General features: G+C 44.8%; 2 protein-coding genes and 1 long non-coding RNA gene across 5 annotated transcripts in view; 1 reads left to right on the top strand and 2 right to left on the bottom strand.

Annotated features, from left to right (window-relative positions):
- Nucleotides 1–29,225: 29,225 nt before the first annotated feature.
- ZNF652 (zinc finger protein 652) lies at nucleotides 29,226–94,847 on the bottom strand. Of its 2 annotated transcripts, XM_077852839.1 has the most exons (7): nucleotides 94,711–94,820; nucleotides 54,920–55,074; nucleotides 52,043–53,211; nucleotides 48,927–49,074; nucleotides 48,449–48,564; nucleotides 47,840–47,984; nucleotides 29,226–38,313 (listed from the first exon to the last, which is right to left on the bottom strand). In XM_077852839.1, the coding sequence occupies exons 3-7, from the start codon at nucleotides 52,949–52,951 to the stop codon at nucleotides 37,802–37,804; spliced, it is 1,830 nt and encodes a 609-aa protein (XP_077708965.1). In that variant the 5' UTR covers nucleotides 52,952–53,211; nucleotides 54,920–55,074; nucleotides 94,711–94,820; the 3' UTR covers nucleotides 29,226–37,801. The 2 variants fall into 2 exon arrangements, with proteins under 2 accessions (XP_077708965.1, XP_077708964.1); XM_077852838.1 differs by lacking the exon at nucleotides 54,920–55,074 and having other exon boundaries at nucleotides 94,711–94,847.
- A 366-nt stretch (nucleotides 94,848–95,213) lies between these two features.
- Nucleotides 95,214–107,876, top strand: LOC144286418 (uncharacterized). Its single transcript, XR_013354489.1, has 3 exons — nucleotides 95,214–95,357; nucleotides 97,303–97,376; nucleotides 107,229–107,876. It is a non-coding gene; the product is annotated as an uncharacterized LOC144286418 (long non-coding RNA).
- Nucleotides 107,877–127,720: 19,844 nt separating this feature from the next.
- The window catches only part of PHB1 (prohibitin 1), an 11,050-nt gene continuing 2,701 nt past the window's right edge, over nucleotides 127,721–136,069 (bottom strand). For both annotated transcript variants that reach the window (XM_077852835.1, XM_077852836.1), the window contains exons 3-7: nucleotides 135,125–135,286; nucleotides 132,777–132,919; nucleotides 132,495–132,611; nucleotides 130,187–130,282; nucleotides 127,721–128,865 (exon numbers count right to left, since the gene is read on the bottom strand). In XM_077852835.1, coding sequence (XP_077708961.1) covers nucleotides 128,653–128,865; nucleotides 130,187–130,282; nucleotides 132,495–132,611; nucleotides 132,777–132,919; nucleotides 135,125–135,286 — 731 coding nt within the window. In that variant the 3' untranslated portion in view covers nucleotides 127,721–128,652. The remainder of the gene's footprint in view (nucleotides 128,866–130,186; nucleotides 130,283–132,494; nucleotides 132,612–132,776; nucleotides 132,920–135,124; nucleotides 135,287–136,069) is intronic.

The following is a 136,069-nucleotide window of genomic DNA, read 5'->3' as shown; positions in this document are numbered from 1 at the left end:
TGGGGTGTGGCCTGAGGCCTGGAATGACGGCACAGCAGGCTTCCAGGCTTAACCTGGGCTGTCTGACTGCAGGTATGCTAACAAAGAAGGGCAGGCGGCTCAAGGTGTTTTTACAGCTTCCCCTGAGCAAACAGCCCCACAGAGGAACCTTCTATCCCCAAGGCAGGTCTGTGTTGATGGGAGCTGGACAGGATGCACCTTCAGAATAGGACACCCTCAAAATCAGAGTCCCTTGTGTTTTCAGTAGGCTTCGTAGTTTACAAAACACTGTCTGTAATGCACATTTCCTGATGAGGAAAATGAAGCTGAAAGAGGCCAAGGCCAAACCTGAATGCAGGTCTTTTGAAACCAGCCAGGCTTTTTTTTTTTTTAAGATTTTATTTATTCATGAGAGACACAGAGAGAGACAGAGACACAGGCAGAGGGAGAAGCAGGCTCCCTGCAGGGAGCCTGATGTGGGACTTGATCCTGGGTCCCCAAGATCAGGCCCTGGGCCCAAGGCAGACGCACTTAACCACTGAGCCACCCAGGCGTCCGCAGCCAGGTTTTCTGAGGCAGTTGTATGCTCAGAGAAGATGCGCTGCCAGCCAGCAAAGATGCCAAGATTCTGGCCTTTAGGGCCCTTATTTGATGCTTTTGGTCTTTTCTTATTCATTCATCCATGCATGAGTGCAGGCATTCACTTGTTCAGGCAGCATGGGCTCTGGTCTTGCCTTCACGAAGGCCACAGTCCAGAGCTAGCGTCGTGAAGCAGGAGTCCATCTGTGAATGGCCTGAGCTTATTATGGATACTTTTTTGTGTTTACATATACGTGTGCATTTTTCGTGTAAACTTTCAAAAGGTTCCGTGACACCACCTATCCTTCCCTCCCCTCTCTGCAAACAGTTTAAGAACACTGGTGTGATACATGCTCAGTATAAATGGACAGCAGCCCATGTGCCATCAGTCTGTCCTGACTGTTTGCGTGACTAGGGCCCCGACACGTGATCATGTCTGGCCCAAGTGTTAAACCTGGTGTCTGGACCACATGAGTCATTCGAGGCACCGCCGACCTGGGACAGCTGCTCTCAGCCACTGCTCTGGGGAGAGAACCCTATAGAAACACATACATGCGCGCACACACAACACCCCCAGCTCTAAAACTGTTCCTGACTCCAGGGAGATACTTTGGTTTTTCCCTCCAATATTAGTAACACACAGTACTGCCCACAATGGCGACATTTACTGAGGGCCTGTGTGTGTCAGACTCTGTGATGCCTACCTCCTCATCTTTTTTTTTTTTTTTTTTTTTTTTAAGATTTTATTTATTTATTTGAGAGAGAGAAGAAGAGTGAGCAAGAGCAAGAAAGCATGAGGGGTGGGAGGCAGAGGGAGAGGGTGAAGCAGGCTCCCCACAGATCAGGGAGTCCAATGTGGGGCTCGATCCCAGGACCCTGAGATCATGACCTGAGCTGAAGGCAGGTGCTTAAGCAACTGGGCCACCCACGTGCCCTTCATCTTTTTTTTTTTTAATTTGTATTTAAATTCTAGTTAGTTAACATCCTTCTCATCTTTTTAAATCTCCACAGAAGGCCTCTGTGTTGAGGAACTTGTCCAAGGTCACCCAGCTGGGGAGAGGTGGAGGTGGGCATGGGGTGGGGTTTGAGGAAAGCTGAATGTGCTTAAGATCCTTCGGGGATGGGGCAGCGGTCAGGGCTCTTAGGTCCCCATGATTATGAAGCCCGTTCTGCTGGAATCATTCCTACCTTCATTCTTTCTTTCTGTAATTTCACGAGCATCTTCTATGTGCCAGGGATGTGTGGAGGATTGGTAGCTGGCCTCCAAGATGGCTCCGATGATGCCCACATCCTGGTGTCCACACCCTCCTGCAGACCCCTCACACATGGTACCAGCATTGTTCTGAGTGACCCGTGGCTTTGGGCAGAAGCAAAGGCACAGCTCTCCCAGTGTGGGTTATGACAGACTGAGCTTTGTCTTGGGTGCCCTCTCACTCTCTTGCCTGCCCCCTTTTGGGGGTCACTCACCCACTGCCATCCTGTGGGCAGCTCACAAGGCAGGGAACTGAAGCCTCGGGCCAGCAGCCAGTGTAGGCCTGAGCCTGTCAACGACCACATGAGTGAGTTTGGGCACAGCCCCTCCAGCCCTAGTCAGGAGATGACTACAATCTTGAGGCTCTTGGCTCTTGGCTCACGGACACCATGGAGATAATAAACACAGTTTGAAGCTGCTGAGTTTTTAGGGTGATCGGTTACACAGCAAGAGAGAACAAGAGATACTCTGTAAACACAATTGCCATGGTTCTCACATTCTATTGAAGGAGGCAGACAGTGGAAGGAAGGAAGGAAGGGAGTGGGGGGAGAGGGAAAGAGCCCAGCATGTCAGATAGCAGGAAGCACTATGAAGACAAATAAAGCAGGGAAATGGCGGGGAGGGCGGGGGGGGGGGGAGCTTTGATTTAAATAGGGTGGCCAAGGAAAGTCTGACGGACAAAGGGCCAGTTAAGCAAAGATCTGAGGGAGTGAGCCTTATAGAAATCTGAGGGGGAAAGAATGGCAGGCAGCACGAACAGCACGTGCAAAGGCCCTGAGGTGGGAGCATGTTTGGATCATGTGACCCACCCAGAGCACAGACTTTGTATATTTGGCCACTAGATTGACTGTCCTCACTAGGCCTGTCTTTGGCCATCTCATCCTATGGCCCCCAAGAGTGGAGAGGTGGCGTACTGAGTCCCCACTGCTCTCGTTTTCTCCCTAGAAGGCTTGGGCCCCTGGCCTTGGCTCCATGGCTATATTCCTGGGAGTGGGACTCATGTTCTCAGGAGATGGAAGTAGCATGATGTGGGGCAAATCCAAGTGAGACTGTAGGACAAGAGAAATGATGGAGGAAATACAATTTGGATGCAGAAATACTCCAATTTCAAAGGTCCTCCAATAATGCACAGGGCTAATTAGTAGAATCATCGAACTCCAGCCTGTTGCTGTAATTGTAGGTTATTCTTTGCCATTTACTTTTTTGGAGCAAGCAAAATACAAAGTGTGTCTCTGTGCCATAGTAGAAGTGCCCAAGGCTGCCCATTTGATATGCACACCTGCCTTGCTTCTTTTTTTTTTTTTTTAAGATTTTATTTATTCATTCATGAGAGACACAGAGACACAGGCAGAGGGAGAAGCAGGCTCCCTGCAGGGAAGCCCAATGTGGGACTCATCCCGGGACTCCAGGATCACACCGTGAGCCAAAGGCAGATGCTCAGCTGCTGATCCACCCAGTTGTCCCTGCCTTGCTCCTTGATATCAGATTTATTGCTCGTAAGGGACCCATGGCCCGAGGACTGCTTCTTTCTGGGGCCTCTTCCTTCTCACCCCAGGGATGCCTGCCTTGTCCTATAGCACATCCTCAGAGCCCCTCAAGACTCCCCGCAAGCGGGCCCATGGCCATAGCAACCGTATTTTCCAGATCAGGGTGGGCAGCCCAGTGCAGCAAGCCTGAAGTTATATGTAGAGGACAGAGGGACAGGACCTGAAGATGAAGCTTTCTGGGCACAAAGTAGCAAATACCTCTCCAAGAGACCCACTCATCCCGGGGGGCAGAGGAATTATTCATTTGTTCATTCATGCCTTCTTTCAACAAATTTTTCATGAACCTACTGTATGCCAGGACTGGGCTTGGTGCTGGAGAAACGATATAAGCAAGAGTTCCTGCTCTGGGAGAGCTTATAGTCTTCTGGTGAGACAGCCAGGTGCATCAGCAGGGGCCTGGTGATTCTGGCAAATATGGGAGGGACACCCATCCTAGTTCAAGGGGAGGACCAGAGAGGAATATATATGTGTGTTGATGTCAGGGGGGAAGGTTCCATGAGAAGGAACTTTTTTATTTTAAGGTTTTATTCATTCATTTGAGAGAGAGAGAGAGAGAGAGGGAGAGAGAAAGATAGTATGAGCAGTGGGGAGAAGCAGAGGGAGAGGGAGAAGCAGACTCCCCGCTGAGCCGGGAGCCTGACACAGGGCTTGATCCCAGACCCTGGGATCATGACCTGAGCCAAAGGCAGACACTTAACCAACTGAGTCATTCAGGAGCCCCAAGAAGTGACTTCTAAGCCAAAACCTGCAGGATGAGTAGGATTTAGAGGAAGAGGAGAACTGTGTCCAGGCAGGGAGAGAGCTTGTGCAAAGGTCCTGAGGCAAGAGAGGTGGTAGAAAGAACAGAAGATGGAGGGTCTAGTGAGCTTCATCCCTAAGGGCCACCGGGAGCCACAGAAGGTTTGGAGCTAGGGATCGACACAATCACGGCTGTGTTTCTGAAAAGATCACTTTTGTCGCTGTTATGGACTGCGCCTCCTTCTTTTCATGGCCCTGTGGCTGAGCAGGAGCCTGTGAGGAGACCACAGCCCAGGCCAACCCCGTTCTGAGTGCTGGCGGAGCTTAATGGCAGGCTCTTCTGTTTTCTGCATCCCCACCTCACCTCAGCAGACTTCGGGGTGAGGTTCGGAGGGCTGCTATATTGGGCTCTCGTGGGTGAGGGCTCCATCCCGCCTCTGTCCACACTGGGCCGGCTTCACCCCGGATTGAGGGGTTATTTGTATCTTCAGGGTGGCAGGGCCTCCTCCCCAGAGCCGTGGAACCCAAGATAACAGGGCTGCCTGGGAGCTGTTTATGAAAAGGCAGCCCGGGAGGGGCTGGGCAGGGCCTGTGGGGCGGCGACTGCTGCCACAGATAGTGGGGCGGGCGGGGAAGGCTCTAAATTACAGCTCCCAGAATAGAGGGGCCCACAGGGAGCGGCAGGGCATCCTACCAGGGAAGAGCTGGCGGCCCTCCAGGCCAGTCCGGCTGCAGCCTGTGGGCAGAGGCGGGGTGGCCACGGGGCCAGTGGCGGTGAGGTGGAGCCAGGCGGTGGCCCCTGGGGGTTGGGAGAGAACCAGCCCCGTGTGACCTTCTGGAAGGGCGAGGGTGCTGAGGGGAGGACAAGGCTGGCTGAGGGAGGGGCTGCCATCTTGCGGGCCCCTGGAAGAGACGCCCAGCACACGCCTCTGCGGATATTTCCCAGAAGTGGGAGAGAGCCTGTGAGTGACAGGCACGGCAGGGATCGTCGCGGCAGCCAGTCAGGCCCTGCTCGGAGCCATGACAGACACCGGTGCAGGTCACTCTCCCGGTCCCCCTGACGTAGGGGTTAGAAGCCCCATTTTATAGATGAGGACACCGAGGCCCATGGAGGTCAAGTACGTGCCCCATAGCGCTAGTGAGCGAGGAATTAAGATGGGAGCTGAAGTTTGTCTGACTGGAAAGCCCCGGCTCAGAGTCAGGGCGTCTGTTGGAAACCTTGGTCTCCCCCGGGGCTCGGTTTTCTCATCTCTCGCCTGGATCACAGCCTCTTGCTCTGGACCAGCCTCCCGGAGCTCTAGGGATCACAAGGGGGCACTGTGGTGTGCCGGGAAGGGCTTCAGGTCGGGAAGCCTGGCTGAACTGTGTGATATCCCCGCAGGCCTCTGCCTCCTCATCTGTAAAATGGGGATCATCATAGGTAACTCATAGGGTCGTCTGAGTATCTAATGAGAATAGACATGCTTGGAAGCCTTCGTATCTTTGAAGGCAGATTGTAAACTGGGAAGTGCCACATTTCAAGTGATTAGTAGTATGTGAAAGCCCAATACTTAACAAAGGCAGTGAGTTCTGGTTCACTCACAGGGTCTCCAAGGAACATCCTCCTTTACTTAATTTTTTTAAGTTTATTTTTATTTTTTTATTTTTAAAAATTTTAAGAAGATTTTATTTATTTATTTATTCATGAGACACACAGAGAAAGAGAGAGAGAGAGAGAGAGAGAGAAAGGCAGAGGGAGAAGCAGGCTCCATGCAGGAAGCCCGATGTGGGACTCGATCCCAGGACTCCCGGATCACGCGCTGAGCCAAAGGCAGACGTTCAACTGCTGAGCCACCCAGGCATCCCTACTTAATTTTTTTAAAGATTTTAATTATTTATTTAAGAGAGGGAGAGACAGAGAGTATGACTGGAGGGGAGAGGGGGACAGGCAGGCTCCCTGCTGAGCAGGGAACCCCATGTGGAGCTTGAGCCCAGGACCCTGGGATCATGACTGGAGCTGAAGGCAAACACATAACTGACTGAGCCACCCAGGTGTCCCTAATAATTTTTTTTTTTAAGATTTTGTTCATTTGTTGAGGGGGAGAGGCAGAGGAAAAGAGAGAGAATCTCAAGCAGATGCTGCACTGAGCTTGTAGCCCAATGCAGGGCTCAATCTCATGACCCTGAAATCATGCCCAGAGCTGAAATCAAAAGTTGGACACTGAACCTGCTGAGCTACCCAGGCACCCTTGGAACATCCTCCTTAAAATGGGGAATCATGGGGCACCTGGGTGGCTCAGTTGGTTAAGTATCTGCCTTTGGCTCAGGTCATGATCCTAGAGTCCTGGGATCAAGCCCCGCATCCGGCTCCCTGCTCAGCAGGGAGTCTGCTTCCTCTTCTCCCTCTGCCCCTCCCCCTGCTCATTCTCTCTCTTTCTATCATATAAATAAAATATTAAAAAAGAATAAGATGAGGAATCAGGGATGCCTGTTTGGTGCAATCTGAGAAGCTTGTGACTCTTTTTTTTTTTAAGTCAATTTTCTGAGAATGATTTTTTTTTAAAGATTTTATTTATTTATTCATGAGAGACACAGAGAGAGAGAGAGGTAGAGACATAGGCAGATGGAAAAGTAGGCTCCCCACAAGGAGCCTGATGTGGGACTCAATCTAGCATCCTGGGATCACACCCTGGGCCAAAGGCAGATGCTCAACCGCTGAGCCACCCAGGTGTCCCAGCATGTGACTCTTGATCTGTTGGTGGTTAGTTCAGGCTCCATGTTGGGTGTAGAAATTACATAAATAAATAAAAACTCAAAAAAATAAAATAAAATGAGGAATCACCACCTTTGTTTATCCCTGGTAGATATTCAGTTTTCCTATGAGTTGTGGCTTAAGGCAAGGCACACCTGCATTTACATTTTTTTAAAATTATTTCCTTATGTATGTATATGTTTATTTATTGATGAGGATTTGCTGCCTTGAGATGGTATTTCTTCAACTGCTGTACCCAAGGCACTGATTTTCAGCTGAGGCTGAGGACTGCGCCCCTCCCCCCATCCTCAAGTTCCCAGCACCAAGTGTTTCCTGGGCCGGGGTGTCTCAATAGGGAGACATAGGTTTGGGGTGGATGACCCTTGTTCCCAGGCTACTGCTGGCTTTCTGAGCCTCCTGCCTTCCCAGGTGGCTTACTTAACTGTTGTGCAAGATCCTCCGGTCTGCCCCAGGGGAAGTGCTGCAATGAACCTGAGACTGGAACTTGCTGATTCATCTGGGGAGCCAAGGGCAGAGTAAGGGGACTGAGTCCTGGAAAAAGAGGTGGTACCTTGTCTGGCAGCCAACCCAACACTCCCCTCTTGCCTGGCTGCTTTCTCTCTCTCTCTCTCCCTGGCTCCATGTCTCTGGTGACCACACACCATGCAGGGAGCAGCTCTGCTCCCTTCCACCTGCTCACCCCCAGCTTTGTGGGGTCCCCTTCCAAGGTCAGGTCCTCCCCTCTCCCCATAGGAGTCTGACATCTGCCCTGCGGGGCTGCTTCAACCTGGCAGCTATGCCCCCAGTGAGGTTTATAATCAGAGTAGTTAGACTGCTCCCAGCCTGGTGAAATTGCACCAGATGGAGCTGGCTCCTACCGCTGTCCACAGAATCACAGCTCCTGGCTGACACAAGCACCCGGACTATCCTGGGGAGCTTACTGTGGAGAATTACCAAGACAGTCCCTCGTGCAGTCATTCATTCATGCATGAGTGTTTATGGCATATCTACCGTGTATCTGGACCTATTCCAGGCCCCAGGGGCACAGACAGTTTTGCCCTTTCCCAGCTCACATCTAATGGGAGGAGCAACCAAGCAGTCAATATATGGAATGCCAGAAGGTGATGTGTGTTCTGGGGAACTCTGAGCAAGGAAGGGTACTGAGAGGGAGGGAGGGATGGGTGATCCTTAAGGGCAGTCTGAAGCCTCACTGATGAGGTGTGAGGCACAACAAGGGAGCCAGCGGTGCAGACAGCTGGGGAAGAGCCTTCCTGCATAGGGAACCAGCAGTAGGGGCCACCTGGGTGGCTCAGTGGTTGAGCATCTGCCTTTGGCTCAGATTGTGATCCTGAGGTCCCGGGATCGAGTCCTGCATCGGGGTCCCCAGAGGGAGCCTGCTTCTCCCTCTGCCTGTGTCTCTGCCTCTCTCTGTGTGAATAAATAAATAAAACCTTTAAATTAAAAAAAAAAAAAAAAACAAGCAGCAGGAGGCCAGTGTGTGCAGGAAGTAGAGCAAGCTGGGGTAGGGGTGGGGATGCTGGAAGGATAGAGGTATTGTCTAGGGAGAAGCAGGTTTGAAGGATGGAAGTTCAGTGCTGTGAAGATTTTCCTAAATACTTTTTTTTAAAAAAAGATTTATTTATTTATTCATGAGAGACACACAGAGAGAGGCAGAGACGCAGGCAGAGGGAGAAGGAGGCATCCTGCAGGGAGCCTGACATGAGACGAGATCCTGATTTAGGATCCCAGGATCACACACTGAGCCAAAGGCAGACACCCAACTGTTGAGCCACCTAGGCATCCCGATTTTCCTAAATTCTATCTCAAGTCTCTCAAGCTAGTTAGTTTAATTAAGGTGGGCTTAGGGTTCAGGTCTTGATATGCTGTTTCTTCGACTCTGACCTCATCTCCCATCTCCAGGGAGAGTGGCTGAGCTTCTCCTGGAAGGCAGTGTTTCCTGAGTTCCTGCCCAGCTCCTGCCTTCTTTCTGCCTCTCCCCTCTCCGCCACCCCAGTCCCCCTGCCCCCCTTCCCACCTCCCCCATCCAAGCATTCAAGGATGATCTACCTGCCTGCCCACCTGCCTCTACTCTCCCCTAGCACACACCTGCCTAATGTCCTTACCACCTCTATGTCTTCTCTCTCTGGCTACACTAGAGCACAGGCAAGCGGGACAGAGTTTTAAACTGCGTGGAGTTTATTGCACTGGGCAGCACAGAGGTCTCCGTAAATATGCCTGAATTGATTAGGATGTGGATGCTCAAAGCAGGCCAGCTCTCTTCTTGGGGACATAGGGGCTCCAGGCAGCTTCTATGTCTAGCAGCACTCCTGTGGGCTTGAGGGACATGAGGGGGGCTGGAGGAAGGAGGAGTGGGTTCGGGGGGTAGGTATTGGGGGGCTCACACCTGTGCTGAAAGCTGTGCTGGCTTTGCTGATTCCCTTCTCCCTCCTTGGATGGATTTGACCATCTGCATACCAAGTTCCTGTCACTTCTAGGATGTCTTGCAAGATGGGACTGTTGTCTTTCAACCCCCAGGTTCCCAGGGTGTACCACAGGGGCAGCTGTAAGGCAGGAGAGGCTCCGTGAGTTCCCTCTGCCCCACTCTCACTCCGACAGGGGAAGGAACTCTGTTTTTATTTCTTTTGCATGTGTGTTTCCCTGGATGGTTTCATTTTAGAAGAGGATTTCCTTCTAAGGACACTCACACATGCACACACACACACACACACACACTCTCGCACACGGATTCTGCAAAACATCCACGTAGCTGAAAGTGATAAAAACCCCTGGCTCTAGGGCTGACATTATTTGACCAGGTGTGGCCTCAGCCTCCTCATCTAGAACTAGGAGGAACATATAGAAATATTTCTCCAAGCGCAGGATGGTAGCTGACTCGTTCCTCAGAACAGTATTTTCTGATTTCAATGTTTGTGACCTGGGAGCAGATAACTCTGGTGATTCTGACTCAGGTAATCCGTACTCCATGTCTTGCCAAACATGGCTTTTACAGAAATTCCTAAAAAAGCATGATTTCTAGAAGGATATGTAAGGCCCTAGTAAGGGCAGTTACCTCTGGGGGAGGAGGGGCGGTTCGGAAGGCTCGAAGGTGGGGGAGGCAGGAAGACTTAGCCCCACCATCTTCTCTCTTGTCCCCTGTGAATTTTGTGCCACATGCGTGTGTTGTTGAACCGCATACATGTATAAATCAATGGTAGTTTATTAGAAAAATACATTGAAAGTGTTTAAAGCGTTATTCAAGCACAAGGTAAAAAACAACAACCACCCAACACCCCAAATATAACCCTCCTTTATTCTCACTGCGGATTGAAGCGGAACCAGAGGGAAAGCCAGCAACTAGTTCCTGAGGCCTTTGGGAGGACAGGGTGACCCAGCGATCTTGAGAGAAGGCGCGGGGGGAGTCACCCAACCAGCTCACCCAACCAGCGTCTCCTTCAGGTGTAGCAAAAGACGGGCGAGAGGGCTGGTGAGTTCTGAGCTATGCATGTTTCCCTTGAGCGAGCTGCCAGTGATGGTTGAGGTGTTAAAGCAACAAAACAAACCAACAAATAGGCCAGGACACCCGGAGGGGAGTTGCTGCCTCCCACCGGAGCTGGGCTGTAGGCTTTATAGAAACTGCCTTGAGGTGTCGTGCTACCCTGTGTGCTGGGCCGGTGCCCACCTCCAGTGTCATTTCCTCCAAAGCAGAGCCCACGTCTTGTTGGTCCGATGTGTCTTGCGCCCCGTGCCCCATGCACGTGGCTGAGAAGGCTCCCCGCGGCCTCCCGAGGCCTCGTGGTGCTGCAGCAGCCATGGCACCTGCCACCCAGCAGCTGACAGCTTACATGCAGCCTTTTCCATTCCAGCTGGGCTTCCTGTCACCCTGCCAGGCAGGCCTTATCACCTTCATCCAGAAATGAGGGAATGGTCTTGCGTCTACCATCTCGAATGAGTGCTCTTGGCTAAGTCACTTCACTTCTCTGGTTCTGTCATCTGTAAAAGGGGAGCTGTTGTTTCTGATTTAGCCACACGCCAGGGAACACCTGAGAATCCAGGGGTTCAAAGAGGCGATGTGGTGGTTGGAAGAGGTAAGGGAGGGGCAGAGATCCAGTTCAAACCAGCTTCTGAACTGGAATATTTCTACAGCCCCATCAGCCTGGGGAGGTGGCCACCACTCCTTATATCACACAAGGTGATGTGTAGACACTTGGAAAGCGTTGATAAACTCGCTTATTTTTTCTCTCTAAATTTTACTTAAATCAATCAGAGAGAGAGAGAGAATATAAGCAGGGGGAGCAGCAGAAGGAGAGGGAGAATCAGACTCCCCATTGAGCAAGGAGCCCGACATGGGGCTCCATCCCAAGACCCCGGGATCATGACCTGAATGGAAGGCCGATGCTTAACCCACTGAGCCACTCAGGCGTCCCCCCACCACACTTACTTACTCTTGTTGCTTTGGGCATTATGAGGAATTTGTTAGGAGAGAGGGACCGGCAAAGGCGTACCTTTATGCTTATTTAGTGACCTTTTATTGTGTACTCCCGTGTGCATGGGTGCTGGGCAGGCAAGTCCAAGTATGATACAGAAAAAAGGAAGAACGTTTAACTCCTTACGGCAGGCCCTCGCCTGCAGAGAAAGTATCCAGGCATATTTCACAAGTTAGAACACTCATGTGGCCTTTAATCGGATTTATTAATGAGAACATGGGAGCATTGGTTCTCAGAGAGGGAAGCAGGGAGTGGTGGAGCCCCGGGACAGGTAGGAGGGGGAGGGTGGTGTCATCCTACAGGAGGAAGGCGAGGAGCCCAGAACACGGTCTGGGGCCTGGGGCCTCCCTCCTCAGGCGTGGAGACCCTTGAACCCTGCCGTTTCCCCACCAGAGGGTGCAGGCGGAGGAAGAGGGCGCTGGGCCGGCCGCTTCGGAGCCCAGAGCCTCACCCTGGGCGAGGGGACGGTGAGGGTTAGGCCTCCTCTCCCGTCTGTAGTTCTGTTCGGTTAAGTTCTCGTCCTGCGTTTCTGGCCACGTCCCGTCTCCCCTCAGTTTTGCCACCTCCAAAATGGGGTCACGGTCGGTGCAGCACCGCCGCGGGGCCGGGGTGGCCCAAGAGGATCAAAGGAAAGGAGCGCGGAGGCCGGCTCCTCCCCGCTCCCCCGGGGCCCGTCCCAAAGAGGCGTCTGGAAGCGGCAGCGAGCCGGCCAGTCTGGGAGGGAAGCAATCAGCGTCCCTCGGACGGGCGGGGGCGGGGGGGGCGGAGCAAGGCGCGTGTCGCTGGACACCCCCCGCCCCGCCCGCGCCCCCGCCCGCGGCCGCTCCTCCCCGCGCCCCGATCCGGCTCCCCGCCGGGCGTTCCCCGCTGCCTGGCGTGCGGCCCGGAGCCCGGGGCAGGTCACGTCCGGGAAGGACTGGCCGGGCGGCGGTGGGGGACCCGGCGTCCGCGGGCAGCGCCTCCCCCACTCCCCCGGCCCCGGGCACGCCTCTGCGGGCGCCACGTCGCGGCGCGGGAGCTGTCCCCGCGGTGGGGTGGGGTGGGGTGCGGTGGGGGCCTCCCTCCGCTGCCCGGCCGCTGGAGAGCCTGTGTGGGACCGCGGGACGACACCCCGGGGCGGAGGGGGAGGGTGCAGGCGGGCGCACAGAGGGACCCTGCCTCGTTCAAGGTCCCCGCTGTGAGTGAGCGCGCGCCTGGCCCACACCTTTGTCGCCCCGCCTAGGGCCCTTTCTCCCACACCCGGCACCCAGCTTCAAATTAAATCAAATCCACCCTTGCGCTAAGGACAGCCAGACTTTATGCCAAGAGTGGTTTGGCTAAATTAGTGAAATGCCAGGAAAAAAATTGGAAGGTTTCTAATAAAAGCCGTCTGCACAGGCAGGAAAGTTCTGAGTGCTCACCCACTGGCTCCAGAGATCACCTGCAAGCCCTGTTGCAGGCTGGCAGCCTGGCACCCTCCTCCCCACCCATGATGGCATTTCCTTGCCTGGTACCTGGAAGGGGCAGATAATGCCCAGCTACCTGATTTGACCCATGCTGCCTGTGTTTTTTTCTCTCCCTTTAGAAGCTGGCAGGGGCTGGGAAAATGGGGATAGGAGACGGACTAGACTCTTCTACTGTCTCATGCCTCTAGTTAGGGTTCTTGCATTTTACCCAAGGCAGATCTCACACTGCGTCCCCTGATTATATTTAGACGTCCCATAGTTCCCAGTCTTTCTGGAGAGCTAATTTAGCTATCGTCCAAACATACTTGGCACAATCTCAAACCACACCAAGGATGACCCTCTGCTTAAAAAGCAGTTATCAAAAGTAGCTCCTCCTAGATCCTAGATCTGCCCTGCCCCTGGACAGTTCAGTGAGGAAACGGCCAGCTGCCCCATAGTGGTAGGTTACACAACTTAGCTTGGTCAAGACTTTCTTGGTCAGAGTAACGCAGAGAGGGAACTGAGAATCCCAGCTCAAAATCTAGATCTCCCTCAACATGTGTGTGGTTGAGCAAATCATTCAACCCCTCTAAGATATTCTCTGCCTCCATCCCCACTCCCTGTTTCTCTAACAACATCTCATCTCACAGCATGATGACTGATCTTAAAATACGTTCCAGTGACTGGTCCACACTCACAGAAGGAAGAGAGGCCCATCTAACCTCCCCACCCCATCCATGTCATACCTATGTGTATAATGAATATATGTAATTCTGTGTCTCAGAGATCAGCTTGAGGGTGTAGGAATCCTGGGTCTTTCGCCTCTCTCTGCCTCTCAGCTATTAGGGCCCAATTCTTGAAGTGAGCCTGGGGTCACCACAGACTTTTAAATAGGGAAGCCACGTTCACGATCATGCATCCTGACTCTCTTTTTGAGATTTTATTTATTTATTTGAGAGAGAGAGAGGGGGGGAGAGAAAGAGAGAGAGCACACACACAAGCGGCGAGTGGGGAGGCAGAGGAAGAAGCAGACTCCTTGCTGGGTGGGAGCCCCGTGTGGGGCTTGATCCCTGGACCTGGGATGATAACCTGAGCTGAAGGCAGACGCTTAACCAACTGAGCCAACCAGGTGCCCCCACTGACCTTCTCATTTTGAAGTGATTCCGTAATTATTAATTTGTATATTGAGTACCTGCCATGTGCTACTGCTGAAGACTGTTCTCTTCACTCAGGCTCACAGTGGGAGTAGGAGACAAATAAGTCAGACACTAGTTATAAACAATGTGAGAAATGTGACAGTCAAGTGCAGAGTGTGGGAGGGACCAAGGAGGGACCAGCTGTGCTTGGGGAAGAATTCAATACACAGAGGAGGTGATAGCTGAGCTGGATTTTGAAGGATAAATGGTTGGCCCAGAAAGGTGCATTGGGATAGAGGCTGAGTGATGACAACAACCCTGTTTGTTTCCTGGGCTGGCTGGTGCTCTTTCTACACTTGGTCACTATTTCTATCACCTTGAGATGACTTGCTAGGAAATCTGAAGACCTGAATTCCCAGCTGCCTGAAGAGGAGAACCCATGCAGTAGTCTGGAAAAGGCCATGATGATGTTCAGCCTTGACCCCGCATCCAACAGCCAGACCAGACCAGCCTGGACAACAGAGGAGGACAGTCTCTCAGACAGACAGGCCATGCCAGGCAGCAGTGAAGATTTGAATCTTTCAAAATCTTGGCATAGCCTGGAGGGAACCCAGGGTCTGGTTCTGTTTTTCCTGGATATGGAGAGGAAAGGTAGATTCCATTTCTTTCTCTGCTTGCAGGCACCAGAAGTATAGCCTGGTGAATCTGAACAGTGGATTATTGGTTGTCTGTGTGTGGCTTTTCCACTACTGGAGAAATTGTTTCCCAGACTTCCTGGTCCCTGCCATCTGGCATGGGGTACTCAGAGGAGGAAAATATCTTAGTACAAGACAAACCCAACTCAGAATGGCAACTTTCTGGGTTAAACATGCAATTATAGAATGAATATCCAAAAAAATTAAGTTGGAACCTATTGGTTTTTTGGATCAATCTGTATATTGCTTCCTCTCCTTTAAAATATGAATGAATTAGAATTTTTACATTGTTTTATTTTATTTCTGTTAAAGATTTATTTATTTATTCATGAGAGACATAGAGAGGCAGAGACATAGGCAGAGGGAGAAGCAGGCTCCCTGCGGGGAGCCCGAGGTGAGACTGGATCCCAGGATCCCAGGATCACAACCTGAGCCAAAGGCAGATAGATGCTCAATTACTGAGCCAGCCAGGTGGCCTGAATTTTTACATTACTTTAAAAGACTAGAATATGAGCACTGGGTGTTATATGCAACTGATAAATCACTAAACTCTACCTCTGAAACTAATAATACACTATATGTTAATCAATTTTAAATTAAAAAAAGGTTGGAAATAAGAGAAATATGCAAGCAAAGGGATGAGCAAAGAGTGCTTCAGGGAGATCCTGGAACTGACTTTCTGAGGGGCATAGCCGCAGCAAGGCCATGAACTTGCAGTGTGGCTTAGTGGCCACTTTGCTCCAGGACTCAGTTTCCTTACCTATAACATGAGAGCCAAGATTCCAGGACCCTGGGATCATGACCTGAGCCGAAGGCAGACGCTCAACCGACTGGGTGTCCCTACAGAGTTCTGACTCTTGAACCTGTGGCTCACTGCCTGATTCATTCCCCTGCTGTGTGGAAAACAGTGTGCCCTGGTGACTGTCTTGCACATCAGTCTAGAACACCAGGGTGAAGGAACGTGGTGAGGGTGGAGAAGGAGAAGCATGTGCTCAGGGCCCAGACCTCAATGAGTGTGTGCAGAGGGAGCATTGGGAGGGTGGTCTCAGGGACAGGCAGAGGGGCTGTAGGACATGGTGGTGGGTGGCCCGAGGGAAGCCGGGGAAGCAGAAGGGCTGGAGACAGATCTGCCTGTTGCTGGTCATGTGGTCTTGATGGAGCCTGATCTCTTGTCATTCCCACAAATCGTGGTTCCATTTGCGAGGTGGCTCTTGGGATTCACCAGAGTGGGTCCCCCACTTCGGTGGAGGTTTGAGATTCTTCATCATTGGTGTCTTGAGCTGAAGTCCCCAGCTCTCTCTCTGACGATGTGTCTCCGGGGTCTAAAAGCTTGGATCATAAAGAAGTGGAAAAACCCAAAACCCTTGAAAAAGGTGCTGTTCTTTCACTCAAGACAGTGGGTGTGAGTCCTAATAGACCCAACCCAAACATGTCACATCATCCCCAAATACATAATTCCACTAATTCTCCTTGTGGTAGGGATCTGTGCAAAAAAATGCCCCCCCCGCTCCCCAACCACGACGAGGAAGGTAAATAAAAGAGTCTTAATTTGTAACTAGCTCATGTTTGAAGTTCTAATTTTGTAGCTTTCCAGGGCGAGCATTATTCTGTGGTCTAAGATTGTCTGGGATCTTATTTGCTACCCTGTTATTCACCTCAGCTGGCCTACATTCCTGTTCTTTAAAAGTTCTGTGGCTCCAGGCCTGCATCAGGCTAGCATTTTCCCAATGAGTTCGATGGATTTTAATCCACCACCGTTCTGGTCTCCAGCAATGACTGTCCTCTCACCTGGGCCCTGCAGGAGACCTAGCAAAGACCCAATTGTGAAATCAGTGCACCAGTCAGAACAGCTCAGAGCCTTCCTAAACGGATTTTCACAAAGTCACAACTAGAGAGCAAGAAAAGTAATTTCCACACACGGAATACCCACTGTTCTCATTTTTCAGTTCAATATTGCTGACTCCGGGGGAGCATCCCTCATTACTCTGACTGGTCAATCTATCATTCCTCTGCTTCTGACCCCCTTGAGGCGGTCACTTCACACATGAGGGACTGCTGGGGGCTGTGCTTCTGCATTCATCTTGTGGCAGGCCCCTGTCCCCCTACCCCAAACATCAATGCCTGTCCATTTACCCAAGGAGGTGCGTGTCGGGGGTACTTCCCAGCAAAAGTCTTCTTTGGCTTGATCTGTGCCCACCCACTCAGATTGGCCACACTCTGTGGGTAACATTCCTGTCATCCACTGACAACAAAACCAAATGTGACTTACCTACCATTTGTGGTTATTAACACTGCGCATCAGTCGGTAGCACAGAATCCTAATCTGCAGGGTTGTGGTCCTGCATGGGTTTCTTGCCTGGTCTTATCTTTTTACATCAGGTGCATATTAATGGATACCACACTACGGGTTGTTGGGATAGATTAGCTGTGGCCTTAAGCTGGGTTCCCTGGAAACGTGATTTGGGAATAGGAGGCTTACTGCTCACGCCACTACTACTTCTTTTTTTTTTAAATTTTTTTAAATAAGCCCTCAGATAGTGATGCTGGCACAGGCCCTGTATCACTCAGGGCTCTACCAAAGAAACAGACCAGGAGGAGGTATCTCTCCCTCTAGCTGTATTTTTATCTTCATATCAATCTGTATCATCTATCTCTCTGGAGATTTACTGCAATGAACCGGCTTGCACAGTTTTGGGGACCAGCCAGACAAACCCAAAATTCAGCAGGCAGGCCTGCAAACCGAAACTCTAAGGCAGGAGGGAACATGGAATTTGTTCTTTAGGAAAACTTCAGTGTTGATCATAAGGCCTTTCAACTGATAGGATGGGGCCCACCAAATTATCAAGGATGATCTCCTTTACTTAAAGTTAACTGACTATAGATGTTTTGTTTTGTTTTGTTTTGTTTTTTTGACTATAGATGTTAAATAGCATTACAGCAACACCTAGATTCACATTTGGCTGAATAAGGGTGCTTTAGCCTAGCCAAGTTGGCACATGGAACTAACCATCACAGGCCCTGTGGCAGGAAAGGCAAACCCATTCTTGGAACACGTGTTGATTACAGTCATGGTTAATTGTTGCCTCATCAATTGGAAGGTATCCAATCCAATCAATTGTCATCAAGTGGCTAGTTGATCTTTTTGAGGGATGGTGACGCCATATTAGGGGCATAGCATTGGTCTCTTCTTGAGAGATTGGTTGATAGTAGTACTCTAGATGAATTGTGTTGAGTGGGAGCTCATGCTAGTTGGCCCAGTTATAGCTTTCATTAGTTACTCCCACGGATCTCCATTCATGCACTTGTTGAGTGAGCACTGGGCTGACTGGTGACAGGGGCTGGTTAATGTCAATTGGCCAGTTAGTCTACTTAGTTGTGTAAGTGCATCCTCATGGTAGATGCCCTCTGATGGGTATGAATGTGTAATATGAAGATCTTCGCATCTCATGCCCATTCCCACAGGCCCATCCTCATGTCTCTTTACCATGCCTCTTTGCTCCTGATCTTCTAAATTTTGTTTCTCAAGCCTCTGGCCAACTACTCAAGCCATTTGCTGCTATCCATGTCTCTAGTATATTCTTACCTGGGACTATTTTTTTAAATTTTTATCTATTTATGATAGTCACAGAAAGAGAGAGAGAGAGAGAGAGAGGCAGAGACATAGGCAGAGGGAGAAGCAGGCTCCATGCACCGAGAGCCCGATGTGGGATTTGATCCCGGGTCTCCAGGATCGCGCCCTGGGCCAAAGGCAGGTGCTAACCCACTACACCACCCAGGGATCCCTATTTTTCTTTCCACACTTAGTGAGTGTCCAGGTGTACTGCCAAAGCTCTACCCACTGGGAGGTTCCCCTCACTGCTGTTTTTCAGGATCACCCAGAGTAGGACAGTAGTGTAGGCAACGTCTATTCCCAGCTTACATCCAGCAAGCCAACCCATCTATGAACCAAGCTCTGTGTTTTTACCCTCTACCTTCAGATGATTGTAAAGGACCCTCCACCTCCACTCCTGCTCCCGAGTAGCCATCACACGTGTAAGCTAAAGAGAGGTACCAGTGTCATTGTGGAGGATCGCATGGGTGGGGGGCCACATGGTTATGTAGCAGACTCACACATCTTACTTGTGTCCTCTGTTTTTGCCCGAGTTCACTCCTGGAATATATTCTTTGCGTCTCCAAGTGCTGCTAGACCCATGTAACTTTATGAATTGGTGGGTCTGACCGAATTGAGCTCGTGAGGGAAAGTTCTGGCTGCACAAACACTGATGGCTCTGATCAGGTGTTCTGTTTCTATCAGGATCCAGCAGCATTCCAGCAGCTATTTTGCAAAAGGTTTCCAGTGATCTTCTGCAGATGGCATGGGCCCGTGTCTACATAATTCTAATGGGGCTTGCCATAATCTCCACATAATTTCTTCATCGATGCCTCTGATGTTACAGCTGTGTGGCCCTTCCCTGGCAAGTGGTAGGCCTGCTTACACCATGGTCCGGACCTGCTGAAGGACCTTTCCTATTCTGGACCTCACTCAAAGTTGGCATCCCTCTGTGCCGTCAGCTATACGAGTTGAAGCAGGATTACTCAAGTGTGCAAAGATGCCTCCAGGATCCAGAAAGGCCTACCAGACATTGCACTTCTTTCTTTCAGGGGGTAAATGCAGGATGAGGTAATGTGTCCTTTATTTCAGATGCCCTGAGTCCTTGGACCTATAAACATTTCACTGGCACCACAGGGCCTTAAATCTTAAGGCTTACTTTCCACCCTCTAGAATACAAGTGTCTTAGCAAAGCCTCAAAATACTTCCCACTTCTAGCCCATCCAGTCTGATTAACATAATGTCACCAATGCAGTGGATCACTGTGATGCCCTTTAGGATGTCAGGTAGTCCCTTGGGACCGTATTATAGCAGAGGGTGGGAGAGAGGTAACACAGGTGGGGGGGATTAGACCATTATGTATACTTTTATCTGTCTAAATGAATGTAAATTTTTCCTGCCTCTCCTTGGCAGGGATGGAGAAGAAAGCATTCCCCAGAACAGTGACCACAAACCAGGTACCCAAGGCCACGACAATCAGCTCTAGCTAAGATGGCCCATCTGGCACGGCAGTTTCAGCAGGCCTACTACCTGTTGAGTTTGCAGTGGCCCATTTGAGGCTCCTCGGCTCTGTCTGGTTTTTGAAGGGGCCAGACTGGTGAACTTAACGGGGCGGTAATGGAGATTACCACTCCTGACGTGTTCTTTTTTTTTTTTTTTTTTTTTTTCTGACGTGTTCTGTTCATCAGCTCCGCAGCTCTCTGCAGATCAGCACCCTTCCGCCCTGCCCCACATCTGACACGGCCACTCATGAGAATTGAACTCACCTGCTTCTGATGCTGGCTGCCATCTGGCCTCTATTATGTAAGGATCCTATGATCCCCATTGCCGTTGGGGAGTCTAATCCAACCTTATGCCACTTTACACCCACACCCCTTGATCCAAGCCCGTACCCCTGTCCTCGCTCCTATGGGTCCAGAGTGGCAGGGTCCTGCAACTTCAGGATACAGAGCCTTGTGTCAGAGTCCAGTGAAGAGACAGAAACCACACAGTCCTCGGAAGGGGAGAGTTTAATATGTAAATAATGAAGTCTAACGGAACTGGAGTAATGGAGCACTGGCTAGTAAAAAACAAAGAGAACTCAGAAGTATATAAGAACAGCAGATAAAAGGACCAGCCACTGGCCCTAATGCTGAGATAGAGCCCTTAAGTGGCCTCCCCAGGGCTGAGACCTAGATCTCATTAAGAGGACACAGTCATGGCTCATCAGATGATGGCAGGAAAGTCGTCACGCTGAGCAGATGGGTCTTGCGGGAAATTTGCCCTGCAGAACTCCCCAAAATCTGCCCTCTAGGGTGCCTGGAAATCTCTGCATGAGGAGATAGGTCACTGGAGGCAGTACACACTGAAGTGCCTGAGGGGAGTGCTGGGGAGGCTGTTGGCCTCTGGGTGCTGCTGACTGCCAGGTCTTAGAACCAGACAGTGGATAAGCTGCCCAGGCTGTGGAAGTCAGATGCTGGAAAAAGCTTCAGGAGCTTGCCAAGAGTTTCACCGTAAAATGAGGAAGGGACCCCCTTTCTCCTGCAATGAAACAAAAATTGACAACTGGCCCAGTCCTTTTCTTCCTTTAGAAAGGCCAACATTTCCCTAGCTAGGTTGTGACTTGACCCTAGTTACTGGTCTGGTGGCCAGGAGAAGAGGTGGGGTAGATATCCAGAGAGGTGGACCGGCAACTGCTTTCAGCAAGAGGGGAACATTATCCTTTGGCCAGGAGGGGTAAACCACTTCTGGCTTCCCTGAGGGTTATAGGCGATCTGGAACTCACTGGACCCAGATGTCCCCGTTACAAATGTCAGAGTCCCACCCTTGCCCAACCAGACCCCTGACCTTGCCATAGTAGGTTCTCCGTGGATAAGAATTCAACTTTATCTGGAGCTCTGCTACTTTTATAATCAGGTTTTGGGCCTGATATTCAGCTTTTCTGCTTGCTGGCTGCAAAAGATGAGAGCTGCTCCTTATGTTGCCAAGGCAGTTAGTTTTCTGTTGCTGCATAAAAATGACCACAAGCAGGGTAACCTGGGTGGCTCAGTCAGTTAACCATCTGACTCTTGGTTTTGGCTCCTAGCTCATGATCTCAGGATCGTGGGATTGAGCCCTGCATTGGGCTCTGTGCTCAGTGCAGAGTCTGCTGGAGATTCTCTCCTTATCCCTCTGCTCCTTCCCTTGCTCATATGTGTTCTCTCTCTCTAAAATAAAAAAATAATATCTTTTTTTTTAAGATTTTGTTTATTTATTCATAAAGACACACAGAGAGAGAGGTAGAGACACAGGCAGAGGGAGAAGCAGACTCCCTACAGGAAGCCCGACGTGGGACTTGATCCCGGGTCTCCAGGATCATACCCCAGGCTGCACGCGGTGCCAAACCGCTGTGCCACCGGGGCTGCCCAATAATATCTTTTCTTTTTTTTTTTTTTAAATGACTATAAGCAGCTGCTTAAACACCCTCCATTGATTATCATGCAATTCTGTGGGTTAGGAATCTGGGCAGGCCGGACTGGGTACTGCTTGGGATATCAGGTCAGCTGTACCATGAAACACAGCATTATCATGGAAGTAGAATTTCATCCTAGTAACAGGTTTCAGGGATTACAGTGTGGAATCTTGGGGGGCCACTTGTAGACTTCTGCCTACTACAGGCTTGCAGATTCACATCCCTCCCAAATGCAAAATACATTCACCTCCCTCTCCAGGTTTCCAAGAGTCTCATCCTGTTATAGCATCAATTCAGAATCCAAAATCTCATCTAAGTATCCTCAGCTCAAAAGTCCAAACTTGCATCATCTAAATCAGATATAGATGAGTCCCCCTGAGTATAGCTTCTTCAGTGCAGCTCCTGGACACAGTTCCTCTCCACCTAGGGACTCATGAAACTAAAGAATTAGTTAGTTACATGCCTCCAACACTCCCAGTATATGGGGTGAGAGAGGCATAAAAACAAGTCATATTCTGGTTCAAAAAGGGGAAATGTCACCACTCTGAAGAACTTTGAAAATCAAGTTGAGCAAACTCTGTTAGCTTGTAGGGCTTGGGAATGACCCTTCATGGCTCAAGACTCTGCTCTCTGGGCTCTTGTATCCACCCTCGGAGTCACTCTTCCTTTCTCGTGAAAGATAGCACATGTTTACTGCATGTTTGGTCAACTTGCTTTCTGTTAGTAAAATTTGGGGAATCCAAAAGCTTCTTTCAATTTCTTTTTTTTTTTTAAATAGGTTTTTTTTTCTTTTTTTTTAATTTTTATTTATTTATTTATGATAGTCACAGAGAGAGAGAGGCAGAGACATAGGCAGAGGGAGAAGCAGGCTCCATGCACCGGGAGCCCGACGTGGGATTCGATCCCGGGTCTCCAGGATCGCGCCCTGGGCCAAAGGCAGGCGCCAAACCGCTGCGCCACCCAGGGATCCCGCTTCTTTCAATTTCTATAGTCATTTTTGAATTCATCTGTACAAAGTTTCTCCAGGTATAAAGTTTTCAAGAACCCATGGGCTTTGCATGGAATGTATGGGTATCCATTCATTAGACAAAAGGCTCTCCCACAGACCTTTCTGGGATGATCTCTTCTCTCTATTTGACTTCTGCTGAGAAGGCTAAGAGGCAACACCCCCTAACTTCCTTGAGCCCCCCTGCCCTGGTTTGATTGAGATGATGAAGAATACCCTTGATATAAATTGAATTGTGTCCCCCCCCCAAAATTCATATGTCAAAATCTTAACTCTCAGAACTTCAGATGATGACTTTATGTGAAAGAGGACTGCTGCAGAGGTGATTAGCTAAGATAAGGTCAACCTGGAGTAGAGTAGACTCTTAATCAATATGCCTGGTGTCCTTATAAAAATGGGAAAGTTGGACACACACAGGGGAGCGCCATGTATAGATGGACGCAAACACGGATGACACTCCAACAAGCCAAGGAATCCAAAGATTGCCAGCGGTCCACATGATCTAGAAGAGAGGCATGCAGGGATCCCTGGGTGGCTCAGCGGTTCGGCGCCTGCCTTTGGCCCAGGGCGTGATCCTGGAGTCCCGGGATCCAGTCCCGCATCAGGCTCCCGGCATGGAGCCTGCTTCTCCCTCTGCCTGTGTCTCTGCCTCTCTCTCTCTCTATCTGTGTCTATCATAAATAAATAAATCTTAAAAAAAAAAAAAAAGAAGAAGAAGAAGAAGAAGAGAGGCATGGGACAGATGCTTAGCTTTGGAAGCAACCAACTCCACTGACACTTAGCTCTTGGTTTTGTAGATGAGACAATACATGTTTATGAAAAAAGCCACCCAATAGGTAGTATTTCATCGTGGCAGCCCTAGCAAATCGGTACAACCCTTGACCTCCTGTGACTGGCCTTTGTATATTTCTCAAGTTTCAGCAAAAGGTCATAGAGGCACATACCTGAACTTATCTCTACACCAGTGTTCAGTGGACATTTCTGAACGTTAGTATCTTTTGCAGTCTGGATAGGCTGAGAATTTCCCAAATCATCACGTCCTGGTTCCTTTTTTCTCTTAATTTCTTTCTCTCTTCTTGCATTTTAATGTAAGCAGCAAAAAGAAATCAGACTTGGTCTAGGAAATCTCATTGAAAACATCAGGTTTATTGCTTCAAAGTTCTGTTTTGTACGTAACCGCCAGACACAATCCTGCTAAGCCTTCTGCCACTACGTAACAAGAATTGCCCTTCCTCCAGTTCCAATAATGTACTCCTCACCTCCTTCTGAGTCCTGACCATCAGTGTCTTCACATGCGGGCTTCAGGGTACAGCACCGGGAGCACAGTCAGTGGTATTGCAGTCGTGCTATGTGCACGTGCTATGGTGACAGGTGCACTTGTTGGTGAGCGCAGCATAGTGCGTAGACTTGTGGAATCACTAGGTTGCACACCTGAAACTAATGTAAACTGCGTGTCAAACCTCATTCAGTTAAAAACAAGACACAACAAAACACCAACTACGGCAGAAGCAGCTGCCTGGCACAGGATGTGAAATTATCCTAAAGCATATGGGATGGAAGAGGCAAGTTCATTCCTTGTCATCACAAAAGTCATTGCAAGGACAGTGGAACACCTGAACCGATCTGCTATTGTTTGGACAAAATGAGAAATCTTTGTTTTTCTCTTTACAAATATATATCTCGCAATAGCATTTGCCATGAAATTTTTTATTACAATTTTTTATCAAAGATTTTTTTAAAAAGTCCAGGTTTCCACCAACAGTCTGCTCATGGAGAATGAGCTTGTCTCTAAGGCAGTTCAGGGTCGAACTTTTCCTCATGTTCTTCTGACCAGCAGTGTCTTTAACATACATATTTCTACTAATGGTCTGTTCAGAGCAATCTAGGCTTTTTCTAGAAGCCCAGAATGCTCCTCATAATTCCTGCAGCCTCCACCCACTGCCCGATTCCAAAGCCATTCCCATATTTTTAGGTATTTGTCATGGCACTCTGCTTCTAGGTACACACATCTGTTTTTATTTGCTGTGTAGCAAATATCACAATACAGTGTATTTAAACAACCCGAGGTCCCATGACTTTCACATTTGCCTTCCATTGGTAATTAAATGTCAGCCACTCATCATCTTTCCCTGCTGTGTCAGTGGCACTCACCAATAGCCTTCAGATTCTGCTGTCCTTAGAATTAGTCCTCCCCTCGACCTCTCAAAAACCTGTGATATTGCCTTCTCCCCACACTAAGTGCATCCCCTTCTACCAGTTCCCCACTAGTGAAAGTTTGAGCAATCGCACCACTTCAGCACAAAAGCCTGTCAGTTCCACCTACCACTAGTGATGGGGTCAGCAGCAGCAGCTGCCCAGCGAGGGTCCGAAGTCCCATCTCGAACTGTACTTCCCCAAATCAATCCAGGCACCAACTCTATCAGATCAGGCTCCTTAGGAACTGACTTGAGTGCTGAGGATCAGAATCTGGAGAGGGCCTCAGATGAGCTCTGTTGGCACAAACACTCTTGAGCCTCAACTCTGAAAGGGGGAGAATCTGGGTGGTATCCCACAGCATCCACTATAATTATTGTCTGTATCTCCTAATAGCTGGTATTTGTACTTTGTATTGTCTATTGTTGCTTAATAAGTTACTTCCAAACTCAGTAGCAAAGAATAGCAGTTCATCATTCCATAGTTCCTGCTGGCCAGGAATCTGAGCTCAGCTTAGATGAACATCTCTGGCTCAGGTCTCCCATTAGGTCATCAAGCTACTGGCTCAAGGCTGCTGTGGCTGGCGAGCCCACTTCCAAGCTCACCCATGTGGCTATTGGCAGGCCTCAGAAGACCACTTCCAAGTTCACTCACGTGGTTGCTAGCAAGCTTCTGTTCCTGGCCACGTCCTCCATAGGTGGCCTGTATTTTCATGACAGAGCAGCTGGTGATTGGAAAGAGAGGCCACGCCCAGTCTTTTTGTAACTAATCTTGGAAGTGACATCTCTCACTTTGGTCATATTCTATTCTGTAGAAGCAAGTCACTGAATCCAGCCCAACAAAAGGGGAGAGGACCGCACAAGGGCACGAATACCAGGAGGCGGGGATCACTGGGGCCATCTTGGAGCTGCCTGTCACAGACACGGCCTGCCAGACACTGAGCTCAGCATTTTACCTGCATTGCTTTATTTAACCCTCACCATGACCTTAAGGAAACTGCTATTAATATCCTCTTTTAGCAGATGTGGAAACAGGCTCAGAATGGTTAGACAGCTTGCTCACCACCACACAGACTACTGTGTGGGAGAGAGAAGATGGAGCTCAGATTTGCCTTTGAACAGCCTGCGTTTCTCTTTTACTACAAGGTCTCCCTCAGTAACATCTCCAGAAGGATCAAAGTTGTGGCAGAAAGTTGGAGCTAAATAGGGTGTCACTATGCTTTCAGTGCCGGCATGGAGGCTGAGAGGTGCCAATCAGGGCTCTGAAGCCTGGCGTTCCCTAATGCAAGAGGTTCAGGAACCAGACTGGGAACACAGAAGAACAGGCCAGAGGACTGGCTGGAAGGGAACTTTGAAAATCAACTGTGGACATGGGGAAACCCTCCTTCCTTTCCAGTTTGCAGCTGCTAAGTATGGACTGCAAATGGGGGGAGAAGGAGCCTAAAAACAAATGAGCTATAACCAGTATTCAGGTGTGGCCAGGAAAGGTTAAGCTTCTTGCATAAGGAACTGTGCAAACTTACAAGCTTTTAGTAACTAGTTTGACCTAAATCTGAGGGCTGTTCTAAGTTATCTACTGCTGTGTGAAAAAAACACCCCAAATTTTAGTGGCTTATTGCAATAATTTACTGCTAGTGATTCTTTGGATTGGCTGGGCAGTTATTCTGCTAGTCTCGCTTGGGCTTCTTTTTGTTGTTGTTGTTGATTTTATTTATTTATTCACTAGAGACACACAGAGAGAAAGGCAGAGAGAGAAGCAGGCCCGACACATGTAGCCTGACACGGGACTCGATCCCGGGACTCCAGGATCATACCCTGAGCTGGAAGGCAAACACTTAACCACTGAGCGACCCAGGCATCCCCCACTTGGGCTTCTAAGCACACATTCCATCGGAGGGTCAGCTGAGCTGAAGGGTCTGCGATGTCCTCACCCACATGTGTAGAGTCTAGCAGGGACAGCTGGGACCTCTCTCTCCACACAGGCATTATTCAGTAGTCTTGCCTGGGCTTCTGGTCTCACTGGGCAGTCATATTCCAAGAAAATAAAGGCCGAAACCACATGTTATCTTCAGGCATGGGCTCCAGACCTTGCACCACATTTTTGCCATTCTACTGGTCAAAGGAGCCACAAGAGAAATACAGATTTGAGTTGAGAATGACTATACCACTAACTGGGAGCTTACTGGGAGGAAGGTTGGGGACACATGATAATAGGGTGGGAACACAAGGGTATGAGACTCATCCAGGGTATTATTCCTATTTACAGTGGAGATCTTGAAAGGGAGTTTATCTTTGAATTGCCATGAAGTACAGTTGACCCTTGACCCACATGGGTTTGAATTGCATAGGTGTGGATTTTGGGGAAACAGCACAGTACTGCAAATGTATTTTGTCTTAACGATTTTTAAAAAAAGATTTTATTTATTCATTCATAAAAGACCGAGAGAGAGAGGCAGAGACATAGGCAGAGGGAGAAGCAGGCTCTTTTCAGGGAGTCCGATGCAGGACTTGGTTCCTGACCAGGATTATGCCCTGAGGCGAAGGCAGATGCCCAACTGCTGAGTCACCCAGGAGTCCCTCTTATGATTTTTTTTTTTGTAAAGATTTTATTTATTTATTCATGAGAGACAGAGAGACAGAGAGAGAGAAGCAGAGACACAGGCAGAGGGCAGAGGGAGAAGTAGGCTCCAGGCAGGGAGCCCGATGTGGGACTCCAGGATCATGCCCTGAGCCAAAGGCAGACGCTCAACTGCTGAGCCACCCAGGCATCCCATCTTATGATTTTCTTAATAACGTTTTTTCTCTGGCTTACTTTATTGTAAGAATATAGTAAAACTGTATATACAGTATATATATAAAATATATGTGAACCGACTGTTATCCGTAAGACCTCCAGCCCACAGGCTATTAATAGTTAAGTTTGGGGCACGGGAGTCAGAAGTTATTTATGGATTTGTGATTGCACGGGGGGGTCAGCACCCACAACCCCCATGCTGTTCAAGGGTCAACTGTAGTCCCAGTTACTCTCGTACTGGCAGTGAGGTGCAGGCCCCAGGAGAAAGGACCGCAATGTGCCTGTACTTTGAACCATTTCCACTGCAGGGAGCTGGAGTAAGCAGTGGGCTAATCTGTGTAGGGAGCTTCAGAGTTGGGATCTAGTCAGGATAGAAACACGGAAGGCTTAAGATGTTGGAAATTCCAGTTACAACTAATTCTGTATGAAAGTGAATTCAGGCTGCTGTTGGAATAAAATAATACACATTATACACTGCTCTAGAACAGGATTCTTCAAATTGCAGGTGGGACTTAATGAGATTCATCTTGAATTTTTAATTCACTTAAATAAATATACTTATAGATCTGTATATTTGATTAGCTAAGTAATGAAAAGACACATTTCTTTACTATGGGTCACAGTCAATGTTTGAAAGCCACTGATTTAGTATATGTTGAGGTGGGGGAGTATCTACATCTACAAAAAAAAAGTGTGTTTAGTTCATGAGTCAGAGTTTCGAGATGATAAAGAGCAAGAATGGTAATTCTATGATTTAGGACAGTTTTGTACCATTCTATGAGGCCTTAAACAAAGGGAACTTGAACAGTAAGATTTCTTTCCTACATCCTTCTACTCCCTCCTGGAATCCTCCTGCGGGAACAAAACAGGGTGGATCCCCCGCGGGAAAGGCTTGTGACCCAAAACAGTTGATCTTCCAGTTGGCCAAGGTAATAGTTCTGAGGGAAGCCTCACCCAGCATCTCGCTACCTGACGCTGTATTAGGTCATTATTTGTTTATTGTTGAGTTTCTTCCACTGGGGACATGAGCTCCAAGAGCACAGGGTCTCCCTCCTGTTTACCACATGAACTCCCAGTGGCTAGATCAGTGCCCAGCTTATACTGGGCACGCAACGAACATTCAAGGACGAATGAATGGGGGTAGGTGGAGGAAGAAGAACCTCAGCCCAAGTGCTGTAATTCTGATCCTTTGCTTTTCACCAAAGTTACTTTGGTAATAAGCTCTTTCCATCTGGGCTTCCTTTTCTTCAGACTGCTTTAAATCTCAACACAATCATCTCCTCAAATACTGTTTTCCAGGGTATGTTCAGACTTTCATGCAACTGGACAGGGTAGTGTTTACCAAAGCCAATAGGCACTGAGGCAAGCAACCCTGGCAGATGAGAACCAGTCACTTTAACTGTGGCCTGCAGACCTGGAACCATGTCGTCCTTCAGATGGAGGTCGGAAGTCGGAGGTTGTTGGGTTTGTGAGCTGGGCCGGACCAAAGGCCACGGATGACAGCAGATCAGGACTGTTTGTCTCATGGGGCGGGGGTGGGGGTGGAGGGGGGAAGGACAATTCGCTGAGCAAGGAGACCTCAGAATGTCGCTGACAGAGGGTGAGGAAGAAAGGAAGTTAAGAAAGACACAAAACAGATATGGTTACTTTTTTTTTTTTTTTTTTTTTTTACTTTGAACATTAGCATTAAGTTTGTTACCGTACACATCCAAAGGCCCAGCATGTCGGAAATATCATGAAGTGGCACACCTTGTACCAGAGTCTCACAAGAATAAAATAGACAATGCTACATTGAGTGGTTAAAAATACACAAAAAAAGTAGTTTTAACAGTCTATAAATTTTTTATACTTAAAATCATGATTGAGTTGAAATAAAAAAAGTGCATTTCAATTGCTAAAAAAATAATATTGGTATAGTTAACACAAGGGGAAAATCAGTACGTTGAGGGATCTGACAGGATGCTGGAATAGAGATGACTCAGGGAAGCTAGGCTAGCTTGGGGATTCAGGGGGAGTTTGGTTCTGCCTCGCCACAGCTGCCTGGGGCCAAGAGCTCTTCTCTCCCCCGTATCTTCCCCATCTGAAGAGATCCCATCTTACCTACCTGTCACCTCCCCAACTGAAAGACTCCTCTAAACTTTTTTTGCAGCAAGAGAGGTACCTGCCCTAACGCGAGTCCAACTTGACCTTCAATTACGTCTTCGCAGAGGTAGGAGAGGGACACTGCCCCCTTCTGGACTTGACACGAGTACCCCAGCCACATGGTCTTAATCCTTGCGACCTAGCAGGCGGAACAGGGACCAAGCAGCTTCTGTTTTGTCAAACTCCTTTGGACAAATGTTCAACATTCAACAACAAGCTTTGTAAACCTAACGCTAAACGATTCCTGGCAAGCAAACTGGATTTTCTTTTCTTTAAGAAATGAGGAAAAGTGCAAGTGATTTCAGTACTGTTGGGGAAAACAAAAATAAAAACCAACAAGTTACACCTGACCACCTGTTACCTAAACCAATCACAGCTTCAGTTTTGCTGTTGAGTGTGGGAGTGGGTCAGACTTAGCCAGGCAGGAAAAGGAACCAGGCAGAGATTCGGTAAGAAGGCCATTCCAGGTGCAGATGCCTCTTGCCTCTACAGGGTAAACGGTTTCTATCGGGTGTTTGCCCCCAGTTACTACTGACCAGCCAGCCCCTTGAGAGGAAGATGTTGCCGTGAGAACAAACCTCGTAGTAAGGGCACCAATGAAGGTCACGGGCCCCAGGACAAGTCCTAACCCAGGACTTGCTCCCTGGTGTACCAGACATCCCCTGGAGCAGAGGTGAGAGACACTTCCCCCTTCAACCTCCAGTCAGCCCTGCTGCTCTTGTCCCTCTCAGAGATGTGATCCCCCTGCACTGCTGGCAGGATGTGTAAGAAAGAAGGGCTGCCTTCCTGCTCTGCACTTCTGTGCCCCCAAGGGTGGGGCTTTCCATCTCAGGGCATCATTGTTTAAAGCGGATAATTAAGATGCGGAACCCACAAGGACCTGTGACCGCTCAACAATCTTTGCATCCTGAAGGCTGAGCAACTACTGGACTTAGTAATAAAGGAAGATGTCTTAAAAACAAAGATCTATAAATAAGCACTGAGCCAAGAGAGGATAGTCTATGAGAGACTTTATAGCAGGATCTTTCAAAGTTTGAGAATGGAGAAGCTAAAGTACTTTGTTGCTCTCTTGTGGACAAAGCCAGTACTGCTGATGGAAGAGAATCCCACAGCCCTTGACAAGAAAAGAGTAAGATGCATATTGAAACTAATGAAGATTGAGAGGGATTCATCCGCTTTTCAGAGGCTGCAGATATATCCTTTGGGATACAACTTTAGAAGTAAACACCAAAATCATGCCACACAGTCTCCTTCTTTTTACTTTTTGGAAAAACCTAATGAGTTGGATAATCAAGCTCAGAAAGGATATTTCCAGGAGTGTAAGAGATTCTAAAATAATGAACTTTCAAATGCAATTAAACACAGCCTTGAGTCCTATGCAGGATGTGATGTGACTTCTCTGTCTCTGCCCTTGTGATCACCTGGTCCCTTTTCACCTGTAAAAGGCAGGCAGGGAGGAAGTTGTGTTCGCTCAGAGGAGATGGATATTCAAAAACAACTTGATTCTTTGGCACATTCGAGTCAGAGATTGGCTCTCTGGCTGATCAAAACCAACGAATGTGAGCATTAAATTTCCTTTAGGACTGAAGCAAAATTCAGCTTCCATCCCTTTCTGCCCTACCACCATTTTTTATGCATCCCCCCAAATTGTTTCTAAGTAATTTGTAACCTCTCTGATCTCACTAGAGAAGCTCGAATATTGTGAAATGGACCCAGACACCTCTCAGGAGCAATGGCCCTTTGATACCTGCACCAGGTGTGCCCTATTAGAGAAGACTTGAAACACGCCAACAGTGAGTCTTAGGGATGTGGCCCATCCAGGTGAAAGCCTGCCATGCCTCTCCCCAGTTGGCTGTACTGCCTGTGACTTTGAAGAGAAGCCATACATTTCAAAGCAGAGACTTTAGGTAGCCAGTTACAAGGAAAGAGACAAACTTCCAGGCCAGTAACGGGGGCTGTCAGGCAAATGAAAATGAAAAAGTATTTAAAACACAAAACTCTTGTTGCTTATTTCTGTAGTCTACTTTTTGCATTTTGTAAGCTGGTCTTTAAATTCCAAAGAGCCAGGGAGGCTTTCAGGTGTCTTGAATGTATTCATTACCAAACATAACCAATTCTCATAATTTTGCACTATCTCATCAAATAACATACTGCTGCTAGACAAAAGGAGTTAGGAATTTATTAACAGCTGCCTTCATAGACTCCCACTTTGTGTGGTTATTAGTCTTGAAAACCTGAGTATTAGTATTATTAACTTTAAGAAAAAGGGACATGGCATTTTTGGTCAGATAGGAAAAATTTCTAAGACCAAAATACTCAATAGCTTTCATTTCCTTAAAAAAAAAAAAGAAGAAAGAAAAAAAAATGCAACCCAATTTCCTCATTTTAAAGAGTTCTTTTTTCTATTTGTTTTCAGCTTTGGAGGAGAATTGAACAGGAGGCAAGAGACCCGCACAACAACACACACATCAGTTTTGACTGTGAAAGATTAGCCGACTGCTACAATGGTTTATCAATAAGGTGCTCATATCACATGGAGAACACACTGCAACCCCTTTTTATTACATCCTTCATATATTATGTATTAGTCATACTTTAAAAATTAATGAGAACAAGTTAGAAAAAAAGGTAACTGGAAGTTTCTGAGGGACAGGAAAGAAGGTAACTGGAAATTTCTGAGGGACAGGTGGGTGAGAAAGGCAGAAGGACAGCTAATAGACTTCTGATACACCCAGAGAGTGATTTTAAATTCATTGGACTAAACTAGAATTATGGGCACAATCTTCTGGAACGTTCCTGGAAGAGAGAGGGCATGTAGGAGCAGGGCGCAGCAAGAGCAGCGTTCAAGATCCTTTAGTCAGAAAGGGGAGGCATTCAGGGAGACCCACGATGAGGAGATGATATCCAAGAGAAGTGCTCTGTGACCTTTAACTTTAAAGGAACATCTCACTTCTGGTGAAAGAAAAGAAAGTGAGGAGTAAGGATAAAACCTTTCATCATTAGTGATTTAATAGGTCAAGAAATAAGATAGAAGCAAAAGTGTAAAACATAATCTACAAGTGATGTAGGGAGACAGAACAGGAGTAGGTCCAGAATTCACATCCAAGGGTCTAGCTAGTTTGTAGAGCCCAACCAACTGGAATAAGGGTGACTTCCAACACTTCAGGAGAATGAAATAAGCAGAGGTAGGATTTAGACCAGGGAAAGAATGTTTCCGGGATGCTGGCTTTTTGAAGGCACTCAAGAACAGAGTGAAAGATGGAGCTGCAGTGAGCTAATGGGGAGTTGTGGGGTGGTGTGGACTCACTGATCTGTCACAGGAAATAAACACAACTCCAGGAATGATGTGACAATACATATATTATCGAGTAATACATAGAGTAACAAGGTAGTAGAAATCCACTTCATAAGTAGTTTCTTACAACAAATATAGCTTCTACTTAGGGAATAAGAAAGAGAAGTCTGTTTTCTGGATATGCCACTCTGCAAAATAGCTGTGATTTAAATCAAGAATTGGAAAAACGGTACACTATCTGGTTCTTTAAACAAATTTACTGAAGCAAAAGCTTCAAAGTTGGGACAACCAAGGAGTTTGCTTTTCCTTTGAATCCTGCAAAACCTATCCTCTAAGACAAAAAGATCTGATCATAGAGTCTATAAAAAGTCTAAAGAGTATAAAAGTATAGAACTATGAAAGTGGACATATTGATGGCAACTTTTATGGCTTCCATAGAAAGTGTGGAGAGGATCTCTGGTTTGCTTTATCGAGGTAGTGTCCAGGGCTGGAAGGCCATCGTTATTTAGTATAAATGCTACAGATGACAGGAGCAGGGTAGTTCGGTTGTTCTTATTGCATAAAAATGCCACTGTCTCTAGTGGCTAATGACCTTTCATTCCTGAAAAAAAAAAAAAAAAAAAAAAGATCTTTTGGGAAATTTCCTATCTTGGTTTAGGCAAAGAGAAATTAAAATCCAGTATTTATCTGCTCAATTTTATTGTCTGAAGAATTCTAAACAAGCTGGTTTTTGTAATGGTAGAATAGTTGATAAAATTCTTAAATGTAACTTATACCCTTTTCATGAAATACTTCCCACATAGTCTAGAACAGCACTGAAATGTTCATCATATGGATCAGCAATGTAATAAAGGTTGTCACTTCTATACAGTAGTTCAAACAGAAGGGTTTCCCTAACTTCTTTCTTCCTTCATCTTCCTCTTCTTTTTACAAAAAATCCCACCTACCATTCTGTTTCACTGCCTGAAATCTGCAAGATGGGGAGAATAAGTATCATTGGCAATGGATTTCTATCTGCCCGATCTTCTCATAATTTAAAACTTCCAGTGACATAAAAATTAAACATATATATCCATTCGACAAACGTTAAGTACTGAGAAAAATTTCAAGAACTAGAAAATTCAAAGTTGACAAGCATCTCTTTAGCGTATTTTGCCTTCAGTTAGTATATGAGGGACAATCAAATTATAGGGAGCCTTCTAACCACTATGAAAAGGTACTTCCAACAAATGTAGTTTCTAAAAAGGTGGTACAACCATGGTAATGTCATGCTCAGTCATTAATTTAGGACAATTCATGTAAATGGTAGACTGTGAAAGTAGACATAACTGATTTGCAAAGATTTCTTTGAACTTCCATAGTCTTACATGGAGACTCCCTGCTTGCTAAAAATAAGAATCAATTCACAAATATATGCGGAGATGAAGCTACGTGGCTTTAAACTGCTCATCTTATTTTCTTCATTCAAATTAAAAAAAATCTAACTCCATATGAGCCTACCTGCCTCAGTCTGAGAAAGCAGCAAGCAGCCTTTCGTTAAGGCTAAGGAAGAATTTAAACTTGAATGACCAATCTATGAGAACAGAACAGAAAAAGAATACTAAAAAAATGCAATGTCAATTCAAGAAAGCCCTTGAGAACTTTCCTTGAGTAAGACTTAACCCTACCAGTGATACAAGCCTTTAAAGAATGGTAAAATCAAGTAATGAGAAAAAGCCTCAACTGGATATCTATATAACGCTGAACTGCGGCCTTTGTTGTCTTTAAAAGACGAAGGACAGGTAAGGGCTGAGCACTCAAACTCCCCTGTTCTTTTTTTCATAAATGGATGGTGAGCAGGCATGAAGTTCTGAAGTAACAGGTTGCTGTACTCTATGTCGGAGGGAACATACCACAGAATGCAACTTTCTTCTGAGTGAAGGACCCCAATCAAATTTCCAACCCTGAGTGTGAGTCTTGAGCGTGCTAAACCTGATGCACATATGTTTAAGGCTTAATCCTGCAGTTGTTGTATTCAGAAGCATGAATGTTGCGAATATTCTTAATGCATTTCATTATTTATATGTGATAGGACACTGGCGAGGAGTCATTATGTTCTGAGCAGTGTTCCTGAAGACCACAAATCCCAAGTCAGGGAAGGGATACTTATGTAGGGGGAAAAAAGAAACGAGAAGTTTCCAGATTGTTCCATAATACGTTTCACTATGAACTGTATTATGTGACAATGCTGATTTAAAAAAAAATCTTTTTTTGCTTCTGTTAAGGGTGGTGGTGATTATTTGCTTAATACTGGTTTTCCTATGTAGTAGGCATTTTCTTATGGCTATATTCACTTGGATGAAAAATCAAATATGACTACCTGAATTTTCCAGTTTATGATTATAGTACACTTCATAAAATGGTTGATTTAATGGTCTCAAGACTAGAATTCAGAATTGCTGCCCAATACGGTAAGTTTATGTAGAATAAAATAAGGTACTATAGCCAATTAACTAAGCTGCAATTTACATCTTTAAAAAAACCATTTTAACATTACAGGCTTGGCCACTGAATAATGATATCTCTACATGAAGGTGTACATCCATCTACAAACTTGTCATGGAACGGGAAGGAGGCTGTGGAGTTAAGGGGAAGCAGCCACTAAAGAAGTAACAGTCACAAACAAGAAATTAACTTTCCTTATTAGTTTGGGTACCTGGGTGCAAAAACTGTATACAAAGATTTAAAATAATAACATTCTTTAGAAATTACATCCAAAAACAGGAAGAAAAGTAGGTCTTGAGATACTTTTCTGCCTCATTCCAAAAATTTTCCTATGCTCATTACAGAGGACGAAAGGCAGTAATTGGAAGGAAAAAATGAGGAAATTTTCAACCAAAAAGCTAGTAGAGAATGTGATATTTACAAAATAGGGACTTGACCTCACTTGAGAGTTCCATTTTTTCCTACCACAGAGCTAATCAGCCAGAAAGTGCTTGAAGCATATCTGCACATTTACTATTAGAAATTAAAAATAAATAAAGCCAGGGTTCTGATTTAGGCAACGATCTAAGAGCCTGAGGAAAGAAGAATGAAGAAATGTCCACATTAAAACACAGAGGAAGAGGGAGAAAAAGCAGACCCAGCTTTGGAACTCAATTCTCTGAGATGGAAAAAAAAAAAAAAAAACCAAACCACAATTTTTAGCTATATAGAGTCTGGAGAAATCTAATCAGTTAAATATGAGCAATAGGTTAGCCCTTCTAGTCAGCCTTTTCTATGTAAGCTCCTGATTGATCATGCTCTTTTGAAGCTTCTCAAACCTGAAAAAGTAACTTATCTTAACGGTGTTAGAGATGCTGCTCTCACTGCCTGTGAACACCACTGTCACATAATTATCTGCAGAGAACAGGGCAGCACAATGTAGGAATTTTCTTTCCCTTGCTACGATTTAAACCGTGATAGGATAGTCAAAGTCGTGGATCTATCCATAGGTGAACAGATATTTAAAAGCTCATAGTCAATTTGTTCTCATCCCAGCTTCTCAGCTACTGTCAGCAACATCATGTTTGTGATTTTAGTGTACTATTTTATCATGTCACAACCATTCTAGGAAAATACAGCAACCTCAAAGCGAGCAGTGTATTCTGAGACTTCCACTTGTCGTTGCCACGGGTGGAACGCAACCAAGCTCTGGGGAGAATGAGAAACGGACACGAGTGAGAGCAAACAATCCCCACTGCTGCCGCCTCCTGATGGGGAACAGCTCTACTCCGATTTTTAATACCTGCAAGCTCTAGGTGACTTCCCTGGGAAAGGTCCAGCTCCCTGCAAATCATCCCATTTAACATGGTAACCAAACCAAGTGAAACATGGAGGACAGGAGCGTGTCAACAAGCCTAACGTGCTGACACACTGAGTGTGAAGCCAAGGTTTAAAAGCTAGCAAGGACTTCGCCACGTTCTGCAAGCCAAGCCTCACTGTGCAGTAAGCTGGTGTCTGGAGACCCTTTCAGATACAGCTAGTCTCTGAAGCACCTTTGAGTGGTACGGATGTAAGAATAACTTTGAACGATAGAAGTTATATGCATCTTTAAGAATCACATTTTGATGATTATAAAAATTTTTTTTCCTATTTTACAACATAGGCCCAGCTACACTGAAAAAATTACACCGCTTATTGAAATACATTTCATTTTAGAAACAGACCACTAAAGAAGTCTATACAAAAACTCTAAAATAATTTCTGTAGTAAAATAAAGAGTGCGTTAGGAGAGCTACACAAAAAGAAACTTCCCGTCTTTCTCTATAATGCTGGATATACTGGGAAACGCAGCCGGCTCAATTCTGAAGCCAGCACCGAAAGCTGCAAAGAATTTGTTAACGATACACAGTGATACAATTAATGCTCTGGATTAATCTCACAGCCTTCCCGATTAGTACAAAGGAAACCGGGCCTGTCCCCTCTTTGAGGAGAAGTCCGGAATATAAAAGCAAGCATACCTCATCAGCTGATATGAAATTATAAAATTCCACAAGTCTGAGTATTTGAAATTTATAAAAGTCACCAGAAAACGCACGCATATTGGGCTTTAGTGCCGCGGTTCCCCTGGTTTAGATGACCGTTCCCTCCGTGAGCTCAAGGGTAGTCTCGTTCATTCTTGATGTGTTGATTCCCCAAGACAATGACGGGGCTCCCGGTGGAGGCGAGGGAGAGCCTGACAGCTACCGAAAGGCTCGCCGACTCCCCCTCTGCACACTCACACGGGGGCACAGCTCATGGGGAACTGTGCATGGAAGGAGGTGGGTGTTAATGGTGCTGTGCTGGACTGCTCTTCTCTGCCAGGTGCCGCAGAAAGTTGTCCTCACCCTGGCCTCTGTGATTTAAAGGCTCGCTCTTGAAGAGAGCTGGAGGTGGGGGCAGGTGTGGGACTGGGGGGATAGGAAGGTGGTGTGGGTGGTGAGGGTGCGGGTGGATGTGGAGGTGTGAGAAGGGGTGGGGGATGGGCCGCGGGGGAAGCGTGCTCACAGGGTTCATACTGATTGGAGGGGTGGGGGTGGTGGGGGTGTTCACCACAGAAGGAACCGGGGTGGCTGGGGAGCTCGTGAGTGGGATCTGGACGGCAGGCGGCACGTTCACGGGGCTGGTCACCCGGAAGCACTTCTCCTTGTGGGCCTTCAGCATGTTGGAGAAGCGGAACCGCTGGCCACACACGTCACATGGATAGGGCTTCTCGCCTGTGTGAGTTCTGCGGTGCCTCTTCATGTTGGGGCGGCTGGTGAAGCTTTTGCCACAGATTTCACAGATAAAGGGTTTCTCTCCTGAGATGAACACAGACACAAAAAAAATGATTAACATCCTAGGCGGTGATTATGTGCTCACGCTAGTCCTCATATTTAACGAGGAGATTACCTCTCCTCTCCTTTATGGTATATTATATTCTAAGGGTCATAAAAAGAGTCTCCCCCAAAGCTGGGACTTAACAAATAAGAGCAGATAGGAGTAAAACTTACATACAACCTACCATCTGGGCATGGTAAAAAAAAAAAAAAAAAAAAAGACTCAGGCAGTAGTGATCCTTCACATCCGACATGAAGAACTGTTCAAATTGTTCTCCTGCACGCAAGGCAGCTAAGGCTACGGATGTATCTCTGCCTCTTAAATTTAGGCAAAGTTCGTCTGTTAGCAATTTCTGAATTCCAAGCAAAAGAAAGACTGCTAAAATGTCCTGTGTCTCTTCGTGTCTACTTGCCTATAATCCTTAGCATGTGGCTTACTTTTTGGTATTGGACTTGGGAAAAGGCTGGATGGCTCATTGTCACCAGGAATCTTATGCTGCAGTGGCTCCCAGTGGGAGAGCTAGTGGCATTTCTGCAGGCAATTTCTTCATTATTTGGGACTACCTGGCATATCTGAAGAACACATGGCATTCCTGGCACCAGCCTACTGACTGCCTCTAAGAGATTCTGACAACCAAAAATGTTCCTACACCACTCCCAAATGTTCACGGGTGTGGGGAGGGTTGGCAGGGGCGCTACTGGCCCTGGTTGAGAAGCATGGATCTATGAGTCAAAAAGGAAACAATATTTCATAATTCTGAAGGCATCTAGACAGGAAATAAGGGCTTGATTTTTAGGGTCCCTTAACTTTCCTTTGGACCACCATACGGTTCCATGCTGTCCACCTGCTTTTCTACCTGGGCTATAGGGAGGAAACAAAATGGTTTCTGAACATATACAACCATTAATCATTTTCATGCAGATTGCTGTGGTACCTCTGTACATGTGCTTCAGTAACATATGCTTGCATTTATTAATTCCTTCATCAATTCTCAGTGTATGTAGCTTGTACCTTTACTGTAACTCCAGCTGCAAGAGGCTGGCACCTCACCTCAGTTACCATTCCCTTTCGTTCTGTCCTCACTCTACTCAGTATAAATAATAGCTATGGTGCTGGAGCCTTCCTGTGTGCCTAGTACCATTCTAACTACTTACATCTATGAACTTTGGTGATCCTCACAGCGACAGCCTGTATGAGGTAGCTGTTGTCATCCCGATCTTACTGATTGGAAAATTAAGAAACTTGCCCAGAGTTCTACAGCTAGAGGACAGCCAGGATTTCAAACTGCAGTCTGGTTCCATCCTGAAGTGTGCTTTTTTTTTTTTTTTTAAAGGAAAATTTATTTATTTATTTAAAAAATTTTTTTATTTATGATAGTCACACACACAGAGAGAGAGAGAGGCAGAGACGCAGGCAGAGGGAGAAGCAGGCTCCATGCACTGGGAGCCCGACGTGGGATTCGATCCCGGGTCTCCAGGATCGTGCTCCGGGCCGAAGGCAGGCGCCAAACCGCTGCGCCACCCAGGGATCCCCTGAAGTGTGCTTTTGACACATAAAATACAGGTACTTCCCACATTGAAGCTCTGTGCATCCCTGTGCGTATGAAGGGAAATAACATCCCTACTGTTCTACATTCTGGGACCCCTCCGTACGCGAGGAGAGAACACCTCTTCACCCATATCGTACTCATTTCTTTTCTCTGCCTTTGAAAACTGACAGTTCCCATTGCCCTTCTTCAGTGGAAGCTAGAATTTTCCTTGCTTCCTCCAGAGACTAGACTGTGCAGTCAGGAGGAATTAGTCTTGTCTGTAATCACCAGAACTAGGTTCTAACATATTTTGCTTATCTTTCAGCTTTTCATTATACATTTGCTGCTGGTGGTAGGCTCTTCACTGTGATTCATATTCAACTTTCTTGATAACTTCAGAGCTCACCTTTTTCCTTTTTTATCCATTTCCTCCAATTACCTTAAGAATTTCAAATCTCTGTTAAACAGAATCAACTGAATCAACATGGCATACCCATCTGATGGAAAGCGCGATTAGAAACAGTACTATGGAAGTATAGAAATAGAATTACTAACACGAAAAAAATGGGTACAGAGGGACGCCTGGGTAGCTCAGTGGTTGAGCATCTGTCTTCAGTCAGGGTGTGATCCGGGGTCTGGGATTGAGTCCCACATCAGGCTCCCCACAGGGAGCCTGCTTCTCCCTCTACCCATGTCTCTGCCTCTCTCTGTGTCTCTTATGAATAAATAAATGAAATCTAAAAAAATGGACATAAAAATATGGAAAGAACTACAACAAATATCACTGATTCTCTCTGGGTAATGGGATGATGAGTGATATTTTATTTTTTTATGCTTACGTGCACTTTGTTTTTCTCAAATAAACACGATTTCCATGTATAATTTTTTAAAATTATATTTATTTAGCATCTTTTTTCAGAGACTCAGTACTTTTTTTAAAGATTTTATTTATTTATTCCTGAGAGACAGAGAGAGAGGCAGAGACGCAGGCAGAAGGGGAAGCAGGCTCCATTCAGGGAGCCCGATGTGGGACTCGATGCCGGGACTCCAGGATTATGGCCCCAGCCAAAGGCAGGAGCTAAACCACTGAGCCACCCAAAGATCCCTATATATATATATTTTAAAAGCACATCTAAATTTGACAACCTCTCTAATCCCACTGGGCCTCTCCCTCCTGGACTCCCCATAGTTAGTACTCTACTCCCAGCAGCTGTATGGAAACACAGCCAAAGGACTCACTCTCTGAATTATTAGTCTAATCTGAGCAAAGACTCTCCACTTGATCCACTTGATTCATTAATCACTTCTCAGGCACACGAGACCCTGCATTCACAAACAGTACATATTCATTGTAAACTTACTGAAATTTATGGACATTAACTTTTTTTTTTTAAGATTTTATTTATTTATTCATGAGACACACACACACACACACACACACACACACACACACACATACACACACACACAGGCAGAGGGAGAAGCAGGCTCCATGCAGGGAGCCCAACATGGGACTCAATCCCGGGTCTTGAGGATCAGGCCCTGGGCTGAAGGTGGCGCTAAACCGCTGAGCCACCCAGGCTGCCCCGACATTAACTTTCTGTTGCCTGCTCCAACCTGGACCAAATTTTGAATTTCTAGTCTTCGCTCACTTGTAGTCTTCTGGGCTATAATGATTTGCCATAGAAAGGCCAAAAACTATTAGAACCTACCTACCAGAGGGGCACCTGGGTAGCTCAGGGGTTGAGTGTTTGCCTTTGGCTCAGGTCGTGATCCTGGGGTCCCAGGATTGAATCCCACATCAGGCTCCCTGTGGGGAGCCTGCTTCTCCCTCTACCGATGTCTCTGCCTCACTCATGAATAAATAAAAATTTAAAAATCTTTAAAAAACAAGACACCTACCACAAATCCACGGATTCAAATTAAAAGTGGGTCCTTTTTATTGCTCAGTAATCTCTTATTCATTTCTTGAAGTCCTACCAAAATTTCTGCATTTGTTGTTCCAGATGTAAGCCTACAGTCCCACTTACCTCTAACTCTCACTACTCATCAGGCCACATCTCCTAATCATACTAATGAGTGATGTTAAGGTCTCTGGGAAACCTCAAGGTAAAATTACAGTGAGGTTGAAACAGGAAAAATAAAGATGTGACACTTGCAACCAACCACCTGCACAATGTCCTACTTTAGGAAGAGCTGGTAAATGGGTTGCTGGAAGATACATGAAAGCTAAGTCTATGAAAGTAACTAGAAAAGTATCTGTATCAACATCAATACATCTAAGGATGTGACCGAACCATTATACACAAAGCGAAGCTGATTGTAAGCAACAGTAATGAGTCTGAAGAAAGAATGTTACACATGAAGGCAGAGAGTCTATAGGGAAGATAGAAAAGAACAAGAATTTGGCTGGCTAGTTAGTTGTTTGGTGCACTGTTTGGTACAGCGAACAAGTGCTGACTTCCAGTCTGCTTAGTACAAATATCCTCGAGCAGTGATCAGAATTCTGTAGATCTATATATACAGCCGAAACCACTCTCAGGTCTTTAGCCTTAAATCCATTTTGCAAACTGCCTACATAGTATTTCCACTTGAAGGTCCTGTAGGGGTCTCAAAACAAACAAGTGCAAAATTCAATTCATTATCCTACTTAGCAAATCTGCCCCTTCCTCTCCTGTTCTTTATCTTGACAAATGGCATTCGAGATCCAAACCCTGGGACTATCCCTTGATTTCCCCCTCCCGTACCACCTTTATCCAGTCAGTCACTACGTTCATCTGACACTATTTGTGTATTGCTCTCACTTCATCCATTGCCATCACCACAGTCCATATCATCATCCTCATTCCCCTAGATTACTGCGACATCCATCTGACTGGTTTTACCACCTCTTCTCGCTCCCTGTCTTCTAGCCCATTCTCCACATGGTAGCCAGAGTGAACTTTCAGACTTGTGTCACAATCTGTTCAAAGCCACTCAAAACCTTCCCACTGTCCTTAGGATAAAGTCCAAACTTTTTTACATGGCTTATGGGGTTTTGGGTGACCTGGCACCTGCCTACTGCTTTCCAGTATCATGTCTCATCATACTTCCTGCCTGGCCACTCTGACATCCACCAAACTCTAGCCAACTTCATTTAGTTCTGTGTACTTGCTATGTGCTCCTCAGTGAACCAGTGTTATGCCTTGTATGTCTAAGCAGCATGTCTGCAAGCCCTGTGAGCCCAGCAATGTTTCAGTCTCGTTCACTACAGTAGCCCAATTTAGTAATTCTTAGTAATGTTCATAAATAAATATTTATTAATTCTAAGACATGCATTCCCTGGCATATTGACATCTCTGAAACTGACACATACCTTATACTTGATGGCATGCCATTTTTTATTTGCAGCATTTTATTAGCAGTATACAAATTAAGTTTGTCTTACAAGGGGTGGCTTCTTGGATTTGAGGATGTATGGTACTCACCACTAAGATCATTCAATGATCTTCCTCTGCTGTAATGCCCTGTTCCTACCAATCTTATGATAATTTAGCTTCTAATATAGATTTTTATTTAGGCAAAGAACATGGTGACCAAAGAAATAAGAGTTCTGAACCATCTGCCACTCAGCTTTTTCACTGTAAATTAAGAAATCAGCAATTTTATTTATATATCATTAAGACTATTTAACACACATCAATTCCTCTGATCCTGATCTGCTTGAGTGCATGGACACATTCTGGAAGCTGAAAAGCAGACTCTGGGATGGTGCTTTTGCCCTCATGATGTCCTGCATATCCCTCCATTTTATGTCTTGCTATGTTAAATTATATTAGAATCATTAAAATATGTGGTTCTGGAGTCAGACTGCCTTGGACAAGTGATTTAATCTCAGAGCCTCAGTTTCCTAATCTGAAAAATGAAGATCATAATAATAGGTGATTGTGATAAATTGAAAATACAAGGAAAGCACTTAGAATAGTATCTGGCGGGATCCCTGGGTGGCACAGCAGTTTGGCGCCTGCCTTTGGCCCAGGGCGCGATCCTGGAGACCTGGGATCGAATCCCACGTCGGGCTCCCGGTGCATGGAGCCTGCTTCTCTCTCTGCCTCTCTCTCTCTCTCTCTCTCTCTGTGACTATCATTTAAAAAAAAAAAAAAAGAATAGTATCTGGCACATAGGAGACACTCAATACATTTTAGTACTGCTATGATTATGATTATGATTATTATCACCGCCATCACTGTCCCTGGACTGTAAGCTCCTTGAGAGCAAAAACCAGGTCTGAATTCATCCTTGTGTCACCAGGCACTTAGCGCTATACCTGGTACAAGATCAATCAGCAATTGTTCTATGTTGAATTCATCCCACAGTCCACACCGTCCTAGGAAACACTGCCTCAGGGCTGGGCAGACTCCCTAGACAAGGTCTGCCTCACTTCTCTTTAACTGTAAAGAAAGAGCCCACTCAATGGCATTTCCTGTGATGGCCTTAATCCCCAACAAAACATACTCTAAATGTGGTTGCATCCAGCCTTAAAAGAGCTATCTCTTTTCTTCTTTAATGCTAACACTTCTTGTATTTTCCCAGGTAGTACTGTCATCCTTACTTAATACCAAGGAACCAGAGACTCACAGAGGCTGTAGTGAATGGCAGAGCCAGGTCTGTCCAACCCCATTAGCCAGCTACTTTCCCCATTTGAGCATTACAAGCAATATTAAAAGGCAGATGACAAACCAGGGGAAAGAACTTTAATACTGGTGTTTTTGTTTTTTAAAGATTTTTAAAAAATATTTTATTTATTTATTCATGACAAAAAAAGAGAGAGAAAGAGAGGGGGGGGGAGGGAGAGAGAGAGAGAGAGAGAGAGGAGCAGAGACACAGGCAGAGGGAGAAGCAGGCTCCATGCAGAGAACCCAACGTGGGACTCGATCCTGGGTCTCCAGGATCACACCCCGGGCCAAAGGCAGCACTAAACCACTGAGCCACCGGGGCTGCCCAATACTGGTGTTAAACAAAGTCCAGTATATGTAAATATACAGAGAGAGTTACTATAAACAATACAAAAAAGTCAAACACAAAAAAAAAAAAAAAAAGTCAAACACTGTAATGGAAACGTGAATACAAAAAAAGTGCAAGCAATTCAGGAAAGAAAATATACTAACATTCAGTAAGCACATGAAAAAATGTCCAATCTGGGGTGCCTGGGTGGCTCAGTGGTTGAGCCTCTGCCTTGGGCTCTGATCGTGATACTGGAGTCGTGGGATTGAGTCCCACATCGGGCTCCCTGTGAGAAGCCTGCTTCTCTCTCTGCCTGTCTCTGCCTCTCTCTATATATCTCTCATGAATAAATAAAGTATTTTTAAAAATTCCAATCTTATTTAGCTACTAACTAAATACAAATTGATACAATAAGAAACAATTTTCCACCTATCAAATCAGCAAGGATTTTATTTAGCACTGGAAAGGGTTGGGGAAATGGGTATTCTCACGCACAGCTAGTAAGAGTGCATGTGGATGTTATTTTGCAATACATACCACCAAGTCTTAAAAATGTGTACATCTCTTTGCCCTAATAATCCCATTTCCAGGAATTTGTCCTAAGTGAATAATCACAGACATGTTAACCACAAACCTGTTTATCACAGTATTATTTATAACAGTAGAAAAATTGGAAACAGAAATCATCTAAATGTCCAATAAGGAACTTGCTAAATAAAATGGAAACAACATCCTTTACTTTATAGGACTATTGTAAAAGTTGCATTGATTATATGAGGCAATGTATGTAAAGCACTTAAGATAGGGCCTGGCACATACGTGCACAATAAATGGTGGCTATTATTACAACAAATTTACCAGAAGGAATATCACACAACCATTAAAATAATATTGCTGTTAAGGACATAATACAGTAAAAAGGAAAAGCCAGTTTCAATAAAGACCCAATTTTTGTCTTATGTCTATATACATGAATACATCAACATTTATACATAGTATCAATCTATATGTGTATAAAGAAACTAAAGTATTTTTTAAAAATGTATGCCAAAATGTTAACAGTAATGATTTTTCAGTGATGATTTTTTAAAAGATTTTATTTATGAGAAACACAGAGAGAGAGACACAGAGACAGAGACATAGGCAGAGGGAGAAGCAGGTTCCCTGTGGGGAGCTCACTGCGGGACTCAATCCCAGGATCCTGGGATCACGACCTCAGCCAAAGGCAGACGCTCAATCACTGAGCCACCCAGGTGCCCCCAGTGATGATCATTTTTATTCTATTTTCAACTTTCATATTTTCTAATATACTTTGTTAAGTATGTACACTCTTTTAGTGAGAAGGATATTAGATGGCAATATTTCCTTGGAAGAAATAGGAAATGTTGAGTTTGCCAATTTGGTCAAAGAAGAATATTTAAAATAAAATTTTATTCAACAAATGTGTTAATCACAAAATATATACTCTGGTTTCATATTATGGACATTTAAGGGTCTAAAGAAAGAAGGACATAAAGGAAGGAAGAAAGAGAACAAAAGGCAGAAGGAGGAGGGAAGAGGGAACCGGGAAAGAGATGTCCAGAAGACACGCAGAGGAGAGGAGGGGACTGCCGAGGCAGAGGTTTCAGTGGTTCCACGCTCCTTCCAATCATACAGCAAACACTCATGGGGCACCTGCCACGTCCCGATAATCGTGTGTGAAAATGACACAGCTTTTGCCTTCAAAAAAGCTTATTTTCTATCTAGTTCCACAGCTTCCTACTTTACAACAAAAAACGGGATCCTAAAAGCAACTCAGAACTCTTAAATTATAAGAGGAGAATATGTTAATAACTCTGATATATCCTGCCATCCATCCACTTAGGCTTCAAAGTTCTCATTACCCTTTAAGGTGTTAATTTATTTAATTAAACTCCCCTCATGACTCTTCATCTAGACTAATCCTTAAAGTTGGAGGGTGCCCTGCTCTCTTCTCTGAATGGGAAAGAAGCCCACCAGGCAGGCATTCTTCCTTGGATAGGAACCAGGACGGAGTTTCCTCACCTCTGGTTGGGCAAAAAAAAGAGCAAGGGGCTAAGCAAGATAATCTATTGTGGTTCTTTCTAGCTCTGCTACTCTGTGGACTAACAGAATGTAGACTCCTATGGCTATGATTTTATTTAGAAACCTGAAAAATGGCTCATACTGTTCAATTTGTACAAAGATAGCTAATCTCGGAATATCAAGTTAAGGCTGAGATACAACGACACAGTGTTTACAGGGGAAGCTACAAGATTCACATCAATGCTAGGACGAAAACCTCTAAAACACTAAACGGTTAAAATATGATTTAACCTCATCTGATGGGAGTTGTTCCTGAAAAGTGGTAATTTTGGGGAAACCCAATTCAATCAAACTTTAAGCAACTAAGAGGGTATCCTATTTAAAGCAGTGTTCTTCAGTTTTTAAAGTCCAGAAGACTTTCCTTAAAAAAAAAAAAAAAAAAAAAATCAGGGATCCCTGGGTGGCGCAGCGGGTTAGCACCTGCCTTTGGCCCAGGGCGCGATCCTGGAGACCTGGGATTGAATCCCACGTCAGGCTCCCAGTGCATAGAGCCTGCTTCTCCCTCTGCCTGTGTCTCTGCCTCTCTCTCTCTCTCTCTCTCTGTGTGACTATCATAAATAAATAAAAATTAAAAAAAAATCACATAGGCACATACACAAAACAAGCTGTGTACAATTTCAGAAGATCCTGAGCCCTAAGTAAATAATCCAATGTCTTGAAGGAACCCCCAGTTAAAAGGTCTCACAAATAATCCTTTTAAAAAAATGAACAGAGTTATGAAAACCCAATTTTTCAGGATAATAAATCTGTATTTTTATACACTAGGTTTATTTCAAGTCGAATTTGCACTCAGAGTGCAAATATGCGCTTTTGTTTTTTTACATAAACAGACCTACAGGTGATCATCAACAGGTGCTTGAGACATATCTGAACTTTTCCCAAGAAATTCTTACCAGTGTGTGTTTTCATGTGTTCATCGAAGTACTGCTTCATGTTGAAGTCCTTGCCACACCACTGGCACATGAACTGTTTGTGCCCGATGTGGATGCTCATGTGGGAGCGTAGCTGGTACTTGTACTGAAACCTTTCGTCACAGTTCTGCATTGGACACAGTGGAGATTTTTGAGTGCCAAGCATAGTAGCTTTACTTGAGCCCACCCTTACGAAGTCTCTGAGATTAGGGTTCTTTTCCACACTTAGAACAGAACGTGCTGTGTCAACTACTTGGCTCTGCTGTCTGCCCGTCAGTTACTAATGAAAGGGAAATTTTCTCAAATGATTATCATGGAAGTACACCCAACTTCTCTGGTTTACTGAGTGAAGAAAAAGGATTCTTCATGTGTTATTCCCAGGTTTAACCTAGCCTAAGAGGGTCAGGAGCGGGTTAAAGATGACCTCTCTCTACCTGGCAGCGAGGTGACACACAGCACCTGGAACTCATCTAGAGGGTCTGTGGAAACGCAGCCTCATGCCTGTCTCTCACACATCTCTCCCTCAGGGCTTCACCAAGGAGATAAAAGCTTGTCCCGAGCCCTGGGCCTGGGGGGCGGCGCATTCCTTACCTCGCATCTGAAGGGCTTCTCTCCAGAATGCTGCAAGGAGTGCACCTTGAGGGACATGCTGCGTTTGAACGATTTTCCACAGGTTTCACATGTAAATGGCATGTCTTTTGTGTGTGCTGCAACACAGAACGCACTACACTCAAAATAAGCCCACAGAAAAGAAAAGCTCTGACTGAAAAGACTTCTGTCCTGCTGCAAGGTAATTGTGCCATCTGAACTTTCTATACTTTAATTTGTGAGGCCTTAATAGTAACGTTCTGAAGAGAAAAAGAACATCATCGGGAAAGAAACCTGGGGTGGAAGACTGTCCCGTGCAGGTGGGTGACACTTAGTGAGGACATGCTGCAGTTGGTCTCAACAAGTCACAGTTGATGAAACCAAGGCTGTTCCTCAGAGCCTGCCCGATCTGCAGCATAAAACACACCAAAGGACAAGAAACAATTATAAGCATGAGGGAAAAGCAGCAGGAGAAACTTACCAACCATGTGTTTCCGCACATGAGCCATGGTATAGAATTTCTTCTCACAAATTTCACAGGAAAACTTCTTTTCTGCATATCCATGGACAATCTTGATGTGTTCATGAAGGGACCAGAGTTTCTTGAATGATTTGTTACAGGAAACACACTGAGCAGGATAAATAGAAATAATCTTTATTTACAGGGGCTCACAGAAACCCACAGCTGCCTACGGGCTGATGAAATGGGCATGCTTTAGATTCGTGCACAAGAACCAGAATCCAAACAGATGCCAATCTTCCAAGGAGTCCAGATGCCAACATCAACATCTGGATGTTCTACTTTTCAAGATGCATCTTTTAGAGATGCTTTGGGAATATGAAAACAATGGCAGAAAGCCAGACAAAAACAAATGGAAAGTTCCACCAATGTAGAAGACTTCTCTACTTTTCTCAGATTAGTATGGTACCAATAGGGAAGAACCAAGTTCTTAAAAATAAATGGATTACCAAGAGCAGCTGCTTCCTACACACAGGTCACTGTGCAGTTAGCAGGTATTTACCAGAGAGTACAAACTAATTTTAAGTTAGCACAAATAAAAATGAGATGAAACACACATTTAATGGTTATATAGGTCTGTGGAAGCATAACAATGTTTCCATATGTTAAGAATGCATTTGAAGCCTTCATTAACACAAATTATTGAGATTTTATTATATTTTCCCATATCTAATGTACTCTATGAAAGATTTCCCTCTGGCAGAATTTCCTGTAACTTTTTTTTTTTTTTTTGTAACTTTTTTTTTTAAGATTTATTTATTTATGATAGACATAGAGTGAGACAGAGAGAGAGAGAGAGAGAGAGAGAGGCAGAGACACAGGAGGAGAGAGAAGCAGGCTCCATGCAGGGAGCCCAACGTGGGACTCGATCCAGGGACTCCAGGATCGCGCCCTGGGCCAAAGGCAGGCACCAAACCGCTGAGCCACCCAGGGATCCCAATTTCCTGTAACTTCTAAGCCATCAATATCCTCCTCCCTTCCCCTGATGGCCAGCACCAAATCTCTTTACACACATCTATAGAAAACACACGCAATGGCACCTAGCTCCTTGTATTATGAATCACTAATAGTCTACAATATGAGGTATAAAGCATATAAGAATAAAGTGCTTCTGGTTAAAGCAAAACAGTACTAGAAAGTTCTAGGTAGCCACTGACTCTGAAACGTTTAAGGGAACAAGTTACAAGTTAGTTATTCACTGGAAGTAAAGATCTCTGAACATCATGGTCACTTCAGGAAACAAGGCCTCTGAGAGGGTGAAAAAAATTAGTAGCCACTGGTTGGACCTGCTTGAGAGAAGGACAGACTAAAAAAAAAAAAAAAAAAAAAAGAGAGAGAGAGAGAGAGAAGGACAGACCTACTCCTACAAGCCACTGTGCCAGGGCAGGGTTTTGATTGTTACTTGTTATTAGGTCACCAGGATTATGAGGATCTATATGTATGAACAAAGCAGTGTTCTTTAGGAATGTAAAGGGAGAGAGAGCTCTCTTAGCAGAACCCACAAAACATAAATGCAAATTTAAGTGCCTTACAGTGAGTAACAGTGAGGAAAGTCATAGAATGAGGATGCATTAAATGTTTTCTTTCTGTAACTTAACGAATCAAATTTAAGTAAAACATATAAACAAACACGGGTATGTCCGGGTAGGTTCAGTCAGTTAAGTGTCTGCCTTCGGCTCAGGTCATGATCCCGGGGTCCTGGGATCCAGCACCACATCAGGCTCCCTGATTGGCAGAGAGTCTACTCCCTCTGCCCCTCCTGCTGCTCATGTTCATGCTCCCTCTCTCTCAAATAAATATGTAAAATCTTAAAAAACAAACAAACACTCCACTGTATACACCTTTTAGCAATGAGTCATCAGAAAACCCAAGTCTGACCCCTAGGGTGCAGCACCACTTCACACTACCCTTGGCTTGAACTATCACAACCAATTCATAATCAAGCAAGGGCAGTGGTAGTGACTGGAGGGTCTGGGTGCCATGAATCAACCTTCTTTGATTACCAAGTGTGTAAGAGATCAAGTCACAACTGATGAATCAAAAAGCAGTGAGTTGTTAGCAAACATAGTTTATATTTTAAAAAATCTCTTTAAAGTAAAGCAATATCAATTGTTGATTAAAAGCGAGAGGTAAAGTGAAAAAGGAGCACTCCAGATCAAGCGCATTCCAAGAAACAAACCAAAAACAATTTCATTTTTCAAAAGAAGTCTGGCTTAAATATGGTACAACACAGTTGTATTTTATGTATCTTATGGAGACAGTAATAGGCTTACCTTTTATGAATACTTATTAATATGCATTCACATGGATGAATCAATACAGCTCAACATGATAGAATTCACTTGACATAATATAATTAACACACCTCTTAACCTATCACAATATAGTCCTTTCAATACATTAGCCTGGTTTGAAAACCACATTCTGTTACCTTAATAATACTGTACAGTAGCATTATGTAACCCTACTGCCAGGAGGGCAACATTTTCAACCAGCTCAGCCTCTGTTTAAAGTTTGCATATTCCCATGGGCTCAGCCTCTTGATAAATTTAATGTTGTCATCTCTCCACTGGTAAAAAGCAAACTCACTCCTGGAGATCGTCCATTTTCACCGGTCTGAGTCATTATGGGTTTTGTCCCCATCAGCTGCACTAGAATCTGGCACCCTTTCAAACCTAAAAGGGACCTCTCTCTATTCCTGACCTTTACTTGGAATTTCCCACCTTGACAGAGAAGATGCCAGAATGAATTATATATGACATGTCTCACAACAGTGAATCTCAGTGCAAAGTCGGTGTTGACTTTACCTCCCGGGCAATCAATCACCCACAACAGATTCCCCCTTCCAATGTGCCCGGGTTCCCACTAGTCCAGCGGCAGGTGAGTGTAATGCTTTTGAAAGAAAATGTTAAGCCTGGGTTTTGAAAAGACCAAAGCAGGAGCTTTTAGAAAGATAAATCGGTGAAAACTGTCCCTTCGGCCTCTACCGTATTTATTCTCTTGGGCAGATACCAGGTGAGTCTCAACAGCCAGGTTCTATCCTGGAAAGTTTGCCCTCTTGGTGATGAAAAACCTACCTGAATATTTTTTTCACAGTCTGTTTGCTGGTGAAGGGACAGCTCACTTTCCAGGACAAACTTCTTGCCACACTTATCACAAATCTGCATGCGCCTGTGGGTAACGTTCATGTGCTTCTCCAGGTACCAGCGAGTATTAAACACCCTGGGGCACTTCTCACAGGTCAGAGTCTCTTTCTCTTCACACTTAGCCTTCTGGACTGGTGCTTTAGGCTCCTTTGCGGCCCGCTTCTTCCGCTTAGGTGGCTCTACGCTCTTCCTACGTCCTCTTGTAGTCCTGGGAGTCGGGGAAGTGGTAGCCGCAGCCACGGAGCCGGCTCTCCTGGTTCTCCTTTGTGTGACAATGGCCTTCTCCGCTGTCTTCTCCTTCTTCTTCTGCCTTCCGTTCTCCCCATAGTCATTGCTGTCATCGGTGGCCTCTTCCTCACTCTCCTCCTCATCCTCCTCACTGCTTGTCTTAAGAACAGGAGTCTCTTTGGACTGAGAAGAGACACCCTTTTCCCCTTTAGATACATTTAACGTTTGATTATTAAGGTTTACCTCCACTATGATCTGCTCCCTTTTGTAAGAGACTTCCTCCTCCTCCTCCTCCTCCTCTTCCGTGTCATCAGAATTCTCCCGGTCTTCTTTAACAGCATGCACGTCAGACACTGCTCTTGTCTCCCTGAAATACGGCTGTTCCTCTGTTTCGTGGAGATGTGGTTTGCTCATCTTGGTGTCCACTAACACCGAATAAGGACTTCCCGATTCTCTTTTGTACACTTTGGTGGACAGGTCAAGTTCTTGGTTGGCACCATGATAAAAGGTAGATGGCACTTGACCGCGACGACTATCTTCTTGTGCCATTCCTGCTACATGCGCAGCACGGTTTTCAACCAGCTCTGGACAAGAACTGGCTGTGTGGCTCATGGGTAAGTGGCCCAATTAGTAAGCAGTTCAGACTATAGAGAAATAGCTTTCAAACAGGGTAATTATTACAACTCAAATCTCCCTCCATCCACAAAAAAAAAAGCACTCGAGTGAAGAAAAAGGTATTCCTGGAACCTGTGTGCAATTCTTCCAGTGTTGCAGCACCAAAGCAGAAGTCAAAAGGTTTGGTATTATGGCAAGAGCAGAGCACTAGTGATTTTTCTTTCGAGGAGAGCTGCGATTGACTTGGAGCATCTTATCTACAAAGAAAAGCGAAGAGGAGAAAAGGTCAGATACCATTATTTCCTTCCTACAGCCTATGCACGTACATCCTACAACACAGATGAAGATGACTAAATTATTTACAGAGATAATTCTTTATCCTGTTTCAGTGGTCCAGTGTGGGCTATTATTTTACTGGGCTACCAGTTTATTAAACTCAACATGTATTTTGTTAGAATGTAAATTCTAAGATAGCAGGAGTGATCATCTGTCCAGTGCAATGAGATATCCTTAGAGCTTAGCACAGTGCCAAGCACTTGGTAGGTATTCAGTATGTATCCAATGACAAAACAAATAGGTACGATTGCATGGCATCCATTATGCTAGATGCTATAGGACACATTGATACAGCAGAATATATCATCTCTGTCCACAGAAAATTTACAGTCTTGTCATAAGAACATGGGCAGGGATCCCTCGGTGGCACAGCGGTTTGGCGCCTGCCTTTGGCCCAGGGCGCGATCCTGGAGACCCGGGATCGAATCCCACGTCGGGCTCCCGGTGCATGGAGCCTGCTTCTCCCTCTGCCTGTGTCTCTGCGCCTCTCTCTCTCTCTCTCTCTGTGACTATCATAAATAAATAAAAATTAAAAAAAAAAAGAACATGGGCAATATGTGAAACACACCACAGCTTGACGCTGGCTGGCTTGGTTTTCAACATTAGTCAGTACCATACCCACCACAGTTAGGGCTCAAAGAACTAAGCTGGCAGTAAGCTAGGCACTGTGGACCAGGGAAATAGGACAGCTGATTGACGTAATGACAGAAGAGGCAGAAAATGGCCTTACATAATGTCAAATCTCTGTATAGATGTTTATTATAGATATTACTGGTTTCAGGTTCATTAATTTCAAAGTTGGCCTTACATAATGTCAAATCTCTGTATAGATGTTTATTACAGATATTACTGGTTTCAGGTTCATTAATTTCAAAGTTGCTAAGTACTTCTAAGTTTGTTCCAGATGTACCTCACTAGATCCACTCGGCAGCTGGGGAATTTTTCATGTGTCAGTTGCACAGAAGTCTAAATTCTAAGAAACAGTAACCATCAGGTTGATATAGTTCCAAGAAAAATGAAACCATTCATTAAAAAAAAAAAAGAGAGAGAAAGGCACCTAACCTGCCTTGTGACATGCCTCACATTGCCGTTTAGCCAACCACTTCATCCCTGGGTCATGACTATCCCTGCAAGCGCATACCTCGTCCAGCCAGCAGAAGGAAGGACACTAGTATTTACTGAGTGCCTTCCATGTTCAACAGGCAAGGGTGCCTCTTCTTATTCCTACTTAGCAGCCACCACAAGACTTTGGGGTTGGCTTTTTTCAAACATTTTTAAAAAATTTATTTATTCATTAGAGACACAGAAGCAGAGACATAGGCAGAGGAAGAAGCAGGCTCCTTGCAGGGAGCCTGTTGCAGGACTTGATCCTGGACCCGGGATCACACCCTGAGCTGAAGGCAGATGTTCAGCCACTGAGCCACCCAGGTGTCCTGGGGTTGGCTTTTAAACTCATTTTCGATTTTTTTTTTTTTATCAAAGTGGTCACTAAAAAAAGCAAAGCACACATAGTTGTCCAAGTTGCATACATGGCAAGGTTTGTAAGAAGAGTCCTCCACCTACTCCATCCTATCTGATCCCATAGGTGAGAGACGTAAATGTTCTTTTAAATGACAAAAGCAGGGGCACCTGGGTGGCTCAGTGGTTGAGCATCTGCCTTTGGCTCAGGTCGTGATCCTGGGGTCCTGCGATCGAGTCCCACCTCAGACTCCCAGCCGGGAGCTTGCTTCTCCGTCTGCCTAATGTCTCTGCCTCTCTCTGTGTCTCACATGAGTAAATAAAATCTAAAAGAAAAAATAATAAATAAATGACAAGCAGTGTTTGACCCAGGCTGTCTGCCTCCATGGCTCATAGTCTACTTCTACCAGGACAAATGACACTCCAAAAGAATTTAAACTTGGTTGTCCCTGTAACCAAATATCTTTTCGCACATATCAAAATTTCACACCTCATATTTTAAGTAGGAAGATCCTAGTAGCTTTTAGTTCTACTTAGCCTTATTTTGCCTATGCCAAAACTTCTGACCCATGGAACTAATCTAAACTACTGCAAATACCATTAAACTTACTCACATTAATTATCTCAAATTAAGCAAGGGAGGAGAGACAGTAAAATTCAATTAACCAGCAAAAGCTAGGAATTAAACAAAAACCAGGAAGACAAAGAAAAATAATTGAGGGGAAATCCTCTGTGGTCATAATTAATATGTTCTTCCCAAAGACCTCTGGGCTCTCAGCCTTTTGGGCACGTGGCAGGACTGCATGTTCTGACCCTGTCCCCTCCTCTGTAGTTGGGTGGAGCCCCGGGACTACTTCTGGATGGTAGTACATCACGAGTAGAAGTGGCAAGCAGAAGGACAGGACATTTTCTAACTGATGAGACCTTCTAGACTGCTCTTCCCTCTGCTCCAGGAACCACCAATCTTCAGGATGACAACTGCTATCACCCTGGGTCCCGGAGTGACTATAATGACCTACAGGATATGCAAAGTGCAGTGGATTTTATTTTTATTTTTCATTTAATTTTACACAGAGTGTGTTTTTAAAACCTCTGATATCTTGCACTGGTTAGTACTCTAGAATCATGCACAATCTGGCCTTATCCTAGCTGATGCAGATGGAATCCAGGAGTGGGGTGCTGCTTCACCCCCAAAAAACTCAAATATATGGCAAAGGCTTAGGAGCTGGTGAAAAGGGGCAAGGAAACAGTTACCGGAGGCTAAAGGGACAGCAACTCTTATTATGCAGTGGTGCAATTATCGGTGAGACTATCACCTATTTATCTCAGAAGATAGAGAACTCACAGCTCTAACAGGAAAATGGACTGTTAGGACAGTGTGTTGGCTACTAGTGGCTGTATCTGACAAATCATTACATGAAAAGGATGGATTCAGAAAAGGACTGATGCGTTTATAATCAGGATTAAAGAAGTTCAGAAAGTCAGTGACTTGGAGGGTTAGAAGAAGCAGATAGATGCTTAATAAAAACAGAGAAGGTCTTGAGCTACAAATGCCAACTAGAATTCAGTCTTGAGGCAGAATCAAGGCAAAGATGTCCACAACCACTGATAAAACCTCCCAATGGACCAAGGCAGTACCCAGTAAAATAGCTTTTCTAAAAGAGACCAAGGAGTAGGTGCTTTCACCAAAGCAGTTTCTTGGTGTATTTTGCTACAAAGCCTATTTCTCTAGTGTGAAGTGGTTCGAATGCTATTAGTAGACGGGGAAATCATGTCCGTGTAACACCAAAGTCCTGTTGGTTAAAAATGATATTTTCCCCTGTAAGTTAATGTTTAAAGGGATCAAGAGAAAGCTTTCTCACAATGAACAAGATAGCCTTAGCAATATATGAAGACTTTAAGAAAAGAGCCGAACATCCTACTTCTTCTGTACTTTCCTTAATGCAAGTAGTGGCTGGGTCAGCTGCTTCATGAACCATTAAACTTTCCATGTTAAATCTGGTGAAGTTAAATATGTTTCCCCTCCTGTGTTTAAAAAAGTTTTGTTTTTTAATATTCATTTATTTATTTGAGAGAAAGAGAGAGAGCACAAGCACAAGCAGGGGGAGGGGCAGAGGGAGAGGGAAAAGCAGACTCCCTACTGAGCAGTCTATTGTAAGCGAATGTCTTCAAGACCCTAATCTCAGAGGAGGAAACAGTCACCCAGGGGATTAAGTCTGTAAAGATTCAACTGATTGATACTGGGTGCATATGCCAATGGAGATTTAGTATACTTATAGTATATATTTAATATGTTTATTATATTTATAATTATTGTTTTTATTAATGTACTGGTTACAGTGTTTCACAGATTTTGAATGCTCTGCCTCAATCTGATTTTTTCCATAAGCCCCCACTTATTTTAATGTACAATTTTGAAGAATCCAGGAAGGCATATATGACATTATAGGAGAAATACCTATACTCAAAATTAAGTCAAGGGAGAAGTATGGGACCACTAAGACAGAGTTATGTAGCAAATTTAAGTATGATTAGGATCTTTTGTGGACGTGGCTAAGGCCCATGTTGCTGACTGGAAACTAATAAAAAGCCAATTAAGTTTTTGAGAGTTGGGATGCCTGGGTGGCTCAGCAGTTGAGCATCTGCTTTTGGCTCAGGACATGATCCTGGAGTGCTGGGATTGAGTCCCACATTGGGCTTCCTACATGGAGCCTGCTTCTGCCTCTGCCTCTCTCTGTGTCTCTCATGAATAAATAAATAAATAAAATCTTAAAAGAAAAAGTTTTTGAGAGTTATACTGCCAAAAAACCCCTCCAGACTGGGTTAAAAGAGACAGTTACTGTTCAAGACTTAAAATGGTCTCTGGGTTCTCAAGCGTCTATGGCAGGAAGCAGGATAGCTTGACCATTCCCCTAAGGGGGTATATTCTTCATTGTCCATTTCACATACAACCAAAGATGGTAATAGGAAAAGAAGAAAGGAGGGACCAAGAGGATGAAGCTAGGGAGCAAAGAAAAAAACAAGTGAGCTATTCCTAACGAGCCTAACCAGGGTCTATTCAAGAACATTCCCCAACCCTGAAGAGGCCCTCTCAATGATTGCTCAGAGATTTCAGAATTTCCTACATATCTATTCCTCCCCCTTACAAATGGAAGGATTTTTATTATGCTGCCGGTAGTCACGACTGCGTTTTGTATGTGGGGGTAGGGACCATGTGTCAGTTTCTTTCATGAGTCCCTGAGCCAAGAAAAACAACATCTGGATCCAACATCTGCACATCATCTACTTACCATCATCATACCCTGTGTCACTCAGAGATCCTGGACTTTGAGCTTCGTGCCATGACTGGATAGGCCCTTGGGTTCCCTACCTTGTGAAGGGAGTGAGTGTATTTTGCCTATGAGAAACAGCAGCCTGAGTGCCTGATGGACAAAAGGATGGTGCTGTTTATCAAGTACTTGCAGCTGTCTCTCTGGTGAAGGCAGTGGTATCTTCCCTGCCTCTACCATAGTCATGCGGGAATACCTGACTGGTTCTAGCCATGATGCTGTGAAATAAGAGATGTACATCAGCTCTGAGCTATTGTATTTCATTGCTAATGAAAGACCCTCCAGACCTCTTTTCTGTCTTAGGCATGGTAACCAGTAATGTACAAGAACATGGTTGTTCCATCAACCTGCATCATTGAGTGATATGAACAGAGCTCCCCTGCTGATTTATCACGGCCATGTAGTGAGAAAGCCTTCACTGATTTAAGCTGAGACTGGGGAGTGATTTGTTATGGCAGCATAACCTAGCTAATATAGTTCTTCATGAATATGTACGTGTATACATATTACACGTATCCGCTATCCCAGTCCTCAGCTAGATAGCATGAACAGAAAAATTAAGTCAAAAGTTAAACAATCAGAAAGACAAAGGGCTTAAATTCACAGGGGAGTTCTCTACTTAGTTAGAAAATAAGACCATTCTTTTAAAAAAATAAGTGCTTTATTCTATTTTAAATGATGTGTACATACATGCATTCCCATATGAACCTGACACTGGTATCTAAGGGAAATTCACAAACATCAATAAACCACACAATCACAACAGAAGATGTGGTCTAACTGTTCACTTTGAAACACACATGAGCTTTCTGCACACATTTTACTTTTCTTCACTCAATTTTGGCACCTTTTATCTTATCTCAGTTTTGATGATAATCTTCCTTTATTCTCTTTCCAGAAGGTTTAAACTATCTCCTAAGAGCATAATCGAGTAACCTTTACAAAACCAAAAGCACATTAGGGAAATTAGAACATTCCATGTTTCATTATCCAACTCTTAATGTGTATGCTCAGTTCTAACTTACTCATTACATATAATCTTAACTTCATTTTTTAGAATACTCTCTAGGTGAATACACTGAGCTCTAAGAACCTGAAAGCAGACAGAAGCAGCAAATAAGAAATAGCCCTCATTGATATTTAAAGCTGTTTAAATTCATCTCTCTTTGGTATTAAAACAAGTTCTTAGAGATCATTTCTCCTGCTTCTTAAAATAAATTCCAAACTAAAGTGGGTCATTCTTTAGTGTCTGGTTATAATTAATATTATACAACTTAGGAAAAAATGTGGTATGTTTGTCAAAGGGTATACAAATTGAGAAGCAACCAGTTCTGGCACTCTACATGCTTGACCAGCTACTGGGAAGAAAATACAGTTTTAAGAAAAAAAAACCAGGGGCCCCTGGGTGGCTCAGTCAGTGTCTAACTCCTGATTTCAGCTCAGGCGCTGATCTCAGGGTTGAGATGGAGCCCCACGTGGGCACTGTACTCAGCAGGGAGTCTGCTTGAGATTTTCTCTCTGCCCTTCCTCTGTCCCTCTCAGAAAAAAGGGGGGAGGTGCCTGTATGACTCTAAGCATCTGACTTCAGCTCAGGTCATGATCTCAGGGTCCTGGGATCAAGCCCCATGTCAGGTTCCATGCTCAGCAGGGAATCACCTTCTCCCTCTCTCTCCCTCTGCCCTTCTCTCCACTTTTGTGCTCTCTCAAATAAATAAAATCTTTAAATAAATAAATCTTTAAAAAAAGAATTAGAAAATATAATAGCATATTATAGTCAAGTACAACTTCCAGAATGTGCTTCTTTTCTCATGCCATTTTTCCCCAAGTAGACTACAAACCAAGTTACATGGTCTTCTAGAATGTTTATTTATGTTTAGTCTTTAAGGAAAAATAACTTCGTTCCCTGAAAAGTTTTAAGAGTTAATTTTTGACAAATCCAACAGGGCTTTTTTTCTATAAAAATATGTATCTATTCATTCTCTTTTTATGTTAAAAAGGCTATTTGGGGCGAGTCTCTTCAAGTTAAATGGGTAACTGTGTAAAACATATCACTCTGCCACCTATGCTTATCCTACTTGCAGAACCACTTCCATTAACCTGTTTCCAAAGCTCAAACTATCTATGCACTGCCAGACCATGAGTCCTGCTAAATGGAAAGTTTTCTGAAGCGGACAACTATCCATGAGGATCAGGCCAAAAGTACAAACTACCAAGAAATGGAAAGGAACAAGAAGGGAAAGATAAGTGCATATCAACAAAATTCTTCCCCCGCTCCAAATTCACTAGGAAGAGTGGACAGGATGACAGTTGGGTCTGTGATAATAATGGTCTGATACTTTACTCAAAGCTTTATGGCTTTTGCAGAAGGCTACTCACTTCTTTCCTATTAGGAAAGTATGTTAGTGATACATCTGCCAAGTGACAACTAATCTCAATGTCTCTGGACAGTCAAATAATAGTATTTAACAACTATATACACTTGAGTAAAAAAAAAAAAAAAAGGAGAAATCTGGAAATTTAGAAGATAAAAATCACATCTAGTTAGAGAAATCAGAAAAAGTCTGTGAAAGTCCGTGGATTTCAGAGAAGCTTGAATGTATGTATAACATATTACATGTAATAAAACAAACACACAATTGAGCAAGATAAAATAAATTTAAAATAAGTAAAAAAAAACTGAAGTAGGAAAGATAATACCAGGAATCAGGATAAAATAAAAGCACAAACCATCTCATACTAAATATTCTATCAGTACTGACAAAAATAAAAATTTAAATATTTGACTTGTAATTTTAAAAATTTTACAAGAATGTGTACTTTATGAAATAACTATTTAATATCTCTACCTGGTAATTAAGTTGAGTTTAAAACTCATGTCTACACTAAAAGCTTAATTGTTTTCTTTTTTTTAAAGATTTAGTTTATTTGAAAGAGAGAGAAAGAGAATGAATGCATAAGCGGGAGAAGGGGCAGAGGGAGAGGAAGAGAGAGAATCCTCAAAGCAGATTCCTTGCAAAGTGCAGAGCATGACATGAGCCTTAATCCCAGGACCTCAGATTGTGACTTGAGCCAAAATCAAGAGCTGACTGCTTAACTGATTGAGCCATCCAGGCACCCCTAATTTTTTTCTTAATACAGTAGATTCTACTAGTCTAAAATGAAATTTCTCTGTGTCCTTGTCTTTTTCTTAAAAAGAATCTCTAAGAGTAAGACAACTTCCAAAATACCTATAGAGGACAATAGAAGTCTCACGACTTAAGATCCTAAACTGCTACAACATAATTTTAATAAGTACAGTAAGAATCATTTAGATCTCTCTGATCTTGTTCTTTTATATAAGACAAACTATATTATTATGGCAAAGAATGTGTGACCAAAAAGGCTTAGTGGGGACCAATAACTATAGTTCATTTTTAACCCAAGTTTTGGTACTGTCAACCGTTAAATGTTACCAATCTATACCTCAGTCTGTCAACATGAAAAGTGGGAGCCACGAAAACAAACTGCAAAACTGAAAGCTCAGTAAATTCTACTCTTTAATTTACAAAGTGTACATGGTATTAGTGATAATAATTTGCATTTATATGATGTTTTACAGTTTGAATAGAACACATTTATCATGCATTTATTAAACATTTATGAAGTGCCCACTATGTGTTTGGCATTGTAGGAGCTGGAGCCATCAAGGTGTTCAAAGGTCTAAGTAGGGAGGCAGACATGAAAACCCATAATCACAGTATAGTGTAATAAGAACAACTACAAAAGACAGCACAGCACAGCCCAGCGGTGAAGAGCACAAACTGAAGCCTGACTGTCTGTATCAGAAATCTGGCTCCAACACATACCAGAGTTAGGAGGCCTTGGTTGAATTATTTAACCTATGTCTCATTTTCTGTATCTGTAGAATGAGGATAATAATTATGTTTGCCTCATGGCGTGTTACTGGGATTACATGAGTTAATAAATATAAACGCTTATAAGAGTACTAAGCATCAGTAAGCACTGTTCTAAGTGTTCTGTGAATAAACACACTCACCTATACACGCAAGATACAAAGGCCGTGTGGAAAAAGGAGGTGATTAACTGGTGTAAAATGTGGTGGATCTCTCAGAGAAGTTTCAGAGATAAGAAAAAGTTAGAGCTGGTTTTAAAAGGACAAGCAGAAGTCAGAGAGATGGAGAAGGGAAGTAGGAAAGTTGCATGCAAGAAACTCAACATGAAAAAGACAGGAATGAAACCACATAGGGTTTTGTTTATCTCATTTAAGCATCATTGCCCTCTAATGACTTGGGACTGTTGTTCCTAATTCACAGCTGAGGCTCAGTTTAATAACTTTCCCACTGTCATTGCTGGTTAAGTGATGGAGCAAGCACTGGAAATCTGGTTTTCTCTTTGCCCCAGTTTACCAATCATCTCTTATGAGCTAAATAAAATTACTTCAAAAGATGTATTTAGGCCTTAAACAAAAACATATCTTGAATGACGCAAAGTAAAAAATAAAATTCTAGACTAGTGTTCAAGGGTATAAGTTTTAACCTTAGCTAGTGAATGCCCACTTCTTTCCACAATGCCTTGAATGTTCGATTAATTCACATGAAAGGGCAACTGCGTGACTTAGTCGATTAAGCATTTGACTTCAACTCAGCTCATGATCTTGGGGTCCTGGGACTAAGCCTCACTCACATCAGGCTCTGAGATCAGCGGGAAGCCAGCTTGTCCCCTGCCCCTTCCCTTGCTATGTATGCTCTCTCTTTCCCCCCAATCAATCAATCAATCTCTAAAAAAAATTCACATGGATACATTTCAGTTTTCAGTGTGACTCATCTGCACTTGGTGTTTCACAGTAACCAATCTGACCAAGTAAAGATTTAAATTATGTTTCAGTTTATTTTCTTGCAACAAAATCATTAAGTTTTCAATGGATGAAACCTAAAGAAAACTGTGGACTTTTTTTTTTTTTAATTTTTAAATTTATTTATGATAGTCACACACACACAGAGAGAGAGGCAAAGACATAGGCAGAGGGAGAAGCAGGCTCCATGCACTGGGAGCCCGATGTGGGATTCGATCCCGGGTCTCCAGGATCGCACCCTGGGCCAAAGGCAGGCACCAAACCGCTGCGCCACCCAGGGATCCCGAAGACTGTGGACTTTAAACTTGATGTGTAAAGAGCAAGTTACAGATATAAAATTGACAGTGAAAAAAGTTCTGTGTCACAAGATTAGTAGCATACTATAAATGTCCTTCATTTCCAAGGGTGCGCACAAAATCAACCTAGGTTGCACTAGAAAAGCTACAAACATAGCATGTGGAAGTCAACTTTACAACAAGCAAAATCTCAAATGACACACATCACTGGGCCATATTTTAGATAAATATTATAAAGTGCTCTCAGATGCCTATATTTTGTATAGTTGAAAAATACAACTAATTTTAATGCAATCTCACCTAATACAATTTCACATGTCAATTATTTTTTAAGCAGTCCACCTAATCCATTATCTGTAAGAAATGGAACTGAGAAATTCCTGTCACCTTCAGTTTTAGACAAAGCTTTTATAAAAATAAATTTTCACTGTAGTTATTTTTTCACATGCATTTAAATGAGACTGCCATTGTGCTTCCTCAATAATACGCAGGAGAAGCTAGGAGAAAGAGGACAAAGAAGGGGTACTCCTCCTAAGGTACTACCTAATTACCTTCAAGCATCAACAGTCCCCACATCTCCGTAGAAGACAATAAAAATGAATGTGCATTACTCATCACAGTGGCTTAAGCAACCTTAGCTTTCACCCGTAACCCCCTAGGGCCAAAGAAGAAATCAAATACTAAGTAGGCTACACTGCAGGACCTGGATGATCACACAGTATATTCAGAACATCTTTCCATTATTCAATTCACAAACGTCATCTAGAGACAGGAGAATGTAATTTAAACAAAGGAGTTCTTTTTCAAAGAAGAGTAAGAGTTTTGTATTACTGCTATCTTTTCCGTTAAAATCTGACAAAGCCCTGGCTGCAGGAATGCTCAAATGAGATTCTGTACCCTTAAAAACAGTCAGAACATATCCCCTCTTGTAGATATATAATCTTGGAAAGTCTCAGTCTAGCCTTGACCAAAGTTGTTTTACGGAATGCAACTAATTAATGCACTAGTCTGTTTTCAAAATGGCTATCTGTGTGAGTACCCTGACCATTATGAACCCTGATATCCTGCTTATTAGCTTTAAGAAAAATCAGAGACTAAAGGCCTTGTGAATCATTCTTGTTCACACTGTGGCTCCCTATAATGTAAGCCTTTATGGGAGGCCTATCTAATCTATATGTCTTGTCATGATGACAAGATTATCATGAACTTGAATGAAAAACTCATTCAGAAAATGAAAATAACTGAGAAAGGTCCTCATTACATTCTTATATTTTACAGAAATAAGAATCACAAATATTTTAGATGTGTAAACAACAAATATTTCAAATGCGTAAACAACACCAGGAAATGTTAGAATTTAGACCCATCAAGACTGTTACTATTTTCTAACTAACAGAGCATTTTTTACACTTCAAAAATTTAATACTTGGAAAGTAAATTTAACTGAACTAGTCTTCAACCAGCAGTTGAATTCTAAAACAAAAATATTTGATGGTAGATGGGAAGGCCAATATCCTACTTAACCCAGTTTACAGCTTTGGACAAGGCAGCTGATCTCACCCATTCCTTTTTTTGGAATGTTCCTCACCCGTTTTCACCGTGTCCCCCTGTAAAACTAGAATAACAGTACCCACACCTATATAATCTGATAACAGGCAAAGTTCCCAGTACAGGGGGTGTTTCACTGCTGGCTTCTTTCTCCTTCTTATTTGAGAAACTCTTTCTTAAAGAGGTTGTAAATTATGGGTGGTAGAGCAGAGATTTATGTAATTTTAGTTGGTTGCATGCATTTTTCCATAGTGAACATGAGGTAATGAAGATGAAAAAAAGCAAAAGATAGGGAAGGCAAAGTAAGTTTGAAAAATGAAATATGAAGGGTGCCTGGGTGGCACAATCAGTGAAGCGTCCGACTCTTGATTTCAGGTCAAGTCATGATCTCAGGGTTGTGATACAGTCTCAGGTTGGGCTCCAGACTGAGCATAGAGTCTGATTAAAATTCTCTCTCGGGGATCCCTAGGTGGCGCAGCGGTTTAGCGCCTGCCTTTGGCCCAGGGCGTGATCCTGGAGACCAGGGATCGAATCCCACGTGGGGCTCCCAGTGCATGGAGCCTGCTTCTCCCTCTGCCTATGTCTATGCCTCTCTCTCTCTCTCTCTCTCTCTCTGTGTGACTATCATAAATAAATAAAAATTAAAAAAAAACTTAAAAAAATTCTCTCTCACTCTCCCATTTGCTCTCTCTTCCCTTCTCTAAAAAGAAATAAACAGGATGAAACTGGCTAAACAGACACATGAAAAGATGCTCAACATTGCTCATCATCAGGGAAATGCAAATCAAAACCACAATGAGGTATCACCTCACACCTGTCAAAAGGGCTAAAATAAAAAACACAAGAAACAACAAGTGTTGGCGAGGATGTGGAGAAAAAGAAACCCTTGTGTACTGTTGGTGGGAATGCAAACTGGTTCAGCCACTGTGGAAAACAATTTGACAGTTCCTCAAAAAGTTAAACATAGAGTTACCATATGACCCAGCAATTTCACTCTTAGGTATATGCTCAAGAGAACTGAAAATAAATGTTCATACAAAAACTTGCATATAGGGGCACCTGGGTTGGCTCAGTAGTTGAGCATCTGTCTCTGGCTCAGGATGTGATCCCGGGTCCTGGGATCAAGTTCTGCATTGGGTTCCCCACAGGGAACCTGCTTCTCCCTCTGCCTGTCTCTCTGCCCCTCTCTCTGTGTCTCTCATGAATAAATAAATAAAATCTTTAAAAAAACTTGCATATCAATGTTCACAGCATTACTCATAATAGCCCCAAAGTGGAAACCATCCAAATATACATGAACTTACGAATGCATAAAGAAAATGCATATCCATACAATGTCAAAAAAAAGGAATGGAGTACTGATAGAGTGCAACATATATAAATGGATCCTGAAAAAATCACCCTAAGTAAGGAAGCTACACATAAAAGGCTACATGTTGTGTAGCTAGCAAGTCCATGGTGACAGAGAGTAGATCAATGAGTGACAGGAGCTGGGGGTAAGGAGGAGCAGGGAGGGCTGCTAATGGGTTCCAGGCTTCTTTTTGAGGGATGAAAATGTTCTGGAATTAGATAATGGTGATGGCTGCACAACCTTGTGAGTATACTAAAAACCACTGAACCATACATTTTTAAGTGGAGAATTATGTGGGAGATGAATTATATCTCAATAAAAAGAGATAAAATGAAACAGACTATCTGGACACAAATAGTCTCAAGGTGGACTGAAAAAATAAGATTATCTGCAAATTGTGATAGTTTGCATAAAAATGACATTACTGGATGACCTAGTAGGCCGGAAACGAAGGGCTAGGCTCTAACAGCAGTAATGCAGTGACACTGAGTGTAATTGCCAACATGTCCTACACTGCTGGGCAGGCTATTTCACCTTTCCGGCCCTGGTTTCCTCAACCAGACAGCTAAAGGATTCCCTCCAGCACTGACATTGACTGTGTTGATTATGTTTTCATTCTTTTGTCTAATTCATCTGGTCACTTACTGCCACACAGCCATTCCCAAACTTTTCAACAAGGGCTGTCACACACTCTTCTCTCCACCCCTAAATCCCCTGCCACATTCCCATGGAGCACTGCTTTTAAAATATTGTCTCAGAATTTACATTTAGATCATACTTTTTTATTTCTTACTAACCAAATATGAAAACAGCCATCAAAATGTTTTGTTAGATTGTCTGGCTTTCCCATATTTCCAATGCACTTTTGAACATTAAAATTATTTTATGGGGGGCCTGGGTAGCTCAGTTGGTTAAGCATCTGCCTTTAGCTCAGGTCATGATCCTGAGGTCCTAGGACTGAGTCCCACACATCAGGCTCCCAGGTTAACAGGGAGCCTGCTTCTCCTTCTCCCTCTGCCCCCCACCCCTTGTGCTCTCTCCTGATCTCTCAAATAAATAAATAAATAAATAAATAAATAAATAAATAAATAAATAAATAAAATCTTTTAAAGTAGCTTATGAATCTCAGGTTGAGGATGCCTGGGTTAAGGGAATATATTATGTATGGTCTTGAAATAAGTATAATACAAATGAGATCAATCCTGCAACCTTATCCATGGTATAGGTTAGGTTGTTGTTTTTTCCAAAAACAGTTTTTCCAAAATTGGGTCCACCACACTTTCTTAGGGCGGAAAGAGACAGGATTACGCTTAACGTCATCCCTTGGATGATTCTATTCAGTCCTTTGCCTTAGTAAGAAAGCATTTAAGGCAAGATGCCCAACAGGATGTGGAAGAAATCCATGAAGCCTCAGATACCGGCCAATATTCATTGCTACCTTTTCGTTTTTTTAATGGTCCTCTTTAAAAAAAAAAATAAGTTAAAGGCTGAATGAAACAAAACCAAGTGACAATGCCACAACTGTATCAAAATTAAAGGCAAAAGTGGTGGCATAGAGCACAACTTTACTCAGTAGAGGTATTCTACATTGGATGCTAGTAAAATGACCCAATGGATTCTCTCTCCCTTTTTTGGGAAGTAGAGATGACCACAGAGAAAAAAGGGATGACTTCACCACATTGAGTTATGGTTATGAATCTTCACAAGACAGTAGATCCAGCATCTCACAGTCTTGGAAGTGACGGGACTCTATTTAGTAAAACTGTTACTCAAACACAAGGTTTATTTATGAATGCCCAGATCTCCTGTTTTTCCAAAGAGAGAAATAGCTTTTTTTTTTATTATAAAGGTAACAATTATAGTTAAAAAGGGTTTATACAACTAAGCATTTTCTTTCTTTTTTTAAAAGATTTATTTATTTGAGAAAGGGGGGGGGGGCGGAGGCAGAGGGAGAGTCTTAAGCAGACTTCCCGCTGAGCACAGAGCTCCAAGCGAGTTCAATGTCACGACCCTGAGATAGGGACCTGAACTGAAACCAAGAGTCAGATGCTCAACTGATCACGCCAGCCAGGCACCCCCACTAAGCATTTTCTGTCCAATTCTCACACTCTACTCTTTATTCACAAGCTCTATCATCTATTTATATGCAAAGCATCAAGCATCTAATATAAGAAGATATTTATTTACCCATTCCTTCAAATAACTACTGTTGGCCCTAACCTTCGCAAGCTTAAAATGTGTTTGGAGAGCTAGCAACTATATAGAAAAAATAAGTCGCAACTGCCAAATAAAACAAGTGCTATTTCTTTTAAAGGTGCCATATAGGGCAGCCTGGGTGGCTCAGTGGTTTAGCGTATGCTTTTAGCCCAGGGTGTGATCCTAGAGACCCGGGATCCAGTCCCATGTTGGGCTCCCTGCATGGAGCCTGCTTCTCCCTCTGCCTGTATCTCTGCTTCTCTCTCTGTGTGTCTCTCATGAATAGATAAGAAAAACAAAAAAAACAAAAAAAACGCTGCCATATAATTATTTAAAAGGGCAAGAAAGACGTAGGATACCCAGGCTATGGAAGGCTTGAGATCTGAACTAGATCCTGAAAATGGGAGGGATCTGAAAAGGCAGAGAGGAAATTAAAAGACAGTGGAGGAGAGGGCTATGTGAGTAAACTGTCATCAGGAATGAGCACAGTATATTCCAGGGGTGTGGAGACAAAGACCTAGCCAAAGGAGTCTTGCCGGGGATTAGGAGGTGGTAAGGTTGTAAATACAGAGGAGGTACAGAAAATGGAGGGTTCTGATTGCAGGGCTGAGAAATCCATGCAACACCAAAGGTGGCAGAGAGGCAAAAAAAGGAGAATTGACAGAATTTGCTTATTAGACGTGATGGATAAAGAACAAGATCATAGATGATGTGTGCAATCTGAATTTCCATTCCTAGAGCTCAGAAGAAAACACAGGTGGGAGAGGCAAAACAAAAAATATAAATAAGACAATCAGCCTCAAATTCAAAGAGGGTATGTCTTTTGCACAATGACTAGAGAAGTCTTTTGCTAAATACTGCTAAAATTCCTTTACAATGACGATTACTGCCAAAAAAGGTAAGGCCAAACCTTCTTCAAGAATAGAACCTTCACCTTACTTCTCTAATCTCATTTCCCTCCACATCACCCCACAAACCCTGTGCACCAGCTTGCGGGTCTACTCAACGTTCCCTGAGCATTCTAGAATTTCTCTACGTCAGTTATCAGTGTATCCTGTCCCATCAGCCAAGAATGCCCTTACCTCTCTCCCTAACAAGTGAACTCCACTGATTTTTCAATATTCAATTCAAACACAACTTATTCTTTCTGAAATTCTCCAACCCCATCATCACTTCTCCTGTATTTATACTCTGCCTCTACTACCTCTAGTATACTTATTCATTCTACTTTGTATAAAAATTGTTTACCTGTCCATATTTACATTGCCAGTGATTGGCTTAGAGGTGGGCCCTTTTTAAAAAAAAAAATTATAGATTGTATTTATTTATTTATTTATTTTGTTTTTAGATTTTATTTATTAATGAGACACACAGAGAGAAAGAGAGAGAGAGAGAGGCAGAGACACAGGGAGAGGGAGAAGCAGGCTCCATGCAGGGAGCCCAACATGGGACTCGATCCGGGGGTCCCCAGGATCATGTCCTGAGCTGAAGGTGGCGCTAAACCACTGAGCCACCGGGGCTGCCCTAGAGGTGGGCCCTTGACCAAGTTTTGGTTAGTGAGATTTAAGTGGAAGTCAGCTGGAAGGCTTCTGAAAAATATTTCCAAACTATTTATTTATTTATATTTTTTAAAGATTTTATTTATTTATTCATGAGAGACACAGATTGAAAGAGAGAGAGGCAGAGACACAGGCAGAGGGAGAAGCAGCCTCCATATAGGGAGCCCGACATGGAACTCAATCCCGGGTCTCCAGGATCCCACCCTGGGGCTGAAGGCGGCGCTAAACCGCTGAGCCACCGGGACTGCCCGATTTCCAAACTCTTAAAAAGCATAAGAAAGCAATAACCACACCCTGCTGGAACTCCTCTTATCTAGATATGATGCCTAGAATGGAGGTGCCCATCTCGTACCCATAATGGAAGATGGCCAAAGGACAAAGTAGACATTTCCTAGATGGCAGAGAGGTGGGAAGAACGTGGGTCCCTGGTGATGTCACTAAACCACAGACTTAAACCAATCCCAGACTGAGGCATCTTATTACTTGTAATGATACATTTTCTCTATTTTAAAATTATTTTGAATTGGATTATCAGTTCCAACCCAAAGCATCCTACTTGATACGGTTACATTTAAGATGGAAATTAGACATCTAAGTACAGATATCAAGTAGTCAGTTGGCTCCAAGAATGTGGAGATGGAGAGGAAGTCAGGTCTAGAGGTGAATATTTGGGAGACATCAGCATACAGAAAGAATTTAAATTTGGGGACTGGGAAGACAGCATAAAGAAAGAAAAGAAAAGCTCTGGGGCACCCTCAGGGCAGAGGAGAAAGAACCAACAAAGAAGAGAGGAGAAATTAACACACAGGTAAAAGGAAACACTAAACTGCAGGCCAAGGAAGTAGGGACATAAACACATTTTCTCAAGAAAGAAGAACTGGTCAACTGTATCAAAGCTGCTAAAGCACTGAGTAAGACAGAGAAAATTGACCACTGAATTTAGTGGCTGAATCATTCCCTAACCTGAAGGCCCCTGGTCCTTCAGAGAGACTCCTTTTCCCTGAAAACAAAAACAAAAACAAAAACAACACAGCAGTCTTGAGTTAATTAGTATACTGGCTCAGGGCTCAGACTTGGGCAGGGTTCTGGAGCTCCCACTCCCTAGCTGAGGGGCCTCCTTAACCAGCTGGCGAGGGTGTGATGAGGGAACAGAAGCTGAGGAACAGAGCTGGGGTTGGAGTCAAGACAGGGGAAAGGTCTGAATTTGGTGTTTAAAGACGGAAGAGACCTGAGTGTGCTTGAATGCTGATGGGAAGGAACACTTCTTAGCATAGGGTACCCATTACAAGAAAACATTCTGCAATTTGTTATAGTGGGAGGTTGGTTTGTTAAGCTTTCTAAAAATTGTGTATAGAAGAAAAGATATGATAAAACCACAATCTTAAGCTCCACCTCATTTTAGAACCTATCAACCAAAAGAAAAGAGATGGTACACTGCAAAAAGTAGTTAATAATAAATAGTAAATGAAAAGTGTCTACTTTTCTCTTAGTTATACTATAAAAATGGTTCTAATGTTAAAACACAAACCGGAAGTACTAAACCACAAAAATCCAGATATCAAAAGCTAAGGAAATCTAGGTAACAAAAGCGAAGGAAATCTATAATACAGCTATATAAAACCATTTGGAATACACTCCTAAAACAGTCAGTCTTCAATACTTTCTCAAATCTTAAGTATTTTTTTTTCTTTTGGTCTTATCGAAGAAATGTGTTGTCTGGAGATAAGCTTTCTATAAACTTGTGTACAACAACCACATAAGAAAATATTAAAACATTTTTATGTTCACTTCAGGAAATTCTAAAATTTAAAACCACTCCAACTTAAAATATGACCACTTCAAAGAATAAGGGATAATCTCAAAGTTAAGACCAAAACAGCTTTTGATACAAACCACTGCATGTTACAGAAACAGTAACCTAGTTTCATTTTGAGTGTAGTGTTTGTTGCCCTCAAGGGACCTACAACTTTCGAGCAAGGTTTTTTCATTAAATGCCAGATAACAGGTAAAGTATGGGGGGGGGGTGGATTTCAATACATCTTCATGCTACAACTCATCTTAACTCTTCAGGTTAGGGAAGAAAGACCCAATTCCTCATGAACACACACACATCCACTTCACACTGACAAACCTCTGTTAGTTACTGGTGACAAAACACTGAAACTTTAATTCTAGGCTAACCTAACCTATAAAACATGTAGCGATTTAACAATCTGCTTCTAAGGAGAAAAACCCCAAAATACAAAACCCCTCAGCATTACACAAAATTATTCTTGGCTATTTGCTTCCTGGCCCAACAACTGTTCAGTAATAACCTGGGCAGGAAAAGCTGTGAAAGATGTTCAAATACAAAAGGTATTTTTCCACATAGAAATCTTAATTACCTTTCCCCAAAATACAATTCTCTGTATTGAACTGTGAACAACTGTACATGTTTCACTAGGACAAAAATCCCAAACATCCAGGTTTCTGAATGAATAACCTGTTTTAAGACACTATCTGCTCATAAACTCCAGAGAAGTTACTTTTAGGGTATGAAAAATTAATTAGTAACAATACACACTTTAGAGATTTATATTTTAACTGCACTGGAATGTCTAAAAAAAATGAGCCTATGAACAGCAAAGGCACGGAGCTCAAGAGGAAGTGAACAGACTCCTGGCTTGCAGACAAATGAGTAGGTGGGTGGAGGAAACATTTATGTGGGGAAGATGATTTTTATATAATGTTTCTTAATCTAAAGAAAACCACAGCTCTTCACAATATATGTACTATAAATAGATGTAATAAAAACTCTGAATAAATATTTACTTGCATGCTTGTTTTGTTTTTTAAATAACTTTTGTCATTACTCAAATCCGATGAGTGGTCAAAATGACCAAGCATGTTGCCCAGAGGCTTGAGGACGTATGACTAAATTTAATTCCCCTTCATCTATTTATGTTGAAGAAAAGATTTTAGTCAGTAATGTGGACTCTGACTCCACATATACTTCCTTTACCACAATCAAAGAATTTTCACAGTAATTCACATCAATGCAAATTTTCTATCACTACATTTGGCAATATCTTTAAGAAATGTGGCTAGGGTGACCAAAAAATAGTTCTGATCACAGAAACATTGTTCAAGTAATCACTCCCTCCTTCCTCAGCTCCTCCCCACTAAAAAAACCACATTTATCTAAGAGTCACAAAGTTCCTGTCAGATAAGTACTAGTCTCTTTTATAAATGGAGGAAACTAAGGCCCACTGGCTAAAAGGTGAGTCAGAGAGATTCTGAAAGAACAAGAACTAGTTGAATATATAACTGCTCTGCTCTTTTCTCCCTTAAAATCCAAGCAGAAGACACATGACCTTGGGGGGGGGGGGGCAGTGAAAGGGAGAGGTGGTGGGAAGGAGATTATTTAGATTTTCTCATGTTTTTATAATGAACATGTATTCTTCCTATAACAAAGCACTTAATAATACTATACTAAAAAAAATGAATTTATCATACCCATTCAGAACTCAATATACAAGATCATTTAGATGCAAGTGTTAATGAAAGAAAGTTGGGAAAAAAGTGCAATCATAATTTAACTAAGCACAAAAACATTTAAAATCTACACCAAGCTCCCAAATATCAGCAAGCTTTTAGTAATAGTCAACAAATACTTATTGAGTACCAACAATACATGAGATACCATACACATTACTGTGAACATAACAGAACATACCAGTAATCCCTGGTATGGATATTGTCAATTAGTTTATAAGTAAGGTGAGCATATGTTCTACTTTGTTGGGCAAAGTCCTGGTTTATACCTTTTTCTCACAAAGTAATTATTAATAATACCCCTCTCATGTATCCCCCCGTCTGGACAATAAATTATATGGTTATCTATTTATGCAAAAACAAACTACTCTTCCTATATGGTAATATGTTTGTAAAATGTGTATCATTTCAAGGTTTCATCTTTTTTTAAGTTAATTTTATTCCTTTTTATTACACATTAAATTTTCTTAAATTATAAAAAAGTAAGTTATTTTAGACATTCAACTTTCCTATATGTACTTGTTATACAATGAAGTCAAAGATTGGCTTTAATCAAGGAAGAGGAAATCAAAATCTGATTTTATCACATCAAAAAATGTACACAAATAAATCAAATTAATAAAAAATAAAAACTTCATATCTTGTCATAATGGAAAGCAAGGGAGCTATCAAAGACTATGAGGGTGCCTGGGTAGCTCAGTCGGTTGGTTGTCTGACTCTTGATCTCAGCTCAGGCCTTGATCTCAGGGTGGTGAGATCAAGCCCCACACTTAATAATAATAAAAAAATAAAATGCAATTCTGTGACACTGAACATTAAAAAAAGACAAGACTCAGGAGCCAGCCTGATAAGCTCCTAATGGACAAAGATACCACAACTGAGTCATCAACAAGGATTAACAACAGTAGTGGACTAAACACATTGAATATGCTTAAATCCACTGGTCACCTTTACAGGATGCTACGATAATCAATTCATTTGTTTGAAAACTGGTAAGTGAAGGGCAAGAATCAAGTATTTAGTCTGTCATTCCTATCTGATATATACCTTAAAGAAACTAAATACTTGTTGAAGGGAAAATTTTTTAGAAGTATTCCAGCTGGGCAGCCCGGGTGGCTCAGTGGTTTAGCGCTGCCTTCAGCCCAGGGCATGATCCTGGAGTTGCAGGATCGAGTCCCACATCAGGCTCCCTGCATGGAGCCTGCTTCTCTCTCTGCCTGTGTCTCTGCCTCTCTCTCTCCTCTCTGTGTATTCTCATGAATAAATAAATAAAATCCTTTTTTTTTTAAAAAAAAAAAGAAGTATTCCAGCTAATAGTTGAAGAAGAAATTATAGCATTAGATATCATTTTGCAACCCCTAATGAGTTGATATGGGCAAAGATCCTCAATGGCTGATTAACAGTACCAAAAAAGAAACAACCAACACTATGCTTCCTGGCAGATCTGTATGCTAGCACCTATTAAATAGCCTTGCCACAAGAAAAACTGAACTTTAATCTGTCAAGCTTTAGATCTAAAAATCTATTTCTAAAAAATAAAAGGGACTGAGGAACATGTTAAATGACACCACATGGATGCAATCAGCAAAATCCAGACTCTCAGAAACTATACAACAAATGATCTGGATTCTTCAATTAAAACTGCAAGAAAAAAAAAAAGAAAAGAAAAGAAAACAGAGAAGAAAGGAAGGAAGGAAGGAAGGCCGGCCGGCCAGCTGGCCGGCCTGCTAATCACTCTTCTTTGGACCCTAATTCAACATTCTAGCCTGTGTCTGTTGAAAAAACAGGTTAAAAAAACAATTTTGAGTCAACTGGGAAATATAAACACCAACTGAATACTTACTGAATGTTCAAGGAGGTTTTTTTTGTAATAATGGTACTGCAGTTGTCTTTTAAAGAAAAAAATTCTTATATTTATAAATAATAGGGGCAGCCCCAGTGGCGCAGCGGTTTAGCGCCGCCTGCAGCCCAGGGTGTGATCCTGGAGACTCGGGATTGAGTCCCACATCGGGTTCCCTGCATGGAGCCTGCTTCTCACTCTCCCTGTGTTGTGTGTCTCTGCCTCTCTCTCTCTGTGTCTCTATAAATAAATAAATAAAATCTTTAAAAAATATTTATAAATAATAGAATTTTTAAAAAAGTAATCTTTATATCCAACATGGTGCTTGAACTCATAACCTGGAGATTGAGAGTCAGATATTTTACCAAGTGCGCCAGCCCAGTGTCCCTTGAATTACTTCAAAGTTAATTACAGAAGGGAGTATAGTGAAGGTGAATATATATATATACGTGTGTGTGTGTGTGTGTGTATATATATATATATATATATATATATGAAACATTGATCATGGGAGATGAACATATTAGGTTTATCACACTTTTTTTTTATATTTGAGAATTTCTATAATATAAAAAGGTTCCCCCCCATCCCAAAACAGCACTATCTCCTTTGAAAGACCAAAAACAAGATAATAGGACCTTAACCTGACAATGCGGGAAAAAAACACCAAAATGACTACAATTAAATCTAAATTAAGTTTTTGGTATGACTAAGGAATTATAGAGGAAGTAAAATGTAGTGTGAAAATCCCTTCATATTAGGACTATTGTATATTTTATTGCTGTTTATACAACTTAAACTCATGTTTCTAAAAACTGTAATGCAGGCAATAGGGTAATATTTTTAATTCAATGAAACTTTAATCCCAAATATGCTCACATGTAACGATCAAATATAAAGGAAAAATTAAACATGTTAGAAGTAAAACAATTCACCTAGGAAGGTCACCACTCAGTCAAGGTCAAAATCCATCCTTCTAGACAGTAGCCACCACCATATTTTGCTTTTAATTTTTCAAGGACAGAATAATAAAACCAAATGCAGACCTGGCTTCAGGTAAGGTTGTAGATCTATATTGCTCAAGTGCATAGTCAATGTTTCCGCAGGAACTGGCTTGCAAGCTGACTTATAGGTGTTCTCTAGCTGATACACTATACAGTGGGGTCTGCCACTTTTGTATATACAGGTCCAACTAAGAGACAGCTATGCAAACACAGTGCACACACATTTATAGACATGTAGGTGCGAAGAAACGATCGTTTTAGATGGTTTTCTAAATTTGTCACACTGAGATGACCAGGAGTCTCTTCTTATTCAGTCAGTGTAGTGGTGATGGTGAGCAAAAGCGTTTGAAGTGTTTCACTGCACAAAAGTCAGATGTAAACACAGGTGATAACCACGGTTCTCACTGTTAAATAAAAACCCACCTTCTAAAAAAACAAACAAACAAAACCCACCTTCTTCCCTTCCTGGTTTGCTGCCTCAATCCTAAAACAGCAAATGTCATGTATCCTCAACTCTAAGCCACATATTTTATTGCTTCTAAATTTTTTAAGATTTTATTTATTTATTCATGAGAATACACAGAGAGGAGAGAGAGAGAGGCAGAGACACAGGCAGAGGGAGAAGCTGGCTCCATTCAGAAAGCCAGATGTGGGACTCGATCCCGGGTCTCCAGGATCACACCCTGGGCTGCAGGCGGCACTAAACTGCTGAGCCACCCAGGCTGCCCTATTTTATTGCTTCTAATACAAGAATACTACATATTTTCCTTCAGTTCAAGGATGCTATTAAGTTTTTTTTTTTAAAGATTTATTTATTTATTTGTTCATGATAGACAGAGAGAGGGAGAGGCAGAGACACAGGAGGAAGGAGAAGCAGGCTCCATGCCGGGAGCCCGACATGGGACTCGATCCTGGGACTCCAGGATTGCGCCCTGGGCCAAAGGCAGGCGCCAAACCGCTGAGCCACCCAGGGATCCCCTGATTTTAAGTTTTTATTTCATGGTCAAGTCTGTGGAAGATCCAAATGAATCAGCTATAGTCTCTGAGCTCCAAAAATCCTGCTCATTTTTGGCTGTTCCCTCTACCTTACCCCACTATGTAATGAACCAGCCAGTCCTAGTTTTACAAATTGCCCTGTCCTCCCCGTTCCATTTGCTAACACAACCTCCCAGTTCAGGCCTTAATCATCTAATGCAGAGGTAGCAGTCTCTCTGACTCTCTCTTTTAAGACACTTTACACAGACATCTTCTAAACTACATTTCCCTAAAGAATTTGATCATATAACTGCCCAGCTACAAAGTCTTTATTGGTTTCTAAAGCCTTGGAATGAAATATAACTCCTCAGCAGAGCATTCCAAAAGCCCTCCACCATCTGAGCCCCACTTTTTCAGTCTTAGCTCCCAAAGGCCTCCTCTCCTACCTACCGTCCTTGTGCTATTTCTCAAACACACCTTGATTTTCCCTACCTCTAAACATTTGATTATGTTACTCTTTCCTTCTACCTAAAACATTGCTACTCCCCCATCATTTGATTATAAAATTCTAGCCATCTTCCAAGACCTAGCTCAAATGCACCTTCTCCTTTTTCTTGACATCTTTGTTTCCTAGAATGCTTGAGAGTATTTTTTTCATCTTAAAAAAATATGGCATGTTAATGGAGGAAACGCTCAAAAGAGTTCCACTTATTCTGGGAGGAAAGTGATTCTTAAAAATCCACATATACTTGATGTCGCCAATTCCTTCTTCCTCTTCCATAAACCAAACAATTTCAAGGAATGATTCAAATTAATATCATGAGTTTAGATGTCATGGGTTGTCTCAGGAAAGAATCTTTCCATTACCAAGTGTGGAGTGAAAGATATCCAGGTACTTCCCTATTTATAATGGTATCCTGCCTCAAGGCCAGCACGTTTTTCTCGCATAACACTTAAATTCTCTCAGAGCCAGTCATTACAAGAGTGTGAAACCATCCAGCATATATTAGACTGGTGACTACCACTTGTGATTAACAGACAAGTTAATTTCCCAGTAAACAAAAGGTGGCTATTTCCCATGTGCTCCTGGAGACAGCAACTTGTAACTATATTGCAATGGGTACCACTGTGCAAGAGTTACACTTTTCCATATTATAGATCATGTTTTTATATGGAACACAGAGGGGTGCAGAAAAAATCTTCAAGCATACTCTAAAATGGCCTTGGGGAGAACTGTCTATAAATGTCAAAAGATAACTTTCAGAACTATTACTGTTAAAGATAACTTAAATTTGTCTAAATAGAGATCCAGACACATTATACACGGTGCATACCATGTATCACTAAAATTAATCTATGAATAGATATTCAAGCTCATTTAAGCATAGAGTTTATTTTTTTATTATTTTTTAAGCATAGAGTTTAAAAGCCTGATTTAGGATGTTTCCAAATAGAAAAGGGATATTAGCTGAAAAACTAGTGAAATCTGAATTAACTCTGGAGTTGACAGTAATATACCAATGTTGGTTCTTCAGTTTATGTAAGACTTTAACATGATTATGTAAGAATTTAACAGTAAGGGGAACTGGATAAGGGGTATACAAATACTCCTTCTGCAACTTTTCTGTACCTAAAATTATTCCAAAATTTAAAACTTATTTTAAAAAATTTAAAAAGAGGGTTACTTGGCTGGCTCAGTCAGTGGAGCATGTAACTCTTAACCCTGGGGTTGTGATTTCAAGCCCCACATTGGGGGTAGAGATTATTTAAGAACAAAACCTTTTTTTTTTTTTCAAATGAAATTAATTTATCTTTTTAAGTTTGAATGACATTTATTTTTAAAATATTTTTAAAAAGTTTAAAATGAGAGCTTATTGGGATAATACAAATTGAGTTATAATCACTTTAATTAAAAGATTTTCTTTGAATTAAAAAAGTAGGGACGCCCCAGTGGCTCAGTGGTTTAGCGCCTGGCTTCGGCCCAGGGCGTAATCCTAGAGACCTGGGATCAAGTCCCAGGTCAGGCTCCCTGTATGGAGCCTGCTTCTCCCTCTGCCTGTGTCTCTTATTTATTTATTTATTTATTTATTTATTTATTTATTTATTTATTTATTCATTCATTCATTCATTCATTCATTCATTCATTAGAGAGAGAGAGAGAGAGAGAGGCAGAGGGAGAAGCAGGCTCCATCCATCCATCCATTCATTCATTCATTAGAGAGAGAGGCAGAGGGAGAAGCAGGCTCCAAGCAGGGAGCCCGACGTGGGACTTGATCCCGGGACTCCAGGATCAAGCCCTGGGCCAAAAGCGGTGCTAAACCGCTGAGGCACCAGGGCTGCCCTCTGCCTGTGTTTCTGCCTCTCTCTCTCTGTCTCTCATGAATAAATAAAATCTTTTTTTTTTAAAGTAGATTGCTTTATCTGTTTATTTTTCTCCAAAGTGAGATTTTTTAAAAACGGACTTTGTTTTTTTAAGCTTTGATGTTTTAAAACATTCTCGGGGGGTGAGGGATGGAGGGGGCGTGGATCCCTGGGTGGCTCAGCGGTTTAGCGCCGCCTTCAGCCCAGGGTGTGATCCTGGAGACCCGGGATTGAGTCCCACGTCCAGCTCCCTGCATGGAGCCTGCTTCTCCCTCTGCCTGTGTCTCTGCCTCTCTCTCTGTGTGTATCTCATGAAATAAATAAATAAAATCTTAAAAAAAAAAAAAAAACATTCTCAGGTTTACTTGGTAAAGACTATCAATTAGCAAATGGGCTGTTTTTTTTTTTTTTTTTTCCAGCAGAAATCCAGGTACAAACATGTGTACATATGTTTCCTGGCTTGAATCCCAAACTGGCTAACACAAAGGTAGCCTGACTGATGTATGAAATTACCTGGCACAGCTAATTACCTAAGAATGGAGTAACCTTCCATAGAGGGGTTCAGTACTATTTTCCTAAGTGTGAAGTATGCATACTTTTGGATACAGCCATCAAAGAATTCACCATTAAAAGATAATGCCACAAGCATAAAAAGATGTGTATACAAGGGCATTCACTGAAGCATTATTTATTATAACAAAAGACTTGAAACACAAGTAATGGTACACACAGACATTGGCATACTACACAGACATCCAAATTATGATAGACTTTATATTAATTGACACAGAAATATGTCCACATTGAGGAAAAAAAAGACTAAAAAGCAGTATCATGTCATCTGTAAGGACATGGTTTTATATGTCAAACATATCCTTACATATGTCTTTTTATATATGCATATGTCAGGATGAGGTGAGGGTGGGGAAGGAGATACTTTATTTCTTTATAATTTTCTGTAATTCTTAAACAGTTTTAAATAAGCATGTATAATTTTTTAGAAAAATAATAAAGCTTCTCAATGCTATATAGAAGTAATTTGTCTCATATTCAAAAAAGGCATTAAGGGCTAGTTCCTAAATATATAATCTTTTTTTTTTTTTTTCTAAATATATAATCTTTAAAAAAAGTGATCCCCCACTCATGACAGGAAGTGGCAAAATATTTGTGATTAAATTTTACAAACTGTAACCCTAGAAAGCTAAGAAATAGTTATATTATAAAAACATTAGACATTAGCCAAAAGATTACAGGTTGTCAATGTTAATGGTAACATTAGCTATGTAATTTTTGCTTATAGATGTGACACACACCATCACAATATTATGTTTAGCTCCAAAAAAACTGTAGTTATAAAATCAAGTAATGTCACCATGGATTCTGTTTATGAATATGTATGTTGCTTACAGTATTTTTACTTTAGCTCAGAATATCAGTCAACAGACTTTTGGTGCACAGGCAAACATAAATCTGTCCTCTTGCCAAGGATCTCTCTTTCCGTATCAATGAATTTGGGAATTCCAGAACTTACAGCACATTCAATACTCCCTATTACATGAGAGACAAGGAAACAAGAGGCTCAGAAAGTTATTTAAAGGACTCCTTTGGGGCGCCTGGGCAGCTCAGTGGTTGAGGGTCTGCCTTCGGCTCAGGGTGTGATCCTGGAGTCCCACGATCAAGTCCCACATAGGGCTCTCCAGGGAGAGCCTGCCTCTCCCTCTGCCTGTGTCTCTGCATCCCTATGTCTCTCATGAATGGATAAATAAAATCTTAAAAAAAAATAAATAAAAATAAAGGTCTCCTTTAAGGTCAACAGCTAGTTGGCAGCAGAGCTGGGCCTACCCCCTAGATTCTGGTCATTCGGCTCACAGTGAATTATTTCCATACATCTGTTAGAGCAGCTAAAATAAAAAATATTGACAATATCAGGTGCTGACAAAGATCCAGAACAACTGGAACTTTCACATTTCTGGTGGAGATGCACAAGAGCACACTGGCTCTGGAAGACAGATTGAGATACATACTACATGACACAGCTATCCCATTCTTATTCACTCTAGTGAAATGAAAACTCACATTCACCCCAAGACCTGTCCATGAATGTTTATAGAGGCTTTGTTCATAATCACCAGAAACTGGAAATGATCCAAATGTCCTTCAATAGGTAAATGGAGAAACAAATTGTAATCCATGCACATAATGGAATATTATTTGGCAATAAAAAGGAATTGCTGATACATACAAAAACTAGGATGACTCTCAGAGGCATTATGCAGAAAGAAGTCAGTCTCAAAATCTTACATGTGGTATGATCCTACTTATAAAACATTCTCGGGATGCCTGGGTGGCTCAGTGGTTGAGTGTCTGCCTTCGGCCTAGGGCATGATCCTGGAGTCCCAGGATTGAGTCCCACATTGGGCTCCCTGAGTGGAGCCTGCTTCTCTCTCTGCCTATGTCTCTGCCTCTCTCTGTGTGTGTCTCTCATAAATAAATAAATAAAATCTTAAAAAAAGGAAAAAAAGAACATTCTCATTCTCAGAAGAGAACAGGACAGAGATGAGCAACAGGTCATCGCTTGCCACGGATGCTGCATGGAAGAGTGTATGGAGGCAAGGAGCTGCAGCAGGGAGGTTTTTCAGGTGATGGAACTGTTCTGTATCCTGATTGTGATGGTGGTTACATGAATCTATAACATGTACTGATATTCACAGAACTGTACACACCAAAACGTCAATTTTACTGTGCATTAATTTAAAACTTGAAACAAAGGCTTTACTCAGTCCCTGGCTTCAAAAGTCCAGAAGTACTTACAGATTTTTTAATTCTATTTTTTAAACTTTTAAAATTTTTTTTTAAAGATTTATTTACTGGAGAGAGAGTATGTGTGCTTGAGTGAGTGGAGGCAGGGGGAGAGGGAGAGAGAGAGGGAGAGGAATCTTCAAGCAGACTCCCTGTGGAGCCAGAGCCTGACGAGGTGCTCGATCTCACAACCCTGAGATCATGACCTGAGCTGAAACCAAGAGCCAGATGCTTAACTGACTGAGCCAGCCAGGTGTCCCTAAACTTCAGTTTTTAATTAACAAGATAAAATGATTTGTGTCCTTTCTTATAAAATCTCATTATCAAGAAAAGAACATATTTAACTTGGCAAGTTACATAACTTCACTTTGTCTCAATTTCCCTGCTGGTAAAATGGAGTAATAATACACTATCTCAAAGGGTTATACAAGGATTAAACAGTAAATGCTTTGTAAAGTTTGATGAATAACAAAAATACAGACTGTATATGTAACTCTGAAGATAGAAATGAAATACAATGCCAACCAAGTAACTTCTAAGTTTTATCCTTCTGGAAAACCAGGTTCTGATGAGTGCTTTTCAGAGCTGTCCCTGAAATACAGTACAACCCTGGAATTGGATTTTTACACAGAAGTAAACACTCACTACTGAGTCCCTGATAGATTTTTATTCTATAACCATTCTACATAAGCAAATTATTGTCTAAATCAGGGTCAGTGTTAAAGAAGGTCATACTACAGAGTTAAAAAAATCTTTCCCTATATTCATTAATCCCCAGTTCTACCTAACTTAATAAACAGGTAGATAGTGTGTACATGTGTGTGTATGTCTGTGTGTACTAAGCAATGGTAGGTGTACTCCCTCTTGGAATACCATAGCTTAAAACACTAGGCAAAATGAGGATTCAACCTCAAGGCTTCTAAAGTTCTTTTTTTTTTTTCTTTAAGATTTTATTTATTTATCTATAGAGACACACAGAGAGAGAAAGAGGCAGAGGCACAGGCAGAGGGAGAAGCAGGCTCCATGCAGGGAGCCCAACATGGGACTCGATCCAGGGTCCCCATGATTAAACCCCGGGCTGCAGGCAGCGCTAAACCGCTGCGCCACTGGGGCTGCCCGCTTCTAAAGTTTTCAGTCTTTAAGAATTACCTTTCTAGGGGCACCTGGGTGACTCAGTCAGTTAAGCATCTGCCGTCGGCCAAATCATGATCCCAGGGTCCTGAGATGGAGCCCTGCATCAGGCTCCTTGCTCAGCAGGAGCCTGCTTCTCCCTCTCTCTCTCTCTGCCACTCCCCCTGCTTGTGTTTTCTCTCTGTCAAATAAACAAATAAAATCTTAAAAAAATAAAAAGAATTACCTTTCTACATGGAATAAGATCATAAACACAATGATTTTCTTCATGCCACATTTCTTGGATTTCTACTTCAAACTTATACCTCTAAGCATAGCTTTTAATTTTAGCACTCTCCCAACCCCCATTTATTTAATCCAGTAAGCATTTGCTTAGCATCTACTTTAATACTTTTTGTGATTTTCAAACTGCCTGACCCACCCTAATTTTGAAAAATGAAATGGAATAAAAAAATAACAGACTGCCTCACAAACAGTAAAGGTAAGTACTGTTTCATATAGCTTTTGTTTCAGGTGTGGGGGGGTATGAATGAAAGAGAACATACGTGACCATGTGTGCACTGCTTCTTACTGTGGGTCACAGTCAAAATGCTTTAGAAACAGTCCTATAGGGAATTCAATAAATAGTTCTGGAATGAAAACAACCAATTCTGCAATATTTGGCTTCTGTGGACAAATCTTTTAGTGCTCACTGCACCACCTGATCTTAGAGACAGAAGTCATCTTCAAAGAAAAAGAAAATTTAACTTTACATTTGAGTGGACAAAAAGGTTCAAGAGAGACGAGTAGGCAGAACAAACTGTCTTTTGGATATTGTTTTAATACTTGACAAGGTGGAATAGATGCAGAAGTGTATACATTCTGGGACACCTGGGTGGCTCAGCGGTTGGGCATCTGCCTTCGGCTCAGGGCATGATCCTGGGGTTCCAGGATTGAGTCCCACATCGGGCTCCATGAATGGAACCTGCTTCTCCCTCTGCCTATGCCTCTGCCTCTCTCTGTGTGTCTCTCATGAATGAATAAATAAAATCTTTTAAAAAAGATGTGTATACATTCCTTTTTAAAAATATTTTATTTACTTATTAATTTAATAATTTATTAATTAATTTGAGAGAGTGTGCGCGTGATATGGAAGGAGAGGAGGGGCAGAGGGAGACGGAGAGAAAGACTCTCAAGCAGACTCCCTTGAGCAGGGAGCCTGACATCAGGCCCCTGAGACCATGACCTGAGCCAAAACCAAGTGCTGGACACAACCAACTGAGCCACCCAAGTGCCCCAGAAGTGTATACATTCTTTACCACAACCTGACAGGAAGTAGTAAAGTAAAAAATAAATAAATAAATAAATAGATAGATAAATAAATAAGTAAATAAATAAATAAAGTAGCTATTTGAAAGTAGAAAAATTTTGTACTATGCATGTATATTCCAAATTAAAAACATTGCATCTCTTACCAATATTGTTTAACTTACATTATACAAAATTTAATTTTTTGAAAAGATTTTATTTATTTATTCATGAGAGACACACACAGATAGAGAAGCAGAGACACAGGCAGAAGGACAAACAGGCTCCATGCAGGGAGCCCGATGCAGGACCCTATCCCGGGACTCTAGGATCATGCCCTGGGCCAAAGGCATATGCTCAACCACTGAGCCACCCAGGTGTCCCGCATTATACAAGATTTAAATACATTTTATGTCAAACCACCAAATATTTTTTCTCTTTTTAAAGATTTTATTTATTTGAGAGAGAGAGGCAGAGAGTGTGCAAGACAGCGTGCGTGCACAAACAGGGTGGGGAGGCAGAGGGAGAGGAAGAAGCAGGCTCCCCACCCAGCAGGGAGTGATGCCAGGCTCAATCTCAGGACCCTGAGATCATGACCTGAGTGGAAGGCAGACACTTAAGCGACTGAGCTACCCAGGCGCCCCAAATATCTTCTTTTAGAGGAGAACAAGATATACCTTAGGATTATAAAAGTTCAAATATATCTGCTTTTGGAAAAAAAAAAAAAAAAGAAGTCTTCATGCTGTGTAACATATAATAAATACTTTTTCTCTTTGAATAATCTTGTAAATAAAAACTATCTTCCAGGGGAACCTGGGTGGCTCAGTTGGTTAAGCATCTGCCTTCAGCTCAGGTCAAGATCCCAGGGTTCTGGGATCAAGCCCCACATTGGGCTTCCTGCCCAACAGAGAGCCTGCTTCTCCCTCTCCCTCTGTTGCTCCCCCTGCTTGTGCTCTCTCTCTGTCAGATAAATAAATAAAATCTTTTTAAAAAACCCAAAAACTGTCTTCCAAAATCATCTGGTTCTACCCTCTAGGAGACTATAAGCAGTCTATTTTTTAAAAAGATAACTAGGAGCACCTGGCTGGCTCAGTCAGTACAGCATGTGACTCTCAGACTTAGGGTCATGAGTTTCAGCCCCACGTTGCTGGTAGAGCTTACTTAACAAAAAAAACAAAAACAAACAAAAAATTTTTTTTTAAAGATGACTTGTAGGGCAGCCCAAGTGGCTCAGTGGTTTAGTGCCGCTTTCAGCCCAGGGTGTGATCCTGGAGACCCTAGATCGAGTCCCACGTCGGGCTCCCGACATGGAGTCTGCTTCTCCCTCTGGCTGTGCCTGTGCCTCTCTCTGTGTGTGTCTCTCATGAAAAAATAAATAAAATCTTTTTTTTTTTTAAAGATGACTTGTCTGCTAAAGCTTATACTAAAATCAGTTTTCATATTTAAAACCTTATTACAATTTAGACAAGATCCTAGCTTATTTCTTCTCTAGACTAAACTAAATATGACTTTCATGTGTCAAATCTAACAAAGTCAATGCTAAAACTGCTACCTGCCTTGTAGCATCAACTTAGCAAGTTGTTTTATAGCAGTGTTTCTCAATCTCCACACAGTCAACGTTTTAGACCAGATCGTTCTGTGCACTGTAGGATGATCCCACTGGATGCCAGAAGCACACCCCAGATCCCACTGTGTTAATCAAAGATATTGGGATCCCTGGGTGGCGCAGCGGTTTGGCGCCTGCCTTTGGCCCAGGGCGCGATCCTGGAGACCCAGGATCGAATCCCACATCGGGCTCCCGGTGCATGGAGCCTGCTTCTCCCTCTGCCTATGTCTCTGCCTCTCTCTCTCTCACTGTGTGACTATCATAAATAAATAAATAAAATTAAAAAAAACAAAAAAACAAAGATATCTCCAGACATTGCCCAATGTCTCCTGGAGGCAAAATTGCACTTGGTTGAGAATCACTGCTTTTTTTTTTTTTAAAGGTTTTATTTATTTATTCATGAGAGAGAGAGAGAGAGAGGCAGAGACACAGGCAGAGGGAGAAGCAGGCTCCTTGCAGGGAGCCCAACGTGGGACTCGATCCCGGGTCTCCAGAATCACACCCTGGGCTGAAGGCGGCGCTAAACCGCTGAGCCACCCGGGCTGCCCAAGAACCACTGCTTTACAGGTTTATATTTTAATCATTATTTCCATGTTTGGGCAATAAGAGGGAAAAAAATGACAATAGTGCAAGTACAGCAAAAAAAAAAAAAAGTGACCAAATGCACTTTTCAATAGAAGTAATGGCGCCCAGCCATGATTACAGAGCCTGGGCTCACAGGAGCACCTTACCTGCCCCAACTCCTCTCGCCCCCGCTGGGCGGCAGACCCAAGGCACTTCACAATATTCCAAATCAGTTAACTATATTTAAGTAAATTTCTCATGTTGCTATTTGTTTAAAACCTTGGGTTCCCAAAAAGTTTAAGTATACCACAGTTATAAAAATATTAAGTAAACATTTTTAATAATTAGCAATTCAGGAAGGATTATCATATCATTATTATGAAATGATGCAATGAAAAGAACCATGTAGCAGTTACAAAGACAAATCTTTCAAAATATGTAGCTATTTTTAATTTTATTTTTAAAATTAAAAAAAATTTATTTATTTGTTCATGAGACACACAAAAGAAAGAGGCAGAGACATAGGCAGAGGCAGAGGGAGACACAAGCAGGCTCCATGCAGGGAGCCCGATGTGGGACTCCATCCCGGCACTCCAGGATCACACCCTGAGCCGAAGGCAGGCGCGCCTAACCCTGAGCCACCCAGGCGTCCCTGTAGCTATTTTTAAAAACATTCTCTGTCATACTTAACCCCTCTCTAAGGATAAAAGTATATAGGGTTTGCTCTCAGATGGACTTGGAAATTCTCTTAGTACTGTAAAAATCCAAGCTAGGTCTTTAAGAATGTACTTTAAAAAAAAATTAAAACTATTTTGCCCCAGCAACTATTTCAATATTTAATTTAAAACAGGACATTAGGGGGATCCCTGGGTGGCTCAGCGGTTGAGCCCCTGCCTTCGGCCCAGGGCGTGATCCTGGAGTTCAGAGACTGAGTCCCACATCAGGCTCCCTACATGGAGTCTGCTTCTCCCTCCGCCTGTGTCTCTGCCTCTCTGCCTCTCTCTCTCTCTGTCTCTCATAAATAAATAAATAAAATTAAAAAACACAGGACATTATAATTTCCCTATGGATTGTTGAGCAATACTTTTTAAACAAAAAAAATATTCGGTGGGTATACATTCACATGGATCAAAAATTTTAAGTACAGAAGAAAACACAGTGAATAGAGCACCATTACCCATGATAGCCCAAACTAGAAATAATCCAAATGCGCAACAATGGTAGAATGGACAAATAAATTATATGTGTACAACAGATTATTATATGAGGGAAAACTAATTATTGTTACACATGAAAATATGAATTGTATAAACTTAATTCTGAGCGAAGGACACCATACACAAATGAGTATATAAAGCATTCCACTTATACACAGCTTAGAAATTTTTCCACAACAGTAGTTTCCTCATTCTTTTTTGCAGCTATAAAATGTATTCTACTGCATGAATGTACCCTAATTTATTTATCCAATTCTATACTGATACACATTTAGGTTTTTTCCAAACTTTTGTTGAGTTTATTTAGATGAATTTGTATGCTTTTTATGCTAGAAAGAAAACTGTAGGGTTCTACAAGGAGGATCTTTCAGGCAAGGTAACTTCAAATCCCAGCTCTAATAGTATATTACATACAGGAAAAGTCTCTGGGCATCTGGGCTACAGACTTTTTTTTTTTTAAAGATTTTATTTATTTATTCATGAGAGACACACAGAGAGAGAGGCAGAGACATAGGCAGAGGGAGAAGCAGGCTCCCTGTAGGGAGCCCAATGTGGGACTGCATCCTAGGAGTCCAGGATCACACCCTGAGCCAAAGGTAGATGCTTAACTGCTGAGCCACCCAGGCGTTCCTGGGCCACAATCTTAAGAGGAAATGGGGGAAAAACACAGATTCATCTATGCAATTAAGAGCACACACAGACTCTTCTCATCACCTCAAAAAAAAAAAAAAAACCAAAAACCCAACACTTCACCATATATTTCAATGTTCAAAGGCCACAGACATTACTTAAAATACATTAATATAGTACATTTGAAAGGGTGAAAACAATTCATAAGGACCTAGGGTAAGTCTCATTTTGTAAGCCAGGTAGTGTAATTAAGAAGTTGTAGTCCATTGAATTTCCAAAACTGAATCAAAATTCCAAAGCTGAAAAGTCTAAATTCCAAAGCAGTTAAAGACTCTATTCTTCACTAGCATTAATGACAAAAGGAATCACCCAACACTGTATATCTTTGTGAAATCCAGTGAAGAGTAAGAACCCTCTGATGCTACATGCCTAGCAAGATCAAGAAATAAGGCCCTACAGCCATACTCTGCATCATTTCTATTTCTGTTCTCTTCCAACAATCCCTTCTCACCACACACTGAGGAGTTTATCAAGAAACTGACAGAAGCAACCAAATCTCTGCTAGGCCATTTGACTCTAGTAAACCAGAACAAATAAGTTAAAAAACAAATAGAACCCTCCTCCCCAGAAAAAGTTTATGTAGCAAAATGTATTATAGTTGAGAAAAAAAATATGTAGCTCAATCATCTAAATTTTATTTGTTTAGTCAGTCTGGGCTCACGCAGCATAAGTGCTCTTATTATTATTATACATGTGGCCGAGATTAATTTTTTTCAAGTGTTCTGCAAAATCTAAGGCAAGTCTAAAACCATTCTTTGCCAATCCCTCTTTATCAGCAATCCAATGCTAGTGACTGATTCCATTGATGGGAAAGCCCCGAGGTGGCTCAACAATAAAAGAAAATAAGGATTAGCAGAGTCCCTTGAGGTAAATCCTAATGCATTACTGATGTGTCTACCTTATCTGAAAAGTCTCTAGGTAACTCTTGTGGGTTCACAGACTTATCACAATGATATCCTACAAAAATGACAGAGTAATTCTACAGGACCCAATAAATTCTATTTTAAAAGCTCTCTGCACTGAATAAAACTGTATACATGGGGATCCCTGGGTGGCGCAGCAGTTTGGCGCCTGCCTTTGGCCCAGGGCGCGATCCTGGAGACCTGGGATCGAATCCCACATCGGGCTCCCGGTGCATGGAGCCTGCTTCTCCCTCTGCCTGTGTCTCTGCCTCTCTCTCTCTCTGTAACTATCATAAATAAATAAAAATTAAAAAAAAATTAAAAAAAAACTGTATACATGGCCTTGAATCTACTTTCCAAAAGAATCTCTTAAACTATGCTTTAAAGAGGAAAAAGTCATATTTTACCATAAAATTACTTTTCAGACTAAAAACAAGGCTAGGGATACCACACACAATCTGTAGGTATAGGCCTAAAGTGGAGAGTTGATAAAATTTGACAGGTAAGGAGACTTTTCTTTCCTTCATCCACCAAAGCAAAAATGCCTAAGGCACTCAAACTTATAACCCTAATAACAGTTTATGATCAAAACCTCAGAAGAGCAATGGGAATTCTTTGGGAGAAAATGTTGATAAGTGTTTTTTTTTTTTTAAATCAAACATAACTGCTATATAAACAAACAGATTAACTAAAATAAGCATCTGATGTCTTCACTGATTCTACCAAGCACTTTATGGCTTGCATTAACCATGAAAATTTACACAAGGCTTTGCACGTGATTCAACTCTGGACACAGAACTCATTGAGATACGTTAATGTCCTAAAACACCCTTTTCACCACACAAGCTCTGAATAGGCTTGAAACAAGCACAGCCTGTGGGTATCACTGCAGAATCTGGAGCTGTTTTACTGTCTCCACCACGTCCAGCCAGCCATAGAGCAACAAATCAAAGTTCCCATAAGCACGCTGCACCTGCAAGACTTAGGTATGCTCCAAGTCAAATATTTGCAATTTTTTCATCCCAAATCTGCACAAATGAAAGTATGCAGATCGCAGCACCAGATCTCTCATTAGCCAAAATGATCTCTATTTCCCACATCAGCCATGTCCTACCATTTATTGAGTCCTTAATATATACATGTGCCAGGAACCATGCTAGCAGCTTGCATATATTATCTCTAATCCCTATAACAAACCCCATTCTACTGTTGAGGTATCTGAGGCCAGAGAGGTCAAGGTGATTTGCCCAATGCTGTAAAGCCAGTAACTGGTGGAGCTGATTCAAATCTTGTTCTGCCTAGCTCCAAAGGCTTCCTGATCCTCCTTCAGCTAAATTCACTGACTGCAACACAGTTTCCTTCTATCAAAGTAAATTCAAGTGCTGTCAGAAATAGGGACAGTAGCTGAGAAGACTATCATACCTAAAGCTGGAGCACAAGATCCAAGAGTTCCCTGCAAGGAAATGCAATCACCTCCTTTAGAGTAACTAGTTCCAAAGGCAATGGTACAAAATATAAGAGAATCCACAGGGGTTTTTATTGTTGTTGTTGGCTGTCTCTTTAACTGACTTTTTACAACAAGGGAAATGAAACTCCAGAGTATATTCACATTTTTGTTGAAATTATCTAAAACCCTGAGTAAAGGGTGACTTTTTTTTTTTAACAGTTCACTTTTACAGTTTACTTCTTCGATAGGCTCCAGACATTCCAAAACAAAATCACATCAGTAGCATTACTAATCAACTTTTTCCCTACAAACTTGAAAAGTATTTTCTTACCACACTACAAGATTACTTCCCATACTTAGAGCAGAAATGGAAACAGCTCTGGGCGTCACGAATCAGATCTTGAGGCCACAGTTGCAGAAAGTAGGTGCTGTTTCCTTGAGTAGGAGCCGCTCTTCTGAAACCTCCTAAGGGAAGGGTGTCTGAAGAAGAGTGTTGAAGAAACTAAAGCAAGCTGTTTGTATTAATGAGTGAGCTGCTGGCACTACTACTCCTGAAGTGTTTCACTGCCATGCAATTGTTTTCCAGCTTCCAAGCTCTGAATCTGGCAGACAGAATGCTGTTCTCACAGCCATACATGTTATATGATCAGCTGCTCTGTGGTGTGTGGGTGTTTAACTAGGTAAGTGACTGGTTACAAGAGGTTCTGCAATATTAAATCAAGGAAGCACACTGTCCCCTGAGATTTTAGTGATCTATCACTATACCACGCTGACAAAGTAACATATTTGCAACTTTGAAATGGTTTGGGTTTAGGATAGGCAAATAATTTCTGACAGTAAAACTTCAGGCATGACATGAACAAAAAATATAACCTGTAATACAAGCCACTTCAAGCATGTTTATTAGATAATAAAAGATGCAATATTTGCAATCTCAGCATGCTTTCAAACTTCATAGGATACACTGCATAATTATCAGAATAAATGCTATTCTTCGTGTGTGTGGAATAGGTTCTACGCAAGATTCCAAGGCTCCCTTGCCTTCCAAAAAGCTGTTAATATCATGAAATCCTTAGCCTCTCAGAACCCCAAAAACGTTAAAAAAAAAAAAAAAGGTCCCAAAGGATTCCTTAGGTAAAAAGTATTGTCAGAACTGTAAGCTCCTGAAGAGCTGGAGACTATGTTTCTTTAATGTCACTGCCCACCACAACACTATCACAAGCTGGAATAAGTCTCGCTTGATTGAAATATAATCAAACAGCAAAAGCTGGATGCAGAGTGATTTAAACAAGAATAGCTGATATTTATCCTCTGCTTGTTGATGGAATAGTGCAACGTTCATCCCTAGTTCTAGATCCTAAACATGGAGACAGAATTCCCTAACTACAATTAAGATCTTTCCATTAGAACAAAGTGTAAAATGGATAATTCTGATGGCAATGTCATCTTGAATAGAGACATGAAATCATATTTAATAAAGTTGAAAAAATCTGCACAAAGCAGGTGCTCTACTACAGGGATGATAAACCCTTCTTTTAAGAAATCAAATCAACCTCAATCAACACATTATGGATAGGCATCATGAAACAGACCATTGACTTTGCTGTTGAAATTTGCTACATTTAGAATACAGTGCAAGGAACATATATCATCAACTGGTCAAATTCAGACAAGTTATTTTGACTCCAGTTTTAACCTTTTCTGAAATTCTCACATACATCTCCTTTTTATAGGAAGACAGGGAATGATACCTTACAAATACCTAACCTGCTGTAATCAAAGAACAAAACACAAGGAACGATACATATAATCTACTTTGTTGCTTACTGCTCAAAGTACTGTAATGCCAATCCTTAAGAAACAAAACTCAAGTTTCCTTTCACTTTTGCATAATATGGATCTCAACCTGATGTCTCAGGACTAGCTTCAAGAGGGGTATAACTGCATACAAAATGATGTGTCCTCACTAAGAGGACCCTAAAGGCTTCCATAATCCCAAAGAAAGGTTAGGAACCACTGAAGGAGACATTTCCAGAATCACTAAAACTCAGAGGTGAACATTTTCAACAAAATTACACTAAAGGTAGTCCCTATCCGAATACATGTGCACAGTCCTGATACGGGCAATCAACCTGCCTGCCAGTCCTAACCATCACAGTGCAGTTGACCACTCTCAAATCAGCCCTAAGCGGGAACATCCCCTGCATTCAGCGCACACACACACATGCCAGCCACAGCAGCTCTTCATTCCTTGAGCAGACACATGTTGTCAACAAAGCATGTGCTAGTTGCCATTCCCAGAACAATACAGGCCTGGCCATCTCTAGAAGAAAAAAAAAAAAAAAAACACCTTCTTCCCAAAACATTACCCTATTTATTTACTATGTCTTGACGATCGAAGTTAAATATTACAACAAAATAAATGAAATGCCCACACACCATTATGTATCTAATCAACTGAGGGAAAAAAAGCACCACTCAGGTATTACTGAGGGTACACGGGAGATGCAGATCAGGAAAACACTATGATAACGATGCTTGAACATGGGGATAATCAAAGACAGACTCACGCAGGGCCATCCTGAGAACATGGTTATGGAAAGAACCCTTCCCCAAAAGCAAAAGCACATTCCTTTGATTGGCACAAGCCATTCCTGACAATGGATCCGCAATGACAGGGGCTGCTCTGGCAATCAGGAAGTGTGTGTGTGTTGTGGGGGAGGGATGTACTAAATGTGATCAAAGACTGGCCCTCTTCAAAGAAGAGCATATGGGATCTCAAATCGTGCAGACAAGACTTCGAGGATGAGGCAGGGGCATTTATCATTTGTACAGGAGACATCCCTCTACAATGAACATGTTATGTGCAGATGTAACGGGGGTGTCACTACCTTTAGTGTTTCCCATCTAAGAATCTTAAGTAGAGTCTGATTGGAGGGGAGGAGAAGGTGGGGGGTGGAGAAAGGTCTGCATTACCCTCTGGGGTGAGTGTTGGGCGGGTGTACACTGGATGCATTTTATCTCAGGCAGCACAATACTCCCAGGGGTTGGAGGTTTGGGCGCAACCGCAGGGCCGGGGAGGCAAAGGGTGCAAGCCGCCAGCTGCAGGGCAGGGGAATGCTCGCAGGAGGACCGGTGCAAAGCCTCCCTCGGCCCGCTAACCCAGTCAACCCCAGCCTCCCCTCGTGTCTCGAGGCGAGCGGGCTCTCGGCAAAACTGGAGCCCGCCTGGGTCCGGGATGGGGAGGCACAAGCGGGCGCCCCCGGCCCGAGCTCGCGGCCAGAGGAGCGCAGCGCCCCGGGCCTCCCCGCCGGATGGGGGCTGCTCCGGCCTAGTGCACGCAGCTGCCTCGGCGAAGGGTTAACCCGGCGCCCGAGCCCCGGCCGGCCCGGCGGGCAGCGGGGAGGAAGGGCTGCTGCAAGGGGCGCAGCCGCGACTGTGGCGTGTGCGTGGGGGGCAGGGGCTTCTACTCACCCTGGCCGGCCGCCTCCGCCTCCGCCGCCCCGACCGCCGCCTCGGCGGTCCATCCCTGCGGCGGGGGGCCTGCAGCCGCGGCGCTCGAGTAACAACCGCCGGCCGGGCCGGCCCCTCCCCCCCGCCCAACGTCTGTCCTCAGGGCCGCTCCGCAGACCCGGCCTCGGCCGCCGCCGCCGCCGCCGCCGCCGCCGCCGCCGCAGCGCTACGTGGCCGCCGCTCCGACGTCTCGCGACTCCCTTCCGAGCGCGCGAGGGCGAGCGGGGCCGGCGGGGCGGGCGGGCGGCGCGCGGGGAGGGAGGGAGGGAGGCAGGGAGGCAGGGGAGGGGGTGTGCGTGTGTGCTTGTGAGTGCGGAGCCGGGGGCAGGGAGGGAGGGCGAGCGGCGGCGAGAGCGCGCGCGCGCCCGCGTCCCTCGCCCGCCCCCCCGCGTCCCCCCCCCGCCCAACGGGGAGCCGACACCTCCCTCCGCCCGCCCCCCTGGCATCCCGGCCGCTGGGCGCGGCGGCGCGCATGCGCAGCCCCTCGGGCCGGCCCCGGCGCACCTTTTCTCCCCGCTGCCACAATGTGAGCGCCCCGCCGCCCAGATAACCGCCGACTCCCGCTCCACCCCCGCCCTCCCCCACTCCGCCCACTGCCGAGCGCCCAGGTAAAGGCGTGCACTGCGCGTGCGCGCCGCTCGCCCTGGGTCTGGGGGCGTGGTTGCTGAAAGGAAGCCAAGACGCCGAGTGGGAGGGAGCCTGGGGCGGAGGGCGCGAGCCTCCCCGAAGTAGGGGCGGGGTAGGATTAAGGCAAGGTGAAGTGAAAAAGGGGGGGACGAAGTAGGAAAGTGGGCCCGAGTGAGACTTAGAAGCAAAGGAGCCTTCTTCGGCTTATGAAGCGAAATGTAAAAAAAATCTTGACTGTGGCCTCTGGTGCTGGAGGGTAGGGTGAGTGACAGAAGGCAGAAATGAAGGAGGCAAAAGAGAAGCAGGAGTGTGTGTGTGTGTGTGTGGGGGGGGGTCATCCGCCGGGGAAATGGAACAGCTAATAAAAACTAGAGAAATTTAGAGATTGCCAGAGTGATCAGAAAAACAAATTTAGAGCCGCGTTTGTTCTGTGGCCAGGAATAGGAAAGGGGATATGTGTGTGTGCTTGAGACATTGAGCTGCTGCAAGAAAGGAACCCTCCATTGAAAGTATTACAGCATTATGACTAATTAGCTATTAATCATTAATATAATTAATGGTACTATTAGCTAACAAGGTAGCATTTGTCCGAGTTCCAAGCCAAGAGAGGGTGTCCATAATTGCAAGTGCTTGGAGTACAGAGAGGGGAAGTGAGGCAGGCAAGGTGAAGGCCTTAGGGGGCTGGAGAGGACCCAAGACAGCAACTTGGAGGGTCAGCATGACCCTCTCCCACCATAAACCATACTTCCCTGATGTTCCCTAAATCTTCTCTCCATTGGAACTCCTCATCCTCTTTCCATTATTAGCAGCACCCTTAACAAATGTCTCTGTCTTAAGACCTACCTCTCTACACCTTTTCAATACAGATGCGGCTACTTCTCTAAAATAGCCACTCCTCCCCCTCCCTTAAAAAAATCCCTGTAGCAAGTAAGATGACCTGAATCTGGGATAGGGTTAGGGAAGAGATTGGAACTTGATACACAGAAGGGTTCCAGGGCTAGCTAGCTCTGTCCTTGGCCCCTTCCGAAAACAGATGCTCGGTCTTTATTATACTTGGACTCCACACTCCAGGGAGTGTAATTTGGCACCTTCGGGTTGTGTTCCTCAATAGTGAGTGTCTTCGGTGGATAAACACTAAAAGTGACATCATAATTCAGCAGGTAGAGAGAAATATTCAGGCAGAGCAGGAGGAAATAAGCATACATAAGTAATAAAAAGAAAGACTTAGGGGTGCCTGGCTGGCCCAGTTGGTAGAGAACGCGGCCCTTGATCTCAGGGTTGTAAGTTTGAGCCCCACCTTGGGTATAGAGATTACTTAAATAAATAAGTAAAAAAAAATTTTTTTTTTTAAAGTAAGACTTAGATTTAATGTAAGAAAGAACTACTTGGCCTCCACAGGGACTGGTGAGCCCAAAACATCTGACTGAGAGGTAGTTTCGCCTCTTTGTGCTTTTAGGACATTTAATCCGTTCCCTACTCTGCCCTGACAGGCAGACCAGTGTGCAGAGCTATGGCTAAAGAAGCAAGGTAACCTTCCAGGTATCTATGACTCTACACCCACAGGCCAACCCTCTGAAGGGCTCCTAGTAATTAGAATAGTAATATTATTACCTTCCACCTGACGAGTGCTTTATGATTTCTGCAGGGAGGTTATGTCCATTATCTCATGAGATCTTCCAACAACCCTGTGAGGCAGGCAGGGCAGGTATTATTCCCAATGAAGGAAATTTGGGCCAAGGAATGTTAAATGGCTCAGTCAACCACTCAACCCAGAAAACAATGGAGGGTTTGACTCTGAAAGACTGCTACATATTCCTGTGGGTAAAAACAGGTAGCCTTGGCATGTGATAGAGAATAATTTTAATGTTCAATTCTACATTTTTATCTCCTTTCTTTCATGTTTTTCCCCCCTTTTCTTCTCTCCAGGACCCTAGGACTTGCCCTTGTGTATCTGAAGCTTTGGTGACCAGTACTTTGGAAGGCCTTGGGCCACAGGGCTGGTAAGGATATCTCAGTTCCTCTGTTTCCCTCAACTCTCCCTTTTCATGCGTTTACCCACAGAAGGGGGCTGCCAATCAGTGTCCTCATTTGACATGTCATAAGAAGAGGGCATTTGCCCTCAGCCAGACTGCTAATCCCAAGTCTCTCTTCTTTAGCTGCTGGCACGACACCTGACAGTCATTGCAAGCAACATTTAGCACCCACACCTGGCCTTACTGGATGTAAGATCAGGCTTCAGTCATCCCCGGTATTCTGGCCTTGGATTGTTTTTCACTGATTTCTTCATTAAGGCAGTGGACAAAACCCAGTAGAAGCCATTTCTTAAAAAAAGTTTTAGTATACACACACACGCACACACACACACAGAGGAATATTACTCAACCATAAAAGGGATGAGATCTTGCCATTTATAACAAGTGGGAACCTAGGGTATTATGCCGAGTAAACTAAGTCAGAGAAAGACAAATACCATATAATATCACTTAGAAGTAGAATCTAAAATCAAAACAAATGAATAAACAAACAAAAAGTAGAATCAGACCAAAAATTCAGAGAACAAACTGATGGTAACCAGAGGGAAAGAAATGCGGGCTTGAGCAAGATGGAGGGAGGGAAGTAGGAGATATAGGCTTCTGTTTATGGAATGAATAAGTCACAGGAATAAAAGTCACAGCATAGGGAATATAGTCAATGATGCTGTAAGTAGGATTGTATGGTGACAGATGCTAGCTACACTCATGGTGAGCACAGTATAAGGTAGAGAGAAGCTGAATTGCTATGTTGTATACCTGAAACTAGTGTAACATTGTCAACTATATTCAAATACATAAATAAATAAACAAGTTTTATTTAAAAAATGTGCTTTTAAAGATTTTATTTATTTACTCATGAGAGACACACAGAGGCAGAGACATTGGCATAGAGAGAGAAGCAGGCTCCCTGCAAGACTTGTTCCCAGGACCCTGGGACCACCACCGGAGCCAAAGGCAGATGCTCAACCACTGAGCCACCCAGGTGCCCCTAAATAAAAAGTTTTAGTATAAAGTTCTGCACACTTTGACAGTTCTGAAAACCTTCAAAGATTTCATTTAAATAGCAGTATACATATATGGTTCTTGGATGGTCTGATACAAGCTCCCTGCTCACTGCATTTCCTCACTCCCCAAACTTGCAGGAGTAAACCCACTGTTAGTGATAGTTTTTACCACCTGTATTTAAACAGGGGTAGTGGCTGTGGCTCCCTGTCACCTCATTAATATAACCCAGTCCCTGTACACTAGACTGGGGGTGGGGGCCCTGGCCATGGGCTCATAGGTTCTCATACTTGCAGTGCTGCAACCTTTGCTCAAATCCCTTTACCTTTTACACTTTGTAAAAAAAAAAGATGGGATTATCCGGCTTTTAGAGTCTTCCAGGTCTGATACCTAGGATTCTATTCTAGAAAGTTGACTTTGTTTGCTAATATCTTGCAATACCACTCCTTTGCTAAGAATCACTATCCAGTTCCTATTGTTTAGCCCTTCCTACAAGAAACTGCCCCCTTTACAGAATAGATAAAGCTGGCCTGGACTCTCCTGCTTTATCCACTTTTTCTCTAAGTGATGGTGTTTATAGATAGCTCAGAAAGCTGGACTTTTGGCTTTTCTGCCATAGGGCTTGCATGCATACGTGCCCTCATGCAGTGTGTATGTATGTTTATGTCCAATCTTAAAGGGATTCACTTTCAAGGCACTTTCACTCTGTGCCCCCTCACTTCCTACCACCCCTGCTTGAATTCTAGTGAAGAAGCAAAATAAATGCCAGGATGTCCTAGAAGAAAAAGAGAAGACACCCTAAAGTCCAGATCCATGAATGCAGCTGTTTTGGTTGGGGATAGAGATGAGGGAGGCTATTGGGATAGCCAGTGTCCCTTTGGTCAAAGCCTGGTTTCAGCTGCAGCATGGCCTGGGCCATCATTTGGCTCATAGCCCTCTACAGCTATGGTCTCTGTACATCAAAATGCATTTTATAATTCTTTAAAAGCCATGTTCATGTGACAATTTCTACAAATCTTTAGTCTACATTACCTCATTTCATCCTTCCCTCAATGCTGGTAGGTAGGAAGGGCAGAAAATGATGTTTCCATAAAAAAAAAAACAGACTTTATTTATTTGATAGAGAAAAAGTGAGCAGAGGAGGGGCCTGGGAGAGAGAGAGAATCCTTAAGCAGACTCCGTGCAGAGCTTGGAGCCTGATTCGGGGCTCTATCCCACAACCCTGAGATCGTGACCTGAGCCAAAATCAAGAGTTGGATTCTCAGGATGCCTGGGTGGCTCAGCAGTTGAGCGTCTGCCTTCAGCCCAGTTCGTGATCTGGGGTTCGGGGATTGAGTCTTTTTTTTTTTTTCTTTAAGATTTTATTTATTTATTTATTTATTTGAGAGAGAGAGAGAGAGAGAGAGAAAGGCAGAGGCATAAGCGGAGGGAGAAGCAGGCTCCATGCAGGGAGCCTGAAGTGGGACTTGATCCTGAGTCTCCAGGATGATGCCCTGGGCTGAAGGCAGCGCTAAACCGCTAGCCCCCCCCCCCCCCCCCCCCCCCCCCGGGCTGCCCCGGGATTGAGTCTTGAGTCCTGCATCAGGCTCCCTGCATGGAGCCTGCTTCTCTTTCTGCCTATGTCTCTGTCTCTCTCTGTCTCTCTCTCATGAATAAATAAATAAAATCTTAAAAAAAAAAAGAAAGTTGGATTCTCAGCTGACTGAGCCACCCAGGCACCCCCTGCCCATTTTCTTTCTCTTTTCTTTTCTTTTCTTTCTTTCTTTCTTCTTTCTTCTTTCTCTTTCTTTCTTTCTAACAGCAAATAATAACGAGGCCTGGATTTTAAGGGTCACATGGCCAGAACTAAAACTTGGGTCTCCAGGATCCAAGTCCTGGACTTATGACACTGTGCTGCAGCCCTTTGCTGGATACCATACAAAGCAAAATGAACAGAACAGATGTGATCTCTGCTCTCTGGAAGTTTGGACTCCAATGGACAGCCACAATTCAAGCAAACATGAAGGGACAAAATTATTCACAGTCAATTCACATATGCCAGTAAATAAGTGAGTTAAATAGATCAGGAAAGCTATGTTTACTTGGTCTACTTTTTTTTTTTTTTTTTTTAATTTCTTGTTAGAAAGGGCAATGTTAATGAGGCTAAAGTCTTAGGCTTGTCCTATCCTAACTTGGTTTGCATATGAAAAAGTACTGTAGTAGTGCTGCAGGCTCTTTCATTCTTTTGGCTCTTTGTCTTCCACATTGTGTCAGCTTTCCCGGAACATATACCAAGTGTCACACAAGGTGGGACTCAAGAATCATTACTATGAAATTATCTCTGCCCTTAAGTGACATCTTCAAACCTTTTCCTAAAGCAAAAGCTTCCATTCAGTCTGCCTCTACCATCTCTACTGTTGGAAAAAGGACAGATCCACTCAGTGCCCATCCTATTGTTAGAAGGCCTGAGATTCATCTTTATCCAAGCAAGACAGCCTGTTAGGACAGCGCAGAGGGGGACTTGGAATTTGAGGGGCATTGGTATGATCCCAGAGAAGCAAGGCCACCACCACCTCACCTGCAACAGCTTAACTTCCACGTATTTAAGCCAAGGCAGAGAGGACTTAGGTTACGGAATGTGGGCAGCTGAGGGCAGGAACCCCAGCGGGAGAACATCCTCCTATCTGGAACTATAGCAGCCCAATTCCTCCCCTGGGGGTTCTGCCTCAGGGTCTGTCTCCAGCACTGTGATCTAAGGTAGTTAGGTCCGAATTGTGTTTGAGTCTTTAAAGAGGCTCTCGGATTCTTTTAGGCAGCTTAATTATTGTCTGTAATTGATGTGACATGTGCCCCAGAGGCATGCACTGAGGTCCAATTGAAGTGATGGTTTTTTAAAAATTGGAATTAATTAATTAAAGAAGGCAGCTGTACTGGGCTGTGAGTTAGTGCCAAGCTCTGTAACCCTAAACCAGCCAACCCACCCAACCGGCCTCACCACCTGAGGTACAATCCTGAGGTTCTCACGGAGGTGGGATGGGAGACCCAGGACGCGGTGCAGGAAATGAGGGCTGCAAAGGGGGAAGTTGGGGGAGGGGGCTGTGAGTCAGGGGACCCTCTCTTAACTTTCATAACCCTCAAAAATCTCGAGAACTGTTTGGGTACCAAAAGAAGTGTGTGTGAGTGGCTAGGGAACTGCGGAAAGGGAAGACAAGGTTCAAGGATGTATGTGAGATGATAGGGAGGGGCAGTCAAGGGGCAGGAGGGTGTTTGGGGCTGGTACGGGATGCGGGGGAGGAGCTGTTGGCAGGAGCGAAGCAAGACAGACCTGCTCGGGTAAGGACTAGGAAGACTGGGGGTGGAGAGGACCCTGTGGGTGGAGCTCCGAGGAGGTAGGGCCCGGATGTGGGGGCGGGAACATGGAGCCTGGGGCCTCTGGCATTCAGAGGAAGTATTAATTAAACCCCTGACCTGAGGTGGTTAACAAAGCTGTGGCAACTTTTCTATGAGTTGAGTTAATAACAATAATAACAATAATAATAACAATTAACGATAATGAGACCTTATCTGCAGCAAGTTGTTCCTAGAGCTTTGTAGGCATTAAGTCATTAATTCCCTGGCCCCTCGGGCCACCTTTTTCTGGAAGTAATGGGAATCCAAGAGGACACAATCTTTGCACTGTTGGGCCTGTTGCCACTGGCTGGACAGGTTAGTTCATTTACAAAGGGAGAAAATCCAAGGTTCTTTAGGGCTTCATGAACTTTAATAAGTTTTTGCATTTATTTAGAAATGGTATTTAAACGGGATGAGTACAGAAATGTAGAACTCAGTCACCAGAAATGCCTAACCAACTTTGATGTGAAAACTCAATCCCAGGACCCCGGGATCATGACCTGAGCCGAAGGCTCAACCACTGAGCCACCCAGGTACCCCTGATGTGAAAACTCAAGCCCTCCCTGAGAGCATCAGGTTGAATAGTGTCTGACAGTGGAGAGTGACCTGGGGATGACCAGGAAGTGACCTGGAAGTGACCAGTGACCATCTGTGAAGCCCTAACTAGTGGCAAGGCTGAGCCTCTGCTGCAAACAAGGTAAATTGGAGGACTCCAGGTGGCTACCCTCCACAGACCAAGGAGGGAAATTTAGAGCAAAGACCCAAGGCCAGTAAAAAAAGGAGGGTTATCCTACATTGGGGGGGGGGGGGTCACAAGGGACTGAGCCTGGGAGCCAAACCCTTGGGCATACCTGAGTGCCAACAATGGCCAGCTTTGTAGATTTCAACTGTTATTTCATTTTATGTGTTTCGCATAACAGTGAGTACTTCAAATTATATGCACCCAGTCCAAAGACAGGCTTTCATTTGCATCCCATAAACCGTGAGAGTCATCATCATTCTCCTAGTCAAGATCAAAGACAATTAGACCTTGCATTGTGCAGCACATTTTTAAACAAATAATCTCAATATACGTAAACAAGGTATCCTGGTGGTCTTTAGGTTTTTCTCTCCATTAATAAAGGAGACATGTGAGATCCAGAGCAGGAGCTGAGCTTGTCTGAATCTCAGAGTTGAGCAGCAGAAGAATCTGTGTTCATGACAGTGAAATAAGAGGGATGAGACTTCATTCTCCTGACCCTTGCTATCCTTCCAGAACCATAGCCTTCCTTCCCTTTCCTGTGCCACTTCAGAAAAAGTCACCTGCAAGTACTAGAACTTTCAGAACTTTGAAGACTGCATCAAAGAGCATACAGTAAAGTGTTACACGGTGAAGTTGAGAAGAGAATGTTCTGGTTAACAAAATAATCTGGTTAACAAAGTAGTACCTAACACTTAGTACTAAATACTAAAATAATCATTGTTTATCTGAAGTTCAGATTAATTGGTTGTCTTATATATTTATTTATTCATGAGAGACACACACACAGAGAGAGGTAGAGACAGAAGCAGGCTCCATGCAAGGAGCCCGACATGGGACTCGATCCCGAGGCAGCACTAAACCGTTGAGCCACCCGGGCTGCCCGGTTGTCTTATATCTTATCTGGCAACCCTACTTGTAGGTAAACTGCTGGGAGGTTCATATCCAACAACAGGCAGGAAAGAAATATTTCACATAGAAGTAAATGGTCATTTCAGAGATCTCACAGAAGAACGCTTAAGACAAACTGTCATCAACTCTTTAGTATTATCCAACACCCAGACAGAAACCCAGCATAAAATGGGAACAGATCAGGGGAGCCTCTATCCTTCATGTCTTTATGCCAACAGAGAGGAAGAAGCAATGTTCCACAGAGCAGTGTGCCATTCCGAGGAGCTGCATGTTTCCTCTGGTCCCGAGAATCCCCTGGTGCTTGGATACCTCCTTCCCTATCATGCAGATGGTCCTGGGGGAAATGGGCCCCCTAGGGGGCTAGGTTTTGTTTTTCATCACATTGACTATGAATGGCCTTTTCTTGATCAGGTCGCTATTCTTAGCACTTACCGAGCACCAAGGTGTTCCCAATTTGTTGAGTGCTTTCCACTGTCCTGTTTCACTTCTATTATCCCATATAATCCTTCCTACTGCCCTTTTGTGGGAGGCAGTCCCATTTTATACATAAGAAAACCGAGGCAGAGAAAAATGAAGTAGGAAATGATCCAAGGTTACAGAATTCTTTCACAATGGACTCAGGATTCAGCCCAGATTTAGACCTTTGAGCCTGCTGTTTTAACCTTGAAGCCTAAGACCCCAATTCAGTCACCCCAGCCTTCTCAAAATTCTTCAATGGTTTCTGTGGTAAGCAGAACCATGGCTCCCTAAAGATGTCCGTATTCTTTTTTAAATTTATTTTTTATTTTTTATTTTTGGAGTTCAATTTGCCAACATATAGCATAACACCCAGTGCTCATCCCGCCAAGTGCCCCCCTCAGTGCCATCACCCAAGATGTCCGTATTCTAAAGATATCCACATCCTAATTCCTGGCATCTGTGAATATGGTACTTTACTTGGCAAAATGGACTTAGCAGGTGGGGTTAAGTTAAGGATCCTGAGATGTAGACTTCATCCTGGATTATCTAGTGGGTCCAGTGTAATCACCAAGGTCCTTAGAAGAAAGAGACAGGAGCATTAGAGCCAGAGAGGGAGATGTGGCATGGAAGCAAGGGTCCGAATGAGGTGAGTGCCAGCTCTGAAGATGGGAGAGGAACATGAGCCAAGGAGTGTGGGCAGCTTCTAGAAATGAGTAGGCCAAGAACTGATCTCCCCTAGAGCCACCAAAAGGAACACCACCTGCCGACACCTTGATTTTGGCCTTGCCAAACATGTGACCACCAGAACTGTAGGATAATAAATCTGTGTTGTTTTAAGCCACTACGTTGGTTGTAATGTGTTACAGCAGCAGTAGAAAACTAATACAGCTCCCCATTACTTACAGGGAAACGAGAGCTACTCTCTAAGGCATTTAAGGGCTTTGGATTATCTGCCCCCCACCCCCTACCCTCTGCCTGCCAAACTTTCCATGCTGAACTTCTCTAGGAGCCTCACAAGGTCTCTCTTACTCCCCGTGCATTTGCATGTGCTGTTTCTTCCACCTGGAACACCGGCTCCTCACTTGTTTGTCTGGCAAAGTTCTCATCCTTTCCGTCTCAGATCAAACAATACCTCCTCTGTGGAGCCTTTCCTGGGGCTCCTTTCCTGCATTTCATATGCACTCCCATTAAAGGACCTGTTTTTCCCTCCCTGGACTATAAGCCATTTGAGGGCACGGGATCTTTCTCCTCACCTTTGAACTCCCTTTGCATCCCGCATGGTCCCTGGTATGTGAAATAAAGGTCCCTAGAGACTAGAGCTTTTATCCTGACCTGCACCTTGGATGTGTTGCAACCCCTCCAGCCACATCTCTCCTTTGATAACAACCACTGGGGGAGACTTCCCATCCCTCGCCTCCCCTTCCCTCCCCTTCCCTCCCCTTCCCTCCCCTTCCCTCCCCTTCCCTCCCCCTTCCCTCCCCTTCCCTCCCCTCCTTCCCCTTCCTTCCCCTCTCCTCCCCTTCCCTCCCCTTTCCTAGTGAGAGATGAAGAATGAAGGAAATCAGGCATGGCAGTGTTTCAAATTCACAAAAGAAAAAGGCACAAATCGGGGTGCCTGAGTGGTTCAGTCGGTTGAGGGTCTGCCTTTGGTTCGGGTCATGGTCTTGGGGTGCTGGGATCAAGCCCCGCATTGGATTCCCTGCTCAGTGGGGAGTATGCGTCTCCCTCTGCCTCTAATCTCCTGCTTATTCTTTCCCTTCTTTGTCAAATAAATAAATTAAAATATTTTTTAAAAAAGAAAGAAAAAGGCACAAATCAAAGTTTTATAATAGTCCCATCATATCCACAGTGTAAAATGCTTCTTCTCCAGGTCTCGATTTCTTCAGCTGGAAAATGGATCTAGAGACAAGCAGCACAGGAACAGGAGCTGCAGTGGCTTCAAACCTCATAGTATCCCCCCACCACCACCCCATCCATGGCCCTGCTCTTCACTCTCAAGTGAATTCCCAGGTGTTGGTTGCTGGAGATCTTGGGGGAGCCTTTCCCACATTCTTTGGTTTCATGGTTTCTCTGTAATAGGCACGCCAATGTCGGGTATCATCTTGAGCAAAGGTTTCCCCACAGTCACTGCATTCATGTAACTGAGTTCCGGAATACTGAGTCAGATGCACCTACCGAGCCTCCAAACTCACCTGAGGGTTCTCCCATGGACACATCAGATACAAAATTTCTTTCCAGCAGGAATTCTCTGATGTTGTATATGATGGTTACTCCACCCAAATAAAGGCTTATTCACATTTATTACACTTATGAAACTATTCCCTGTATGAATTCTCGGATGTTTAATGAGAAGTAAATGGCAAATGGATGTCTTGATAAAGGCCTATTACGTACCCAGCCCTGTGCTCAGTGTTCGGAAGGAGTTCAAAACGTAAGGAACGGCCTCTGCTCTGTAGAAGTTTGCAACCTGGTTGAGGAGACAAGATTCGTGTGCATGAAAAAGCGGGGGAGCACGAGATGCTGTGTAATCATACCAGGCTACGGAGTTTAATGGAATTAAATGAGAATTCAGAGAAAGGAGCATTTGACCAGAGATTAGGGAAAAGATGGCATGAAGGATGATGCTAGGCTTTGGCTCCACCTGAAAGGATGATAGGGCTGAGGCTGGAGGACAGAAGAGGAAGGGGTTTGGGATGTGGCTTTAGAGGGATGAAGACATACTTCTGTAGGAACTCACTGGTTTGGATTCTGGAGGAGAGAGGGAGAGAGGGACGGAGGGAAAGGGGGGGAGGGAAAGAGGGAGGGAGGGAGGGAAGAAAGAAGGAAGGAAAGGAGGGAAGAAAGAAGGAAGGAAAGAAGGAAGGAAACTTTCCAATATAGTGAGTTGCTCCTCCATTTTGGAAACTCCCACAGATTTACATCAATAAAATTTGAAAATTTTATTTCTCTACTGCTTTTCTTATTATAGACCTCCAACCACTTTCACTTTTACCGGGCACACCTAAAAAGGAACCCTCTAGCACTACAATTTATATGCACGGCCCTGTCCCCCACCCACCCCCAACATTCTTGGGGCCCATTTTAGTTCCTTGACCCTGCATATCACCCCAGGTGACAGAGGCACCAAGTGGGGAGAAATGGTCACCCAGGAGAGTGCCCCAGGCAGACACCCCTCCCCAGCCCTTCTGACCCTCTGAAACAGTCCCACCTGGGAGGTTGACACTAAGAGAGTAGAGTCATCGAATCCAAAGGCTTTTTACTTATGTCGGTTTTATAGATTTTCTGGAGCATTTGGAGTAGGGAGCACTTTATGACTCCTTGTTTTCTCCATTCTGCAGAGGGCGGCCGACAAGCAAGAGGGTGGAATTTGCAGTGTCTGTCTCGTCTGGGTGAGACAGTTGGAAGACGTTTCTACCAATTATAGTGGTTAAACACTGACTCAACAGCCAACAACCTCATGAGGTGTCAGAGCCTTCATTCATGGACAAGTTTCAAAATGAGACAGGATAGCACAACCCATCATGGGCAGTGCCGTCAGAGAAGAGAGGAGAGTGGATTTCACACACAACAAGGTGGTTGTTTTCTGGATGGATCTCACCTCTCAGTGGGGGTGGTGGGGGGACAGAATGGGGGCTGGTGCTTTTTTTTGGGGTCTTACCACGTGGACATCCTGTGGGAATATTCCCCCCTCCTCAGCAAGATACACTCTGCTCTGTGAAGAATCCAGGCCGGAGTACAAGAGATCTATGAAGCTGCCGTGGAAGTCCAGCCCAGACGCTCGGGCCCTGGGTGGCCATCCAGTCTGACCACACACACCCCATTCTACTTTCAGCATTGGTGTCTGTCCTCCCTGAGAGTTCATGGGCTCCCCCAGGGCAGGAGGCATCCTAGTCACATCAGAGCCAGCTCAGTACCTGTCACAGTGCCTGGTACACAGCTGCCGTTCAGTAAATGTTTGCTCAATAAATCAACTATAAACTTGGAAATAGTTCCCTTAAAGAGCTCCTCGCTCTTGTTCAGAAGTAGAGTTGTACTGCAAACGCTGGTGTGCTGGGGATGGGAAGGGACACTGTTGGGTAATAATAATAATAATAATAATAGTTAGAAACACGTGGCAGGCCTTGGGAAAGAGCCCAAAAGTTCACATTGTATCTGCTAAACAATAGGGAGCCAGTGCAGGTTCTTTGGGTCACCCACAGGAGCAGGCAAACAGGTAGAGGCTTTAACAGGCTGCATTTGGCCTGGAAGAGGGTAGGGTCACCAAAGAACAGTGCCTCTTGGAGTGACCTGATCACTGTGGCAAGCTCAAGAGCTGACTTTTGTGGCTGGAAGCTGAATGGTTCAGCTGGGTGGGTGTCGAGATGAGCGCAGTTCCCATGTGAATGTGGAGAGGTGGCCGTTGGAACAGCAGAGGCCAGTGCAGTCACAGCCAAGGAGGGCCAGGGAGGAAGAAGATGCCTTGGGAATTCTGGTGTCATATTCTGTGGAGTGGAGGTGAAGCCAAAAGGGAAGATTTGTCTTTCTCCAGAGAGAGTTTCCTGAGGACAGAGGACATGTCTTTTTTTTTTTTTTTTTAGTTTATTTGTTTGTTAATCTGTACACCCAACTTGAGACTCAAACTCACAACCCTGAGATCAAGAGTTGCCTGCTCTTCCAACTGAGCCAACCAGGGACCCCAGACAGAGGCCATGTCTAATGTATCTACACTCACAGCTCCAAGCAGAGTGCCTTGCACATAATAGCTGCTAAATAAACACTTGATAAAGCAATGCTTGGCTGGTTGGCTGACTCTGGGAGGCACTGAGGATCTGAGAGCCTGTGGAGGCCCCCAGGAATCTCGGCTCCAGATTCCATGGTCTATTCTTCTGTGTCATCTCACCTCTGTTTTAAGCCAAAAGATGTTCCCAAAGATTGCTACTCTCTAGGTGGACAGCAAATAGCAGAGAAGGTGACTCTGGCAACTACAGGCTGAGTCTCAGCCTGCAGCTTTTCAGGCCACGCCCTCACTTCTCTTGGGGCTCCCAACTGCTAGACTGGGTCCATGCATTTTATAGGGTCCCGCTCAGTCCCCCACCCAAGCATCAGGTCATCATTCACATTTTCTTCCAGTCTTTCTCTCTTTGATCTCATCTTGGCAAACAGTGGCATGTCACCACAGGAGACTAGGGTGAACAAATGCAAACACACACACACACATGCACACACACATGCACACACACATGCACACACACACACACACCACTTTCCTTGTCTCTGAGCCATTGTCTGTCCCTCTGCCTATAGGCCTGGCCCATCTTTACAAGACTGTTCCCCTCCTGGGATGCTGAACATGGCCTCTGATGTGAGAGCGCTGGGCATTTTGCACGTCTGCAGTGCTGGCCTCCCTCAGGGGGTTGGGAAGATCCACCCATATGGCAGGACCTTCCAGGGAGACGCGAAACCAAGAGCCTGACCTCATGATGCCCGCAGCATCTGGCAAGGAGGGTACCCACTCTGCTGTCCTGGCCACAGTCCAGTTCTCTTTGCTAGAATCTACACCTTCCCTGGCTCCCCTCCAAGCTGACAAGATCTGCCCCAGTTGGGGAAGGATAAGCATGGCCTACTGAGTAGCGGATGGGAGGGGAGGGAGGGGTCTCTGCTATAAGACCTAGGTCAAGTTCCCCTGTTCTGTGACTCAGTTTCCCCCTTGGGAAATTCTGCACATGGTTCTAGGGTTAGGAAGCTGTTCAGCACTAACAAGTTCCCTGAACTCACGGGGGAAGAAACCTGCAGTCTTGTTGTGTTCCCTTGCAGCCAGGATCCGCCCGCCCCGCCCCGCCCCGCCCCAGGAGGCCTCGCTAGCTGGTGAGGCTGGGCCAGCCAGGCAGGGTCCTGCAGGATGAAAGCTCGGAGAAGCCAGAGCAGGAATAATAATGATAATCATCAGCTGCGGCGTCTTAACCATCCAGGAATGCAAGGCCCCACGCCCTGTGCGCCTCACACCCCACGACATTCGAAGGGCTCCTCTCCCTTCATTTTATTGCTGTGATCCCACACTCTGCCATTCCCAGCCCAACCCATTTGGGTTCCCAAGGAGCGCAGTCCAGCCCCTGGTTCATCCACCACCCAGGTTCCATGGGAAGATTTGGCTCAACCGGACCTAAGCCAGCAGAGGCTAGAACGCCCAGCTACTCGGAAACTCAGGCTCTGGGCTTTCCCAGAGAAGCGGCCTGCCGCGCCTGGCCCGGAGCGCTTTCCCACAGACCCATCCGTGTCTGGTCACTGAGAGGTCCAGGAACTTTGCCTGTGTCAATACGACTCTGAATTCAAGGCCTGGTTGGCTCACAGACTGACTCGCTAGAGGACCATGGGCAAGCTTTGCTTTGATTTCTTTGGGTTCACTGCCTTGCCTGCCCCCAAAACTTTCCAAGACTCCCCCATTGCTCACTGAAGATGAACTCTGGATCTCATAGTCTAGCGTGTGGCTGTTTAAAATCTGGTTCTAGGGGATCCCTGGGTGGCTCAGTGGTTTGGCGCCTGCCTTTGACCCAGGATGTGATCCTGGAGTCTCGGGATCGAGTCCCATATCGGGCTCCCTGCACAGAGCCTGCTTCTCTCTCTGCTTGTGTCTCTGCCTCTCTCTCTCTCTCTCTCTGTCTCTCATGAATAAATAAATAAAATCTTTTAAAAAAATCTGGTTCTAATCCACTTTTCCAGCTCCACTCTTCTTTTTTACCCACAAGATGCCAGCCGGAAGTAACTACTCACTGTTGCTTTTACATATCCCATGCTTTTTCATTTGGGGCTCCAATCCTTGGGAAATGTCATTTCCTTCATCTACACCTGGCCAGACCCCACCTAGGCTTCAAATTTATTTTTATTTTTTATTTTTATTTTTTATTTTTTTAAAGATTTTATTTATTTATTCATAGACACAGAGAGAGAGGCAGAGACACAGGCAGAAGGAGAGGGAGAAGCAGGCTCCATGCAGTGAGCCCGATGTGGGACTCGATCTCGGGTCTCCAGGATCACACCTCAGGCTGCAGGCGGCGCCAAACCGCTGCACCACCGGGGCTGCCCTCAAATTTTTTTAAATTAAGATTTTATTTTATTTATTCATGAGATAGAGAGGGAGAGAGAGAGAGAGGCAGAGACACAGACAGAGGGAGAATCAGGCTCCATGCAGGAAGCCTGACGTGGGACTCGATCCCTGGTCTCTAAGATCAGGGACTCTATCTCCGGTCTCTAAGATCAGGCCCTGGACTGAAGGTGGCACTAAACTGCTGAGCCACCCGGGCTGCCCCCCACCTAGCCTTCAAAGCCCAAGCCAGAGTTCACTGCCTCCATGAGTACGCCTGATCTTCATCCCCCTTTGGGACGCTGGTTCCCGTTTGTGTGAAACTCTCAAGCTCTGGTGCCCACCTCCTGTGGTGCTTGCCTGCATATTTTTTAAAAAGATTTATTTATTTATTTTAAGATTTTATTTATTTATTAATGAGAGACACACAGAGAGAAGCAGAGACACAGGCAGAGGGAGAAGCAGGCTCCATGCAGGGAACCCGATGTGGGACTCGATCCTGGGTCTCCAGGATCACACCCTGGGCTGAAGGTGGTGCTAAACCGCTGAGCCACCAAGGCTGCCTTATTTATTTATTTATTTATTTATTTATTTATTTATTTATTTATTTATTTATTTATTTGAAAGAGAGAGAGAGAGCAGGGGAGGGGCAGAGGGAAAGGGAGAGAGAAACCCAAGTAGACACCGACCTGAGAGAAGAGCCAGACATGGGACCTGATCCCATGAACTCAGAGATCACAACCTGAGCTGAAAACCAGGAGTCGGCTACTCAACTGACTGCGCCGCCCATGCACCCCGCCTGCGTGCATATCTTAACTCACCCCGTGGATCATCACGGTGCTGAAGTCCCATTCAGCTCTGTATCCCCATGTGCCTCGCAGAGCACCTTGTACATGAGGCACGCGCTCAGTAAAAAGGTGTTGGACATTAAATGTAGCCGATAATCATCCCCACCCTATTAACTTCCCCCACGCAAATGTGCTTTGAAAGAGTAAAAATAATTATTTTAATAAAAAAGGGTATGCTTGTGCGTTCCCCCCAGCTTCCTCTCTAGTGGGGTGTGAGCACCCAGGTCTTTCATGAAGACATAAGCTCCAAGGCTTTGGCTCCAGGGCTGACCTGTGGGATGCTCTCCCCTGACCAGTTGCCCATCCAGTGTGACCCTGCATCTTGCCCAGGAGGAAATGAGCCCTTCCTTCCTCAGAGAATGGGCAGTCCCACCCTTTGGGAGCCTCAATTTTTTGAAGCCCCCCGCCCCCTGCAACCTCCATGCCCCATAGGACTTACACATCAGAAGGCCCCCTGGGGTCATGAGTGATGAATGGTTAGATGTGTTTAGAGACCTCTCACCTGGATCCTTGTTAGAACCCTTGGAGCGGTGTTCACCTCTGCTGCCTATAGTGTTGTTAATAATAGTAACATGACTTCAGCCACACCTTGTAGTTACCGAATGCTTTTCTCCAGGGAGCTCAACTAATCTTTGCCTCCAGAAGGAAGAGAGGTACCAGGGCGATGAAAGAGAAGTGAGCCATTGCGGCCATGCTTTGAATATAAGCATTCTTTGTTCTAAGAGGTAAATGCAATGCGTAGTATTGCAGATGCATAGAACAGATAAAGTAGGAGACCAATTCATGCTGGGAACAGAAACGTGTGACTTCAGAATTTTTGCCCAACTCAAATCTTGTGTGAGATGACAAACTCTTGGGCTGAGAAGTTACATCTCATCAGTGGTAGGATTTGAGCATGCACCCCGAGTATGTGTTCAATTATTTACAAGTTGTATTTGTGGCCGACTATCAGTAGTATCTCAAGACAATGTATACTTGGGGTGAGGTTCGTTTTTAACAATGGTAGAAGAGTAAGGCCACATTTCTTTTATTCTTTTTTTTTTTTTTTTTTTTAAGCAAGCCCCAGTATAAGGCTTGAACTCATGACCCCGAGATCAAGAGTCACATGTGTTACTGTCTGAACCAGCCAGGTACCCTGGTTAGTTCACATTTCAATATAATTGCTGATTACAAATTACAAAACAGTTCTGTGGCTCTCTTTATGTCAGACCTGATCAGACTTTTGCCGTTTTCACATTGTGATGGGTGCTAACAAAGAGCTCATGCGAAAAGCTCCAGCTTTGCCACTTTTTCTAGTGCTAAATTTGGAAGATCTTTACCTTGAGGTTTCTTTGCAGGAATCTCTCTTTTCTTTTAAGATTCATCCATTTATTTGAGACAGAGTCAGCAGGGGAAGGGGTAGAGAGAGAGGGAGAGAAGCAGACTCAGGGGGGAGCCCTATGCGGGTGTGGAGGGTGGGTGGGCGGGCGAGGAGCTCAACCTCAGAACCCCACCCCCAACCCAAGATCATGACTCAAGACCCCAGCTGAAATTAAGAGTCAGCAGCTCAACTGACTGAGCCACCCAAGCACCCCCAAGAATCTTTTTAATCCCCCACCCAGGTCCATTCTGTGAAGGTTTAGTTCAAATTAGATTACACAATCCATAATGTCATTTAACCAGGTAATGTAAATCATGATACTCTGCAGTTTTTCAACCATGATCTATAAACAGTGAGGGAGCTTTGTCCACCTCTCCAACACACCCTCTTGCTTCCCCCAGGAGACCCCATGGGGTACACATGGCCCACAGCTTGGTGTCCAGCCCTATGTTAGAACAACAGTGAAGCTTCCTTGACTCCAGCTGAAGGGGGCTCTTGTGTAATCCCCCTCTCATTTCTATCAGCGCATGTACTGGGTTGATGATCTCCAGGACACTCCTGGGTCTCTCAGCCATCTCAAGGTCAATTCCAAACTGTCTTTGTAAAGCCCATGTCTCTCCCTTTATTCCCTATGTCCCTTAAGGGCCTCACTAAATGCTTAGTTGTACAGACTAGAAACCACAAACCAGTCCAATGTCTAAGGGCCCGGACCATTGCTGGGGCCCTTTAACCGGTTGGCCTCCCTGCCACTATGCACTTCCTTTCATTTACCCTCCCCATTTTCTGCCAGAGAAATCTTTCAGGTACACAAGTCAGATTTGGGTCTCCCCTCTTCCTAGCCTCTCCATTTGCCTCGTGCTGATAGGAGAAAGTTATGAACTCTTGGCCTAGTGTTGCGAGGCCAGGCCCACTGACGCTTCCAAACTAGTCACCCCTAGCCAACCACCCAGGAGCTGCCAAATACCATTTTCCCTCTTACTGAGATAGCTTTCCATGTTCTTTCTTCTCTGCCTTCTTTTTTAAAAATTTTATTTATTATTGTTTTTAAAGTTTTTATTTATTTATTCATGAAAGACACACAGAGAGAGGCAGAGACATAGGTAGAGGGAGAAGCAAGTTCCCTGTGGGGAGCCTGATGTGGGTCTCGATCCCAGGGCTCCAGGATCACGACCTGAGCCGAAGGCAGATGCTCAACCACTGAACCACCCCAGTGCCCTGCCTGCTGAATTCTATTCCTTAACCTCCGAGACTGGCACTCCTGGAAGCTTCCAAACACTGAAGACCGAGAAAATGACTCCCATCTCTCTGCACCTTGACACTCGGTCCGAAACTCTCTTGTGTATGCTGAAATGTGATGGTTTAATTGTCTGTATCCTCCCTCTGCTGTTGGTTCCTGAACACTTGGAACACTTGGGCACAAATCTTTCTCTCCCCCCCCTCCTCTTCCCTCTCCCTCCTAGCCTGGTACAGTGGCAGGCTCTCTGGCAAGGGCTGTTTCACTGACCTGAGGGGTCAGGCACTTCATTCCCGTTGTCACCTGTACTGCCTTCTATTCTAACCCCCACCCCTGACCCTGGGTACTGTCCTGGCCACCTCGGGTCTGTTAGCTCACTTAATCCTGACCCCGGCGCCCACTGTAAGGTTGGCACTTCCGGTGTCCCCATTTTACAGATGAGGAGACTGAAGCATGAGGAAGCCTCCTGACGGTCCTAGATCATGCAGCCACTAAGGGGCACAGCCGGGAGTCAAACTCTGCCCCCTGGGTCCAGAGCCCCGGCCGTGACCTCTAGGGCGAGAGTCAGCGCCCTGGCACGAGCTCGCCCTCACTGCCCTCGACCGAGCGGCTGCCCGTCCCAGGCTGGCCGGACGCCCTCCAGCCCCGTGCAAGGCTGAAGGACTGGGGGCTCAGCTGGGTCTGTCCCCGCAAACTTGGCAGGCGCCGCTATCTCCCTGGTGTCCTTGGGGGTGGCCCTCTGTCTGCTTCGCTCCATTCCCGGGCCAGGGCTCTTTGGGGAGATCTGAAAAGTGGCCTCAGCGGGACCGCACCCCTTCCCTCGGGCAGGGATGCTCCCCTGCCCACCGGCCGGACACCTGGAGGGCGTTCCCCACCTGTCCTACCTGCTCAGCTTCCGGCCACTAGTGACAGCTCATTCTCCGGGGCTCTGTCTCTCCTGCCTCCCGCGCTTCCTTCCTGTTCTTTCTCTTTACAACACGAGCAGGTATTTTTAGCCTGAGGTCTGCTCACCTGTCACTGTCCGGTTCAGCGGGCAGGGCTGCGGGCTGCCAGCGGCCTGGAGCCCCCCTCCCCTTCCCCACCTCTCCCTCCTCAGCTTCGGGAGCAAACACCCCAAACTTGGCTTGTTGGGTTGAGGTTTTGGAAAGTGTACGGGACACACAGGGAGCCGAGCTCAGCCCCAGGGGATGCTGTGAGGACCACATGAGTTGCTGAGCCAGGCGCAAGGAGCCCCAGAACATCGCCCGTCCCTGGCACAGCCACCGGAGCCATCTCCCAGGCCACCTGTGCGACTTGCAGTACTGATGCCCTTTGGAGGCTTTAGGGGAATTTCTGGGAATTCTCTCAGCTTAGGACATGCAACTCTGAGAACTTCCTTCTCCCTTCCCTGCCTCCCTCGGAACTTCTGGAAGGTCTCTCTGCTACCAGGAAGCTCGCCCCCCTTTTTAAAAGATTTTATTTATTTATTAGAGACACACAGAGAGAGAGAGAGGCAGAGACACAGGCAGAGGGAGAAGCAGGCTCCATTCAGGGAGCCCGACATGGGACTCGATCCCAGGTCTCCAGGATCACACCCTGGACTGAAGGCGGTGCCAAACCGCTGAGCCACTGGGGCTGCCCACAGGAAGCCCTTTGTGCTCCTAGTTCTCCTACCTCTGCCCCCAGCCTGGCCCACCAATCATTCTCCACTCTGGTCTCCCCTGCTGGTCTTAGCCCCCACCCATCTCACCTCACAACTTAGGCTTCTCTGCATCCTAGGAGCTCAACAGAGAAACTTTTGTTTGGAGCCTCAGCAACTGCAAAGGGGAGATAACTGGCCTTTCAGGGTTTTGTCGTAATTGTTTGTTTTGAAGTTGGGTTTCTGTACCCAGCTTTCTTAAAAAAGAGAACAGTGGTAACTAAACAAGTTGGTATCAGAGTTTTTTTTTTTTTTTTTTTTTTTTAAACAACTGACAGTGACTCACTGCAGGCTGCTGGGCCCACGGCTAATGTTCTCTAAAGTAAGCGATAGTCTTAATGATGGCCCAGGGCACTGCTGTGTCCTACTGCACGCTCTGAGTCACTGCCATGGATCAAATAGCTTCAGCCTTGTTTTTACGTTGACCGTGTTTTAAAATTCCTTAAAAACAAGCATCCCAGTGCAACGTACCACTGATTGAAAATCAGGGAACAGATTTTCCACGGAGTCTAGTGGGCCTCGAGGACTTGCTGTTGAGACAGGATATCTGCACCTTTCATCTCTGGCCTCCGTCCTGGCCACACCTCTGCTTCACACTCTGGTGACTGTCCCCACCCTTCTGTCTTGTTCAACTGTCCCAGGGTCCCAAGTAGTGAAGCCTTCTGGCCCCACTGTGAGCTGTGGCTGCAACCTTTTTTCGTCTCTTTTGTCCCTCACCTCCCTTCAGGAGTTGGTCCGTCATCTGGTCTACAAACATTTCTTGGGTGTCCCCCTTGGGCAGAGAGAGGCATGCTGGGCGGGTACTGGGAGAAGGCAAAAGAAAGTATGTCAGTGTTGCCTTCAGGGAGAAAACTCTCCCACCACAAACACCTAGATTGCTGCTTACTACAGGTTCAATTAAACTCCATCTCAGAACAAAGCGGTGTAGGGGAGTCAAACATGGTGGGATTTATCAGCAAAGACTTCCCAAAGGGGAGAGGTCTGAGCTTAAATTTGACTCAATAAGGCTGTCCCAGCTAGCTGGGCACAGAGGAGCACGGAGAAGGGGAGTCCATTCTGGCAGTGGGACCCAGAATTCCCCTGTCACCTCTGCCAGGAAGCCGCCTTGTGAATCCTGAGCTGCCCCTTCCCCTCTGGGCTAACAGGCGATAAGGACAAGGGACCAGCCCCAGCAAGGAGGAAGTGGACTGGCTTCCTGTTTGTTTGTGAATCTCAGAGCAGCCCTGTGCAACCATGAACACCAGCTGAGCAGAGCAACCAGCTAAGCAGAGCAACTTTGGCCTGAGTGAGCCAAGAGTGCCAGGGAACCTATCCACCAACCCAGCAAGCCCTCAAACAGCCGGGAGATGAAGGGACTGTATGCCAGGGTGGCCATGCTTCAGATGGCTAGCCCAGTAGCAGTTATGCCAGCTGAGCAGGGACAGGAGGTGGAGTAATAACTTCCCTAAAAAAGCTAGAGTCACACATTCATAACACAAAGCCTCTGGACAGCTTGTGTGTGTGGAGGTGGGGGAGTGGGGCTCAAGCATTACCATCTCCTGACCTCAAAGATTATTTCCTAGGACCCTGGGCACAACTCTTCCGCCCTCTAGGGAAATCTTGTACAGAGATCACCGATCCCCAGGTCCTTTAAAAAAATCAGGCAGCATGCACAGTGGTTTTGTCTGCAACAGCAAAATACGTGAAAACCACCACCAAGTCCTCCAAAAACCAACTGGTGACAACAAAAAATGATAAATCAATAGCAGAGAAAATGCTGTAGCCATTCAAAAGAATGGGGTGGATTAGTATGTGCTACAGTGGCAAGATGTCCAAAGGTATTTCCATAAATGAAAACTGCAAGGTGCAAAACAGTGTGATCCCTTTTGTGTAATTAGAACAGCAGAGGACATGTTCATATAGGCTCACAGAATGCATGATTTTTCTTCTGGAAAGAAATGTAAGCAACCTGACAGTGGTTATTTTGAGGAGAGGACCTGGGAGAAAAGGGTGGGAAGGCTTCACTTTTCATTATTTATCTTTTGGTACTGTTTGCATTCTTTAGTAAGGTTTGTATATTTCAAAAATACTACCTATGGGAAATGGAATTCTGGTCCATTTTGTTTTCTTATTTAGATGTCTCGGTATCATTTAAAATAAAAAAGGATTGGGGTGCCTGGCTGGCTCTGTCACAAGAGCATGCAAATCTCCACCTTGGCGTTGTGAGTTTGAGCTCCAAGTTGGGTGTAGAGATTTCTAATAATAATAATAATAATAATAATAATAATAATAATAAACAACTAAAAAAAGGTATTGAACCACTAAGTATTATTTATTTTTAAAGATTTTATTTATTTATTCATGAAAGACAGAGAGAGGCAGAGACATAGGGAGATGGAGGAGAAGCAGGCTCCATGCAAGGTGCCCGATGTACGGCTTGGTCCTGGAGCCCCGGGATCATGCCCTGAGCCAAAGGCACACGCTCAACCACTGAGCCACTCAGGCGTCCCTAAGTATTATTTTTAAGGCAATTTAAAGATTCAGGCAGGGGCACCTGGGTGGCTCAGTTAAGCATATCCCTTCAGCTCAGGTCGTGATCTCAGGGTCCTGGGATTGAGGTCCACGTCAGGCTCCCTGATCAGTGGGGAGTATGCTTCTCCCTCTCCCTCTGTTCTCTCATTCTTTCTCATTCGCACTCTCTCAAATAAAATAAATAAGTCTTAAAAAAATAAAAGAAAGAATCAGGCACTATGTATTTACTAAATGAAGCAGGTAGAGCTCAGATCACACATTCTCCAGGAAAATTTATGGGAGAAGATGAGAAGAATGTTTTGCTTTCAGATCTGTACACATCAGTAACGGGCAGTGTCACCAGTCCTTCATTCCACTCTGGGGACTCCTTACGGCCAACGTTTGAGCTGTCTCTGGCTTCCTTCCAATCACCCCCATTCCCAGTTTCATTCCCCATTTCATGGCTTCATCATTTAACTTTTGACTCAAATCAAACAATAAGGAGGAGAAATCTGAAGGGAAGAAGAAGACAATATAAGTAAGGCACTTAGATACACATGACCCGATCACCTGCCATTTGGACTATGTTGTAGGAGGCTCTGAATAAAGGACCTGTGTCTGATTCATCTTCTAATCCCAGGACCGTGAACAGTAGGTACTCAACAATCATTGGTGGATGCACGAATGGAGCTACTTGTGGAAATAGTACTTGTTTTCCGCAGGTCTGTTTGCTCCTCCTTATGAGTGTTTTGAGAAATTGGAAGGAAACTCCTGGAGCCCCAGAAAGAGAATCTGATGTCTCCCTTGTGTTTCATTAATTCATTAACAACTGGATGAGCTCCCGGGATGGACCTCAGTACCCAGCTCCTTGGGAGCCTCCTGGGTTTAAGAAAGAGGTAAAGCTGAGCTGGGTGGCAATCTCCCACCTGGCAGAGGTGTAGCACCAGTTTGGCTGGTGGTTGGGGAAGGACACTTGGTATATTTACAGCCACAGATGCCCCAGGGGTTGTATATCAGGAAGTCACCTGCAAAGGGTCACCTCGACCTATTTACTTATCCTCAGAGCTGGCGCTGACAGCCTGCTAGTCTCTTCCCTGAAATCTTTTTCTGAACATCTTGTACTTGGCAAAGCTTGGCACCTGCCGCAGCAGGCAGGTTGCTGCCATCTGGTGGAGAAGAGAGGCCATAGCCTTCCCCGGCTGGCCTGAAAACAGGAGATGAGCCTCTGACAAGAGCTTCCAGGACTGTGGATTTCAATCTTTTGCAGCCATGGAACCCTTCCTTCAAATGAGAGCAATGACTAAGGGCTTCCTGTTAGACGGATATATTCACTGCTCTGGCTGTAGCAGGGGAGGGAGGGACTCAGACCCCCTCCCCCGCCCCCTGGGACCTGCTTGACACTCCTGCAAGCTCAGTTGCTGTCGTTTTAAGGATGGGGAAGATGGAGCCTTGAGAATCTGAAGTGACTTGTGCAAACAGCAGCATCGCAAAGACTAAAGCACAGAGCCCCTTCGGCTGAGGGCATGATTCCAGGGTCCTGGGATCGAGTCCCACATTGGGCTCCCTGCAGGGAGCCTGCTTCTCCTTCTGCCTGTGTCTCTGCCTCTCTCTGTGTCTCTCATTAATAAATAAAATTAAAAAAACAAAGCACAGAGCCCTTGTACAAAATGCACTTGGACATTTGCCTAGCTGACTGTACCCTCACCCTCAAACAAAGGCCGAATGCAGCTTCCTGAGTGCTGGGTCAAGCCACCTATCCCAAGACATCTGGGTTCCCGGGGAGGAGGAGCCCCGAACCCAACTCCTCCTGCATCTTCTTGTTTGAATCAACCTGAGACCAGACCCATGATGGCCCCTCTGTTCCCTTCTCAACAGCCAGCACTTTTAAAAAAATATTTTATTTATTCACAAGAGACACAGAGACATAGGTGGAGGGAGAAGCAGGTTCCCTGCAGGGAGCCCGATATGGGACTCAATCCTGGGACTCCAGGACCATGCCCTGAGTGGAAGGCAGACACTCAACCGCTGAGCCACCCAGGGATCCCCAACAGCCAGCATTGAATCAGCAGCACAGAGATGCCCATTGCTCTCTTAGGATTCCAAAGAAGTTTCCTGGTCTCTGACATTGGGAGAGGCAGGCAGTCCCCTAGACCACAAATAGGGAAGGGAATGAGAATATTTTGAGCATCTACTGCACACTGAGCCCTGTGCTAAGCATTTTCACATCACATCTGTCAGCTCATTTAGTTCTCCACAACACTGTGGTGTAGATATTCGTGTTCTCAGGTTTTAAAAAATATTTTATTTATTTTTAAGATCTTATTTATTTATTCACGAGACACACAGAGAGAGGCAGAGATACAGGCAGAGGAAGAAGCAGACTTCCTGCAGGGAGTCTGATGCAGAATTTGATCCCAGGACCCTAGAATCTCACGACCTGAGCCGAAGGCAGATGCTCAACCACTGAGCCACCCAGGCACCCCTTACTTTTATTTTTTAAGTAATCTCTACACCCAATGTGGGGCTTGAATTCACGATCCTCAGATCAAGAGTCACATGTGTGGGGTGCCTTGGTGGCTCAGTTGGTTAAGTGCCCAACTTTTAGCTCAGGTCTTGATCTTAGGGTCTTGAGTTCAAGTCCCTCATTGGGCTCTATGCTGGGCATGGAGCCTACCTAAAAAAAAAAAAAAAAGTCACATGCTCTACTGTGCCAACCAGGTGCTCCAATTTCCTCAATTTTTTTGCTAAGGAAAAAAAGATGCTTGAAGTCTTTAAGTAATTTACCGAAGGTCTCCCGAGTTAATAAATGGCGGAATCAGAATCTAATTCCAAATCTTTCTAATTCTAGAACCCATGTCTTTCCAGTAAATGGAGTGGAGTTGCCTTCTGGAGCAAGAAATCTGGGAAGTCCAGCCCAGCCCAGAGTTCCACTGTGTCAGTCAGGATTACTGCAGTTCGCTGGCCTGTGGGGCCTCAGAAAAGAAAACCCATCGTCTCTGCCTCTCACCTGTGATAGTCTAGATGAGGAAGAAAGTGTGCTGGTGAAAATGATGAAGACTTCACATGCACTCACCAACCTGTGAGTGCAGCAAATAGGGGTATACAGGACAGGGGGCCTCAGATCTAGAACACCTAGAAGCTAGAGGTGGGATGGAAAGAACAGTAGACAGAGAGTCTGGGGACCTGAATTCCACCCCTGGCTTTGCAACCTGCATCCTGTGGGACGTCGGGCAGTTCCCCCCAACCCTCCTCACTTACATGAAGTGCTTGTTCCCGAGGATGTGAAAGTCTTCTGCTCACTTCTCTACTGTTGTAATTTCAGTGGGGGCGGAGTCAGACCAGGAAGGAGCCCTGAGGAAGTGAGTTTTGGACAGGATCTTGAAGAGTGGAAGGTTAGGGACATGGAAGAAAGAAATGCTCACACTGAGAGGTTGGCAAAGGCAAGCAAGGACAAGAAGCAGTTGCTGGCTAGAGATGGCAAGCTCATCTGCTGCTGAACGCTGGGTAGAGATTAGGTTTGGCACATCTGTAGTTCTTTTTTTTTTTAGGATTTTATTTATTCATTCATGAGAGACACACACAGAGAGAGAGGCAGAGACACAGGCAGAGGAAGAAGCGGGCTCCCTGCAGAGAGCCCTATGCAGGACTCGATCCCAGGACCCCAGGATCACAACCTGAGCCAAAGGCAGACACTCAACCACTGAGCCACCCAGGTGCCCCAGCATCTGTAGTTCTCTTGGGGTCTCTGGTTATCCAGGTTAGATGTGGCCTTAAAAAAAAAAAAAGATTTTATTTATTTTAAAGAGAGTGAGAGCCAGCACACAGAGGGAGAGGAAAAGCAGACTTCCCACTGATCAGGGAGCTCAACATGGGGCTCAAACCCAGGACCCCATGATCATGACCTGAGCGGGAGGCAGACACTTAAGCAACTGAGCTATCCAGGCGCCACCAGGATAGATGTGGTCTTAACTAAGAGACTTCTCTGCCCAATGGCTAAACTCCCAGAGGCCCCTGTTTCTGGGAGTCATTGAGCACTGGGCTCCCTTTCATAGCTGTGGCCTCCCATGGCCTTGGAAGGGCAATCCAGCAGCAAACCCCTCCTGGAGGGCAAAGTGGTGGAAAGGAAGTACTTTTTACCCCAGGTCTGGAGATTCTCAGACCTCTAGGGGACCATCGGGTCCTTCCTTCCTAATTCCCACCTGTTTGCTACCGCTATCCCCACCTTCTGTCTAGTTCAGAAACATTGCAAGCCAAGGAGAATGGTGAGCCTTATAAATTTGTGTGCTGGGGCCCCTGAGTGGCTCAGTGGTTGAGCGTCTTCCTTTGGCTCAGGGTTTGACCCGGGGGTCCTGAGATGGAGAGACTCTCTGTAGGGAGCCTGCTTCTCCCTCTGCCTGTGTCTCTGCCTCTCTCTGTGTCTCTCATGAATGAATAAATAAAATCTTAATAAGTAAATAAGTAAGTAAGTAAGAAAGTAAGTAAGTAAATAAATAAATAAATAATCCGTGTGCCAGGGCCCTGTGTGACTTCGCTCTCCAGATTGCCAAAGCCTCGGACGCCAGCCAGAACTCTGGTGACAATTATGCCATATCAGACTTAAAGCCCACAGCCTGAGACTTCCAAATCCTAGGGTTCTTCTCTTCTTCTCCAATGTTGTCCAAGCCCCTAAGTCAGAGCTCAGCAAACTTTTCCTGCAAAAGGAAGAAGAGTGAAGACTTGAGGCTTTGCAGGCCGTGTGGGGTCTGCTGGAACTCTCCAGCCCTGTGTGTGAACATAGCTATATTCCAACAACACGTTACTTACAGACACTGAAGTTTGGATTTTACATAATTTTCATGTGTCACCAAATTGTCTTTCTTTTTTGAACTTTTCCCAACCATTTAGAAGAGTAAGTAACTGTGGGGAGCCTGCTTCTCCCTCTATGTCTCTTCCTCTCTGTGTCTCTCATGAATAAATAAATAAAATCTTTTTTAAAAAGTGTAAATACCACTATTAGCTTGTGAGCTGTACAGTTGGGCTGTACTTAGCCTGCAGGCATGGCTTGCGAACCCCTGCATGGTTTGCAGCTGATTCAGCCAAACTCAGGTGGTCCAAGCCTTTGCTTGATCCTGGCTTTTCCGGCTAAGATGGCTTGGCTTAGCCTTCAGGGGTGACACCAGCTTTCAGCTCCCCCACAGTGGCCTTGTCCTTTTGGCTTTTCGCTCTCTTCCAAAGTAGCTTGAGTGGAGGGTGCTGGAAAGATATCCTCTCCCCCATCCACCCAGGGTCCCCCACAAAGTTGTTCTCTTTCATCTGTCAGGTGGGTGCCCCGCACCAGTACAGCACATTTCCATGTTCTCTCTTCCAGCTCTGAGCACCGGGCCTTGCCAGAGCATCCTGGCCTCTACTAGCTCGGACAGGCCTCGTGACTTTTTTCTTGTTGAATTCTTTTTTTTTTTTTTAAGATTTTGTGTATTTATTTTATGAGACACACAAGAGAGAGGCAGAGACACAGGCAGAGGGAGAAGCAGGCTCCCTGCAGGGAGCTCAATGTGGGACTTGATCCCAGGACCCCAGGATCATAATCTGAGCCAAAGGCAGATGCTCAATCACTGAGCCACCCAGGCACCCCCAGTGTTCTTTTTATAAAGGGAGACCTTATATGCTAGGAAAGCTGGGGCAAGTCAGCCAGAAGTGAATTCTCGGGAAGGAGGGATTTTAAGTTGGGCTCCAGACAGCAAGAAGGACAGGGATTGAAGGAGGGAGAGTGAGAGGAGTTCCAGACAGAAGCAGGAGAGCCTGAGCTGTGAGCATGTGGCAGTGAGGGGAGAGGCCCACCCAGAGGCCATTTGAAGCAAGAAAGTGAGGACACTGGGAAGTCAGCCCGGGTGGCACATGAGTGGAGGGATTGGTGTACTACATCCCCAGCAACTGATCCAGATGAGCTTTTTTTTTTTTTTTTTCCAGATGAGCTTTAAGGTAACTTAACAGGATGGTGTGGGAGGAGAGCTCAGGGGCCTGGCTTCCCACCGTCCATGCAAACCTCAGTCCTATGCAGGTGACTCCTCCATCTGTTTTTTCGACAAACACCCAGAAGCTCCCACCCAGAGCCAGGCATGTTTGACTTGAGGGAAATATCAGGGGATGGTTGGGGGAAAGCAGAGGAAGGAAGAATGTTGAACCACATAAAGCTCCTGCCCTTTAAAAAACGTAGAGTAGGAGAGAGAATACACACACACACATTACAACCCAATGAGGATAGTGCTAAATGCCTCATGGGAATGTGGATAGGAATTCAGGCAAGGTAGAGGTAATGAATAGGGGGCAGAGGACATGCGCAGTCACATTCTATGGAAGAGAAAATATTGGAGGATGGCCTATCTGGACCTGTGATGTGTGGGGGAAGGGCTCTTCAGGTTGAAGGGACCCTGGGTAAAGAGGATGCAGGCAAAATATGGGGCAGTGTAGACAAGAACTCAGTTTGGCATGAGTTTTCAATGCGGGGGGAGGGTGTGTGTATTATTGGCATTACTTGGGGGCAATTCTTCATAGTATGAGTCTGTCCCATACAAAGTAGGTCTTGTAGCATCCTGGCCACTTCCCCTGGTCCTCCCCTAATGCCAGAAGCTGCTGGCATTCTCAACACCCCCCCAGCCCACTGGAGCCACTAAGTAGGTTTGTGAAGGCAAGCAGGAAACTATAAACTCTTGGATTAGAAAGGTAGCCAGCGGTAGCCAGACCATGGAGGGGCTTGAATACCAGGACAAGACCTTGCCCTTTGGGAAATGAGCAAGGAATGGCCTCTGCACATTTTCCAACAGGGAGGAGGTAAGATCCGCTTTAGAAAAATGAATTTTGGAGCAATGTGCAGGATGAATGGAAGGCCTAAGAGGCAGAGAAATCTGTTACAACCTCTTGAGATCTTTTCACCCAAACAATCTTCAGTCAGGGTGGGCTGCTTTGCTCACTAATTATTGGTGGATGTCAAAGGTCAAGGGGAAGTCTTACCAGCTTGTCACCCTGCTGATTGCCGGGATTTAGCATTTGCTAAATCAGGATTTGACTAACATTCCCTTTGCCTCTTCCCACCTTTCAAATCAACCCACCTGGGGATGCAACTTCTCCATTGGTCTACAAGGGCAGAATTTGTGTAAAAGTAGCAGAAGTAAGGAAAAGGCAACCCATTGAGAATCTTTCTCTCTCCTGCCCATCCAGGGTCCACTGCCTTCTTAGTAAGTGACCTCTCAGTGCTGGAACAAGGAAGCAATTCAGGCTGACCAAAGGAAGGAGGAAGGCACTCCCTACTCTGGCCCTTCCCCGGCCAGGACAGGACATGGCTTTTGATCCAAGGCCCAGAGAATCCCGAGCTGATAGAAGCCCATCGTGGCAGCTTCTGAAGAAACCTAGAGGCCATCAGGGGGCTCTGGGCTGAGGAGCCAGTTAACATCACTTGAACATTTATCAGAAGAATTACTTGGAGGAAGTCAAGGCAGAATGAGGCCCCTGGGCTGCCAGTGGCATCACCCACAGCAGGCCAGCAAAAGGCCAACCCAACAGGAAATGGCAGGCAGGCCAGGAAAGGTCAATCCAGCAGGAACCTGGTCTGTCTGCAGCTAGAAGGGCTGGCCTCGAGGCAGAGAGGACCCAAAAGCTGTGGAGGGCTCCCTTGCAGGCACCTGGAGGAAACCCAATCTCTCGCCTAGTGCAAGAAACACAACTGCTCTTTTTTTTTTTTTTTCCACAACTGCTCTTTTTAAAAAGGGCCTAGAGGGGATCCTTGAGTAGCTCAGCAGTTGAGTGCCTGCCTTCCGCCCAGGGTGTGATCATGGAGTCTGGGGATCAAGTCTCACATCAGGCTCCCTGCATGGAGCCTGCTTCTCCCTCTGCTTGTGTCTCTGTCTCTCATGAATAAATAAATCTTTAAAAATAAATAAATAAATACATACATAAATACATAAAAATGGCCTGGGGAGGAGGGAGTCTCCTGCCCTGCCCCTTGCTGCCCTCACCCCCCAATCCCCCCCAGGGGTGTCTAAAGCAATTAACAGCAGGAAAGGAAGAAGGTGGCAGCGTGAAAGCTATTGAGAAATTATGCTCCCTGCTCAGGTTTTTGTTGTGCTTTGAGTACAGGCACCTCATCATTTGCAGGCTTTGCTGTTCTTACAGCAAAGAACAAGTAGGAAGAGACACCCTGAGATAAAGGGTGGCAGGGCAGGTGAGTTGGCTAGACAGGGGTTCACGGGTGCCAGGACCAGGCTTTGGTGGGAGATTTAGCCAGGCCCATAACACTTGTCTGAGTGCTCCAGGAGGATGGGAGGGGATTAGACATACCCATCACCCCCCCATCCCCGCTGGAAGGCCCTGGGAGGGGAGCATGTGCAGGGATGGGGGTACTGGGTCCCTGCCTTTCCTGGCTGACCCGTGGCCCTCACTTGGGGGTAGGGGTCGTGAATCCAGATCGGAGACCAGCCTGCAGAGTCCTCTTAAAGACTGTTTTCCTCAGCCAGGGGGTGAGCCCAGGGATCAAATTGAGTGCAGAGATTAAAGCATAGTCCACCGGAGTGCTCACTGCACTGCTGTTTCCCTCTTGTTCCAAAAAGGATTTCAGGTGGGTGATTGGTACATTTCTCAGTGGTAGGTTTGCTTTCCCTCACCATCATCCAAAACCCATCAAGTTGGCCCCCTCAAATGCCAAATCATTTCTACATCAAGGCAAAACAGAAAGCAATATAAACCCACGTCAGAGCACCTGGAGCCATTCGGTGAACATCAAAAATCAAACTGGTGTGCCCCAGAAGCAACTGCACACGCATATCCTGTGCCATTCTCTCCCCTCCTTTGAGGGTTGGGCATTACTGACAAGGTGGTGGGCAAGTCCACAGCAACCAGTTAGAGGAGTAGTGGCACCAAAAGCCAGAGCAAAGGTGAACTCATCTCCATTCACGTGGCCTCCTAAGAACCCATCTCATGACAAACCTCACCCAACACCACGGAGATTTTCTTCAGGCTGGGGCGGATCTGGAACACAACACAAAGCTAGGTTTTCTGAAACCAAAGCATTTTCTACCTTGCTGGAGGCTCTGTCCCAGCTGGCGATGCAAACACGTGCACACAAAACTGCTAGAATGCTCTGTTCTGATCCCAGGGCTCCCACGAACAAGAAAGCAAACCCCCAAGACTGAGCTGGAAAGTTCTGGGTGTTATTTATTGACAGCAGTTTACACACATTTTTTTTTCTTCCCACGGCCATTTCCTTCAAAGCCCAGGCACAGAGCCCTCTGGAAGGGCAGTCTCTGAACAAGGGAGCCAGGAACGCAGGACGCACACGTCTTTGGCAGGCGTGTTCAGACTCGGCAGGATGCAATCCTTCAAGCTGGAATTCCGTCGGGGATTTTGAGACACCGAGGTGGGGGGTGGAGAGGAAGTCTTCAGCAGGACTCAGGTCAGCATCCAGGCTTGCCTGCTCACTCTCCAAGTCCATCCCGGCTGCAGGACTGTGGGGGGCAGCACATCAGGCCCACCCACCTTCACAGGGGCAGACGCTTCAGTCCGTGCCCCGCTGTTCACACCTGCTTCCGCTGGCCCCGCAGTTAAGAGAGAATCAGCCTTATGGTGAGAGACAGATTACTTCCTCTCTGACCCTCCCGGCAGCTCTTCAGCTGGGTCTGTGAAGAACCCCTGGGAAGCACAGAGACCTGCACTTCTGGTTCAGGGGCGTGTGCCGTCTTCCTCAAATCTTGCATGGATGACAGGCTGGAGGCTATAAGCGTGCTCAGGCCAGCCACTGAGTTCCCTGGCCCAGCGTGCAACAGCCCTGCCTCCCCTGCCAAGCGCCAGTACCTAGGCTGAAGTGCCAACCGGCCCTGGGCTACGTAGGCACTTGGCAGTTTGGGGGGGGGGGGGGAGGGTGGTGGATCAAAAAGTGGATGGAAATAGGAACAATGAAAAGGCTTCATCTGATAGTGATTAGAGATCTGAAGTGATTTCACTTTTATTTCCTTCACTTTAAGCCAATCATGAAATTTCACAGTGATTTCTGGGGTGGGGGCAGAAGGATGGTGGTATAAAGAGTCGTCAGGGCTGTGGGGGCCCGAGGACAGGCAGGCCAGGCAGGGCTCACTGAGGCAGCTGCAGGAGCACAGACTGCCCAGCCGGCAGGTAGGTGATATTCCGAGAGCGTGACAGCTGGTACGCGATGTCCTCTGCAGCCTCCAGCTTGCGCAGCTCGATGAGGCCGTCGCCTGCTGTGGCGAGCGAGTTGGCAATCAGCTCAGCTGCCTTGGAGTCGCCCTCGGCGGAGATGATGGCCGCCTTCTTCTGCTGCTCAGCCTAAGAAGTGGGGTTGGGGGAGACCAAGATCACACCTTAGGGCGCTGGATGGCAGGCAGCGGCCTTGGGAGGACCAGGCTACACACTCTCATGGGCTCCTGCAGGGACTCTGGGACTCTACCTCCGCCTCTTCTAGACTGAGCTCAACAAGCACTGTCCACCCACCGCTCCTCTTTCCTGCAATGCAATGCCCGCTTCTCTCCAGTGCAGGGACGCATTTCTGTTGGCTGTGCAAGTATCTGCCTTATTTCAAAGTCCTTGTTAACACTAATGGCAATCTGGCTCAGCCACTTTACTCTGAGCCAGGAGGATCCAAACCGAAGAAAACAGGAGAGAGAAAAAAGGTAGGATCCATCCTCAGGCTCGCCTTTCCCTCAGGTCCCAAGTCAAACACACGTGTTTGAGGAAACGGAGCAGCTGAGGAGCAGCAGGCACATGTGATGCTCCCTGGAGTTGCCCCAGAGCTAACCTGGTTCCTGACCAGGAATCCCAGCAAGAGAAGGAGCGCTCTAGGATTTCCCTACCCCGTATCAACAGGATGCCCTCTCTTAGCAAGGCACGACTTGGTCGCAGGAAGAGGGTACAGTAGCAACAAATGTTAACTGAGCAGCTAGTAGGTATTCCCAGGTACAATCTTAGACATGTTCTAGGCTCTGGAGTCAGGAGAGAAAAGAAAAAACCCAAAAAAGTCCCTGCCTGCACAGTTTACATTCTCTAAAATTAAATGTTGGCCACTCACATATTGCTCTTTTTCCTGCTTCAAAGGACTAAGGGTTTCTGGATTAGAACGAACCCGAGAGAAGCTAGTAGTGGGGAGAAGGGACAGCAAGAAATGAATATACTTTTGCAGAGACCACAAGACCAGGCTGCTATGCAAATACATCGTGTCCCATCACACTCTGCCACATCTGGATGGATTTAGTGCTTGAAAAAAAAATCCAGTGACGATAGCGCATCTGGTGCAACGTTTGATCCTTTCCCGCTGTCAGCTTTCACTGTGTAACTACGGTTAAAAATGATTTCTCAGTGAAGCTGAAAATATTCCAGGAGAAAACATTTTTATTTGCAGGAGAGTGTTTTTGATCTTAGGGAAGTGGAAGAAAAATGACCCTTCGGTGATTTAGGAACATAACTTCACATATCCCTGACTAGCCCCCAAAGACTCTGGAACCAATTGTAGGAGTACGGTCCCTACCATCCCCTTCCGATGATCCCGGAAGAAGAGATGACAGATGATGAATTTCCAGGCCACCCAGCAAACCGGGAGGCCGAGCACAGGAGAAAGGGGAGAGAGGCTCCTGCCATCTGGTTGAACGCTCACCTTTTCCACCACAAATCTGGCTCTCTCTGCTTCCTGCTGAGCCACCTGTTTGGCTTCTACTGCTTCTGTGAACTCCTTCCCGAAGGTCAGATGCGTCTAAGGGGAGGGAGAGTTCGCGAGATGAGGCCGTGTAATTGCTCAGGCAGTACTGCCGCGAGGCCCCCATGGCCGCTGGACGGAAGAGGCCAGGAATGGCTCTAGCAGCTGGAGGCCTCTGTGAGGCCAGAACACCGTTCCACCTACACATCCGTGTCCAAACTCAGTTCACACCCCAGAAGCCTCGGCCTCCCTCACGTCATTCTGTTGTCCGCAGTGTGGAGATCTCAAGCAGAAAAGAGCCCCTGGGCACCGGAAGGTACCTGCTCAATCGACCACCTCCCAAGGGGAGGAGACTGTGGGTTCTAGGACCCCCGCCTCTAACTAGTGCTCATCCAAAGTCCTTTGATGGCCTGTTCGGAGCCTCCAGAGAGGCCAGATGGAAAACTGAGCCCCTGAGAGGGAAGGATACAGCTGGTTCTCAGGGATTCTAGGGCGTGATGCTCTCTGCTTATGGCTTAACCAGTCCACTTCTTTCTCATAGCAGCCCCACCACAAAACAGGAAGAGGATGAGAGACAGTGGAACGCAAATCATGGTATTCCCCATGTGTGAGTGCTTCTGGTAAAGGGTTTAAGAGGGAAAGCAGGGAAAACTATTGTTTAGGGTGAGGGTTTACAACTCTGACTACCCACAGACCTTCCCTACTAACATATACCACTGAGACTTGGCGATAGTCCACAGTGACAGTGGAAATGGGATAGAGCTCAACTCCTGATGCCTGGTCTAGAGCAATTTACTCATTTATCCAACTTTTTATTAAAAAGGAAGAAGTGAAGGGAAATCTATTTGCTTCCTCTCTCTTCCCTGACCCTCCCAAAGTTTGCTTTAAAAAAAAAGAAAAGAAACATAAGCAGCTCAAAACTTCTCAGGAGTAAATCCTAGTCTGTCTTCCACAACTTTTATCATGCCTCACTCTTAAACTGCAGCTGTTCTACTTTGCCTGTCCCATTTCTGGACTCGTGTTCAAAGTCTGGGGAAGAAACTACAGTCCTGAGAGTGAAAAATGAAATGTGTAATTAAGAAATAAAGTTTCTTTCTAAAAGGGCCAGGTGAGGGCAGCAAATTCCCCATGAAATCTGATTTTCTTCTCACACCTCTTAGATATGGTTTCTTGTGGTCAGCCCACATTTCCCCAGAATAGAGAATGTGGTTAAAGTCTAGCAAAATGCCAAGCTTCTCCGTAGGTTTTACTTAGCATTTTCTCACAGTCAACCTGTTTAGGTTAACAGTGAGTGGAAGAGCAGCCTGAGGAATTGCTCGTTAGAGCCGAATGGCTGCAGCCTGGCATCTTGCCAGTAGAGGGAGCGCATAAGTCCTTCCGCGGCTGCCACAACCACTACCGCTGGCGACCACTGACGTGAGGTGGAACAGCACCCTGAGGGTCAGTGCTGGGTGTTATGGAGCAGGACTGTTTAAACAGCTGCACAGATGCTGTGGGGGGAAATGGTGCCTTTCCCTAGCGATGCACAGGAGAACCAACAGGAAACACTCTACCTCACTACCTGAACAAATCACTCCAAATGATTTTTCCCAGAGAATCCAGAAACACGACCCCTTCCTCTCACCCTCCTTGATCTGAAATGCTATCCTGCCTGTATTGTTTTCTGAGTTATGGCATTCAACGTCCTATAAATATATACACTATACAGTCTCCAGAGGCTAGCTTACACCTCAGAGATGCCCCTTGCCCCTCACACCAGCTTTGGGGGAGTAGAACCACTCATTTACACTCTATCACCTTTCACCAGGGGTTTCCAGAGGTCACTCTGCTGAGCTTCAGACTGTAAGTGTTAGGAAATTCCCAGGAGTTAGGCTGGGAGGTCTGCACCAGGGAAGAGGACTCTCTGAGTCCTCTCTAGCCTCCTCAGACAGTTTCTTCTTGCATCAAACAGGGCTAACGACATTACTTCCTAGCATGCTCCAGAGAACACACTCATAGCGTTGGGAAGGTGAAAAATCTAGTGGTTAAGGACCCTAAATCAGGTAGGGTTAGAAGTCAAAAGAGAAATGTGTATGGTAGAGGGGAAGCAAAAGAACCTTCATCTGAAAACAAACCCAAGGAGACTGCCTCATAGTCAAGAAGTTTCTATGTTTTGAGTCTCACATCTAGGAAAATAGAAGGCAGGACCATTAGTGTCCACAAGGAAATGGAGCCAAGCACCTGAACAAGAACCACAGCCCCTCCCTCCCAGGCTCCCCAAGGATCTTACCAAGGACACGTCATCCAGGATGAGCCCAAAGGTTGCTGCTCGCTCTGTTAGGTCATCGCTCACCTGTCTGGAGACCAGCTCTCTCTGGGTGATCAGTTCTCCAGCATCAAAGCGAGCCTGGTTCCAAAGAAGGGCAGAGGAGCCAGTCAGGATGATGACGAAGCAGAAAGGCCAGGAAAAGTACTGCATGCCACATGCCAACCTACCCACTGCCACACTCTTCCTGCCACCTATCTCTTAGGGTCTGGGCTCTAGGCTCCAGGCTGAGGCCCTGTCACTCACCACCACTGACTTGAGGATCTCTGTAGTGATAGACGGTAGCACCCGCTCATCATAGTCCTCCCCAATGCTGGTGAAGATGCGAGGAAGCTGGCTGGCGACTGGTCGGAAAAGGATGCGCAGGGTGATGTTGACATTCTGTAAATCTTAGGGTAGGGGACAAATGCTGGAGTTACAAATTAAAACCACAGTGGGCTTCCAGATGACCTCTCCTATGCTAAATTTGCTATAATTTGCAAAGTAAAGTTGTTGATTTTAAGACCCTAGAGGGCAGGAGTCCCTATGCATAGCTTCTGTGCACAGGGACTCAGCAGAGCACCAGAGTTAAGAATTCTTAAAGGTTTATGGTGAAGACAGCTTTCAGTAGGTCTTCTCCTGCTGCTCTGATAGAAGCAATACAGCTTACTTGTCTAATTTGTACCATGGGATGTTTGAAACAGCATGTTTTAAGAAAACAAGCCAATACCAAGAATATTTGGTGAAGCCTTTCCAAGGCCCCAGTCAGAAGTATGTCTTGGAGAGATTATCATGGGTCCAGCAGAAACAGTTCACTCTGGCTGGACCAGCAGTCCAAAGGCCTGGGCTGCAGTCCTACCCTGCTGTTTACTAATTATGTGACCTAAGACTTAGCCAATCTCAGCTTATTGCCTCCCCCCACCCCCCTGACATTTCCTGGTCTCATCTGCCTTCCAGGAACATTGGGGGTAAAGTGAAGGAAAAATGAGATACAACAGCACCATGTCAAATGTGCAACAGATGTTAAGGGGTTATCAGACTCATCTGGAGCATGCTTCTCATTACTTGTCCCAAGCAAAGGAGAAAGAGGAGGGTGAACGACATTAATTACTTCCCCTGACTATTCAGGCCTGCCTGAGGCTAAAGCACAGTCAATGCGCTTGCAGTCATCAAAGATATGGACCAACTGCCCACCGCATAGTTCTGAACCAGGCACCCAGAAAAGTGCGAAATGCAGACACACTAGTTCCTGATTTCTGGAAATTCCTATCAACAGTTTCGAAGACGAGGAAGTAATGTATCCTTACAACAGTTGTAAAATAGCAGGGAAAGCAATCCTGAAGAGGCGCCAAGTTTAGAACTATGCTTTTCAGTTAAATTTTTATTTTTCTCGATTAACCTCACCCCACCTTTGATCTCTTATGGGAGGCAAGCCAGACTCCTGACGGGCCAGGAGCTACAGGCCAGGTTATGCAATGCTAACTTACCTGTCCCCTCTTTTGCTTGACACTCATCTCTTACTAAAGTCCCAGCTCAAACTAAGTTCCTCCCAGGAGCCTGTGCGGTCACCTGTGGGGGCTAATTGCTCTCTTCTCTGCTTCTCTTGGCCCCACGTCCTTGGCTGTAGAACTCACTTCAATTACTATAACTCCTTGTTCACGTCTACATCGCTAGCAAAACTGAGCTCCCAGAGGCTCCTGCTTCAGTTATCTTTGAACCACCCCCACCACGCAACCCAGCACAAAAGCAGGCACGGTCATTGTAAGCACACATCTTCCAGAGAATAGCACCAAAGGCATCAGATGTTAGCGAGATACTAAACCAACATCTACACAACCCTCGCATCCTGCTGCACAGAAATGTCACTGAGCCCAGTGTCTGCTAATCCGTTTACTGCCTGTGTACTTCTTTGTGTATGACGGTGCGAGAATGGGGACGGCTCTTCATTTTAGGCTCACTGGAAATACAGTGGCATGTCAGCCACCAGGAGACTGCTCCCAGGGACTCAGGTCCCTGCCTATGAGACAACAGGGTGAGAGGTACCCGGGTGGCTCAGTCAGTTGAGCAGCTTACTCTTCATTTCAGCTCAGGCCATGATCTCAGGGTCATGGGATCCAGCCCTGTTCTGGGCTCCCCACTGGGCATGGAGCCTGCTTAAGATTCTCTCTCCCCCTCTGTTTAAAATTAAAAAAAAAAAAAAAAAAAAGAAAAGAAGAGATAACAGTGTGAGGCCAGCACACTGGAGACAGAGGCCTTGGAGAACAAGGCAAAGTGCAGGTTGGCAATGAAGGCACACAGAATGGCTGGAGCCTGGTTTACATAGTTACTCTGGGGTATGAGAACTGACAGGAAGGGTCGACTGAGGGTGCAGAGGCACTTTTAAATTTCTTTGAATCTGGAACACTACATACCTCTTGAAACATACTTCTGTGTATTTCTCTAAATGTGTACAGCTGTCTGTGCATGTGCCTTAAACATATATTCCTATGAAGCTGTGCTAAACTTTTCTAGAAAAATATGTAAGGAATTCTTATTAGGTGAGGCTCAGCTTCTTCTGGATCCTATAGCAACCCTTTCACACACTCTACTTTGTGTGACCCACACACAAGACTCACCTTTGCTACCAGTGATTACTGGCACATTACGTGGTCGAGAGCGGCAATCAAAGATAATAGGTTTCTGTACCCAAGGGATGAGAAAGTGAGTCCCTTCTCCTACCACAATGTCCTGTACTCCACGGAACCGGTCAAAGATGACAGCTCTGTGGCCAGCATCCACTAGGAATGAAGGATAATGACAAGTCAGAAAAATCCCTTCATCTTTTAACCAAAAAGCCTCTCTTTGAAAACTCCTTGGTGCTTTCCGATTATTTATTAACTCTCCCCTCTCCTGCTGTCTTCTCGCACTTCTGATCTCTAGCAGCTTCTAAATAGCTACAAAACTCAGCAATCCCCTCCTCCTATCCCAATGTCTCTCCAAGGACTCTGGTAATAGGATCTATTCTTCAGCATCCTTTCTCCTTGAAACAACTGGCTGCTGATTTTGATTAACTATCCCATCCTCCAACAAATCTTCAGGAAATCACCTCCTAAAACTTCCTTCCAAAACTCACCAAAGTCTTCACCATTACCACATTCCATCCTGGTTCCAATTTAAGTCAGTGTTCCCAGAAGAAGCACCCTCACCATGGAAATCCTAAAATGCAGAAGGTCCCACTCTTTCCAAGAGCTTGGTTTCTCTCAGGTTTTAAGGGATTATAGAGCTGTTCTTTTGATTCAGAAAGAAATTAATGATGGTGACTACTGTCTAGTTGTGCAGAGTGGCTACAAAGATAGCACAGAGCACAGAGCTGTGCCACTTAAACCAAGTAAGCTTTTCTTGTCAGCTGCTGTCTCTGCCTTATTAGACTTCAGAGTTGCTCCAAATATCTTCACTCTGAAAAGTAATCTTCCTCTTGCCAGACAGTCACACATGAGGCCAGATCAATCTACTGCTGCTTCCCAACCATGAAAGTCAGAAAATATGAGTTGGAAGCAGTCTTAGAGGTAAAACCAGTTGAG

Source organism: Canis aureus, chromosome 16 (assembly GCF_053574225.1).
Source record: "Canis aureus isolate CA01 chromosome 16, VMU_Caureus_v.1.0, whole genome shotgun sequence".
Taxonomy (NCBI): domain Eukaryota; kingdom Metazoa; phylum Chordata; class Mammalia; order Carnivora; family Canidae; genus Canis; species Canis aureus.
The sequence above is the reverse complement of the archived record's forward strand: the minus strand, read 5'-3'. Positions and strand labels throughout refer to the sequence as shown.

Bases quoted from the DNA above. Each gene is read 5' to 3' on its own strand.
- ZNF652 (XM_077852838.1), bottom strand. From the start codon at position 52,951: ATGAGCCACACAGCCAGTTCTTGTCCAGAGCTGGTTGAAAACCGTGCT. The intron at 47,985-48,448 runs GTAAGGAATGCG...TGTCCAATGCAG, and splicing joins AGAAGCCCTTCAGATGCGAG to AACTGTGACGAAAGGTTTCA. The intron at 38,314-47,839 runs GTAAGAATTTCT...TGTTCATCTCAG, and splicing joins ACACATGAAAACACACACTG to GAGAGAAACCCTTTATCTGT.